The sequence below is a fragment of the Prionailurus bengalensis genome, chromosome D2 (assembly GCF_016509475.1).
Source record: "Prionailurus bengalensis isolate Pbe53 chromosome D2, Fcat_Pben_1.1_paternal_pri, whole genome shotgun sequence".
Classification (NCBI taxonomy): Eukaryota; Metazoa; Chordata; class Mammalia; order Carnivora; family Felidae; genus Prionailurus; species Prionailurus bengalensis.
The window spans coordinates 49,066,649-49,210,827 of record NC_057351.1 but is presented as its reverse complement, the minus strand read 5'-3'; the positions used below and the strand labels follow the sequence as shown (position 1 = coordinate 49,210,827).

Here is a 144,179-nt window from a genome sequence, read left to right as displayed (position 1 = left end):
GAAATGACAAAGCGATAGAGATGGAAATCAGATTAGTGGCAGCTGGGGGTTAGGAGTAAAGGAGAGGGAGAGAGGGGGGTGGAGGTCAGTAAAGGACAGCCTGAGGGAGTCTTGAGGGGACACAACTGTTCTGTATCTTTTTCTTTTTTTTCTTTTTTTGAGAGAGGGGGGGGGTGCAAGTGAGTGAGGGAGGAGCAGAGAAAGAGAATCTCACAAGGGGAGAGAGAGAGTGAGGGAGCAGGAGAGAGAGAGAAGTGGGGCTCATCTGAAGAGGGGCTTGTGCTTTACCCAAAAGAGGGCTCCATGCTCACCCAAAGAGGGGCTCGTGCTCAGCCCAAGCAGGACTCGAGCTCATGAACTGTGAGATCACGACCTGAGCTTAAGTCAGATGCTTAATGACCGAGCCACCCAGGCGCCCCTAATTGTTTTGTGTCTTAAGAGTAGCGCTAGTTACATGAATCTACACCTGTGATTAAATCGCACAGAACTATTCACATTCACACACACACACACACACACACTAGTGCATGTAAAACTAGTGAAATCTGAATGAGCACTTCCAATTTCCTGGTTTTACATTGTATTGTAGTTAGGGAAGATGTTACCATTGGGGACAACTGGGTGAAGAGTACATGACACCTCCCTGTGCATTTTTCTGCAACTTCTCATGGATCTATAATTATTGCACAAAAAAAAATTAATACATATTCTTTGTAAAAATGCTTCCCTACTCTGCTCCTCTCCCTTGCTGTACTTCTGTTGCTAAGGCCAAGAATAAAACTACAACTGCTCAATGTTTATATAACACTTAGAGAAAACCACTCCCCACCCCCACCCCCATCATCTCAGTGTAGTGGCATGGCCAAAAGTAACATTGACCCAATTCCAAAAGCTTTGAGCAGTTACAAAGCGCTGTGCCTAGGTTCTTCTGGAAAGGACAGTGAGGGGAGGTCCCTCACAGGGGATCCCCTCGCTCCACCCCTCCTCTCTCCCAGAGCTGCCTCTCTCCCCCTTAGTTCCCAGCTTTCTCCTCCTCTCCTCCCTCTCCCCTCCAGCAGGATTCTTTGATTCCCACACCCCCAAGTATTCCCAGGTCTGTTCTAAATAGATCATTCTAGCCCCATGCCCCTTCTTCCCATCTCTGCCCTTAAAGAGCAGCAAAAACACCAATACCTCCTCCGAAGACAGGGGACGGTTGTAAGCACTTACTTACACAATATTTTTTCCTGTCTTTAAAAGATGGGTAAAATATATATATACACACACACACACACACACATATATATATGAATAATCACTTCAGCAAAGAAGATAAACTGATAGCAAACACGCACATGAAAAGATGCCCAACATCATCAGTCATTAAGGAAGTGTTAATTAAAACCACAGAAAGGGGCGCCTGGGTGGCTCAGTCGGTTGAGCAACTGACTCTTGATTTCAGCTCAGGTCATGATCCCAGAGATGTGGGATCCAGCCCCCCGTAGGGCTCCATGCGGAGTATGATGCCTGCTTGAAATTCTCTCTCTGACCCTCTCCCCTGCTCACACACCCTCTCTGTAAAATAGATAGATAGATAGATAGATAGATAGAAAATTAAAACAAAACAAAACAAAACACAGAGCAATACTGCTACACGCCCACTAGAATGGCTATAATCAGAAAGACTGACCAGTGGCAAGGATGTGGACAAACTGGAACTTTCTACACTGCTGGTAGAACATAAATAGTTTAGCAGGTTGTTTGTGTGTGTTTTTTTTTTAATGTTTATTTGTTTTTGAGAAAGAGAGCACATGAGCGTGGGAGTGGGGCAGAGAGAGAGAATCCCAAGCAGGCTCCATGCTGTCAGCACAGAGCCGAACATCGGGCTTGAACTCCCAAACCATGAGATCATGACCTGAGCCAAGATCAAGAGTTGGCTGTTTAAGCCACCCAGGCGCCCCTAGCAAATTTTTAGAAATTTAAACATGCAAATTTCATTTGACTCTGTCATTCCACTTCTAGCTATTTACCCAAGTTTAATGAAAATATATGCCCACACATTAATGCATTAATGCTCATTGGAGCTTTACTTGTCATAGCCAAAATCGAGAAACAACCTAAATGTCCATCAATTTGCAAATGGATAAACAAATAATGGCACATCCCGTAAAATGAAACACTACTCACCAATAAAAAGAGTGGACTATTGACACATTAACATGAGTGAATCTCAAAGCAATTATGCTGATGGGAAAAAGACAGACAAATGAGTATATGTGTATGATTTTATCTATATGAAACTCTAGAAAATACCTGTGTTTAAACTTACATTAAAATTAAAAGGAAAATGTCGTTCTTTTTTTTTTTTTAACGTTTATTATTTATTTACCTTTTTTTGAGAGAGCGGGGGCGGGGGGGTGGAGGAGATTGCCCATGTGATCAGGGGAGGGGCAGAGAGACAGAGAGGCATAGAGAGAGAAGCCCAAGCAGGCTCTGCGCTGTCAGCCCCACTGCGGACTCAGTCTCACAAATCATGAGATCATGACCTGAGCAGAAATCAAGAGCCAGATGCTTAACCACCTGAGCCACTCAGACACCCCCTCAGGGGTGGTTCTTACCTCATTTCTCCAGGCAGGGTGAGCAGCACCTAAAGTACTAGCCTAACTTTGGGGGCTTGAAGTCAAGCCTCTGCCTCCTTCCGGATGTCAGACTTTCAGTCTTACCTTGGGACACCGCACCATAAGCCACACAAAGATCCTGTTGTTTTCTGAGAGGCTCCCAGGCTTCTGTTTGCTCAATGCACTCACTCTGTGTCTGCTATTCATTTTTAAATTTTTTAATGTTTTTTATTTATTTTTGAGAGACAGAGAGAGACAGAGCACGAGTGGGAGAGGAGTAGAGAGAGAGGGAGACACAGAATCTGAAGTAGGCTCCAGGCTCCAAGCGGTCAGCACGGAGACTGATGCGGGGCTCGAACTCACGAACTGCGAGATCATGACCTGAGCCGAAGTCGGACGCTTAACCTACTGAGTCACTCAGGCACCTCTATTCATTTTTTAAATTACATTTTTTCCCTTAAATACACAGAAAACAATGTGACAGCCCCAGATTTCATAAATGTTCCCAGGTGTCCACAGCAGGATATCTAGGTGAGTGCCCTGCTGTCGATTCCATCAACTCTCCTGGCAGCAAACCGCAGGCAGTTCGCGGTGCTTCCTTGTCTCTGCAGGTCTAACAGAAGCCCTGGCCAGTGGCAGCCACGCAGCCTGAGGCTCTGGCTCGCTGCAGGTCAAGTTTGTCCACCAAGCCCGTGGAGACGGCACCAGGTCAGGAACCGGAAACCGACCTCCGAATCTTTATTCCTGGGAACTTCTCCCTGGTAACTGGATTACCGTCTGTCCCAGATGGGTGTGGCCGTAGCGCAGTGACCGCCACTGGCGTTCTCTCTGCAGAGTTTCCCCCGGACCTGCTGACGGAGCGGCCCACACCAGGTGCCCACTGTACACAGGCCCCTTGTCTGCAGCTGCAGCAGCGATCAGGCATGGAGCAGACATTTGTGGACTCTGGCCACCCGCCCCAGGCTCTGGGCCGCTGTGGTGCATGTGAGGCATGGCCACCCGCCAAGGAGCTCACGGGTTGGGTGAGGCACACAGAGGAAGCCAACCACCTGTAGCGGAAGGTGGAGTGGCAAAGTCTGGAGAAGGGCGTGACAAAGTTCCGGGGGAGCAGGAGGAGGTAGCGGGATAAAGCTATAGAAGTTGGGAAGCTTTCCTGGGAAGGGGAAATTGAAGAAGAAATAGAATTTCTGGAAAGGGTCGGAGGAGGGAATGAGCACAGCCCAAATCTTTCCTCACGTCCATGTGCTCCCCCACAGCAGCGCGCCAAGGCAGGCCCAACTCTGAAGCCACACTCAGCCACTTGCTTCTCCTTGGTGCCTGACGGGGGTAGGAGGGTAGGGGAGTGGGAGGGTGGGGGGTGGGGCCTAGGGTTTCGCGGATTCACTCTTTATTGGCAAGTTCAAAACATAAGAGCGGGAATTTGGGTGGGAAGGGAAAAGTGGGGTCACTCAAGTGGTCGGTTATCACCCAGGGGTCTGGAAGAGGGGAGCCTCCTGGGTGGTGCAGGCTCGGCTCCTTACCCAGTTGTGTAGCTGGTAGCTGTGTCCGTCAGCTGGTGGTCTGTTTCCTGAGATGAATGCCTTGGCCCTGGAGGTCTGGGCTCTCCAAAGCTTGCTGTCAGGCACTCGCACTACAACCCTGCAGAGCACACAGCTTCCTTCAGCCGCTGGCCCCACTTGCCTGCCATGAGGCCATCTGGTGTCAGGGTACTTGGAACTTATATCCCTGTGGACACCCCCCCCCCTCCGGGGGGCTGCCCTTGGACTCCAAGATGATTTCTGGCCTTTCTAACTTGCCCTGAGACCCCCTTCCTCATGAAGGAAGGAATCTTGCCAAAGGAAAGGACAAGGCAGTGAAAAGTGAGAAGTACTAGTAAGCTTTGAAAGGTAGGTTGTTAGCAGATTACACGGGGAATGCTGAGAGCCACCGAGGGCTGCGCCCTCTGCGATTCTATCCCTGCTGGAGCAGAGGAGGAAGGACAGGGGCTTTTGGTAAAAACTATGGAACAAAATGGGGACACACATACTTAAGTGCTAAATAAAGACATGTGATATCTGATAACAAGTCCTTCCTACTGATGTTGGAGGGGGCGTGCCCGAGGGCAGAACCAAGCTGGAGGGCCTTTCTCTGAGGATCTCTGTGGAGACTGTAGCACCTGCTAAGAAATTCCGCTCACCTCACCGAGTTGCCCCGAGTTGCCTCGTCAGGATGGCAGCACGAGGAGCTCCACAGACCCACTTCCCAGGGAAACAAGCAAAGCTGGTAAACACTATTTTTTAAAAACGACACCATTTAAAGTTTCTGGAAATTGTCCTAAGGGCATTCAGTCAGTGAAGAAACATTTATTCAAGAAAAGCTACTAAAACTCAGTAAGGCCAGCGAGAGTCTGGGATTTGAACCGCATCCTATTCCCTCCCTCCTCCCCTCTCCCCAGCTCAGTTTGAGGGAAGCTCTACTCTGGGCGGATGTAGCCAAGAAGACAAGGCTCCCTCTCCCCTCAGTCCCCGACCAAGTGTGTAAACTAATAGGCAGTATCTATCTTTGCCCCCAGCTCCTGACAGAGAGTCCTAAAACCCTTGTGATTTCCTAAGTGATAAGAGCACTTTGAGCATTTTTTCCCCCAATATTTGATCTTTGATCCCGGTTCCTGACACAGAGCTCCTAAATCCCTTAGAGTTTCCCGGGTGATAGGAGTGTCTTTTATCCTAATGAGGCAACTCTTGGTGGGCTCTTGGATAGCTTTGGGATGGGAGCTGGTCACCAGAAAGACCAAGCCATGATTAGAAATTTGAAATTTTCAACCCCACTCCCCATCCTCCAGAGGGACTGAAGATTGAGTTAATGATAGATCATGCCTCCATGTATGGAATGAAGCCTCGATAAAATTCCCAAAGTATGGGATTCGAAGATCTGGGTTCGTGAACACACTTATATGCCAGGAGGGTGACACACCCCAACTCCACGAGGACAGAAGTTCCTGCTCTCGGGACTTTTCCAGACCTCATGTATCCCTTCATCTGACTGCTTATTCATATCCTTTATCATACCCTTTATAATAAACTGGCAAACATAAATCAGTATTCTCCTGAGTTCTGTGAGCCACTCCAGCAAGTTATCAACCCCTAGGAGGGGGTTATAGGAACCCCAATTTATAGCCATGCAGTCATAAGTACAGATGATAATCTGGAACTTGCCATTTGCATCTGAAGTGGGCTGTCTTTTGGGAGGACCTAGCTAGTTCAGTCAGAAGAGCATGCAACTCTTGATCTCAGGATTGTGAGTTAAAGCCCCATACTGGGTGTAGAGGTTACTTAAATCAAGAGATTAACTTGAAGTGGGGCAGTCTTGCAGGGGTAAACCCTTAGACTGTGGGATCTAACACTAACTCCAGGTAGTGTCAGAACTGAATTGAATTGTAGGACAACTGGCTGGTGTTGCAGAACGGCATGATGGGTGGGAAACACACACATCTAGTGTCAGGAGTGTGGTGAGTGTTACAGTGGTATGAGAATAAAAGAGAAACACAGGAGTGTTTTTCTTTGTTTTCAAGATTTTACTTTTAAGTGATCTCCACACCTAACGTGTGGCTCAAACTCACAATTCTGGGATCAAGAGTCTCATGCTCTACCAACTGAGCCATCAAGGTGCCCCAGGAGTGTTTTTCTTATACAAAGGGTTACTGTATTTCACCAGGAGAAGCAAGCTACCAGCACTTCTCATCTCCACTCCAAGTTGAAGGGGCTAAGTTACTGGTGAGTGTAGCCAAGAGGTCAAGTGTTCCTGTTCTCAACCTACAGAATAGAGGTTCTAACCCAGGGGAAGCAGGCCAAGAATTCTGAGGTCCTGATGACTCCTGCCCCATCATTTCTAGGGCAGAGAGAGGTTCCACACCAGAAAAGCAAGCTGAGAAGACCAGGGGCTACCAAACCTACTCAGCTCCCTAAATAGTGGATCACAGATATTGCCTGGGGGAAAGGCAGCCAGTTAGAAAAGAGAGCTCTGAAGCTCTCCCCAAAGGAATTGATTTTATTTGAAATTGAGAGTAGAGAAGTTCAAATTTAAGGACACTCTTAAAAACAATAGTTCCTCTTAATTAAGAGCAACACACTAAACCATAGGCCAGCTAATTCACTAGAGATAACCAGGAGAAAAGAGAGCTAAGAATAGCCCACCTACTCAAAAAGTGGCCTCTGAAACTACCCTTGCCTGAATTTAATTGGATCAGACCAATGAACAATTTATGCCCCAGGGGACGGTAGAAAATAATACAGCAATTAGCCAGTAATTAGTGGAACCTAACATATTGATGTAATACAAAATGAGGCAGACAGTTTAACAGAGAGATCGAGGAAAGACACACTCAAAAAGAGCCCTGCTGGGGCGCCTGGGTGGCTCAGTCGGTTGAGCTTGAGTGTCTGACTTCAGCTCAGGTCATGATCTCATGGTCAGTGAGTTCGGGCCCCGCGTCGGGCTCTGTGCTGATGGCTCAGAGCCTGGAGCCTGCTCCTGATTCTGTGTCTCCCTCTCTCTCTCTGCCCCTCCCCCGCTCATGCTCTGTCTCTCTCTGTCAAAAATAAATACACATTAAAAAAAAAAAAAAAAAAAAGAGCCCTGCTAACAGCATTATCACCCCAGGGTGAGTGGCACATGCTCAAGACTGCACACTCTGAAGAGTGTCATCTCAGGCTCCACATTGCAGGGGAAACAGACTTCACATTTAGCAGATGAGGGAAGCTGCAAAACAAATAAGCAAGCAAACAAGAACCAAAGCAAGCCAGAACAAGTGGTGGGGAATCTGTATTCACATTGCTTTTCTCCTAAGATCAGGAAAAAGACAAGGGTATCTGCTCTTGCCACTTCTATTCAAAATTGTACCGGAGGATGGGACCCCTGGGTGGCTCAATCGGGTATAGGCGTCTGACTTCGGCTCGGGTCATGACCTCACGGTTCATGATTTCGAGCCCCACATCGGCTCTGTGCTGACAGCTTAGAGCCTGGAGCCTGCTTCAGATTCTGTGTCTCCCTCTCTCTCTGCCCCTCCCCTGCTTGCACTCTGTCTTTCTCTCTCTCAAAAATAAATAAACATTCAAAATAAAATGTACTGGAGGTGATAGCCAGGGCAATTAAGCAAGAAAAAGAAATAAAAAGCATCGAGATTGTAAAGAAAAGAAGTAAAAACTGTCTCTATTCACAGATGACATGATCTTGTTTATAGGAAATCCTGAAGAATCCACTAAAAAAAAAAAAAAACCTATTAGAACTAATAAATGAGTTCTGCAAGGTTACGGGATAAAATATGAATATAGAAAAGCCCACTGTATTTCTACACACTTGCAATGAACCATCCAAAAATTAACTTACTAAAATGCTCACAATAGCATCAAAAAGAATGAAAGAATAGACAAATAACCCAGTTTATAACTGAGCAAAGGATCTCAAGATACATTTTTCCAACAAAAATACACAAATGGCCAATAAGCACATGAACAGAAACGTGACACATTAGTCATCAGAGAAATGCAAATCAGTACCACAAAGATACCACTTTACACCCACTGGGATGTCTAGAATCAAAAAAAATTAGCTAACAATAAGTATTGATGGAGACATAAAGAAGTTGAAACACTACATACTGTGAGAATGTAAAATGTCTGAGTTCTTCAAACGATTAAATAGAGTTACCATATGACACAAAAATTACACTTACAGGTATATGCCCAAAAGAAATGAAAACATATTTCTACACTAAAACTTGTATATAAATGTTTATAGCACCATTATTCCTAATTGCCAAAAGGTGGAAACAACTCAGATGTCCGTCAGTGGATGAATGGAAAACAAAATATGATATACTCACACAATGGAATATTGTTTGGCTATAAAAAAGAATGAAGTGGGGCGCCTGGGTGGCTCAGTCGGTTAAGCGTCTGACTTCAGCTCAGGTGACGATCTCACTGTTTGCGAATTTGAGCCCCACGTCGGGCTCTGTGCCGACATCTCGGAACCTGGATCCTGCTTCGCATGCTGTGTCTCCCTCTCTCTCTGCCCCTCCTAGCTTGTGCTCTGTGTGTGTCTCTCTCTCAAAAATAAATAAACGTTAAAAAAAAAAAAAAAAAGCAATGAAGTGCTAGGCGCCTGGGTGGCTCAGTCAGTTAAGCGTCCAACTCTTGATCTTGGCTCAGGTTATGATCCTAGGGTTGTGGGATGGAGACTCGCATAGGGCTCTGCGCTAAGCATGGGGCCTGCTTAAGATTCTCTCTCTTTCTCCCTCTGCACCTCTCTCCCACTCATACTCCCTCTCAAAATTAAAAAGAATTAAAAAAGTAAAAATGATTTAAAAAGTAATGAAGTGTTGACATATGCTACAACACAGAAGTACCTTGAAAACATGGTTACCTGTAAAAAGCCTGTCATAAAAGGCCACACAATATATGATTCCATTTATATGAAAGTCCAGAATAGGGAAATAGGAAGACACAGAAAATAGATTAGTGGTTGTTTAGAGCTAAGAGGACAAGGGGTTAGGAAGATGAGAGCTAAAGGCTGTGAGCTGGATTTTGCTTTGGGGTGGGGTGGGGGACGGGCGTGGGTAATGTTACCTCTTTTTTTTTTTCTTTTTTTAATTGAAGTATAGCTGACATAGTGTGGGGTTTCTTTTTGATGTAATGAAAATCTAAAATGCAGTTGTGGTAATGGTTGCACCTATCCGTGGATATACTGAAAACCTTCAGTTGTACACTTTAAATGGGTAAATTGTATAGTATGTGAATTATATTTCAATAAAGCTGTTTTAAAAGAGAAAAAAATACCTCTATATACACATAGAACTAAAATACATGACAGCAGGAGTGCCTGGGGGGCTCAGTTGCTTGAGCATCATACTCCTGATTTTGGCTCAGGTCATGATCTCAGGGTCATGGAATCAAGCCCTGCCTTGGGCTCTGTGCTGAGAATGGCACCTGCTTGAGATTCTCTCTCTCTCTCTCTCTCTCTCTCTCTCTCTGCCCCTCTCCCCTGATCATGCACTCACTCTCTCCCCCTCTCTAAACTAAAAATAATAGTAAAATAAAATCCATGAGAGCAATAATGCAGCAATAATGCAGCAATTGATGAGGAGTTAACGGAGTTCAAATGTTCTAAAGTTCTAGCAGTATTAGAATATTAAATAAAGTGATCATTTGTATTAGACTGTGCCTTGATTTCCAGTGCCCCAGAGGCTGATTCTGAAACAAGGATTTGGTACAAGCCATGTGGGAGTTGATCTCAAAAAGAGGATGGAGAAGCTGGGCAGGGGCAGGATGGACCAAAAATGGTGTGTTGTAAATTACCACTGCAGGGGCACCTGGGTGGCTCAGTCGGTTAAGCATCCAACTTCAGCTCAGGTCATGATCTCACAGTTCGTGGGTTCGAGTCCCATGTCGGGCTCTGTACTGACAGCCCAGAGCCTGGAACCTGCTTCAGATTCTGTGTCTCCTTCTTTCTCTGCCCCTTCCCTGTCTGCACACTCTCCCTCAAAAAATAAAGATTAAAAAAAAATTTTTTTAATAAATATTTTAAAAAATTTTAAGAGAAAAATATGTAGATATTTAGATATACATTTCAATAAACCATACTGGGCCAACTGGATTCCCACATGGAAAAGACTCCTATCTGACACCATAAAATCAGTTCCAAATGGAGTGCTGATCTACATGTGAGGGTAAAAAATATATACACAAAGCTTTAAAAGAAAAACAAAGGAGAATACCTTCATGACCTTAAAGTTGGCAAACATTTCTTAATGGCAAGTAAAAAGCACTGACCATAAAAAGAAATTTGATAAACTGGAAATTTTCAATTTAATAATTTCTGTTCATAAAAAAAAAATCATTAAAGAAAGTGAGAAGGCAACATACTGCATCAAGAAAGTAAAGAATTGCTACAAATTAAAGGGAAAGATCATCTAACAGAAGAAGACACAGAAGACCCATAGTTCCTAGGATGCCTGGATGGCTCATCTGACTCTTGATTTCAGCTCAGGTCATGATCTCACAGTCATGAGATCAAGCCCCACATCGGTCTCCACACTGGGTGTGGAGCCTACTTGAGATTCTCTCTCTCTCTCTCTCTCTCTCTGCCTCTCTCTATATATTTTTATTAAAAAAAAGAAGACCCATTGTTCCTGAGAGATGATGCAAATGACTAAGAAGCATATGAGAAGCAGCCCCATTTAATTAGTTATCAGGGAAACGCAGATCAAAAGCTCACCTACCAAAAAGGTTAACATAAAAACATTGGAAAATGCCAAGCCTCCAGGGGTGCAAGGGAACAGTGGTTGTTCCATTTCACACTGTGTCTCCCTCTCTCTCTGCTCCTCCCTCGCTTGTGCATGCATCCTCTCTCTCTCAAAAATAAACATTAAAAAAAACAAGAACCTTTAAAAAAAATAATAAATAGAGACACCTGGGTGGCTCAATCGGTTAAGTGTCCAGCTCTTGATTTCAGCTCAGGTCATGATCTCATGGTTTGTGGGATCAAGCCTCACATTGGGTTCCATACTGACAGTGCAGAACCTGCTTGGGATTCTCTCTCTCCCTCTCTCTGCCCCTCCTCTGATAATCCTCTCAAGATAAATAAATAAAACTCAAAAAATAATGAATAAATTGAATAATATACAATAACAAGGCACTACCATAAAATAATGAGAATAAAAAGGCCTTGACTATATGAGAAAAGCTCACAAATGCCTAAAATAAGACAGCCTGTTTGATTCCATTTATATGAAGTTCAAAGGCCAGAAAAGCAAATCTAGGGGTTAGAAATTCAAAGAGTTATTACTTGGGCCAAGTGGAAGGAGGCCTGTGGGGTCTCTGGGTCCTGGTAATGTTGGTTCTTGAGCTGCATGCTGGATACCCAGGTTTGCTCACTTTGCAAAGATTCCTCAAGTTAGACACTTAGGGGGGCACCTGGGTGGCTCAGTCCGTTAAGCGTCTGACTTCAACTCAGGTCACGATCTCGCGGTCTGTGAGTTCGAGCCCCACGTCGGGCTCTGGGCTGATGGCTCAGAGCCTGGAGCCTGCTTCGGATTCTGTGTCTCCCTCTCTCTCTGACCCTCCCCCGTTCATGTTCTGTCTCTCTCTGTCTCAAAAATAAATAAACATTAAAAAAAATTTTTTTTTAAGTTAGACACTTAGGCATATTTTTCCATGTGTATATTATACTTAAATAAAGTTTTGTAAAGTTATGTAAAAAATTTTTTAATGTTTATTTATTTTTGAGAGAGAGAGAGAGAGACAGAGCATGAGCAGGGGAGGGGCAGAGAGAGGGGGAGACACAGAATCCAAAGCAGGCTCCAGGCTCTGAGCTGTCAGCACAAAGCCTGACACGGGGCTCAAACCCACGACCCATGAGATCATGACCTGAGCCGAAGTCAGATGCTTAACCAACTGAGCCACCCAGGTGCCCCAAGTCATTTTTTTTTTAATGTTTATTTATTTTTGAGAGCAGGGAGGGGCAGAGAGAGAGAGACACAAAGGATTCAAAATGGGCTCTGCGCTGACAGCAGCGAACCCAATGCAAGGCTTGAACTCACAAACCTTGAGACCATGACCTGGGCTGAAATCGGGCACTCAACCAACTGAGCCACCCAGACACCCCCAAAATCATTATTTTTTAAGTCACAAGCTCATTACCAGGACTCTTACTCTAGGGTCTGCCAAAATGGACACTTAGTCTGTACAGGCTGCTATAACAAAAATACCACAGGCTGGGTGGCTTATAAACAACAGAAATTCCTTTCTCACAGGTTGGTAGGCTGAGAAGTCCAAGGTCAAGGTACTGGAAGAAGTCCAAGGTCAAGGTACTGGAAGGTCACTGGAGTCCAAGTGAGAGCTCGCTTCCTAGTTCACAGACAGCTGTCTTTTTACTATGTGTCCTCACACAGTGGAAAGGGCGAGGGAGCTCTCTGCAGTCTCTCTTTTCTGCCCATGCAGATGCCACCTCCACCATGGCTTCTGCCTTGTGCCACCACCAGGACCACTGGGCGTGGGTGAAAGGTCACACAGACAGTTGCCCAGCACGACCACTCACTGCAGTGCATCCCAGCAGCCACCACAGCAACATGGGGTCTCTTTTATAAAGGTACAAGTCCCAATCATGAGGGCCCTGTCCTCATGACCTGATCACCTCCCAAAGGCCCCATCTCCAAATACAGTAGGGAATTAGATTTAAGCAGATGAATTTTGAGGGGGATGTGAACATCTATCTATTAACCCCTGGGTGTAAAATAATGATCACAATCCTAACTCTTAAGCCCATTTTACTGATGAGAAAACCAAGGCTCACCGTTACTTCCCCCAGGCTGGGACTCTCTAACCACAAACTCTGGATCAGAGTGGCTACCAGGTCCTGCCAGAAGATGGCTGCTCAGAAAAGGTCCTCACCTGGGGCACCTAGGTGGCTCAGTTGGTTGAACGTCTGACTTCGGCTTAGGTCACGATCTCATGGTTCATGAGTTTCAGCCCCACGTCAGGCTCACTGCTGTCAGCATGGAGCCCACTCGGATCTTCAGTCCCCCTCTCCCTGCCCACCCTTCCCCATTCATGCTTAAATAAGTAAACATTAAAAAAAAAAAAAGACAGAAAGAAAAGAAAAAGTCCTCACGCAGAACACTGGCAAGGTACACACACATCAGTGATATGAAGCACGTAGTATACAAAACACTTTATAAAACAGAGAGGGAATCTGATGTGCCAACTATCCAAGAAATGTATTATACAACTACCTTCCTACAGAAGTCTGTAGACTGGTTTGGTAAAAATTATATGTAAATAGGTAGAATGGTTAGACAAATATAGTGGTTACATAAATATTGACAACGTGAAGAAAAAGTGTAGAATAGTGCTAAAATTGATTCCAAGTGGAGAAATAGCAAAATATGCAAAAATACATGTTTATCTTTGTAGACAGGTGTTTCCATCTATACAGTGGTTAGATAAATATAATGCTTAAATGGACCTTATACAGACTTTTTTGTACATTTCTTGATAGATAGGATGTATTCAGTGATTCAAAAAAATACATATTCAGATACTTAATGATTAGTGACGTATAGGTGTTAAGGCATCTGGACACAATGAATACAAGTTTTTCCCACCAAAACTCCAGCCAGGTCAAGCCAAGGACGGTCCTGCCCTAGGGTGCCCGTGGGAACACTGACCCAAGGGAATAGCACCAGCCAGTGGTGAAAAAGGATCCAAGCATGTGACGGTAAAGTTACTCAAAAGTCATTATACACTAAGTTTGTACCAGGTCTCATTTCACATTACTTCCACTGGGTAGATTATTCTATTATCCCCAGGTTAGAGGAAAGGAAACTGGGGCTCAACGAGGAACGTCTAGCACAGTAGTAACTCTACAAACCTTTTAAATGTCATGAAAATTGGGGGGGCTAGTCCTGATTTTTAAAGTAAACTTCAGGTTTGAACGAATTCGCTGACACCCCAAATCTACTCCCTCTAACCTGGAAGTGTCTCAACAGTGAGAGTGCAGTAGGGAAAAGAATGCTTCTGCAACACTCCTCTACTGCCACCTTGTGGCTACTGGGGGTGGGCTCTGCCCTGCTCCCACAAATGAAAATTGCCCTGGGATCCCACACCCTTGCTTGGCCTGACTCAAAGGCCACGCCCCAGAAAGGACCCTGGGTGATGAGCTAACCACTGGCTTCATGCCTAGTAGGGTTGTACCCCGAGGGGCTAATTGCTGGGCCTGGCCTGGAGGGTACTAAAACAGAACATCTGGAGTCACAGAAATTTCCCAGTCGAGCTGGCTCAGGGAAGCTGCAAGAGACACCTGGATATAGCAAAGATACAGAAATAAGGATGCAAACAACTCAGAGACCCAGAGGGATGAGGGATAGCTAGAGGGAGGGAAAGAGAGTCCCAGTCAGACCCAGAAAGTGACACCAAGGAACTCAGAGCCACAGATACACAGAATGGCCAGGCAAGAGGATCCTGTGCCAGGAAAAACCCTTACCCCTGCCCTCCAAGGGGACTTCCAGGCAGTCCTCCAGCAAATCTGAACACCCACTTTCTGAAGGTCGAGGGCACTGTAATTCCTACTTCTTTCGGGGATTCTCTAGCACAAATTAGCTTATCTCAGGGCGTTCCCCAGGACAGACGAGGGTGCTGCCTCTGCTGTGGGAGGTCCCACTCTCCAGCTTCCCAAACCTGGCTGCCATGGTGTCTTCAGCCAGCACTCCTCCTGGTGAGTGTTTGCCTGTCCTCCTTCATATACATAATGTCTATTTTCATACATAAAAACATCTATAGCATTTGCCTAGGAGAAAACAAAACTGACTGTGGGTTTTCTCCCAACTGGCTGTCCCACTGAGGCTGATAAACAGCTGTGAATTTGGAGGGCCCAACAATCTGTCTTGGGCTTCTTCAGTGAAGACCCCTGCCGGGCCGATGAATCGAATTCATCTGCCCCGTGCAGTCTGCTCAGTTCACGGCTTCATCAGTAGAACCAGCACTGCCTCCATGTAGGCACTCACAGGCTCTGGGAGAATTCGGGGTGAGTTAACAGGAGAGGGACATAGAAGATGGGAAATGAGAACTCCCACGTTCAATCCGTTATTCCCCTCGTACATTCCCTACCGCGTGCCACCCCCTGGCCACATTGTTTTCTTCCACAAGCACTTCCACTCCCGCCGCTGTCACTGGCCTGAGGCCTAGATTATGGGACCCGACCTGGATTCTAATTCTGGTCTCATCGATTACCATCTGGCTCTCTGTGCCTCCACTTCCCCGACTAGAGAACAGAACACTGATAGGGTCAACCTCATAGTGCTGTTGTGAGGAGTCAATGAGTTAATGCTGCAAAGTGTGGTATTGAACAGTGCTAAGACCAGGGACTTTGGGGTCAGACTGGCCTTGGCAAATTCACTGCATCAGTCCAGATTTTCATTTCTTGTCTGTAAAATGGGCACAGTAACTCTAAATTCACCCATTGCATCGAATTAAATGTCGTGAGAGACCCTATAGGACCCGAGATGTGAGACTTGGCTATAGTGGCTTTCAAATGTCCTGTCTCCTCAGCTGGGCCTCCTCATCCCTCCACACCACTTAGCCCTACCTCTTCTTCTGCATCCCTCTCCAGAAAGTCTGGCCTGCCCAGCCTACAGCTGCTAGCCTCAGAACATTCCCTCCATTCCTTGTCAAGTCCAAGCTGTCCAAACCACAGCTGCTGGTCTTCCGAATAATCCCTCTATTCCCATTTCAGACACCAGCTGTACCATTCCCATGAAAAACCTGGAAGGCCTTCCTCAAATTACCAGTCCCTTTGCTCCTTCATAGCCTTCTCCTGCCAGTCGTTAACTGTGCTTCATTCCGCTACCTGGGCTCTGCGTCATTCTCTTGTACAACAGAATAGCCAAACAGGCGGCACCGGGTCAACTTTAACAGACCCAATAGTTACCAAGGCAGGTGAAGTTTCCCATGCACACGAGGCCTCACTCCGTTGCTCACTTTTCAGAGGAAACTCCAGTCTGAACTGTGCACTCACTTCTTTTTTTAAGCTTATTTATTTATTTATTTATTTATTTATTTATTTATTTATTTGGGGGTGGGGGGCAGAGAGACACAGAGAAAGAATGGCAAGCAGACTCCAGGCTCAGCACAGAGCCCGACATGGGCTCCGTGAACTGAGCCGAAATCAACAGACCCATGCCTAACCTACTGAGTCACCCAGGTGTCCCTTACTTTTTAAATTATTATCTATTCTAGTATTTTCATTTATGGCTTTACTACATATATAGTCTTGAACTATATAAAAATGGCATTCCTCTACAACTTTTTTCATTCAATACACTGGTTTTTCCCTTAATCCATGACTAAATCACTCATTTCACTGCCGAATAAAGTTCTAACCCACAAAATGCTGTAATTATCTTTCTCTGGTCAATGGTTATTTACACTGTTTCTGGGTTTTCTTCTATCAAATCCAGTCCTGGGGCGCCTAGGTGGCTCAGTCCGTTAAGCAATAGACCCTTGATTTCTGCTCAGGTCACGATCTCAGTTTGTGGGACCAAGCCTCATGTTGGGCTCTGTGCTGACAGTGTGGAGCCTACTTAGGATTCTCTTTCTCTCCCTCTCTCTACCCCTCTCCCCTGCTTACATGCTCTCACTCTCTTTCTCTCTCAAAATAAATAAATAAACACTAAAAACAAAACAGTCCTAGTGGGAACATTTCTGAGCTACTAAAGCTACTGAAACTTAAGCTTAGGGGTCCCACACCCCAGCTTCCCCCATTTCCTGGGGCCTAGGCCTACAGGCAGAAAACCCTCCACCACCAGCCCCCTTGACCCCCACTCATGTCCACCCACGTCCTGACCCCCTCCCCCACACCTCCCATAGCCAGATTCCCACAAAGTTCCAGTATCCCCAATCCTAGCCACTCTGCAGGCTCTGGGATCCACCCTCCTGTCTACAGGTCCCACATCAGGGACTCTTCCTCAAAGTCAGGGCATGCCCACCCATAACTCCCCACTCCAGGGCCTGAGACCCTTACCACACCCAGCTCCACCCACACTTGGGCCTCCTCCCACACCCCAGCCCCCTCTCCAGTTTCTCAGTGTCCCTAACCCCCCACTCCAGGCCCCTCACCCACACAAGCCCAGGCAATCTTGGCCCAGGTCCCAAGCCCCCACTCCAAGTCTGATCCCCCCAAGCTCTGGCCACTACCCTGCTTCCAGCCCTCCTCTAGTGTGTGCCCCCACACCGTGGTCTCCTCCCCACAACGGGACTCCCCCCTCAACACACGCACACCCTGTCCCCCACCCCCCTTAGCCAGACCTCTCTCCCATACACCATCCAGGCTCCACATAGACCCCTTCCTCACTCTCCAAGACCCTCTTCACCCACCTGGTCCCTCCCTCCCCACATATACTCCCAGGGTCCCACACCTCCAGTGTGGTCACCCAGCATCACCAATTCAAAGAATGGTGAAGAGTGGGAAATACACAAGAAAAGGTAACTGGGGCGCCTGGATGGCTCAGTCAGTTAAGCTTCCGACTTCAGCTCAGGTCACGATCACACGGTCTGTGAGTTGGAGTCCAGCATTGGGCTATGAGCCAACAGCTCAGAGCCTGGAGCCTGCTTTGGAGTCTGTGTCTCCCTCTCTCTCTGCCCCTCCGATGCTCATGCTCTGCCTCTCTCTCAAAAATAAACATTAAAAAAAAAAAAGTGAAACACCCTGAAATATGGCTGCTCATGCATAAAAAAACACTCAGTAGAGGGGCGCCTGGGTGGCTCAGTCAGTTAAGCGGCCGACTTCGGCTCAGGTCATGATCTTGCGGTCCGTGAGTTCAAGCCCCAAGTCAGGCTCTGTGCTTACAGCTCAGAGCCTGGGGCCTGTTTCAGATTCTGTGTCTCCCTCTCTCTGACCCTCCCCCATTCATGCTCTGTCTCAAAAATAAATAAACGTTAAAAAAAATTTTTTTTTCATTAAAAAAGAAAAACTCAGTAGAGGTTTTCCCAAATTTGACAGCATCCAAAACTTTTACAAGACATTAGCAATGATACATTGTGAAGCTAGAAGCAAGTTTTCTAAATTTCAGTAAAAATGTTTTTAGAAGAGTGAATTAATCAGGCTAAGAAGGAAGACTTCATTACCTTCCATTCTTTCCCATAGAAATTATTCTAATTTTATATATTCTAATTTAAAATATTTGAAATCACTATCAGATGAAGTAGTGACAAGCTTATGCAGTTAATGTTACCAGTAAAATTCACATTTTGACAATTTTAAAATTTGTTGCATTAAAAATTTTGTGTCACCTTTTCTAAATTTGCAATTGCTCTGCTTTGTCATTCCAAATCAATATAAACTTTCAGGGATGCCTGGCTGGTTCTGTTGGTAGAGCATGCCAGGCTTGATCTCAGGGTCATAGGTTCGAGCCCCACCTTAGGTATACAGACCACTTAAAAATAAAATCTTAAGGGGCAGCTGGGTGGCTCAGTCGGTTGAGCATCCAACTTCAGCTCAGGTGGTGATCTCACGGTTTGTGAGTTTGAGCCCTGCATCGGCTCTGTGCTGACAGCTCAGAGCCTGGAGCCTGCTTTGGAGTCTGTGTCTCTCTCTCTGCCCCTCCCCAGCTCATGCTTTCTCTCTCCCTCTCTCAAAATAAACAAACATTAAAAAAAAATTTTTAATAAAAAGTAAAATCTTAAAGTATATATAAACAAACTTTTGCACAAACATTACGTTAATGGTTTTATGTTCTTTTCCTAGAAAGAACTTCTGGCATTGTGTGAGCTTCAGCTTCCACTTCTGGGATCTGCCTGCGGGGGTCTTCTGGGGCAGGTGTATCTGTTTTCCAAGGGACACACCCAGGGCATCGCTCCTGGGCATCAGGTTTGCACTTCAGTTTTCAGAAGCAGTGTTGTTCTTAAGACAGGTGTACCCCTTTAAAAATGGAACTGAGACCTGTGTACCCCACTGTACCTAGATCTAGAAGCCTAGAAGGTCTCAGTCACCCTGGATGAAAGGGTAGAACACAGCAAACTCCACCCACCTCTAGCAGCAAAACTGGTTCCCCAAGGGCTGTGTGGTGGAGGGGATGGCTTCAGCGCTCACTGTGGAAAATCCCAATGTTGATCATTACAAGTTAATATATTAATATTTTACTAGTTTACAAAGAATTTGAAGGTAATTAATAGCTCTCAAGACTTTACACATCAAACTAACAGGCATTTTACTTTTACATTATAAGCAAAAAGTTAAAACTGCTGCTCAGTTTTTAAAATATGATCTATTTCTCATTGTTTAGTGAACTTTAATTTCTCAATAGTTCTTTTTAGTTTGGTAAACATTGTTTGGAGGTACTTGTTATTCTCTTTTGTAGTCTGATTGGAGTAGAACAAAACACTAAGTGCCTTTGTGTACTGGTGAAACTGCAAAATGTTGCAGGGTTTTTAAATTAGCTAATGCAGTGGAGACAACAAAGACTTTGTCCAGCTTTGACTGCATTTGAATCCAGATTTCAAGCGGTCACAAATTCAATGCTTTCTTCAACTTAACAGACAAGCTTCTAGAAACTACTGACATTCATAGTCAACATTGCTAACAAACACAGAACTAAAACCAGCTTCAGCGCAGACCCTTTCCAATCATAGTGCCTTTGGTCTCTCAAACACACCGAACACGGTTTTTAGTCTTTCAACTTTAACAATGCCAGTAAAAACATTCTTTTATTCTAATACTGCCACATAACTACGTAATTTTCCTTATCAGACACTTATTATAACTTATATAAAGAGATAGATTGTTAAAAAAAAAAACAAAATTCAACCGAGTAAATTTTAACGATCTTATTTATTGGCTTTATTCAGTGATTCATGAGTCTGGCAACATCCCATCTAGCAGAAAGAAAGGAGGTCTGAGATGAAATAAGAGACTTTTATAGGCAAAAGGGAGAGGAAACAAAGAAGTTATACTAGCAAAAAGTGGATTGGCTGTGCCAAGGTCACTTTCCTCTAAGAGAAGGCAGGGGTTATCAGGCAGGTTACCCCTCTACTGCTGATCAGGTAGTTCCTGATTGACTGGTTTAAGATTCCATTTCAGAGTCAAACTGTAATTAAATTAAGTCTAAGTTTGGTGATGTGGCTTAGCAGAAATATCTCCATATGGGGGCCTGTTGTCTTGTTTTAACAAGATAAACAGATTTGATGGAGAGACATTTCTTGGAATGAAAGGCACTGGCTCTAGATAAGAAACCCTTTTTGTAAATTATGCTCTAATCTAAAATCTGGGTATGTTTGACTTCATTGGCTCAGTTTCGCCAGAAAAAAAGTGGCAAAGGAAAATTTATGACTGTGGCATAGAAATGTTTTAAACCTATGTTTCTATCACTGACCAATTCTGACGTACCAGTCTAAGAAAGCTGTCTCTCCTCCCCATCACTCTGTATCTCAGCCACTTTATGTGTCTTCACTACACCTGTCAATCAGTACTTGAAATACTGTACCATCTATTTCTTTTTCCAGCTCACTGCCCTCACTGTGATCCCAGCCACTCAAGGCCAGAGCTTTGCATTGCCTGGTTCAGAACCCCCAGTTCCTGGAAAAGTGCCAAAACTGTAGTGCGATTCAAAATACATGTGGAATTATTAAATAGATATCAAGTAATTATATTAGAGTGAAAATACTTTGAAAGTTGCAAAATCAAATTATTACTTATATTCTTTTCTTTCTTTCTTTTTTTTTTTTTTTTGGTAAACTCTACCCCCAAGGTGGGGCTTGAACTCAGGACCCCCAAGGTCAAGAGTCTCACTACCAACTGATCCAGCCAGGAACCCCTATAACTTATTTTAAAAAGCATGGCATACATAGTACTTGTATAGTGATACCAACTTTTTGACAATTGGCACCCTAGTGAAAATAAAAAGTACACTCACTGATTCAAAATATCTAGGGGTGCCAGGCTAGTTTGGCCTATAGAGTATGTGACTCTTGATCTTGGGGTTGTGAGTTTGAGCCCCACATTGTGTATAGAAATTACTTAAAAAATTTTTTTTAGAGGCAGCTGGGTGACTCAGTTGGCTAAGCGACCAACTCTTGATTTCGACTCAGGTCATCTCACAGTTTCGTGAGTTCGAACCCCACATCGGGCTCTGCACACTGACCATGTGCCTGGGATTCTCTCTCTCCCTGTCTCTGTGCCCCTCCCCTGCTCTCACTCTCTCTTTCTAAAAATAAATTAATTTTAAAAGATAAAAATAAATTAAAAAAACAAATTTAAAAAAATATTTAGACATTATCTGCATAAAAATCACATACATCAAAGAGAAATATATTTTTAAAATAATGTGTACAAGCTCTGTGAACATACCAAAAAAAAACATTGAATTGTACACTTTATTTTAATTTTTTTTTAATGTTTATTTATTTTGAGAGAGAAAGAGACAGAGCATGAGCAGGGGAGAGGCAGAGAGAGGAGACACAGAATCTGAAGCAGGCTCCAGGCTCTGCACTGACAGCAGAGAGCCCGATGAAGGGCTGGAACTCATGAACCATGAGATCATGACCTGAGCCAAAGTCATATGCTTAACCAACTGAGTCACTCAGGCACCCCTTTAATTTTTATTTTAGAGAGAGAGAGAAAACACAAGCAGGGGAGAAAGGCAGAGGGGGAAAGAGAGAGAATCTTAAGCAGACACCCCTAAACTATACACTTTAAATGGGGTAATTGTATGGTAGGTGAATCATTTCTCAACAGAACTGTTATAAAATCATATTAAAACACTAGTGGCACAGAGCCTGCTTGGCTTCTCTCTCTCCCTCTCTCCCTCTGCCCCTCCCCTGGCTCATGTACACACACTCTCTCTCTAAATAAATAAATAATTTTCTAATAAAATAAAATCATATTAGAAATAAATCATGTGCACAGTTTACCGTGGAGAGTGGTGGTTAAAAGCCAGCTCTGGGGCCAAGCAGCCACTTCCAGCTGTGTGGCCCAGAGCTTCACTTAACCATTCACTTCACCTCCTCATCCTGAAATCGGGTGATGAATCCTCTCTAGATAGGCTGTTGTGAGGATGACATGAGCTAACACGTGCAAAGTCCTGGAAAACAGCCTGCCAAGTAGCAAGCACTCGCTTAGGCTGCTCTTGTAGACGAAGCTGCTGTCGGCCAGGGTGAGAGGTGCCTGTGCCCTTTCCTTACGTGCTTAGCGGTAGCCTGTGCGACACGTGGATAAGGGGGTGACCTGAAATACGGAACTCTGAAATAGGTTGTGAGTGTGTGTGTGTGTGTGTGTGTGACAACAGGAAGGTTTATGTTATAAGTTGTTGACTATCGAGTACCCCTGGGAAATGAAGAGGACAGCTGCGAAGTCTGGTTGATTAGAGACACAAGCAGCAGTTGGACAAGGATGCTAAGGGGCCTGTGGACCTGTGGGTGGGAGGAAAGCATTACTGAGCTCTAACAGAAGCCCAATGAAAGGTCAACGAGAATGACGTCGCCTGGCCTCAGTTCGGTGAACCGTTTCCGCTTCTCTCCTTTTGCACAGGTCTTCAGGCTTGTAATTTGCCCTCAGTTTGAAGCGCTCCCCAAGTCCAAGGTCCCCTGGCAGCTTTCTGGCCTCACTTCACGCAGCCCCCCTCCTCCTGCCTGTTCAACAGGCAGCCCTGCTCTTATCTTACCTTACCTGCTCTGGGCTCACCAGCTGTCCTGTCCCTTCACCCCAGCTATCCTTCAGCCTCTAGGGTCCCAGTTACTGAAGACCACGACTGCCGGAAGCCTGTGACCATTATGGGAGCGCGAAAGTATGAATGGATGGACAAAGACACTGCGCGACTTGACCGGAGCGCCGACCTTTACTGGGCTACGAAGAGCACCTCAGTGACTGCGCATGCGTAATAGGAAGGCTCCTTGACAAGCACGCAGTTGAACCGGAGCAGCCAATCCTCGCGAAGAGGCACTGAACCGCTTCCGCTACAAGAAAGCCCCGCCCACACCGCCTGGGCCCTAGCCTCGCAGGCGGCTTCACCCGCGGCCGGGCCGCAACAGCCCTCCTTTAATGCTGATTGGCTGGAAGCCACCGCGGTCCTATTCTGATTGGCTATTTCTCAGTCCTTTGCGTGAAGTGGGAGGGTGGTAATGAATAGCCTCTAGGAAGGAGCTGCCTAGACGCGGAGGAGTCATTTCTGGAGGCCAGACTGGACCTAAGAGAGCCAAGCCTTCACTACACACTCTTCAGGGGAGTGGCTGCCACACACACCCACATATCCCCCTTCGTGAGATCCCCCCCCCCCGCACCGTTTCCTTATCCCCTCTCCCAGAAGGCACTTAGAATCCGCAGCAGAGGGCCCTTCCTGATGCCTCCCCAACTCACAAGTCAGCCAAGGCCTGACTCCTGAAAAGTGAGCCCTCAGACCGCCGCTACCCTTCAGATGGCCGCCCTTGCACTCTTAACACCCGCTAACCTTCTCTCACACAGGCTGTGTTTCTAGCTCCACCCCCTCAGCCCCCATCGTTAAAGGCCTCAGACCAGCACTCTGAACACACATAGGGGAACTTGCTGAAAATGCAGAGAGGGGGGAAGGAGGGTGGGGGGCTCCCGAGGGAGACAGAGCACAGGAAGTGGGTCCGGGTGGGAATTTAGTGTGTATTTCTCAAAGGGAGGAAACATCGGAGACAACTGGAGTAACCTCTCCCCTCATGAATGGGGTCTTTTCCCTACTCTACCAGACCCCCTCGAAATAGACAACCAGCCTGTTGATGTCTGTGACATTCATTCCATCTTGGGAGGCAGGAAAAAACACATTGTGCTCCCGCCATGTGCCGGGCAAGATACCAGCCACTTCCTTTTTATTTTACCTCTGGTCAATCTTAGATAATCCCTGTTTTATTACCTTTTCTCAGTGCAGTGAATGGTTTTGAGGATGCATCTCTGTTTTTCACAGAGCAAGAGTTAGTGCTTGCAGAAGGGGAAAAGCAGTTTGGGACTGTAAGGAGCTGTGGCAGTGATTGACATAAGCAGAGGCGGGACCCTGGGCGTCAGTGCTGATTCTCAGGCAGCCACTCTTGGCAACAGACTTCCCTCCTTTGTAATCCTTTGCAACGCTGACTTCAGAAGGGGAAGAAAGTGTTCAGAGCTGGATCACAGTTTTCTCTCTCTCTCAACTTTAATACCTCCAGGCTGTCATCTGCACCCACCCAACTAAGTGTGGCTCCCCATCACCCACTCCTCTCAGCCTTTCATCACCCAAGGTATGATTTTCCTGGAAGCCTCAGTTGCCTCTTACCCAGCTCTCCCATTTGGTAGATAAGAAATCAGACCCGGGGTGCCTGGGTGGCTCAGTCAGTTGAACGTCTGACTTGGGCTCAGGTCATGAACTCTCAGTTTGTGAGAGTTCAGGTCATGAACTCTCAGTTTGTGAGCTTGAGCCCCACGACAGCCTAGAGCCTGCTTTAGATTGTGTGTCTCCCTCTCTGTTCCTCCCCCACCCCCACCCCACTTGCACTCTCTCTCTCAAAAATAAATACAGGTTAAAAAAATTTTGTTTTGGGGCGCCTGGGTGGCGCAGTCGGTTAAGCGTCCGACCTCAGCCAGGTCACGATCTCGCGGTCCAGGAGTTCAAGCCCCGCGTCGGGCTCTGTGCTGACTGCTCAGAGCCCGGAGCCTGTTTCCGATTCTGTGTCTCCCTCTCTCTCTGCCCCTCCCCCGTTCATGCTCTGTCTCTCTCTGTCCCCAAAATAAATAAACGTTGGAAAAAAAAAAATTAAAAAAAAATTTTTTTGTTTTAATTTAAAAAAAGAAAGAGAAAGAAATCAGACCCAAATGGATGGCTCCAGAGATTCTGATGAGGAATGCATGTCCAAGAATCAGGGCAAGTGGCCAGCCCGCCTTGAAAGTAATTTCCTGAAAACAGCCTTCACTGCCAGTCCAGCCTCTCAGTTGAGAGGGCAACTGTTCATCCTAAACACTCCTAATGAATGAAAAGACAGTTTAGTAAACACTTCTTACCATGCAAAACTTCTGAAGGTTTCAACAGCCAGTTTCATGACCATCCATAAGTGCTGATTTTAAGTCTTAGAAGATAAATTCACTAACCTGGGAACTGACTTTGTACCACTTCCAGCATAGAAGGCATTGCTGCCTGCCACTGAGTGAATGGCCGGCCTTTGAGGTCCCTCAGAGGAGACAGATGTACTTACCACTCAGCCATGGTGCACCTTACACCTACAGTCAGTTTTGGCAAAAGGAAAAGATGAGGTGGTGACTTACCATTGTGCTTGCAGAAGTCACACGGGCAGCTGGGCTCCCTCTCCCTGGTTCTGCCCCAGGCTCAACCTACCCCTCCTTTACCTTGGACTAGTGTCAATACCACCTGGTTCAGGTGAAGTTTTCTTTCTACCTGTTAAAGATGATAAAATCGGGTGCCGGGTGGCTCAGTCGGTTGAGCGGCTGACTTTGGCTCAGGTCATGATCTCGCGGTCCGTGAGTTCGAGCCCCGCGTCAGGCTCTGTGCTGACAGCTCAGAGCCTGGAGCCTGTTTCAGATTCTGTGTCTCCCTCTCTCTGGCCCTCCCCCGTTCATGCTCTGTCTCTCTCTGTCTCAAAAATAAATAAACGTTAAAAAAAAAATAATAATAAAAAATTTTTTTTTTTTTAATTTAAAAAAAAAAAAGATAAAATCTCTGAGTCACCCGGGTGGCTCATTTGGTTAAGTGTCCAGCTCCTGGTTTCGGCTCAGGTCATGATCTCACGGTTTATGGGTTCCAGCACCACATTAGGCTCTACATTAACAGCGTGGAGCCTCCTTTGGATTCTCTCTCCCCCTCTCTCTGCCCCTCCTTGGCTCGCTCTCTCTCAAAATAAATAAATAAGCTTTAAAAAAAAAAAAAAGACGATAATATCTCATGGTGACAGATGGGAGTGCAGGATCCCTGAAGAGGGCAGAAGGTGCAGGGCAGGGCAAAAGTGCTAGGGCCTTTGAAGTGGATCTGAGGTCTTTTTCATACTTCCTGGAGACCTCCCAAAGCAAAAAGGGCACTCGGGACTTCCAAGTGTCCCCTTTTTACAAACGCCTGCTTCGTTTCTGCTTATTCCTCCCTGGAGCCTGACGGGGCAGAAGAACTCAACCGAAGGGTTTGATAGGTTGGGCTGAGAGCTCCACTCTGCTACCAAGGCACAGCGTGACCTTGAACAAGACCTTTCTCTTCTCTGGAATGTGGTTTCTTCACGGGGGTGTCTGTACTGATGACCCCCTTCCTCTTATGCTGCAGATGTCTCAGTGTGTATATCAGGGCCATTCACGGCTATAGTTACAGTGAACTGAGCAGCACAATCAGATGTCATCATCACCACAAACATTCAGAGTAGGCGCGGTCATGGTTCCTACTTTATGGATGAATAAATAGGCAGGAAGAGGGGAAATTAGCTGTTCCAGTGCACACAGCAACTAACTAACAGAGCCTGGATTTGACTCCAAAGTATGTGCAATTAGTGGTTCTTCTGAATCTTGAGGTTAACAAACTTTCCTCATGCCAGACCTAGGAGGCATTCACTCCACAAATACATATTGAGGGCAGGACCTACACCCCGAACCTTGAAGAGAAGTCCTGTCATTAACTCCACTTTAGAAGAAAGGAAACAGACTCAGGATGATGAAGGAGCTACCTCAGCTCACCCATTGAGCAAATGGCAGGCTGGGCAGCAACTCTAGCTCTTCCTGGCCCCAGAGCCCCTGGACTTGAACTCTGTAGAAACTGAAACTTGAAGACAGGGAGCACCATGGAAGGTTTTCATGAGGAGGTGTAATGTTCACACCAGGAATATCCTCCCTCTTCCTCCCCGCCCTGCCTTTCAAGGCTTTGTTTTCCCCCTTGACCTCCAGCACTGGGAGCCTCTGGTGGCTTCTTGTCCTCATTGATTCAATAATTCAATCAAAATCTATTTATTGGTGTCTATGACTGGCCATGGGGATTAAGGGAGGCAACAGTCCTGCCTTCAGCTGATCACCATCCAGTGGTAAAAGCAGCAAACACAGAGGAACTGGGGAGGAGGGAGAGCAGAATAGGGCCAAGGGCACAGGCCAAAAGCATGTGGTGGGGTGAGGGGCGAAAGAGGAGTTTGGCCAGCACCACATGAGGCAGATATGGGGGTGCACAGAGGGAAGCAGCCCATTCTTCAGCCTGAGCTGACAGTCTTCCTCCTGGTACCATCCCTCCTCCCATACTCCACGGAGTAGGCAGGAAACCACCCTAGGCCAGGAGGGTTTCTAATCCCAGCCATCAGTTTCCCTGGAATAAATGGGTGTCAGGGCCTGGTCAGAGGGTGGGCGATCCTGAAGGGTGCCACCAGCCCCAGCCCTCCCACTCAATAAACATCCAGTCCAGGGAAGAGCAATGGGACCATTGAGCAAATGGAGCCTCAGGCCAGTCCCTGACTCCTAGTTGATCTGATTACACCCCACACAGAAGTCCTGGAACCTCCACTGCTGACACAAGAACCCAGAAACATCCTGTGTCCCAGCCCCCTCTGGACCCCTCTTTTAGGATCTAGGTGAGCTAAAGAAGCTACAAGTCCACCTTCTGCTCAGGAGAAAGGTCTGAGACCCGGCCCATCCCTCTCCCACCACCACCTTAGCCTCTGATGGCCCTGGGGCCCCTAGGAGTTCAGCTCTGCATGGGGTGTGGCAGGACAAGGTGTCTCCAGAGCACGAGGAGGGGGGGGTGGGGGTGGTGGAGAAGGAGCTACAGCAATCTCAAGGAATCTGACTAGTTCCCTCCTGCCTGATGGCATTGTTGCCCTGGGCGGAGTTGCTGGGTTTAAAGAGCCGGAACCCACCTGGATCCAACACAGCCCCAGCAGCCTCTCCAAACCTGCCTTTTGCACCTGGCTCGCAGGTAAGCAAGTGTCTGCTAGGATTTCAGGGCTGCTAAGCAGAAGGGTGGGGGAAGAAGGGTGAGGGTGGAGGAGGTACCTGTCTGAGGAAGGGGTGGCAGGTGCCTGGGTATCATCAGTAATAGGATGCATGTTTGAGGGTTTTGAGGATTGGAGGCTACTTGCTCTACGACCACCATCATATGGACCGTGGGTTAGGGTTAGGGGCTGGAGGAAACAGAAGCCAGCCTTTGGCTAAGGAGTATGTAAAGTGGAGTTGCAACCCTCATTATTGAGGAATCCCAGGGTGGTGAGGGGGGGACGAGTCCAAAGGAGGGCTAGCTGCAGAGACTGTTAAAAGCCGACAAATTCCCATGTCCAGAAGCTGCACATTAATAGTCCTCCCGTCCAGGACAAAAGGACCTATGTATGTATGCATGTATTTATGTATCAAATTGGCTTTATTAAGCGATTCACGAATCAGGCAACATTCCACCTAGCAAGTAAAGGGCTATGTATTTGTTTATCGTAACACACATTTCATTCCTTACTATGTGCTAGGCATTATTCTTAGGCTTCACATATAGTAACTCATTTAATTCAATCATAACCTTTTGCAGTTACTATTAATTATCCTCGTTTTACAGGACACTGAAGCGCAGAGTGGTTAAGTAACCCACTGAGTCACACAGCTGATCAGTGGTTTTGAGGGGATTAGAGTTCCAGCCCTTTGGGCTCAGCAGATCACAACAAGGGCTTCAGTTTGCAACAGCTGACAATCCCTATGCTTGCCTGCAGCTAACAACATGCAGAAAGCTGGAAGGGGTCTTATCTCAAGGAAACAGCCACCCTCTGAACTAGTAAATAGGAACATGCATAGTTCTCACCCCAAGGAGAAAGAAAAAAGGAGTAATGATCCTTCCATCTGTCAGTTTCCTGTCAATAGCAGTCTGTACTCAGAGTGGAATTTGGGGCCGCCTTGGAACAAGATTCCTGGCTGGGGCTGAGGTGGGTGGCTCTCACCTGCCTCCACCACCACCTTTCGCCTGCTCAGCTGCTCCCTTCTCTGCTGCTCAGCCCAGGGTGGCCCTTTGCAGAGACTATCTTGGAATTCATCCTGATAGTGCCTGAGGCCCAGACCTTTGGGAAAAATAGCTCAGGGTGCCTTCGCCTTTTGAGTGGGGGTTAGGAAGGCAGGCACCAAAACCTGAGTTAGCACAGTAGCTCTGCTTCTCTGACCGAGAGTCAGGCATCTGATTAAAGACTTTAACGAAGACTTTAACAAACCACTTACTACGTGCAAGCACTGTTGTAAATACTTAACTAGTAGTAGCTCAATATATGTCACTCCACTAGTCATTACTACTAGAAATTGGTAACTTTCCCCAAACCACCTCATAAGCCAAGTGCACCCTTGGGATTTGTGCCCTGGTTCTTTGCCTCAGGGACTGTGAGCCTCTGGCAGGTCAGGGCTATCTGACCCCAGCCTGTCCCCCTCCCCTGCAGCCCTGCCCTGAAGCTGTATCATGAAGAGAGTGACCCGGGCCCTTCTCCTCACATTGGCAGGTGAGTCCCCCCTGCCCCCAGAAGTGAACCTGCTTCCACTCACCCTCCCACCAAGGCAGTGAAAGCGAGGGCAGCATCTCCCAAAGCGGGGGGGGGGGGGGCCTGATGTCGAACAAATGTGTTTTCGTTTAAACCATCAATTTAAAGAGCGGCACTAAGGAAATAATAATACAGTTAAGAAGTGGATATTGCAAAATTGTCCTACGTGACTGAACTTTGGAAAACGGTAACCATCTGTTGGCATAAAGAGAGAAGCATTTCCTGGGGCGCCTGGTAGCTCAGTCAGTTAAGTGTCCGACTTCGGCTCAGGTCATGATCTCACGGTTCATAGGTTTGAGCCCTGCATTGGGCTTTGCAATGACGATGGTGAGCCTGCTTGGGATTCTCCCTCTCCCTGTGTCCCTCCCCCACTCACACACTCTCTCTCAAAATAAACAAATAAACTTTAAAAAGAGAGAGAGAGAAGCTTTCCCTATTCCCTAACAGGGCATTGGCCAGAGTCTGTGTAGGAAGCTTCTCAGAAGAGGGTAAAAAGATACCAACACACCATCCCATTTCATATGCAAGAAAGGCTAGCAGGAAGCAAGAGAAATAGCAGGAAGGGTGAGCTGGGGAGGGGGGGCATGGCTATGGGGTGAGAGATAAAATCCCAGGGTTGTATGGGGCTGGGAAAGGTGTGAAGAAGGAAGGGAACTGGTGACTCCAGGGTCCCCCCTACCCATGAGGCTGGTTCTCATCTTTGCCCTTCTGGGCTGAGGTCCTGCCTGCTGATTCATTTTGAGACCAGTGTCACGAATTAATACAGATCCCTCTGCTTTTTCCCACCCAGGCCTGCCTGCCTTGGAAGCCAATGATCTGGTCGGTGAGTGAGGCCCCAATCTGCCCTGCTCCTGCTGCCCCACATTTTCCCTCTAAGACTCCACATGCTGCCTCCTGGTTCTGGTCCTTATTCTTTCTTCTTTTTTTTTTTTTTTTTTTTTTTCCTTTTCCCCCTTTCCCACAGATAAAGACAGTCCCTTCTATTATGGTAAGAGCTGATATCCCTCACCCCCACCCCGCACCCCTACCCTACCTTTGCCTATCCTGGCTGGACCTCTTTGCTAGAGCTTAGTGAGGGCTGATGAGGGAAGAGCAGCAAGATGGGGCTGGGACTGGGGATTGCAGAGTCAGCATGGTCTATGAAAAGAGTGAAAGGCCAACATGCAACATGATCTTTGGGAGAACTTCATTCCAGCAAGGAGGGAAGGTGCCCACAGGATATTTAGGAAGATTTGTGGGGGAGGGGCTGGAGGCTCTTGGGTCCCCAGGTATCTCACCTGATCCTCCCCTTACTCTCTCACTTGCCGCCTTCCCCAGCACCTGGCTCTTTGCCCTACAGCCCCCCTCTTCCTTGGCCTGGTTTCCTCTTCCTTGGCCTGGCACTGTCCTCTAGTATCCCTACACACTCATCTCCCCCCTAGCTTCAGCTCAAGTGCCACCTTTCAGAAAAGCCTTCCTTCTTTTTCTGTGCCCTTCTGCTTATGTTTTTCCCCTAGTGCTGTTGCCACCAGATATTATACGGTGTATCTATTTACTGACTTGTCTTTCTTGTTGCCTGGAATGCAAGTGCATTTGTACAAGCAGGTGATGATAAATATCTTTTGAATGAGTGAGTGGAGTGGAGCCAGGCTGGTGCCAGCTCACCCTCTGCTCCCCCAGACTGGGAAAGCCTGCAGCTGGGTGGGATGATTGTTGGAGGGCTCCTGTGCATCGCTGGAATCTTGATAGCCCTGAGTGAGTGGTGGGCTGGCAGGCAGGGCATGGGGCGGGAGGCGGGGGGGGGGGGCATGGCCCAGGCTCCCCAGGTTCTTTGCATTGACCATCTCGTCCTCTCCCAGGTGGAAAATGCAAATGCAAGTACAATAAGAAGCACAGGTGAGATAGGGCCCCTGTTGTATGCACCTGGAGCTAAGCACACCTATTTTGGGGTAAAGTTCTGCAATTCAGAGGAAGAGGAGAGCCTCTTGGCTGCCCCCTGGGCTTGCAGTGGGATTTGTTATTCACAGATAATCAGCCCCAAAGCTCCCCCAAATAGGGAGAGAGCTATAACCCTTGGTATTGTTTTGTTTTTTTTTAAAGTTTATTTTATTTATGTTGAGAGAGAGACAGAGACAGAGGGCACTTGCGCGCATGCTCAAGCGGGGGAGGGGCAAAGAGAGAGGATTGAAAACAGGTTTGGAGCTGTGAGCACAAAGCCCCACAAAGCCCTGGGGAGGGGGCACCAGGAGTCTTGATGCGGGATAAGGACAGAAGTTTGGGGCGGGGAGGGGGGGAGATACTAATTTCATGTGTCCCTTTCTCAGCCCCTTACCTGAGAGAGCCACTCCACTCATCACTCCAGGTGAGACGGGCTTCTCTGGCTTCTTCGAGAGGCTTCCAGGCACTCAGGGAGGGTGGCCATAGTATTTGAGTTGTTAAATGTTATGCCATGTGTAAGGCAGGACTGTCCTGAGCCAGCCCAGCCTTGGGGTCTCCGGAGGCTGAGGGGGTTGTCTTGTAGTGACCAGGTCTATGAGGACTTCACCCCATTCTCTCCTCAGGCTCTGCCAGTACCTGCTGAGCACAGGACCAGCTTTGTGGCACTTTCCGTACCAGCTCCCATGCTGTTCCCTCCCCCCTTGGGGCCCTTACATGATGGCCTTTCTCTCCAAAGCTGGGCCCTTCAGCTCCTGTCTGATCAGGACACTGTCTAAAGCTTATTTCTAAATTAAACTGTCTCACTCCTCCCTCCAGTGGTCTTGTGACTTTCTGTGGGTCTGGTTGGGAACAGGCAGGCTGGGCAGGGACTCTCACATCTTGCTCAGGAATGTTCAGGCCCTTCAAGTGGCTGGTGGGTAGGGGGTCCAGTGGATTGCTAAGGTTTCCTATGGCCGCATGTCTGTCCTAAGGTCGACTCCCCACATGCCCTCCACTTTGAAAACCTCCTGATAATTGATCCCTTGCCTCATCCATGCACTGTGCAAGATACCTCAGTGTTCTATCAAAAGATCTTACAATTCCCACACCTTGCCTAGAGACCCTAGAAGTCCCAGTGAGCCAGGTACCCATGACATCCTCTAACCTAGAATGACCCCCGGGGGCTCGCCCTCCACTAAGGTGCCACCTCACTCAGTGAATACTGTCTATCATTCACACCACTCAGGAAATGAAGCAATTCTTTTGTTGATTCACCCCAGTAAAACCCAATATAACCCTCAGACCAACCCACAGACCCTCTGCCCACCCTAGGTACTATCCTCTAGGACCCTACTATGAGCCACATCCCAAGGAGCCCTGCATAGTGCACAAATCTAGGTCCCCCAGTATGTCCAAGTCCACTCCTGGAACACCTCACTTGAAAGGTCCCTACATGTGCAGAGTGGGGCTGGGGAAATGTCTCTCCCACCTCAGTAGCCATCTGTCCTGCTGCCTCATCCTTCATGCCAACCTCCATAGCCCAGGATGGAAGGAGTCAGGTGCACTCAGTCCAGCCCTCCCTGCATAGGCCCTGGGGTGGAGGCAGGCCCAGCAGCAGAGATCTGCCCTGTCCCAGCCAAACAGTGGTGCACAGTCTGGATCTGGGGTGATGGGACAGCCATGTTGGTGCATCTTGGTGTTGCTTCAAGCCAGCTCTCTCTAATGGTGCACTGCTCCAAACCCTCCCTCCACTTCTTAAGGGTGGTGTGGGTCCTGTGGAAAGTATGTGTCCTAGAATTCAGGCCCCTGACTTGTAGACTTGGGTTAGGAGGCTATAGCAGGGGAGTCTGAAAGCTGAGGACCCTATCTTCTGGTTGGCGGCCCATCCCAGACCCTGAGGTCTAAAAATGAGATTCATAGATCTGCTTAGGGCCCTTGAAACAGGATATATAAGGAGGTAGAGGTAGGGGAGAGTTCCAAGGCTTGCCCAGAGCTGCAGCAAGAACTTCAAGAACCTGAGTGAGACCCAAGACACCTGGTTGAAAGTGCAGCCACTGTCTGAGTGACCAAGGGCAGCAGGGAGCCATGGAGGTTGGCGGCCGTGCCAAGCTCATCACCGCCAGGACCCATCCTATAAGGCCCTTAACGTCCCAGGATTCTGAGCCTATGCATGCTGTGAAGGAGTTACAAGTGTGTTTCAGCGGCTGGAATGCGTGGGCACCAATGGGTGAGGTGTTCGGGTTAAGAGGTGACATTTGAGCTGAATCCTCAAAGGTGAATGATTAGAGGCATGAGCCGCACAAACATCTCTCCTGGTGGAGAGATCAGCATGTGCAATCGACCTTTTGCAAAGACCAGAGGCAAGTCAGTATGACTGGAACCTGTGCGATGAGATCAAAGAGGAAGGAGGCAGTTGCGGCCACTACTGGCAGAAACACCGTCCCCTCCTGAGTGCGGGACGTGGGAACAGGAGGAAGGCTGAGAGCACAGGGCACGCAGCCCAACACAGGGCAGCAGCCGCAAGCACCACACAGTCAGAGCCTCAGAAGGTGGCTTCCAAACTCGCTCTGCAGCCCTGGGGAGTGGGGTGCAGGTCCCTGTCCTTGGACATGTAGGATGCTGGTGTGCGTGGATTGCATTTGAGAAGCTAAAAATGAGCTCCACCAGGAAAGCAAAGTCTGTGGCTGTTGGTGGGGCTAGAGTGGCAGACATGGAAGCCACGTGGTCAAAATGCCACCTTCTGAGTGAGGGAAAACTGCTTTCTTTTTGTTTTTAAGTTTATTTAAGTAATCTCTACACCAGGGTGCCTGGGTGGCTCAGTCTGTTAAGCCTGTGATTCTTTATTTCAGCTCAGGTCATGATCTCACAGTTCCTGGGTTGGAGCCCCACATAGGGCTCTGCACTGACAGTGAGCAGCTGGCTTGGGATTCTCTCTCTACCTCTCTCTCTTTGCCCCTCCCCCCCAAAAGTAAATAAATAAACTTAAAAAATAATCTCTACACCCAATGTGGGGCTCGAACTCATGACTGGAAATCAAGAGTTGCCTGCTTCTCTGGCTGAGCCAATCAGGTACCGCCCCCACCCCCCTTCCAACTGCTTTCTTCCTGAAACAGTTAGGTCTTTACCATCACGAGCCTAAGAAGCTCTGCTGTTGGAAATCCTACTAGTAAGAAGGAAACCCCACCCTTGCCTGGGGGACTTAAATCACTTTTTTTGGGGGGGGGGGGGAGTTTATTTACTATTTTTTTAGTATTCTCTACACCCGACGTGGAGCTTGAACTCACCACTGGGGGATCAAGAATAGCATGCTCTACTGACTGACCAGCCAGGTGCCATGGGACCTAAGTCACTTTGACTGGATATTCAGGGATTCCAACCTGGGCGCCCGCTCCGGTAAAGGGTTTCTGGACACGACGACATTCCACATCCATCATAACATTTTAGTTTCCTGGCTCCACTTGGCAGCGGACCCCAGTCCCAGTCCTGCTTTGCTCTCAACCTGCCAAACACGGCTTTATTGCAATTTCAGCTGAACAAGTTGCACACTTCCCTCAAGTCCTATAAGCAAGCACTCTGGGGTGAGGGACTCCACAACCCCTACACCTCCAATATGTGGGACTCCTTCAGTGCCCAGCATAGTGAGCCTGACTTTGTCCAATTACAGGTGGGTACCTGGTGGTTTAGGCTGCTTCTGCCTGACCAAGGCTGGGGCAAGGGGCAAGGGGGCAAGGCTCATGGAGGACGTCGGGGGGTCTGGCTTAATTATGGGTAGAAGTCAGGGAGTGTGATAGGGATGGTAATGGGGAATAAGTTAGCCTGTGTGTTAGACAGCTGGGCCCTGGAGTTGGGCTGTGGATTCCCATGAAACACAAGTCCAGTCCCCACCTCCTCACCTCACCCCCACCCCCAGTCGGAAGAGGGAAAGGTAGCCATGGAATGAGAGGGGTCTCTGCTCAGGGTTCCTGTGTGAAATCTCTCCCGGTGCCTCAGAGACCCCTTCCCTGGGCCCAGTGCTCCTTGGAGGGGTGTGACTTTAGTCCCAATTCCCTTCCTTTTGCCCTCTTCTCCCAGAGGAGGAGCTGCCCAGAGAACCAGAGATAGCAAAAGATAATTTCTATGTAATTGAATACTTAGTATGTGAAGGGCATTGTTAACAAACATTTCACACCTTAACTCAATTTGTATCATTCCATCTGTGCAGAGGAGGAAACCAAGGCTCTCAGAGGTTCTCACAGGCCATCTTGCTCCTGAGCTATTTCTGAAGGACTGGACTACCCTGCCTTTCTGGTATTTATCACTATCTGGGAGAAAAGCCAGTGACTGTGCCTGCTTCGGGACTATATATATCTCTCCCCATTGTATGTATATATGTATGTATATGTACTTTTAATGTTAAGTGCTATGTCCAATGTGGTGACTACTTGACTACTTGACAAGAGTTACATGTTCTGGTCTTCTAGCTGGCTAAGTCAGAAAAGCAGGAGGGTCTTGATCTTGGGGTCATGAATTTGAAGCTGGGTATAGAGATTACTTAATTAAAAAAAAGAAATTGCATGCTCTACTGAGTGAGCCAGCCAGGTACCCCCTCCCCATTTTTAAATTTAAATAATCTTATTCTTTTTCTAATTGCAAACATCTTTTATGCTTGTAACAGAAAACTTGAACATTACAGAGATAATGAGTAAATCAATTTTTAACCCAACACCCAGAAATAATCAAGGTAAACGTTTGATAATTCTATTAACTCTGTTATATATAAATACTGTTCTCTCTCTCTCTCTCCCTCTCACACACACACACACACACACACACACACACACACACACATCTCATTACTTTGTATTGCTGCGTAGTAGTCTGAGGGAGAGCTTTTCAAGTAAGGGCCTATTAATGAGAAAAAGTTGTTTTATTCTAAGACTAGTAACTTAAACACTGTAATATTTGTTTCCCAGAATGTACAACAGCATCTAACTCTCAACTTTTTAATTTTTAAGCAATCTCTACATCCAATGTGGGGCTCAAACTTACAACCCTGAGATCAAGAGTGCTCTACTGACTGAGAGCACTCACTCTACTGAGTAGTTCATACTCTGACTGAGCCGGCCAGGCACCACTTACCCTCAATTTTTGTGTAAAATGCTGTAAAACCCAGGAGAAGAAGTAAGGACCAACAGCTAACATGAGGGAGTGACTGACTAAGTTCTATGCCCGGCTCTGTAGAGGGATTTATCACTCAAGTCTCAACCCAGCCAGAGGAATATTCTAACGGGAAGATTAGAGCAATTCTGCTCAAAATGTACCAGGGATACCCTGTTTACTTTACAGAAAAATCCCCTTTTTTTTTGTTTAAAAGTTTTTAAATGTTTTTATTTTTGAGAGAGCGTGAGCGAGTGCACAAGCAGGGGAGGAGCAGAGAGAGAGGGAGGCAGAGGACCCAAAGTGGGCTCTGTGCTGACAGCAGTTAATCCAATGCAGGGCTCGAACTCAGGAACCGTGAGATCATGACCTGGACCAAAGTCAGATGCTTAACCAACTGAGCCACCCAGGCACCCCAGAAAAGCCCCCTTAACATGGCCCATAGGCCCTACTTTTGACCCCAGTCCCTACCAACATTCCATCCTCACCCACTGTCCTTTCCTACACTCGCCCTGCTTCCTAGGTACTGTATTGTCTGAACACCTGTTGTCTGCAACCTCAGCCTTAAGGCACTGCACTCCTCCCTCTGCTGGCCATTTTCCCAATTGCCCAGCATCCCTGCATCACCACCAATGAACTCCCCTCCTTTAGGCCCTTTTTGGAGGCCTCCTGGCCACCCTACAACTGCACCACCACCATTTGTCCTCATTACTGATTGCTGCTGCTTCTTTGTACTCAGCCCTAATTCATATACTATTTATGTTTTATTGATTTATTTGCTATGGTCTCCCACCCCTACCAGAGTGTAAATTCAAATTGGTGCCTACAGAATTTTCTGAGTTTGGGTCACAGATTTGGCTCTTCTCAAGTTATCATTTTATGGTTTCCACTGAGTACATATTGGCCATTTTGAGCTTTTTGTGTTCTCAGGGTAATTTTTAAAAGTCTGGCTGCATGCCTGCCACCAATCCCCTCTTAAATGATAATAGCACATGGGTCTTGTAATTATCCTATGCCTCCAATATATGTACACAATATCTAAACCCTATCAAAAATATCCAGGCATAAAAAAACAAAGGACGCCAGACAACATAAACACAGAAAAAGAAGATGCAGATATTAGACTGATCAGACCATGACTTTAAACTGTGACTGGTATGTTCAAAGAGAGATGGTATATGGAGAGTCTCAGAAGAAAACAGAATGGATGCATTGTGGGGTAAGCCGTGTGTACTTCAAAAAGGCACGCTCAGGTTTTAACCCCCAGGACCTGAGACTATGACCTTATTTGGAAATAGGGTTTCTGCAGATACAATCATTTTAAGATGCGGTCATACTTGATTAGGGTGGGCCCTAATTCAAGGACTTATAAAGAAGAAAATTTGGACACAGGTAGAAGGCTATGTGACAAGAGAAGCATAGATAGGAATGATGCAGCTGCAAACCAAGGAACGCCAAGTTTTCTGGCAACCATGGAAGCTAGAAAGAGGCATGGAAGGATTCTTCCTTGCAACTACAGAGGAAGCATGACCTTGCCAACACCTTGATTGTGACTTCTCATCTCCAGAGCTGTGAACAAATTAAATTTTTTGCATTATGTAAAAAAAATCAAATTTTAGAACTAAAAAGGTTTTTTTTTTTTTTTAAGTTTATTTACTTATGATCTCTACACCCAACACAGGGCTTGAACTCAACCCCAGGATCAAGAGTCGCACACTCCACCAACTAAGCCAGTCAGGTGCCTCAGAATTAAAAGTTCTTAACTGGAGTTAAGAACATAACTGATGCTTAACAAGTTAGGCTTAGCTGCAGAGAAAGAGTGAATTGGGAGATAGATAATAAGGAATATCAAGATAATGTAAGGAGAGAAATGCATTAAATAATTTAAAACTCAACATTTACTAATGATTAAAAAATGTACATATACTAAACCTGAAGCAAATGGAAATTCTCCTAATTTAAATTTTTGAATGTTTATTCATTTTTGAGAGACAGAGAGACAGAGCACAAGCCAGGGAGGGACAGAGGAGAGAGGGAGACAGAATCCGAAGCAGGCTCCAGGCTCTGAGCTGTTAGCACAGAGCCCAACACATGGCTCAAACCCATGAACCGTGAGATCATGACCTGAGCTGAAGTCGGACGCTTAACCGACTGAGCCACCCAGGAGCCCCAAATTCTCTTAATAAAGGGTATGAGACCAAAAAAACAATCTTTATCTTAAGGATTTTTTTTTAAGTAATCTCTACACCCAACGTGGGGCTTGAATTTATAACCCCAAGAGTCACATGCTCCACTGACTGAGCCAGCCAGGTGCCCTGACAATATTTTAAGGGAGAAATAACAAAAGCTTTCTCTCTGAAACTGGGAATAAAACAAGGATGTCCTCTCACTCCACTTTGTTCAGCATCACGTTTCTTCAACGTTTATTTATTTTTGGGACAGAGAGAGACAGAGCATGAACGGAGGAGGGGCAGAGAGAGAGGGAGACACAGAATCGGAAACAGGCTCCAGGCTCTGAGCCATCAGCCCAGAGCCCGACGCGGGGCTCGAACTCCCGGACCGCGAGATCGTGACCTGGCTGAAGTCGGACGCTTAACCGACTGCGCCACCCAGGCGCCCCTAGCATCACGTTTCTAATGATAAAAGACAAACTTTGATCTAAGAGCAGGCCACAGGCAAAAAAAGAATAAAGTACATAGGGATTAGGAAAAAAAACAAAACAGAACACAACTATCATTGTTTGCAAACACCATTTTTTTACATAGAAAATCTACATTTAAACCTGCATTGATAAGTAAATTTATTGAATTCAGCAAGGCCACACTCAATATAAAAATCCACAGTATTTCTTGGGGCACTTAGGGCACATGGATGACTCAATCGGTAGAGCATGCAACTTTTGATCTTGGGGTTGTGAGTTCAAACCCCACGTTGGGTGTAGAGTTTGCTTTAAAAAAAAAAAAAATCCATAGTATTTTTTTTTTTTTAGTCCTAAGAAGTCCCAGCAACAAGCTAAGCAAATCAGAGATACCATGTAAAATATAATACTGGAAGCAAATCTAATGGAGTATGTGCAAGAAGCTTTACACAAAAACTAAAAACAAAACTGAGATGCCTTAAAAGAACCTTATGATTTGATGCCTCTGCCAACACCACAGAGCATGGGTGGCGGTTAATGCAGAGTGAGCGTTTGGAACAGTAAATAGCTCTGATATAGGGGCACGGCCTTGATTCATAACACTCAGGGTCTGAGCTGGGATTGTTCATTGAGACTTGTCAAGAGACACCACACAAAACCATTTATGAACACAGATACCTCGATCCTGGGGCCTACTCTGTCCTCTGTGGCAGATGGCAGGGCAGCTTGCAGGACCCCTGCAGCCTTTTGGTCACCTAATAATTGGGTAGGAGCAGTATTTTCATGTAATGAAATAAATCCAAAATCCAAAATGTCTTCCCAAAAATTATGTCTTTTAGTGATGAAGTGTCTTGACCTTTACTTTGGAGGAAGAAATGTCCCAGATCCGCCCAAAGCCAAAAGTTAGCAAACACTTCCTGTAAAGTCTCAGATTGTACATACATGAGGCTTTGTGAGCCACATGGTCTCAAATCAAACTGCCCACCTCTCTGTCAATGTAGCACAAGAGCAGCCACAGACAAAACAAACGGACATAGCTGTGTACCAATAAAACATTTACAAAGAACTGGTAGCAGGCCAGATGTGGCCCCAGGACCCTAGTTTTGCCTATCCCTGCCCAAGACTATCTGACTTCAAAAAACTTCCATGATGTGGCAGAGCCCTGAATTCTTCCTCCCTTTAGCACACAGAATTCTGCTTCCTCCCCCAACAAACACAATGAAGATGTCATTAATACAGTGGAGCACGGCAAGGTGATCAATGTCTCTCCAGATTCTACTATGTAACAGAGAGCAGGAGAGTTACCACAGCCCTGGAGAAGTCAGGGAATGTGTTCTGTTATGAGGTTAAAATTTTTAATCTCCTCCTTGATGCTGATTAAAGGAAATATATTCATTAGGTCAGGAGTTCTCAAGTGCTGGAGACTTGATTTATACTGGCAAGGGCACCTCATTAAGCACTGAATTGTGCTGAGATAACTTGGTTAATTTCCTGGTCATCCACTATCCTCTACCAGAATGCATCTGCTGTTTGCTGAAACCACACAAATTAAAAAGGCATTTGCTTGCCTTTCTAAATTAAAAAAAATTTTTTTTGAACATTCACCTTTGAGAGAGCGGAAGCGGAAGAGGACAGAGAGGGAGACACAAAATCTGAAGCAGGCACCAGGCTCTGAGCTGTCAGCACGGAGCCGTATGCGGCGGTCGAACCCACGAACTGTGAGATCATGACCTAAGCTGAAGTTGGACGCTTAACTGAGCCACCCAGATGCCCGTTTGCCTTTCTAAATAGTCTGCAAGCATGGTTCAACCCTCAGATGTTGTGGCATTTCTCCTTATTCACAGTATTGAACGGGGAACACCAAGAGGTTCCCCTTTGGCCTTTCCTGCCATTATGGCTCTTAATTCACAAGCCAAGGATCCAGTGCAGGGGGGAGGGCAGCTGTCAACTGCCTAATGTACCCCTTTGTACTAATTCACTCAGGGAGGTACCTGCAGGGGTCTGCAAACTTGTTTGACCTACAGTGAGATGAAATTGGCCTGCAAACTTGGCCTTCTCACATTCCCACTCTAACAAAGAAAATCCTGATTTTCAATTAGCTTTCTGCTCATAGAGTCAAAGAGTAATATCTGGGGGCAGAAAGTTGACAGACCTTATAGCTATGCCTGTGTGTGGACCCTGTCCATACAGAGGTCCTAGTCTTAACCACAGATCTGGCCCGGTGCAGCCCCTTACTGCCTTTGGGTTCACTGTCCATTATGGCAATCATGCTTACCTCACATGTGATGGAATCCCGTTAACCCTTTCTTGTACTGCCAACCATGGCTGTGTTTCCATTAAGCTTAAAATGCTTGTGCGCTTCCCTAGCACATTCCTTTATCAACTTAAAAGTGTCCTTGGGCCCTCCCACAGAACATTTTTAAAAATTTATTTAAGTAATCACTATACCCACATGGGGCTTGAAGTCACCAGCCCAAGATCAAGCGTTGCCATGCTCTTTCAACTGGGCCTGCCAGGTGCCCCTCTACAGCACACTTTTAGCTGGTGTTTTTCCTGCCTTCATATAGTAAATCCTAACATGCCCACCTGAATCTGATGACCCCTTTCTCAACAGCCAGCATCCCTTCCTCCAGTAGGTTGCTGTCTCCAAGCTTCAAGAGTTGACTGCAGCAGATTGTTAGGATGGATTCCAAGCATTTTATTCAAAATTTAAATCCCTAGTCACAGGAGATGCTGGTTATCATTTACACTCAACCTTCTGGTCCAGCATCCTCCAGACCCTGCCCTGTCCACACATATCAATCAGGCCCTGGCTGGTAGCATCTGCATTTCCTCCTGCAGTGGGGCCTCTCCCTTCTGTGTCATGCTAAGTCCTGATACTAGTTTTCTGGAACAGAAAAATCAGCAGAATTTCCTTGAAGGTACTAGATAGCAAATTATATTAGGTTTTGCAGGCCAAGACATATTTAAATTTTTTAGTCTACTAATAAGAATGGGATTCATTTGGGGAGTTTTTAACTGGGGCTCCCTGACATTAAATTGATTCATCTGTAAAACCCATTCTCAGGTCATGCACCATGTAAAAACGGGCAGCAGGCTGGATTTGACAGGCAGTCTGCCAATCCATTCTAGAAACAATACCGGAAGTGGACTTTGATGAGGACGTCGTCTTATAAATCACCTACCACAGGTGAGGCCTCCAAATAGTTTTACTTCTAGTAGGAGGGAGCCACTACTGCTGGCCCAACAACTTCAGATAATATAGCACATTCCTCCGGATAACCCATCCCAGGTTCTTGGAGCCCACTCCTTCCTTATCTGGACCCTAAACCTAACAAGGGAGGTTTATACGGGGTGAATATACTCCTTAAAACTTCACTGCCCTTGGGTAGCCTGGGTGGCGCAGTCGGTTAAGCGTCTGACTTCAGCCAGGTCACAATCTCGCGGTCCAGTTCGAGCCCCGCGTCAGGACCTGGGCTGATGGCTCGGAGCCTGGAGCCTGTTTCCGATTCTGTGTATCTCTCTCTCTCTGCCCCTCCCCCATTCATGCTGTCTCTCTCTGTCCCAAAAATAAAAAAAAATTAAAAACGTTGAAAAAAAAACTTCACTGCCCTATCAAATCTTTGTCATTGCAGGTTTCTTAAGCTCTCAGGTGTTCCTCAGGTGTTCTACCTGGTTTCTGGGTCTTGACCACCCAGGGCCTTAGCATCCCTACGCACTATTGCTGGAGACTTGGGAGAATGGTAGACCCATGGGATGGGTAGAGACCCTGTGAACATGGCTAACATCAGGTGCATGAGCTCTGCCTCCCCAGAATCTCACGTTACCTACTCATCAGAGCGGACCTTCCTAGTTCAGCCTGCGTCCCGGAACCTCTGGCATTCCTGGGTATTGCTGCTGCCCTATCTAAAACTATCTGAACCTGCAGAACACCAGTGGGAAGAAAGGCAGGTAAGGTGGGGCTATGAGGCCATAGGAGGATGAGAGGGGCTGGGGTAAGATTCTAGTTTACATAAATGCTTATTTAGCAAAATCTTCAGGGCTTAATCAATAAAGTATTTTGTCTATAAATGAAGCTTGTCCCTTTGAAATGATACCAGATGAAGACCCCAGAACTGGTGAAGTTAGGATATCTGGGCTACAAGTAGGGGGACAAAGTTTGCAAAATCATTAAGTGGCATCAAAAAGTTGTTTTAAATAAACTCCATTCACATCTTAAAGTCTTGATGGTCTTAGTTTATGTCAAATTAAAAGTGATGGCAGGCAGTAAGCTGTGTGCAGAGCTGCCTTGAATTTGGACATGGTTCTCTACTTGCTAGGTGGAAGGCGATTTTCTAACTTGGAAACAAATCTGTCCCAAGCTTATGTGAAGTCTGCAATAACCTGTAACTGCTAACCTGGGAGTGTTTGAGCTAGTATGAAAAAAAAAGCACATTTTGTATTAAAAAAAAACAAAAAACTGGGGTTAATAACTGCCAGTGTATGGCACCCAAAATGAAGGGCCGCTATGAGAAATGAACAGGACTCCAGCATAAAACAAGGGAAGAGCAGGACACAACAAATAACTGATCAAGAACAGCACTCTAGTCTCACGGGAGGCTGGGACTGTGTGCTTCTATTTTAATACTCTGGGATGCGTTTCCAGTCACCATTTCCACCACTCATATGTAACATTTTAAAAACCAAACTTTTAATTTAACCGTGGTATAGGAATAGAGGGAAATCTTAGATTTCATGTGCTAAATTATTTTGAAATTCACACTGAAATACAGCAGTATTAAAGCAAGTTCTTCTCTTCAACCACCCATTTTGCTACTTTTTGGTGAGTATATAGTCGGTGCCAGTCATTGTGGAAAAATCTTTATTTTAAGAAAAAAATTTAGTTAACAAAAAATTTAACAAGTTTCACTTAGCAAAATACACCCAAAAGGAAATCACAGTACAAAGAAAGTTTTAAGTCAAGGCCTCACCAATTCCTACAGTATTAGTAATGTGTCTCAATTTTCAAAACTAACTTATTTTTAAAAGCTTAAACTTAACCTAAAAGATTTTAAATGAAAATAAACTAGAATGAACAAACATGAGAAATGTTCCTCTTTGAATTAGGGATCTAGCACCTTGAGTTTTCCAAAAAAGTACGTCTCCCCAATGTGTTCACGGTGATGTGGTGTAAAAGATCCATTTAATGTACTCAAAACTACTTTAACTCAGATAACATCACTCTGAAGTACACTACCAAAATGTTAATTGAGAAAAGCTGAAAATAGTTTTAGTTTACTCAATATCACATGCTAGAAGAAAGTTTGCATGAGAAAACACTGAAGAGGTAATTTTTTAATCCAGATTTCACAAACTCATGGTGCAAAATGGGTCCCACAGCTTCCTCTAGAGTAATAATTGCTTTTCACTGCTTGTTGGCTGCCTGTGAAAATTTGATTGCAATAACTCAAATGCTCCTACAAAACTAGTCATATCCACCCATGCTGTTCTGGCCTCCATAGCCAGCCCCATAACAGCCACTCACAGACTGGCTCTCGAGGCCACTGTAAGTGGACTGGGCCGACACCCCCATGCCTTGCATCATCTGGCTGCTGTACGCCCCATTGCTGGCCCCAGTTGTGGAATTCAGGAAAAGTTCTATGTATCTGTGTTGCATGTTGGCCCGGTCTTTGGACATTGCTGCCACAGCTTCTTCGTGAGTGGCAAACTCAACATCGGCTTCGCCCGTCACTCTTCCATCAGGGCCAATCTCAATATGGACTCTCACAGGGTTGAGTGGAGAGAAGAAGTTGTAAATGTCGTTCTCTGTGGCTTTGTATGGTAGCCCTCTCATGTGGACACAGTGTCCAGTGGTACTCTGGACAGTGAACTCGCCGTCTCCGTATCTGTGGTCATACATGCCTGAGAGACAGTAACTGAGGTCTCTCCCAAACAGATCAGTGGTGAAGCCGTAGCCATCGCTGAGGCCGCTGTACTCCTCATAGCCCCCATAGCCTGCACTATAAGCACCAGACCTCATCCTCTCCAGGCCTGCTTGCTTGACAATGCCAATATACCTCCTGGCCGTGCCAGGGCGGTCATAGGGCCCTGGCCGCTGTACAGACATAAACTTCAGAGGGGGATCCGAGTATGACCTAACTTCTTCCTGACTGCTCTTGAACACTTCAATATACCTGTGCCCTATTCTCTCCTTGTGCTTCCCTAGGGCCTTCTCAGCTAACTCCTGTGAGGCAAACTGCACAAAGGCTTCCCCTGTAATCTTGCCCTCGGGGTCCACAGGCAATGTGATCCCGTTTGGCACAATTTCCAACCCTGAGAAGAACTGAACAATTTCTTCCTTGGTGCATCCAAATGGGAGTCCTCGAAGCCGCACGAAGCCATCATTGGCGGTGTCGGCACTGTTTGGACCACTGTGCTTCAACACCCAATCCATCTCGGTTCTGTGGGACTTGAACACCTCAATGTACCGGTGTCCCATGCTTTCCCTGTCTTTTTTAAGGGCCATTTTTACATCATCTTCTGATTCAAGTTCAACAAAAGCCTCACCACTCTGCCTGCCTTCTCTAGTGTAGATGAAATGAACGCCTGCAGCCCCATCATGTATTGTGCAGTCAGAAAGGAAATTCTGCACATCCTCAACAGAGCAGGACCAGGGCAGGCCACGGAGCTTGACCACAAAGCCTTCACCTCCCTCGGGGCCCAGCATCATGGACACTTGAGAGGACTGACGTCAAACAAGCTTGGGTGCAGCTTTTTGTGGCTGAAAAGAAAGCAAAAACTACTTTACATAATTTTTCATTTATTATGTACAAGAATATGCAGTAAATGTTGTTTTTCTGATTTTGCAGATGAAAAAAGAGAAGCAAAAATAAATGTTAAGAAAATATACAAAATACATTTGAGCTGAGATTCAATCCAAGGTCTCCCCCCCAAATGTACATATTATTCAGACAGAAAAAGAATTAGGAGACTTAGAAAAATAAAACAGCAATATGAAAGCTTTGAAGCCAAAACCTATCACTTCTAACGGTCATCAATTATTTTAAGTTCTAGAAGAGAAGACAAAAGAATGAAATAAGCCAATATCTAGAAAAAGAGAACTTTTCAGAACTGGAGGAAAACATGAGATTACATTGCTAAAATAAAAGGCAAGAGGGTAAGTGCCATGATCATAGAGGAATTAGTACCGGTCAGGTTAGAGCAAGGGCATTTTCTGGTTATTAGAGAAAAGGCAGAGCAAATTTGTAACATATGAAAGGTTCAACTGCACTAGTATAAAGGAAAAACAATTACTGACAAATTACCATTTTGAATCGTTATGATTTATAGTAATTTAAATATTTGACAAAATCACTCTATGCAGCACTTATTTTTAAAACTGCTAACGTAAGAAAGGATAATTTTGTAATGATTTCAGTCCTTCCCCCTACAACAAATGGAATTCATATGCTCTTTCTCCTTTATCGTTTGTGCCCAGTAAAACAGCCCAGGAAGATGAACTATCTGTTTCATGGTTGTACTGAGTGGCTAGTGGCACACATTTTGGACCACACAATTCCTTGTTGTGGGGAACAGGCCTGTGCACCATAGGGTGTCAGGCAGCATCCCTGGCCTCTACCCAACAGCTGCCAAAGGCACCCCTCTCCAGTTGTGACAACCCCCAAATGTCTCCAGACATTCCCAGATGTTCCCTGGGGGTAAAACGGCTCCCAGTTGGGAATGACTACCATAGAATCAGGGTCACCAACCTTAAAATGGGCCCTCAATACTGCCTAAGTTCTACCACCAACCCCAATCTCCCAAAGCCCTGAGTAACCTGTGGCAACCTCACCTAATCTTCCCTCATCTTTGGGTGATCATCTAGTTCAAAGAATGGGGACGATGTGAAGAAACTGCCACAAAGTCTAAAAATTTATAAACAAGAAGTTGCTTCTCCTATTAGCTGACATCATTAGCAGGATCACAGTCCTGCTCTGGTCCCAACTCCATTCACCCCGGAGAAATTCTTGATCTTCACAGTCTCTTCACTGAACACAGCATGCGCATTTATACCAATTATATGCCAATTTATACCAACGCCATAATATACCTTCCCTGACACCAACTTTGCCTCCAGCTACTTGCTGATTTACTGATCCTCTCAGTAAAATCTCAGACGGCAGGCCTCTACTGTCACCTCTACTCCTTACCATTAAAAGGGCACAACCTCTCACTCCACTGGGAAGAAAAGAGTTTTTTTTGTCTTCATTTTACTTGTTCCCGCAGCAGGATTTAAGCAACTCCCTTGGGAAATCCTTTCTCCCTCTGGCTCTTATGATGTAACCATCTCCTGGTTTTCCTATTAATTCCCTAAATAGGTTCTCCCAGCTTCTTCCAAGGAGTCCTTCCTCAACATTCAACTGCAGGGATATCAGTGGACTTGGGTGAGTCCTTTTCTAGGCAGCCTCACAAGATCAAGGTCAACTAGCTCTGGGCCAAAGACACTCAAGTCCCCAGCCTTATGCTTCCTGAGGCCCAGACTGGTATACAAAACTAATCCACAGCCCCTATACACCACAAATGAAAGCAGCCTTTTTCTCTGACACTCTTCTATAGCACTCTGGCTGCAGGTATAAATAGCTTTACCTGCCATCCCGAGGTTCTACAAAGAAAGTGAAATAACCCTTGGACAACTTCACCCAATGAATTCAAATCCAATGAATTCATTCTCTCTGGAATGATCCCATTCACCACCCTAACCCACATTCCCAAATCCTATTCAGGAACTCGAGTTCAACAAATAAGTTTCTCACAATTCTATACGCAGTCCCTAGCCATTTCTCAACACAGTAAGGACTCAATAATTCCTTCCTTTGTGATTTCAACTGTCAAACTTTCTTTCTGCATTGCCCTCATATTCATTTCTACTTCCTCATTTCTAAATTCCAGTACCAACAGCCCATGCCGGGATACTCTTACCTGGTTCTTAAACTTCTCCAAGTGTATTGGCTAGCCCTTACTGCAACCCAATCTGCAGCTCAAGTGTTCTCCTAAAACTGGCTTTATGTCATTCTCCTGTTCCAAGTTCTCAGTGGCTTCCCACCGGCAGTGGAACACAAACCACAGTGCTAACGGGTCGCTTAGACCTTGCAACTTTGGCCTGCAACAAACACAATTATCTAGCTTACATCACTCCTATTTACAAAAAAAAAACACAAAGAAACAAAAAAACAAAAACCCTCCTTTATCCATTTTCGTATGCCTGGAATGTGCCAGGCTTTCTGCTCCCTTGCATTTGACACACGTGATAATTAATTCTCTCTCCAAATACACTCCACCCAACCTTCTGTCTAGTCAAATCCTACTAATCCTTAAGGTCTCAGCTCAAACATATTACCTTTCCACAAGATCTTCCCCTTTGAATTAAGTCTCATGGTTCTACACTCCCATAACATTCTTGCTCTGATTTGTTCAAAATGTGTCTTCAAAACTGCTTGGAAAGCCTACCGGGGACAGGCTGTGTCGGTTCCATTGGTCACTGTGGCCCCACCCCCAACAGAGCAGGCCCAAGATTAGCAAGAGATTAACTGATGGCCATGTGAGGTCAACACCTCCCTCTACAATATGGCAGTCTAGGCTGAAAAGACATGCAGGAAGCATAAGCAAACACAAGCATTTCATAGGAGAATTACTTAAAATACCTAACAATACATTACAGATTAGAAGTGTTTTACTTCAGAAAAGAAAGTTTCAAAAACAAAGTGACTTCTCTGAAGGAAAGGAGAAGAGCATTCTTTTCTCAAACACATATTTACAAAAGTTTATTTATACTCCGGAATTATTTTTCTGTTCCACTTCTTGCAAGAAATCCTATGACACGTAATTCCGTATTCTTTCAATGAAACTCAAACCTAATTTTAGATGCAAACAATTCAATATCCTCACTTTGCCCTCAGAATCTTCTACATTTGGATTCCTTGTGGAGTTTTACAGTGCTCAAGACATTAACTAAAACTCAGTAAAAGAGTGCTATAGATTTCTGCGCTTAGATTTAAAGCTAATGATAAAGCTTTTACTTCATGCTTTAAAAATCTCCTACTTAAATATACCAAACGTAAACCAAAATTACTTTTCTTAAAAGAGCTCACCTTAAAGAACAACCCGGGGGGGAGGGGATGCCCACAGTCGGAGACACTCCTGGTAGGTAACGAATTGTCCTAAAAAAGAGCGATATGGCCGTCTGCCTCAGTGGCCCAGCACTCACCAGAGCAAACAGGGATGGTGGTGCCGGGGCTAGGATGGGCTCCAGCTCCTTTTCTCCAGGGAAGAGCAGGTTGGGGCAGCAATTCTTTTAAAGCCATGAAGCTTCCATAATTAAAGCACACACCCAGGACAGCCCCCATCGCATTTAAAAGATTTACCTTTTCATATGGTAATACAAAGGATAACAACAAGAAAACACTCACTAGCCTAGATGAGACTTAGAAAACTCTAAGCTCAGTGAGGATATCTAAATACTAAGGGTGGGAGGGGCTTCTTCAGGGAGGGGGTGGAACAAGGCCAGAAAAGTTCGGGTAGGGACCTCGGGGGCAGGAGGTGAAAGACTCCAGAAGCTGCCAGACCTTTACTGGGAGGAGCGCCACAGTCTGCTTGCCAGAAACTATTCAACAGAATTTACAATTTGTAAGACTCCCTGAGGTTCAGGGTGGAGATACCCAAGTCTTTCCTTCCCAGTTTTATTTGATAAACTTCATTTCTTGTGACCTGTATTTGCTCTGATGTTGATATTTTAATTAACTGACAAGAATGTAAGTATATGTTAAAATATGCTTTTCAGTAGGAAAAACATTACTACCATCACCCACAGCCAAGTGATGAAGGTGTCCCAAAGGATCAGGATATATGAAGTTCAGGAGTACATTGGAGAACTAAACTGCATTCTTAGTTTGGGAAAGGTAAAACCCGGAACGTCAAGTTAATTTCACTTAAGTGCCTCATGTTAAAGATAAACTTGTCTTTATAGCCTCCTGTGATTATTACATAAGATACTATCCCGGAAGTGTTGGGGGAACCTGTATAAAAGTAAGGTATTTAATTTCAAATTCTCTGGAAGATGGTTTTCAAAAAGCTTCAACCGTCCCTCCTGCTAGCTCCCAGTGGAATCTGAGAGGTAGAACTCAGGCATCTTAAATGACCTGAATCCCTTCTTTTATATGGTTTACCCCAGCTCCTGGTTCCTTCCAGTGTGGTCTGCAGACCAACATCGTGGGGACCCTCCTTGTACATGCACGCGTAGGAGCGGCCAGACACGCTGAGGCCAATTTTCACAAGACTGAAAGGGGGCGCGCAGGCCCGTGAACACACACGTTGAAGCACTGATAGCACGGGTCTCACACGAGCACACGTTGTAATCGCTGGAGTGTGAAAATATACTGCTCTTAGGTCCCGCAACGGGAGATTCAAATTATCTGTACCGTACAGGATGTTGTTAAAATGTGAGATTCTGAAACAACGTACTCCAAGGAGGCTCTCCAGAATGTGCTCTCTCCTTCACAGTACTGGTTAGACGGGATTTAGTTCGGATTCAGGTAGATCCAATCAAGATAAACAGGGCGGGCCTCCAGTGCCATGACTGATTAGGTTTATCTACGGAGTACACAGGCCGGCTTAAACCCCCATCCTCTGTTCGGGAAGGGGTGGGTATTCAGAGGGACCGTGGCTTCACCCTTTTATTTACGTCTGTGTTGCAGTAGGACCTAAGGAGCAATTTCACCCTTATTTGTAAATAAATATTAACCTACAGCTGGTGGCACACTAGAGCAAGGTTGTCCTGAGTATCTTAATTACTCAAACAGTTCTACTCTTAAAACCACAGTGAGCAAGAGACGCTGCCTCAGGACTACGCAGTTGACATTTTTGCTCTAAGACTTACCGCTGAGAGGAGCAGGACTGATTTCTATTTTCAAACAAGCGCGGTTTACAGCCAAAGGACCCCTAATTCCACCCGACGCTTAAAAACGCAGAAGGCTCCGGGAAAGTCCAGGTGCGTCTCCTTTTGTTATTAACCTGAAATTGAAACTGCGCTCTTAAGCTTGCAGCCGCGGGCCGCCAGGGGCGCGTCTGAGCGATTTCGGCGGGAAGCACAGCTGCGGTCTCAGGCGCTGAGCTCCTGGGGCGGGGGTACGCAGACGAAGTGCAGAGCGGGGGCTCACTCGTCGTTTCTACCTGGCGGATCCGACAACCTACGCTCGGCTCAGCCCCACAGGAAGGCGAGACCCCGGAGCGCCCTGTCGCGGGGCCTGGGCGGGACCAGCGGGAGCTTCCGGGGCGGGGGCGGGACGAGCCGAGGGAGGAGGGAAGCGGGGGGGCGGGGGAGGCTTCACGGGCCGCGCGGGAGGGGGGAGGGGGAAAGAGGTCAAGAGGCGAAGGCTTCCCGGGCCTGGTGGTGGGAGGAGAGAAAGGCGGGGGGGTGGGGGGGAAGCTTACGGAGGCGGGAGTGGGAACTTCTAGGCCGCCGAGGAAGGAGTGAGGTGGGGCCAGCGTTCTCCGTCCCGGCTTCCCGGAGCCGCGGGGGAGGGGGCGGAGCTCCCGAGTCGGGGCCTGGGAGGGGGGCGCTTTCTGGGGCGGCCAGGAAAGAGTTTCCCTGGACCCGTGGGGGGCGGAGCTCCTGAGTCGGGTCGGGGGGACTTCCTGGGGCAGAAGGGACGCGGGGGGAGAAGAGTTCCTGGGGCAACGAGGGGGAAGAAAGAGTTCCTGGAGCAGGCAGGGTGGGGGTGGGGAGTTGCGGAGGAGGGGAAAATGAGTTCCCGAGACTCGCGGGGGGCGGTGGGGGTGTACTGGGGGCTAGGTGAGGGTGGATGAGCGGGTGGGTGGGGGTCGTCCGCTCGCGGCGGCTCACCACGACGGGTCCGGAGTCCGGAAGGCCGGCGCGCGGGGCTGCGTCCCGGAGGCAGAGGCCGCGTGACTGAGGGCGGCGGGCCGGACGTGGGTCACGGGGTGTAAAGGAGGAAGTGCCACCGACGGGCCCGCCAAGATGTCACCAATGGAAACGCGTCCTGCAGGTGCGGCCCGCGGCCCGCGCGGTCGGCCCAGGCAGGAAGTGGGAGGAAGGAGGGAAGAAAAGCAACGAGGAAGACCGTTCTGAGTGAGTTTTCAGGAAAGATGCCAAGATGGGGAAAAGTCCAGAGTAACAGCGCAGGAAAGGAGTAGATCGGCACGGTTTAGGTGGAAGGAGAAACCGTAAACTCAAAAAAAAAAAAAAAAAAAAAAAATTGAGGGAAAATACACCAAACCTCTTTGAAAGAAATTAGAATGGAAACTAATGGACAAAAGGTAGAACTTCTTTACCTCTTTATATATAGTCTTGTTTTATATATTTGGCCATGAACGCCTATAAATATTTTGCATCAATTTAAAAGATTAATTTTAAGACTCGCAATTCTTAATACACCAAAAAGAACTACATTTCATGGAACCCTGAATCCGAATTCATACGATCTTGAAAATAATTACTAAAGCAACTGCAGTGTGAACAGTGACTGAATTATTTCAAAGAATTTAAAAATTTTAGTCGTTAATTATGGTGCTGCAATTTTATTTTTGGAGTCATTACTTAAGAGATATATTTGATACCTAGAATGTTTCTAAATCTGAGTGGGATTACAGATGAAACCAACAGGGGCCATGATTTAATTATTGAAACTGGGTGATGGGTACATGGAGCTTCATTATATTTTTGTCTCTACTTTCCTATGTTAAACACCTTCAGTAATGAAATTATTTAAGAAAAGAAAAAACTATGAATCTACTTACTAGAAATAACTGTGAGATAAATAGGATTTATAGGTAAGAGGAACCTACTAGGTGAAGAGTATGCAAAGCCAGACTGGGGGAAATTCTACAAGGACAGATGAGTTCAGTCCATTAGAAAACAGCTCCAAAGGAAAAGACCAAGTACGCGGGGGAAAGACCAAGTACCAAATGCACAGTACACGGGGGCATATTTGGATTTTGAGTCAAACAAATTGATAAACATTTAAGACATTTCTGGGCACTGACTAAAAACTTTAAGGTATTAAAGTATTACATTTACCTCTTTTAGATACAGAATTATAGTTATGTTTAAAAAATACATTTCTAGAGATTCACTTGGAACTATTGGAAGAATAGTATGTTTGCTGGAATTTGCTTAAAAATTATTAGGTGGGGGATGTAAAGAAAAACTGTCCTTGACTGGTAACTGTTGAAGCTGGGTGGATGATATGATTAAAAATCCAGCCTCCCATGGAAAGACACAGGCACTAAAAACTGAACTCAAGAGAAGCAAAACAGTATTTTGAAGAATGAACCACAAAATTGGCTTGTTTTTGGAAAAGTATCTCTACAGAACTGAGGTACCCTGACTGCTTTGTAAGCATTTATTTCACTTTTTTAAGTTTATTTTGAGAGAAAGAGTATGAGCAAAGAAGGGGCAGAGAAAGGGAGCCAGAGAGAGAATCCCAAGCAGGCTCTTTATTGTCAGTGCTGAGCCTCAGAGCCTGACACTGGCTTGAACTCCTAAACCGTGAGATCATGACCCGAGTCAAGAGTTGGATGCTTAACCCAGGCACCCCTTAATTTCACATCTTAAAAACCTCCTCAAAATATATTCTTGGTAATCTATACGACTGGTGTGCATTTTCTCACTTATTTGAATATATTTCTTGCGGTTAAGTAGTTTTACATATGCCTTCTTGGCTTAACTGGTTGGTGATATGGGGGAGGTGGCTGTTAATAATTTATGAGCCATGATATGGTTCCTGCCTGGTGAAGGAACAACAAGTACCGAAGACACGGGAGCATGTTGTGCTGAGACCAATGAAAGAGGAAAGCAGAGAAGATCTGAGACCAATGAAAAGAGGAAGATCCTCCACACAACTCTGAAAGCCTGGTTTGGTATTTTGTACTTTAGTCTAAGGCCAATGAGAAGTCACTTAATAGTTTCAAAATGGAATGTGTTGTAAATTTGAGTTTTTGCTTTTCAACAGAACAGTCTAGCTGTTATCTGGAAAACTAATGGTGGGAACAGATGCATAGAGATGGGAAGCAATGACACAAGTTTAGGAAAAACTAGTGGTACCCTGCAATAAAAACATTGTGATAGAAATGAAGCAATTGTGAAAGGATTTGAGTGATGCGCAGTAGATACAATTTACCAAATTGGGAGTCATTAACCCAGAAATATTGTGCACTTAAAAATGCAGGCACTGTGCTAGGTCCACAGAACAGTGGACTAGGAAATCAATAAAGAAATAAATGTATGATGACAAAATCTGAATGGCCCAAAACTAGAAAATGGGGATTAATTTACACTGGGTATCTGAGGAAGTGACACTTAAACCAGAAGCTTGGGGGGGGGGGGGGGATGTGAAACTTTTCCCCCTGGTAAATATATAGGGTTCAAAAGCAGAATTTAGAAAATCGTATTTTTTGCTCCTTTGAACATTACCCTTATTCCCCCCTGAATGCTTGTTCAAATCTTTATATGGATAGTATTCCTGTTCCACTGGAAATTACATTACAAACCAAATCTCTTCTAACCTAGCAATTTTATAAAGTCAGTGGCTCTTAAACACTTCCTACTGTCACTCTCTTGAGAATATGACCTAGGTCTGAACGAGCTGCTTCAAGAAAGCACACCCCCACACAGTTGTACCAAAATTTTCAAGAGGCTCATGCTTCTGAAGTGTGAGAATTCTGACCCTAATTTGTACAACAAGCCAAGTTCAATACACAAAGCTATCTCAGAGCTATTAAAGAGCTGTAGATGGATCACTAAATAATTTAACGTTCTAAGTGTTTATTGCGATTACTATATTTTTATCCACAAAAAGGGGATATAGATGAGCCGTAAGAAACAGGAAAGCTGTTTTCCATTATCTTTTAACTATTAAGCCCTTTAGTTTATGTACTGTAGCTAAGTCTGGGGTGATAATTCACTGTTTCTCTCAGTGTTCATTTTGCAAAATCTGTGTTAACTAAAAAGCAAAAACAGTATAATACAATGTTAGGTAAATTCTATTACTTGTATTAAAATTAACATAAGGGACAAATTTTTATCCAACATAGAACTAGCAACTCTTGCTCTAGGATATTATTGACTGCATTCCACAGATGGAATCCAAAGATGAAATCCAAATTATGAGAGGAAAAAAATATATCAGGTGAAGTTTTCCTAAAAAAACAAAAAAAAACCACTGCTATTTGACTTCCACTGCTAAAGGTAAAATCTGTTCTCAAGTGAGGCATTCATCATCTCTATTAATTGGTAGTGCTCCCCCCATCCACAGTAGGAAATATGATTCTAGCCTAGCTAAGAAATATAAAGGGGGGGGGGGGACCTGTTAAAATACAACTGCTAAGACCATCTCCGAACCACCTCCCCTACCAACCCACCTGTAGCTCTCTCCCCCGGAGTAAGCAGCCCCTCCCTGGGTGGGTGACCATTTAGATCCCACATTCAGGAAGGCTTGTGGGGGTTACACTCATGGTCTCCCGGAGCCATGGCTGCAGTACATGCCAACTGTCCCTTAAGGGGCCTAGAGCTTCCTCCTGGGGCTCTGTGGAGAGCTGACACCTTGTCAGGTCCCAAGCAGCTGCCAGAGGAGCGGAGACTGCTGTAGCAGCTCGTGCTCAATGTTTGCTGCTCAGGGGACCAGAGCACACTGCCCTGGGAGAGTGGAAAACAGAACCAAGAGGAAAGGAATGGACAATGCACATGAGAGTGACTCAAGCACCCGGAGAGGATACCATGCATTTAGACAACAGCTTAAAACAGTTATCAGGGAATGAGAAGTGCTGAACAAAACCATACATTTTTTAACAGAAAAAAAAGAGCACTTTCAGATACTCAGTTACAGAATACAACACTTTTTAGTACTAACAATCAAATTTTGAGTTTATAAAGTTAGTAATAAACTGAAAGCATGGATAGTGGCCTGAAAAATAAGTGCAAGAAATATCTCAAAGAGAAAAAAACAGAAACAAAGGGAAAAAGATATGAAATTTGGAGGACACAAGATGTAACACGAGACAAAAGAAATAACATGTCAACAATAGGGATTCCAGAAGGAGAAAGACACAAATAGAACAGATAAATAATGGAAGGAGATTTTCCTGGCTTAAGATAAACATGGTTGTGTGGTTCCCAACAGATATTTTTAAAAGACATAACCTAGGCATATGTTGCTAGAACTTCTAAATTTAAGTTTCAAGTATAGAAAAAACTGCTTGGAAAAAGAACAAATTGGGTACAAAGGATAAAAATATGATAGCCGTTAACCACATGTGCCTACTGAACACTTGAAATGTGACAAGTACAAATTGAGATGTGCTGTTAAGTATAAAACGCACACCGAATTGCAAAGATTAAAACAAGAATGTAACATAGCTCAATTTTAAAACATTGACTACATGTTGGAATATTTTAGATAACAGTTGATCAAAATACATATACTAAATTAAAATATTAAAACACATCCCAACTCATTCTACAAGGCCAATATTACCCTGCTTTATGGGTTGAAAATTTCATCATTAGAGTGGGCCATAATCCATTATGGCTGGTGTCCTTCCAATGGGAAATTTGGACACAGACAAGCTGACACAAGAAAGAGAAGACAGCTATCTAACAAAGCAAGGAGAGAGGTCCGGAATGTATCATTTCCTCATGGCCCTCAGAGGGAGCCAACCCTGCTGATGCCTTCATCTAGGACTTCTGGACTCTGCAAGACTACAAATTTCTGTTAAGACACCCAGTCTAGAGTACTTTGTTATGGCACCCCTTTAACAAACTGAACACTCTGATACCAAAACCAAACAAAACAGATTTCACAGGAAGAGGTTAACTACATACTAATATCTGTTATGAATAAAGGTGCAAAATTCCTCAACAAAACTACTACAAACTGAATCCAGCAACATGTAAGAAAGGTTATACACCATGCCCAAGCAGGATGTACCCCAAGAATGCTTAAGGGTGTTTCAATGTAAAATATTCTTGAATTAGGTAATGGTGGTTTTTACAATGCTGTGAATTTACTAAAAACCTCTCATTTGTACTAGGTGAACTGTATGGTATGTGAATTATATCTCAAAAATGAAATTACATTTGTCATTCATATTCTATTGGACAGCGTAATTCTAAATATTGTGTAAAGCAGAACAAAGACCTGTGGAGACGTCAATAATGGAACATCTTTGCAATGCAGATGGACTTAGCAGGAGAGAGTGCAACAGAAATTTTAAATATTCACACTAGGTGAGGATTTCTGTAAAAGAGGCATAACTGTCTGAGAAACTTAATGGGAATTCAGAACTTTCCATTTTAGTCTTCTTTTTTAACCCATTCATCATTATCACTTTTTGTACCGTTTTAAGAGATCTTTTTCTTAGCCCAAGTCCATATGGATGTTTTTTTAAACTTATAAAGCTTTGTTTCCATCTGCATTTTTGTTTTGATCAACAATCAACCTGATTTGATTTTCCATTCCCAAGAGTGTTAGAATTAGTTTACCAAGATTCACAGGCTAATTTTCCTCATGAACTCAGATAAAAAGCTCCTGAAGAAATTATCAGCAACCAAATCCAGCAATACACAAAGAAATAATCATGACCAAGTTGGGTTTATTCTTGGAATGCAATTGTAGCTCATCATTTCAAAGTCAATCCCTACAGTCTGTCACACTGACATATTAATGAAGGGGAATGAGTTAACTAAGAATTGTTCACGTTTTATGAGAAATGCTAAGCAATATCCTACACACGGAAAAAAGAAAAGAAAGAAAATAGATGAATTCCATAAACTGGAAGTAGGGAAAACTTTCCTAACCATGACTCCAAACCCAGAATATGGGAAAACACTGAAAAATTTAATTACACAAATACAAACAAAACCCAAAACAAAAACCTCCAAACCTCTTATGAATAGCTAAAAAATACTAAGCTAAACAAAAATACCAATGCTAAAGTGGGAACGATATTTGCAATTTTTTCCCAAAGCATTAATATCCCTAACATATAAAGAGCATCTAAAAAGAGACAAAATCCAACTACCCAAAAAGGAAAATGGACTAGAGGTATAGTAGACAGAAAAAGAAATTACCTTAAACATGAAAAGATGCTCAACTTTACCCATTTAAGATAAAATCTGGTATGAAATAACATTGAAAATACCTACCATATTGGCAAAAAATACAGAATTTTGAAAATGCATTATCTTGGCAAGGCTACAGATAAGCAGGCACTTTTAAATACCGTTTGTGGAAATATTAAATGGCCAAAAAAAGCAAAGACACCTGCAAAGCCTATTCATCTCGGTTCTACTTCTAATAGGAAAAGGCTAGAAACAACCCAACTGCCTATCATTCTAAGTCCAGTTGAATAAATGGACCTACTTAATAAGGAAGTGGACCCATTTAATAAAGAAGGTATCAAAGACCACTGAGGTCTTTCCTGTCAAAGTCAGGAACCAATTTGAAAGGCTCCCACTGGCCAGAGATTGGATAATTTGTGCACCAAAGAGACTAAAAGCACATCATAAAGACACCAGAAAAAGGGTCTTTGGCACCTGCTAGAGATTCAATAAATTGTTAGATATTGATAAACATAAGGAATGAATCAAAAACTTAACCTGCCATTAATAACATACAACTTACAGTAATCAAATGATTAACAAAGAAAATCACCTCCCTATAGAAGTATTCTTGCAAATAAATGAGAAGCAATATTTAAAGTTATCACTATTTTGGAAACATCAACAAAACAAAAGATCTAGGGAAAAGACCATCAATGGCTGCTAACTTCACAAAGGGGGAGTGCCAAGAAGTGCCTCAGGCAGGAGTACACAGCACCTCCAGTGAAGTCGTCTTTCCAAAAAGAAAATCTCAACAGAACCCTAACTACCACTTCACAGGAAATGCAGAGGTCAGAGATTCAAACGCCATTGAATGTAATCAGAAAAAGCCAAAGCCTGAGGAAGGAACTCTGACACCATACCCAATTCGTTTAACAAAGAATAAAAAAATACCTCTAGATTGCACTAATAAGGAAGCTACTTGCCACACTTAAAATGTGGCTGGTACAAACTGAGAGGTGCCGTATGCACTGGATTTTGAAAAAAGTGAAAATGTAATTTAAAATTACACGAGCAAATATTTTGTATATATATTACATTAAATTATTACAATGAACTACACCAGTTTGTTTTTACTATTAAAAAATGTGAAATTACATGTGGCTCGCATTGTATTTCCGTTGGGCAGCACTGCTCTGAATTAAGAGTGAGATAGATCTCCCAGATACAAGGTGTGACCTTGTCTAGATTCCAATTCAAGCCAGCTGTAAAAAAATATTTATTGTACAGTCAGGTACACTTGAACACGGGGTACTTAATGATCTCAAAGAATTAGCATTTCTTTAGGTGTGATAATAGTATTGCAGTTATATTTTTTAAAGATCCGTAGAAATGTAAGCTGAAATATTTATGAGTAAGACCCTTATTATGCCTGGAATTGGTTGTAAAGTAAGCCAGACTGGTCTCAGGTGAGGCCTGATTCTCCCTCTGACCAGCCTCTTGTTTTCCCCAAGAACGGCAATTCAGGGCAATAAACGGGGGGGGGGGGGGGGCAGGGTCCTTGACCGAGTAGGGCTGTTCCCGTCTGACAGACGTGAGTCCTAATTCCCAGCTGTATCCCTCCCCCGGGGGAAGTGACTTCATTTTCCCCTTGGCCTCCATTTTCTCATCTGTAACAGGGAGAACAGCAATACGCCCCCCTTACGAGACTACTCACGAGCATGTGACTGAAAAACATGGTGAAACTCCTAGCTCTGTGCCTAGACCTAGTAAGGGCCAATTAATGTGCTCCGACAAGAGTCTGAAAACCAGAGCTCCGACTGAGGAGCCCTCCTCCCGTTTTTGTAACCCCTCCATGAACTTACTACCCTCGATGGGCACCATAGGTCTCCACAATCTCCTTCACAATTTTGGCCACATCTGAGGACTAACCTATTTATTTAATTAATCTTTTCACTCAAATCAATTCACATTTTTACTTCAATATTTTATGTTTAAAGGGAGTTTTTTAACAATACTCAAGTGAATGCCAGTCACTTGTCAATTTAAAAAAAGCAATACCACAAAAAGAATGTTAAAAGAGAAAAAATAAAGACACCATAATACACAATGAGCCGAATCAATTTACAGAAATGCATACGGGCACCAGAGATAACTAAAGATGGACTCGCTTAAATGTTAATTAGTAACATCAGCACTCTCCCAATATTTATTAAAAGTAGAAAATTACTCACATATTTTAAAATGACGAATCTTCTCTAGCCATTAACACAGAAAACATCACATCACTTTTCACTGACATATCCTAATATATTTTTATCTAACCGGAGAACCCGAGGTATTTTCATTCTCACTAGAAATTCAGAAATAAACAGTTAACCTTTAAAAACGTGTAACAGTGAGAATTACATTAAGATAGGTGATTTCGACGTTGTTTTGAATTGAAAGGAGTATTATTTGCAGTCAAACCTCTCCCAGCTCCACTAGGCTCCGGACCCCTCGGCGCTCCCCACCCCCCACCCCCATCCGGCGGTTCCCCCCTTAGCGCGCTGCCGCTCGCGGGCTCCTCTCCCGCCACGCACGCGGCCCGCAGTGGCAGGCAAGAGCCCGGACGCCCCACAAATAGTTGCGAAAACTAGAGAAGGAAGCACGTTCTTTCGTCCTAGGGCCTCCGGGGAAGGAAGCTACTGAGAAAGGAGTCCCGCGGGCAGGCGGGCCGGGACCGAAGACACGCCGGGCGGGGGTCCTGCTGGAGCTGGAGGGCGGCGTGGGGCGCTGGGGGGGGGGGGGGGGGGGGGGGGGGGGGGGGAAGGGGGCCTCCCAGGCCTGGGGATTTGTCTGGCAGGCAGCTGGGGGGGGGGGGGTCCTGAGAGCCCCTTAGAGGTACAGATCAACGGGGAGGGGCCCGTGGCCTCCCAACCGTTTCCATGAAAGACCAGGGTCCGTCGAGTCCCCGCGCGACTCGCTCGGCGTCACCAGGCCGCCCAGAGCCACTTTCAGTGAACCACGCGGGTACACTGAAGGTAGAGGGCGCAGCGCGGGCGCCGGGAGAGTCCAGAAGTTTCTCAGGCGCAGTCAAGAATCAGCAAAAAATATATTCAAGGATACAAAGAAATAAAGCACAAGGAGAAAGAAATGGCCGATTAATCTCGCTCGGCTGAAATGTGGCCACCAGGCAAAGATAACGAGAACCAAAGAGTTTCACCCAAAATGCAAACACTATACCTCCAAGGACAGGAGACAAACGCACACCAGCGATCAGGGCACACACGCCGCCCGGAGAGGAAGAAAAGGCCGCAAAGATCGAAAGTGGAGGCTCAGCGAGCGGGAACGTGGGAGGGGGGAGGAGTCAACTCCCAACCAGTCCGGTGCAACTCAACCACGTGAAAGTACTGCTTTCATTTTTAAATGAAGCCCCTCTCCCACGGTCGCCGGATGCCCTCACGGTATTCCTGGCAGGGGCGCTCAAGCTCTGCTTCCCCTGCAGTCCTCCGTACATGGCCTTTTCTCCCTTCTTCACCGCGGGCCCTGCCTCCCCTGGTCCTAAATCTCAGTCCAGCGGTCCAGTCTTCGAGTGTAAAGTCCTTGATCTCAGCCCCGTGGTCCACTCCCCCAGTGTAAAGCCCTTGACCTCTGACCCCACTCCCCCCGACCCCAATTCTCAGCTCCGCCGTTCCCAGCCCGTGTGTCCAGTCTCCATTCGGTCCCTGCATGTGAGCCCTTGACTTCAGACCTAACCTCCCCCAACCCCAAATCTCAGCCCCACTGTCCCCACCCCCAGAGGGCCCAGTTCCCTGTTGGTCCCAGCTGTGAGGCCCTTCAGCCTCGGACCCACCGCCCGTCCCGCCCCTCACCTCGGGCTCCGAGTCTCCACGCTCCCGCTCTTCTTCACATCCGGCACCACGGTCGTCCCTCCGAGCACCTAGAGGGTGGAACGCGGGGAACTTGGCAGTTGTAGCGGAGGCAGTTGAGGCTTGTTTACCATCACCATGGAAACCCCTGGCAGCGCGCCCTGGGCGGGGCCTCCGAGAGGCGGGGTCTGGCGCGCGGTAGGCCCGAGTGCACAACTCCCGCCCGTGGGCGCACGCGGCGCATCCAGCAGCCCCGCCGTTCTGGGCTTGCCCGGTCCCCGCTCGACCCTGTACCCCAGCACCCGGGAGCAGCAGCCCCGGGAGCCCGCGCCCCCGCCCCACTTCCGGCTGCCGGCGTGACCGCCAGTCGGTTTCCCCACGGAACCCCACCTTCTTCTCCAGGAAGACACGGCGCAGTGCTACTTCCAACACGGAGCCGGAAAGACGCAATGAGCGCTGCGAGGCGGGGCCTCCGCGGCTGGCGTCCGGGGGCGGGGCCACGAGGGCGCCATTGTGACGCGAATGGAGTGGAGCCAGGGATTGGTTGGCCGGGCGCAGGGCAGGGACGGGCCCGCGGAGGGGGGCAATGCGGGGAGGGGAGCTGCAGGATCCCCGTGAGCCCTTCTTAGTGAGAGGCGGCGGGGGGGGGCTGTTGAGCCATATTAAGCTGCTGAGGGGACTAGGATACTGACTCAGAGTACCCCCACCAAACAGTGAGCCCAAAGAACTTCTGGATTGAAGACAAGCATGAGAAAAGAAAAAGAGAGTTACTTCCTGTCGAGAGAAAAAATAGGGAACTGAGAACACCGAGAGGGATAAAGGCGGCCCGATTGGAGGATTTAGGGAAGGATTAACAGGTTTACCGAGGTTGCTCACGTAATTATCACTTGGGCTGAAAAACCTCTATTCTCTGAAGGTGACCCGGAAGACCCACGGAGAATGCAAGGGTTTCAGTCAGAACACCTGAGACTACAGGCTGGGTGGATATGGCGACCCAGCTTGAGTCAGTGGAGATTTTCTTGGTGTGTTCTGGGGTTAATTATTACTACCATTTTATTTTTGGAGACTCTCTTCATACAAGAGGAAGAGATCAAGACATGCATTCATCGTAGGTTAAGCAGGGCAGATTATTTTAAAATCACTGGCTAGGGGCTCTTGGGTGGGTCAGTCGGTTAAGGTTCCAACTCGATATCAGCTCAGGTCAGGATCTCAAGGTTCGTGAGTTCAAGTCCCACAGCTGGTTCTGGTTATTGCAGATCCTGCGTGGGATTCTCTGTCTCCCTCTTTCTCGGCCGTTTCTTCTCTCAAAAGTAAATAAATAAACAAACAAAAAACAGTACATTAAAAAAATAACTGGTTAAATTAAGAGAATGCTTTGAATAGTGGCAGATGATGAGTGGATGACAATATTAGAGGCAGGAGCTGTTTGTCAAAAAACAAAAGTTGATTCCAGGGGGAAAAAAATGAAAGCAGTAAAAGAGCTGTCAGAAGAGATGAAAATGTACAAGGAGAAAATTAAGGCAAAAATTGAGGAGAAAGAGTCCTACAAAAATCAGGTGGGCCTTCTTGGGAAACCCCGCAATGACTGTCACGGCTCTCGCTGTAGAGTAGTCTGTTTCTGGAGAGAAAATGTAAGCAGCCACTCTGGGGCAAATATTAAAATTTTACCAAAAAACAGTTCTTGAGAATGAAGGGACTGTGAAACCAGATCCAAGGTGTTTATGTACACAGTTCATTGACTCTGTGCCAGATGGGCTGCTTGACCCTTCATCAATAGTCTTTGAGGGCTTCTCTGAATGAAAAGACTAGGGCCTTGGACTGATTTTGAGTCTCCCCCTGGCCCCTAGGAGTCATCCCAGGTGTCCACTATATTTTTTTCAGAGATGAGAGCCAGCACACTCACATGTAGACCCCCTTTCACTGTGAGTGCTGGAATTGCTCATACGAGTGCCACTGATCCAGGCCTTTTCCACAAATGTCCAGTTCATCTCTCCAATTGGAAAACACTTGCCCACACCTGGTCTACTTGGATCATCTCAGCTGTGGAGTCTTAGGGGCCTCCATTCTTTTCACTTCCGTGTCCACAAAAGTGTCTCAACTAAGCTCTGAAATCTACAAAGAGACATGTTTTTTGATTGTTGAGAGTACATGCACAGAGATGCACCTTTAAGGTTTGTGATTTAAAAACGATTGAGGGGCGCCTGGGTAGCTAGGTTGGTTAAGTGTCCGACTCTGGCGCAGGTCACCATCTCTTGGTTCATGAGTTTGAGGCCCGCATCCGGCTCTCCACTGTTAGTGCAGAGCCGGCTTCGGATACTCTGTCTCCCTCTCTCTCTGCCCCTTCCCTGCTCATGCTGTCAAAAATAAACAAACATTTAAAAAATAATAAAAAATAAAAACAATTGAATTCACCACAAATGAAGATCATCCCAAGATGTATCCTCTCACAGACTGACCTTTTTATTTCTGTTGTTTACGTAAATAGATGATCACAAATTTAATACCTTTCAACAAATATTTTAAGGTTTTGGGGTTTTTTGTTTGTTTGTTTTTTTGAGAGAGAGCAAGTATTCACAAGCAGGGAGGGGCAGAGAGAGGGGAACAAAGGATCCAAAGTGGGCTCCATGCTGACAATAGCTCAAACCCTCCAACCGTGAGATCATGGCCTGAACCGAAGTTGAACACTCAACGGACTGAGCCACCCAGGTGCCTCTCAGTTTTCAAAATAAGCGCCCCAAGTTTTAAAAATAAGTTTCTTGGGACACCTGGGTGGCTCAGTCTGTTGAGTGTCCAACTCTTGATTTTGGCTCAGGTCATGATCCCAGGGTTGTGGGAGCAAGCCCTGCAGTAGGCTCCACAGAGCCTGCATGGAGCCTGCTTAAGATTCTGTCTTTCTCAGGGGCGCCTGGGTGGCGCAGTCATTTAAGCGTCCGACTTCAGCCAGGTCACGATCTCGAGGTCCAGGAGTTCGAGCCCCGCGTCAGGCTCTGGGCTGATGGCTCAGAGCCTGGAGCCTGTTTCCGATTCTGTGTCTCCCTCTCTCTCTCTGCCCCTCCCCCGTTCATGCTCTGTCTCTCTCTGTCCCAAAAATAAATAAACGTTGAAAAAAAAAAAAGATTCTGTCTTTCTTGGGGCGCCTGGGTGGCTCAGTCAGTTAAGGATCCAACTTCAGCTTAGGTCATGATCTCGCAGTTTGTGAGGTTGACACCCGTGTCAGCTCTGTGCTGACAGCTTGAAGCCTGGAGCCTGTTGTGGATTCTGTGTCTCCCTCTCGTTGCCCCTCCCCCCACTAGCACTCTGTCTCTCTCAAAAATAACATTAAAACATTTCTCTTTCTCTGTTCCTCTCCCCCGCTCACACTCCCTCTAGAAAATAAAAAATAAGCTCCTTTGTGGAAGCCACTGGTCCATAACAAATGGTGCAAAAGTTTGTATTGCCTGGAGTCCGTTAAAATTTTCTAGTTACTGCTATCTCTTCAAAGAACACTTTACCCATGAAGCTTTGCCCCCCCCCCCCTTCCCCACGAGAGTGCCAATGGGTAGGCAGGATCCCAAGGTTTAGAGAAGACTTTTACTCCAAGCCATAGTATCTGTCAAAAAGCAATGATAATAACAATAGCTTACATGTATTGTACCTTCACTGGGACAATCTGAATACTCAATCTCATTTAACCATCATAGCAACCCAGCGGTAGATGTTATTAACATCATCACCATGTAGTGGAAGGAGACTGAGGTACAGGGTCCCTAAGGTAACTTCCCTAAGGTCACTCAGCTTGTGGATGGCAGGTCTAAACGCTGGCACTCTGAGGTGCTCTGAATCTATGGTATGCACTCTTAACTGCTGCACTCTTGAACCCAACGGAGAGAGATCGTCCAGGCTGGCTCACAAGCCCTGTTTCTGTCTCTATTTCCTATTGAGAGAAGAGAATGAAGTAAAAAGTAAATTGAATTGTCCAGCAGCAGCATAGATCCTGTCCAAATGTAATGTTTCTCTTTACGGCCGGGTGTTCTAGTAGGTAGAGATGAGGGATGACATAACCCAGGTGGGATGCAGGCTGGCTCAGCGGTCATAGCCCCATCTGGATAATTTTCTTGACCAATACAGAAAAATGCATCTTTGTGGAGGAGGTCAGTGGTATGGTATCCAATGGTAACTAGACTTACTGTGGTGATCACTTTGTAGTACATGCAAATGTTGAATTATGTGGTACACCTGAAACGAATATAATGTTATATACCAACTTTACATCAATAAAAAAGAAAAAGAGGGGCGCCTGGGTGGCTCAGTTGGTTGAGCGTCTGACATCGGCTCAGGTCATGATCTCACGGTCTGTGGGTTCGAGCCCCGCGTCGGGCTCTGTGCTGACAGCTCAGAGCCTGGAGCCTGTTTCCGATTCTGTGTCTCCCTCTCTCTCTGCCCCTCCCCCGTTCATGCTCTGTCTCTCTCTGTCTCAAAAATAAATAAACGTTAAAAAAAAAAAAAAAAAAGAAACATGCACCTTTGAGGCAGCACTAATGCTAACCTAATGGCGAAGTCAGTCACCACTACAGCAGGCTGGATCCCTGGGTTATTTGCAGTTCAGGGATTACTTTGCAGTTACTTCAAATAGCACTCTGTATTAAGTAGTAAAAGAGGGATTATAGTACCCCTCTTAGCTTGATAGTTACTTGCTTGAATTGTTTTTTGTTTTTTTGTTTTTTGGGGTTTTTTTGCCTAGCAAAGGATTGCAGGTGGACTGGGTGATACTGGGCAATATCGTGTGGCTGCCCTTTGACCATTTCTTCAACAGGGCTAGCCAGGAAAAAGCCCTGGTTTGGACGTTAGTGACCTAAGGTGTATCTGTCTTCATTCTGAGTCATAAGCTTTTAGCTTGATTATGAGTTTTCCCATCCAAAAGTATGTACAGTTAGATGTCTTCATGTCTATGGGGCCTCAGGAGAGTCAGGAAACTTCATTTGGATCAAGATGTATGTTAAGATTGACATCAAGATGTCAATTATATCTCAAAAAGTGGAAAGAAAAAAGATGTGCTAGATGCAAGACAGCTTGCAGCTCCTCTCTGCCTCCTTTTCTCTCAGCAACTTTCATTTTTTAAATATTTTTTTAATGCTTATTTTTGAGAGAGTGCAAACTGGGGAGGGGCAGAGAAGGATCAGAAGCAGGCTCTGTGCTCACAGCAGAGAGCCCAATGCAGGGCTCAAACTCCCGAACTGTGAGATCATGACCTGAGCTGAAGTCAGATGCTTAACTGACTGAGTCACCCAGGTGCCCTAGAAACTTTCATTTAAAAAAAAATTTTTTTTAATATTTATTTATTTTTGAGAGAGAGAGGGAGATACAGCACGAGTGGGGAAAGGTCAGAGAAAGAGGGAGACACAGAATCCCAAAGCAGGCTCCAGGCTCTGGGCTGTCAGCAGAAAGCCCGACACAGGGCTCGAACTCACAAACCGTGAGATCATGACCTGAGCGGAAGTTGGACACTTAACCGACTGAGGTGCCCCAGTAACTGTCATTTAAAAAAAAAATGGAATATTTAAAACATGCAGAAAATTAGATATTGTACAGATGTAAGAGATGTTGACACTTTGACATATTGACTATTTCATTGTTTGGGGACAAAAAAATTACAGCTAAACCAGTGCTCTAAGGTGTTTTCAACTCTTTAAAAAACAATTTCTATAATACAATTTTTTAATGATGGAATATTTCAAAATTTGAAAAAAAAATTGAAGATAATATAGTCAGCAGGGAGTATTAAAGTTTTGGTATCAGAGAAGTAACAAAACGTGTTCATTTACGTAACTTTTTTTTTTTCAACGTTTATTTTTTTTGGGACAGAGAGAGACAGAGCATGAACGGGGGAGGGGCAGAGAGAGAGGGAGACACAGAATCGGAAACAGGCTCCAGGCTCTGAGCCATCAGCCCAGGGCCTGACGCGAGCTCGAACCCACGGACCGCGAGATCGTGACCTGGCTGAAGTCGGACGCTCAACCGACTGCACCACCCAGGCGCCCCTTACGTAACTTTTTAAAAAGAATATTACTTGCTGTGATAGAAGCTTGTGTGGGTCCTTGTGTGCTCTCTTGATCCAGTTTTGGGGCCCTGGCTAGAGGCTGGTCAGTTCCCCTTCCTAAACAACCCATTAGGTCTGCAACACTAAACATCTTGCTTATCTGACTTATATACTCTGGACCACAAAACGCCCACCCTAATTACCCCAGTGCCAAGTACCAGGCATCCTGGGACAGCCCCTGTGCCCCAGAGCCCACTGAAATTATTCAAATTAGCCAATCTTAAACCTGTTTGCCCTGTCTAACCCTTTCCTTCCAGCAAAAGCCACAATAAAGGTGCTTGCCCTTGAGGAGTTTCCCCGTGCTTTGCCTCATGACCAACCTGGTGCTTCCCCTGAGTGTCCTTGGGTGGCATGTGTTCTCCCTTGAGAGCTGAGTACAGAAAACTATAAAGCTGTTTTCTCTCTGTGTTTCAATGTTTATTTATTTTTGAGAGTGCACAAGCGGGGGAGGGGCAGAGAGAGGGGGAACAGAAGATCCCAAGCGGGTTCTGGGCTGACAGGCTGACAGGCTGGCAGGCTGACAGGATGACAGGAAGACAGCAGCAAGCCTGATGCAGGTCTTGAACTCACGAACAGTGAGATCGTGACCTGAGCCAAAGTCGGATGCTCAACTTGACTCAGCCACCCAGGCTCCCCATTTTTCTCTCTTATGATCAGCATCTGACCTCACCCAAGGTAATATGGTGAAAACAATTCCTTCTCAGTGCGGCTTCTATTTCAAAACCATCATGGTTGGATGGGTGGGAGGGAGCCTGAATTGAGGTCACTGCATCAGCCCCACAATCCCCACCCCTCTGGGGGACTAGTGCCTTATTAGGGAGCAGCCTCTCCTACCTCCAGTTCTTCACGGCAGACTTTGTGCTCCCCAAGGGCAAGTGAGAAAGGGGCCAGAGTTGGCCAATGACTCCTGAGCCTCATTGCATGTGGGGCAGAGGTGATAGGACAGAAGCGTGGGCACAGGCCATGGGAGCTCCACTCCCTGTGAGGGCTGAATATATGCTAAGCATTTTCATGATCTATGCTTTTGTGAGAAGTTCTCTCTCTCTCTCTCTCTCTCTTTTTTAATCACTTGAGGGTTATTAAGCAGCAATGGCATCCTGTTAACACGTACATTTTGACTACTTTATGAAAAAAATAAACCCCAAATTTTATCATACAAAATTGGAACAAATTTCAGATCTTTATCTTCACAATGGAAGTTGTTAATAATGTTGACTTTGAGGGGCACCTGGGTGGCTCAGTTGGTTAAGTGTCCGACTTCAGCTCCAGTCATGATCTCATGGCTCATGAGTTTGAGCCCCTCATTGGGCTCTGACAGAGCCTGGACCCTGCTTCGGATTCTGTGTTTCCCTCTCTCTCTGCCCCTCACCCACTCATGTTCTGTATCTCTCTCCTTCAAAAATAATAAACATAAAAAAAAATTTTTTTTAAATAACGTTGACTTTGAAAGTTTTTGATCTACAACAGATAAAAGGGGGGGGACAGTTGTAAGTTAAAGATCAGTTGAGTAAAGTGGTTTGGTATGTGAGTGGCAATGAGAGAGACAGAAAAAAACATAGAAAGGATAGGGCTTACTCTTCTGTACAAGGAAGAAAAAAACAAAAATTCATTGTACTGGGGCACCTGGGTGGCTCAGTCAGTTGAGCGTCCCATGGAGTCTGCTTAATAAGATTCTCTTTCACCCTCTCCTTCCCCGCTTGCGCTCTCTTCCTATCAAAAAAACAAACAAAAAAACTAAAAAACAAAAAAAACCTGTATCACAGTTAGCCTCAAATGAAGAATCACTAACATGTCCTAAACTCTTGCTCGTGTCAGGGCATACCAGGGGCAGGCCACGTGGGGCACAATAAAGAAATCAGGGTCAATGGCTTCACGTGTAGCCGCCTGGTTAAGCTGAAGGATATTGCCCAGAATTCCCTTCCCTGTGTATTTCCATCTGGGGTAGGGACTTCAAGAGAGATCCTTGTGTGAGCTTTCAGGCAGTAGGACCTGCGGTTCCTTATCATCCTAGGTGGGTGGCAGCACCTAGCCTTATAGCTGCTGTCCTTCCCCTGCGGCCTCTGTTTACTTCCCCACTCCTGGGCCAGGTGTGTGTTTAGCTCAGGAAGGAAGGTTCTTCTACTGGATACCCACACTACCAAGGTCAGAGGCAAGAACAAGGAGAGCTAAGGTGAATTTTAGCTTCATCTCTGACTTGTGAGTTCCAGCCATTCTGGCTGTCCCCGACTTCATATCCACCTTCCCTTGCAGACAGAGACTGCTTAACCAGCTCCCACAGTAGTATAACTTTCAAATCTCTGTAAAAAATTATATATATACACATTCTCTGGTGGTACTCTTCTTGTCTTTGAACCTTGATAGATATGGAAAGCCGCCCAAAATTTTTAGTTGCACTTATACAATAGATGGGTATTTAATGACATAGCTGAGTTCTTAGTGCCCTCCTGCTTAATATACTGGAAGAGATAAATCACCTGATCTGATAAGCAGTTGATTCTGCTGCTTTCCAGACATGTGGCAGCAGACATTTTTTTTAAGTTTATTTATTTTGAGAGAGAGAGCACGAGCAGGGGAGGGGCAGAGAGAGAATCCCCAGGCAGGCTCCATGCTGTCAGTATGGAGCCCAATGCAGGGCTCGTGAGATCATGACCTGAGAGGAAATGAAGAGTTGGCTGCTTAACTGACTGAGCCACCCAGGTGCCACAGTAGAAATCTTTTTTTAAAAAAAGTAGTCCTGTGAACATTTTCCTAAAATGATATATTTTGCTATTGTCATGAAATGTACAATATATATCTACATACATTAAAAAGCTCTACAAGGATGTACCTAAAAGTGTTAAACAAGGTTTCCTTCATGCTCACACTCTTCTGAATATTGGGATAACCACCAACTGCAATTATTCCCGCCCTTTGTCCTTTCTTCCTGGTTTCTCATGTTAAGAAAACCAAAATATAACAGTAAATTTGAAGATGGATTGGCTTTATCAAGTGACTCATGAATTGGGCAGCAAGCAGAGAGAGAACTTCAAGGAGTTCTACAAAATGGAAGGCTATTATAGAAAGGAGGGTTGGGCAAGAAAGTCATCGGCAAAGGAAAAATGAAAGTTCTAGTAGGAAAGAGTTCAGGGTGACAAGGCTTCTCATTGGCTGAGCTACGGCATTTTCTGTTGGCTGGGCTTGTTGCTGGGCAGGAGAACATCTTCTTTTCTCTTGCTAGGGTAGTAAAGTAGTGACATCTTCCAGTTGGAGATGCAAGGTATCTCTCCTCTTCTTTGGGGTAACTGACTAGGGATGGGGGTAAGAGTTTCCTCTAGAAGTCTTCCCAACTCCAATTTTAGTTCAGGTTTCCTTTATTAATTTTCACATTCTTTTTTTTGGTCAAGATTGGTCTCTGAAAGCATCACTGATCAAGACTTAGGTTTTCCAAATTCAGTAGCCTTTTTTCCCTAATTTCGAGGAAGGACCATACCTGATTATTGTTTCCCATGTCAGAGGGAGAGTGCATGGACCCAAAACACTTGAGGCCACATCTCAGTAACAAAAAAAAAAAAAAAAAAAAAAAAAAAAAAAAAAAAAAAAAAGGTGGTAGGGAGAACTCTCAGGCATTTCTTATCCAAAGTCTATATTTTGTCAAGGTTGTAAGCACTGGAGATCATCTCAAAGTGCTGAGCAAACATCACACTCCAAACTTAGGGGCTTCATTGTAGCAACCTCACTTGTAGGTCATCTGGGGGCCCTCGTGCAATAAGTTGTCTCTCTTTGCTCTTACAGGTCTTAACTGCCTATTATCAATGTTAATTTCATTGGCTATCACCAGAACCTGAGGAGCAAGCCCCTCATCAGAGAAAAAGTTCTTACACTTTCTCAATGACCATCTTATATGTACTGGGAATAAAGTGTTAATAAAGACTGAGTCATCTACCTTGTTATCATTAATGCCTATGACACACACACACACACACACACACACTCACACACACACACACACACACACACACACTGAGAAAGAACAGTGGTAAACTAAAATTATAGATGTGAAAAAAGATAATGTTACTATGTTACTTGTTACTGGAATGTTTTTTGTTTGTTTGTTTGTTTGTTTTTTAAGTAATCTCTACACCCCAACATGGGGCTGGAACTTACTACTCAAGATTGAGAGTCGCATGATTTACCGACTGAGCCCGCCAGGGGCCCCTGCAATGTATTTATTCTTGCACTTGTTAATAGACTGGCTCATGTTCTGGACATTATTGCAAACCAAATAATAAAGATACCATGTAGATATGACTCAGAGAAACACAGATCAGTGCACAAAATCCCATCCCTTTCTTCATCTAACACCCTAGTTCCATCTCCTCCCTCCCCAGAATAAGGCAGTCCTCTTAAGACAGCTACAGCATACCTTCCTTTAGCTATTCTTCCTTCCCTACCTCCTCAAAACTAGACAGACACCTTAAGTAGTCTTAAGAGGTTTTGGACTGCAAGAAAGGGAGTGATATGCTTCCATAAAGTATTTTATCTTCCTGTTTAATTACAATAAGAATGTAAAAGTAATTTTGGAATTGTCTATGGAAAATTAAGATTCCATTTCTGCTGCTAAGCCTGGCAGGCATCTGCCCAATGCCAAGTGAAATCAAATCTTGATATGATCACTACTTCTCACAGTAACCCTGAGAGATGGGATAGTTTTGTCTAATTTTACAGGTGAAGGACTTGCCTAAGGCTGTGAAAAGGTGTTAAGGAAAACTAACTCAAAATTAGTCAAGAAGCCATGAAGGGAGGGCTGTCACACAAGCCACTCCTCACAGTTTGCATAATCCAGCAGGAAGGAAGATTTCCTCTCGTCTCAGCCACCAATGAAAGGCTGCCTTTCATTTTTACCTGCAGCCAATGACTTCTCATTTTCCTCCAATGGACTTTGTTCAAAACACCCCTTCCCAACTTCCTCCTTTCCTCTATAAAAGGATGCTCTCCTCCATTGTTCTCTGTACTTCCTTATGGTTTGCCATAGCGTGCTTGTTCTGAATTGCAATTCCTCTGCCATTCCCAATAAACTCAATTTTGCTGGCTGAATTGCTTGCCTTTTTCTTTTAAAAGGTTGACGACGACGGTTATCCCGGATTTAAACCAGTCTGTCAAAGCTTCAAGTCTATATTCCTCTTAAACTCTCTACTAATTGCATCTGGACACAGCCAGCCCTCACTTTGTAGGGTTCCCTTATGCACAAATTACACTTACCATGGTTTAGTTACATATTAGTCCCTCAACAAGATCGTTCAAATTTTAGTTACCACAGTGTATTAACTGTAATTGCATAAAATACAAACTTTGGCTGCTAGCTCTTCAGGCCATAAATCACTACATACATAACGGATGTGTATTATGATAAGTGACAAGGCATGTAAGTTCTCTGTCAGTGATCATCACTGTGAGTCTGTTGTACAGCTCACAAATGGACAGAAAAGCATGTGACTGGGTCACCTCTTGTCTCCCAAAATAAAACTATGTGACATTTCAAAAAAAAAAAAAATGGATGATCAAAAGAGAGAATTGACCAACAAAGACAAAAGTGCAGCAAATAAGTGAAAAATGATAATGCTGGGAGTGAAATTGGAACTGAGTGTAAATGGAGTTATAGCCAAAAGAGCTGACAGGGGGAATGTTGACATTGCTGGTGTTCAAGAGACTCCAGATCTGCAGCCAGGGGAACTTGTTGAAAGAGAAGTTAACATAAAAAAAAGTATTTGTGATGAAAAGGTTAAAGGTGTCCTAGAGGAAGTGATGCTGGCAAAATAACTTTGTGCTAGAGGATTCTTGGAGATATTTCTTGACATTAAAAGTGCAAATGATAAGATGTTGGAAGGTGATCCAAATTTATAAAGGAGTATGACAGTTGGCCAAGGAATTAAAAAGATGCTCTTTCTGTCATAAGCTATACAATGAACATAAGAGGCGAGCATTGTTCAGACTACTCGTGGTAAGTTTTTACATATAAAACACTTTAATTCTCAACATTTCTAATAGGTTCCAGAGTACAAAATAAATATTAGTTTTAGTGTTGTTTTCATTTCCCAGTACACTTATTACTGTCAGAGAGTTTTTAATGTTTTGGCAAAAATTTTTATCACAGAAATAAGAATATTTATAATAATTTATAATAATAATTTTTCCCCATTGAGCACTAAGATCGCTTTGCATCATTTCAGCTTGCATGGTCACCTTGACAGTCCCACACTACCATACAAAGTGAGGAACACACAAGCACACTTACACATAGAGCAAAGAATCAGTCTGGCTTAAGAGGAACATCGCTAGAATGGGTCGCAAGCCTTCCGGGTTCTGTGCAATAATTTACTATTTGGGTGACTTTGCAAAAGTCATTTAACTTCCCTGGGCTGAATCTGAACAGTGAAATAAGGCGTCTTACCAGTGACTCTCTTCTGTCCTGGCCAGTCTGACTTCTGTTAATTGACAACCAACAAGTTACTATTGGTAAAGGCCTTCGTATTATCTTCTAAGTGAGAGGGCAACCTGACTCAATTTACAATGCAGTCATGAATATTGAATCTATAAATAAATCTACTGAATTCTGGAAGTACAATGAAAAACGTTTTGGCATTTCCTGAGAATGTGAACTATAAACTCTTCATTTCCTATTGGGACGTTGGCTGAGTCACAAAGTTGGTTTTCATTCATCTTCACCACAGCTGACAGAGAGGCCCCTATTTCCGTGGCTGAGCTCCCGTGAGCATGGCTCTTCTGGGTGCTGAATGTACTCAGACAATTGTGCCCCTTAAATGTGACTTTATGTTTATAAAATCCGAGAGGATGTCAAAAACCTCACTTTTGCTGTATTTTTTAACACTTAAAATATTTATAGGAGAGTTCTTCCTAAGGATTAATACATGCGATTATCTGCTCATTTTATTTATTTTTATTTGCTTAAAGATTTTGTTTTTAAGTAACCTCTACACACAACATGGAGCTTGAACTTACAACCCCGAGGTCAAGAGTTGCATGCTCTACCCACTGAGTCAACCAGGTGCCCCATAAGGTACATCTTTCTTTCTTTTAAGATTTTATTTTTAAGTAATCTCTCCACCCAACGAGGGACTTAAATTTACAACCCTGAGATCAATAGTCCCATGCTCTACAGACTGAGTCAGGCAGGCACCACCTTGACTCATTTTAGAGCAGTTCACTTTAAAAAGCAGTTCGTTTCATTTATTTATCTATTCAATACTACTTGGGCCCTTCCTTCAAGCTGGAGACCATTCCAACTGCCCTGGATACTCAGTAACTAAGCTAAACTTGGCGCCTGCCTTTGATTACTGGTGAGCAACAAAGACATTTAAACCTTGTTAAATAAAACTAGGTATTTTCATTTAAAACACACATGAACACCTGCAGAAAAAGTATGTCTAGCCATTAGCAAATACTTACTGAGAACTTGAGCCCTGTGCTTAATGGTATGGAAGACAAAAAGAATTAAATTGTTCTGTCCTTGCATTTAGAGAGCTTATCACCAAGCCAAGGGATTTTCATTCTTTTCTGAAAAGGCACAATGTGTGTCTTATCAGGCTTATCACATATTATGCCCTTTCAGAAAAGAATAAAAATTCTCAGGAGCTACAAGTTAACTAAAAAGACCTTGAAATTGTAAAATGTGATTAGATCACATAGTAATAAAATACAAAAATTACTATAAAAACAACTCTAATCAATCCTTGTCTAAAATATATATTAAGCACCTGATAGGAAACTTAAAGTATATTAACAACTGTAAATAAAAGTCAACCACATTTAAGCCCTAGAGAGAAAGTCGAGAGCAAACCTCATATCTCCTTCACCCTTCTTTCTGTCCCCGAGGGGTCAAATCTCTGTGCTATTCACAAATGAGACTTAATACAAGTTGCTCTCAAATCTTATTCGTTGGATCACAGTGATTTCAGTGTTAAATAATCCACTTTGGGGTACAATTTCACAGGGTGACAACTGGAGTTAGCAGAAGTCTCTTGCACCTCTCTTTGAGAAATATTACACCCGCAGAGTCAAAGTGGATAGCCAATAATTAGAAGGCTGCCCTGCCCTCTGTATTCAAGTGAGACTCCCTAAAGGAAACCGAAGCTTATTCTGCAGTAATTAGTGTGAGTATTTAACACAGGCAAGACTTAAGTAACAGGTTCTAGCCCTCCAGGCACAGGGGAGAAAGGCGGTGGCTTAGAGCAGAGCCAGCCTTGGAGAAACCCTTTCAAAGTGGCAGCTGAAGATAGTAGCATTTCAGTTCCTCCTTTCTTAGCCTAAAGCTGCACTGTGTGATAAGGGGGGCATTCAGCCACACAAGGCTATTGAGCATGTGAAATGTGGCTACTGTGACTGACGACATGACTTTTTATTTTGATATTTTAATATTTTTATTTTTTATTTTTAAAAGTAATCTCTACACTCAACATAGGGCTCCAACTCATGACCCCAAGATCAAGAGTCACATGCTCTACTGACTAAGCCAGCCAGATGCCCCTGACTTTTTATTTTAATGTTTATTTTATTTTAAGAGAGAAAGAACAGGGGAGGGGCAGAGAGAGAGGGAGACAGAGAATCCCAGGCAGGCTCCATGCTGTCAGCACAGAGCGCCCTTCTAACTTTTTAGCTGAGGTAAAATACACAACATAAAATTGGCCATCTTATGGAGTTCCTGGGTGGCTTAGTTGGCTAAGCGTTTGACTTTGGCTTAGGTCATGATCTCATGGTTCGTGAGCTGAACCGTGCATTGGGATCTTTGCTCACAGAGCAGAGCCTGCCTAGGATTCTCTCTCTCTCCCTCTCTGCCCCTCCTGTGTATGTGTGCTCTCTCTCTCTAAATAAATACAATAAAAATTTGGCCATCTTAACCATTTTCTAAGATCTGTGTTGTTAAATACATTTAACATCGTGCATGGGCGGCTGGGTGGCTCAGTTGGTTGAGCGTCCAGTTTGGCTCAGGTCATGATCTTGCTGTTTGTGAGATCGAACCCCCTGTTGGGCTCTGCACTGGCAGCTCGGAGCCTGCTTGGGATCCTCTCTCTCCCTCTCTCTTTGCCCCTTCTCTGCTCATGCTCTTTCTCTCAAAAATAAAATAAAACTTAAAAAAAATAGTAATAAAGTTGAGCAACCAATCTCCATAACTCTTTTCATCTTGAAAGTCTGGAACTCTACACATATTAAACAATTCCCCCATTTTCTGCCTCCCCACGGCTCCTTGCAACATCACCGCTCTTCTTTCTGGTGCTATAAATCTGAGTACTTTTGATATCTGATGTAAGTGGAATCATGCAGTACTCAACTTGTGATGGCTTATTTCATGTAGCATGATGTCCTAAAGTTTCATCCACATAGTAGCATGTCTCAGAATCTTCTTCTCTTTTGAAGTGGGATAATATTCTATTGTATGGATATACCAAACTTTGTTTATTCATTCATCTGTCAATAAATTGGGTTGCTACCACCTTTGACTATTGTTTTTTTTTTTTTTTAATTTTTTTTTTCAACATTTATTTATTTTTGGGACAGAGAGAGACAGAGCATGAACGGGGGAGGGGCAGAGAGAGAGGGAGACACAGAATCAGAAACAAGCTCCAGGCTCTGAGCCATCAGCCCAGAGCCTGACGCGGAGCTCGAACTCACGGACCGCGAGATCGTGACCTGGCTGAAGTCGGACGCTTAACCGACTGCGCCACCCAGGCACCCCTACCTTTTAACTATTGTAAGTGATGCTGCTATGAACACTGGGGTACAGATATCACTTTCAGACCTTGCTTTCAATTATTTTGAGTGTATATCCAGAAATGTAATTGCTGGATCATATGGTTGAGGATTTTCCATACTGCTTTCCATAGTGGCTATACCATTTTGCATTCCTGTTGGCAACACACAAGAGTTCCAATTTTTTCACATCCTTGCCTTATTTCAAATTCAAATACTGATTTAAAAAATAAATTTAAATACTGATACTCAATTCAGTTAGTGGAAAACTTTTAACTATGTTTGAAACAACATGGATATGCGAATCTACTTTTTTAAATGTAAATTTTTTTAAATTTTTTATGTTTATTTATTTCTGAGACAGAGAGAGACAGGGCATGAGTGGGGGATGGTCAGAGAGAGGAAGACACAGAATCTGAAACAGGCTCCAGGCTCTGAGCTGTCAGCACAGAGCCCAACGTGGGGCTGAAACTCACAGACCGCGAGATCATGACCTGAGACAAAGTCGGTCGCTCAACCCACTGAGCCACCCAGGCGCCCCATAAATGTAAATTTTACCAATAAAAACTTAACATCCGTATTGACATGTGCTGTAAGTGGAAAAAACACATCAGGTTTCAAAGGTCTAATCCAGTAAAAAATAATATAAAATGTCTCATTGATAGTTTTATATATTGACTGCATATATAATGATATTTTAGATATACTGAAACAAATAAAAACATTAATATTAATTTTACCTGAGGGGCACCTGGGTGGCTCAGTTGGCTAAGTATCCGACTCTTGATTTTGGCTCAGTTCATATCTCACAGTTTGTGAGTTCGAGTCCCACATCAGCCTCTGCGATGACAGTGTGGAGCCTGCCTGGGATTCTCTCTCTTAAAATAAATGAACATTAAAAAATTAATTTTGCTTGTTTCTTCTTACTTTTGTAAATGCGCCTCCTAGAAAAATTTTAAATTACATATGTGGCTCACATTATATTTCTATTGGACAGTACTGCTATACTGGGAGCCTCCACGCGTACAGCATAATGAAAATCGCCAGATTCCAGAAGATAAACTTATCTCTGAGTCCCAGTTGTTTTAACATTTACATCTTCTGCTCTTAATATTTATATCTATCTTTCTTTTACTATGGGAGGATTCCCTGAATGAAAACTTCTAGTCACCTTTACAGCGAAAAACTGGGCTGTTCTACCTAGTTCCCCAGTGACTATCTGGTTTCCATGTTTTGTTGGTGTATTACAGGCTTATGCCTTCCATTACAGTGTCAATTAACTCCTGTGCCTGGGGTGAAGGCTGGGGGCCACATGATAAACACTTCACTGAGGAAAGCTCAGGAGATACGCTAATGTGTTTTCAGAGTAAAAGAGGCAGTTTCCTTCTTCTTTAATTTGAACATGCCTTGACACAACTTCTCCCATACCTTTGTGGTTCTTACCACTTACAGCTTCCATTCAGGAAGCAGTCAGGAATGCTGGAATGACTTATTTCCATGTAACAACAAAGTAGTGGGGCAGTACCTGGACCAGGTAGGGTCACTTGCAGTGACTGATGGCTACACACCAGAGGGGTGTATGGGGACCCAGGAAAGAACTCTGAAATGTTGGGTAGGGAAGAACCAAAAGCTGGAATTGAGGCAAAAGAGTTGTTGACTGTATTTTTGTCCTTCATACCTAGATCACTCAAGTTATAATAACTATCACCAACGCTCTGAGTGCAAAAATAAAACTCTTTTCCTGGAGGATAATTGTTCATACTTTTTTTAAAATAAAATTTTTATTATGGGATTACTTTATTTTTCAAAGATAGAGTTTGGTTATGTAAAGCTTATTTATTTATTTTGAGAGAGGGAGACAGAGTGAGAATGAATAAACATGCAAGCGGGGGAGGGGCAGAGAGAGCAAGAGGGAGAATCCCAAGCAGGCTCAGCACTGTCAGCGCAGAGCCCAACGTCAGGCTCGAACTCACAATCTGTGAAGATCATGACCTGAGCTGAAATCCAGAGTAGGACACTTAGCCAACTGAGCCACCCAGGCACCCCTGGGATAATTTTAAATCTACAGAAAAGGTGCAAAGATAGTATAGGGAATTCCTGCATACCCTTTACTATTTCTCTTATATTTAATGTCTGATATAACCATGGCACCTTTGTCAAAACTAAGAAATTCACATTGGTAGAATACTCTTAATCTATAGACTTTAATTTGGTTTTACCATTGATGTCTTTCTATGATTCTAGAACCCAACACACAAGCCACATTGCATTTCACATGCAAGCTTTTTATATACAAAGACCTTGCCCCATTTTACCATTCACCTTAATGTTTTGATTTCTCATTATAGCCTGTAAGGTTTTATTTTTTGTGTATGCTTACATATAATTCTTTTTTTTTTATTTTTTTCATTTTTGAAACGTTTATTCATTTTGGAGAGACAGAGTGCAAGCAGGGGAGGGGCAGAGAGAAAGGGAGACACAGAATCTGAGGCAGGTTCCAGGCTCTGGACTCTCAGCACAGAGCCTGACGCAGGGCTCAAACCCACGAATTGTGAGATCATGACCTAAGTCGAAGTCGGACGCTCAACCAACTGAGCCACTCAGGCGCCCCTGCTTACGTGTAATTCTGAAATAGGAGTTTATTTATATTGGTGATGCCCACCAAAGACTACGCATAGTTATGATCAAACAATGAAGGATTAAAACAAAACAAAACAAAACAAAACAAAACAAAACAAAACAAGGGCACCTGGGTGGCTCAGTCGGTTAAGCCTGAACTTTGGCTCAGGTCATGTTCTCATGGTTCCTGAGTTCGAGCCCCAAGTCCGGCTCTGTGCTAACAGCTCAAAGCCTGGAGTCTGCTTCAGATTCCGTGTCTCCTTCTCTCTCTCTGCCCCTCCCCCACTCACACTCTGTCTCTCAAAAATAAACATTGAAAAAAAAATCTTTTTTAAAGATGGAAAGCAAAAGAAGACTGCTTAGCAGCTTTTGCTACAGAAATATGACAACTTTTGGCCCCCCATACTGCTAATTACGACTGTGTACAAATTCAGTCTGTTTTGAGAGCAAAAACACTGGTGGCCCGGATGTAGGAGGAACTCAAATGACATCGAACTGGCGCTTTTCTCCAGCAATGAAGATCTTAGCGATGACATCCTCTACCCCAGCACTTTGTCTCTGAGAACCGGGCCAGAAGCCAAAGCCCTGTTCTCCAGAGGAACCTAGAGCCAGGTGAAGCTACCTGACAGTGCGGAGTAGGAACCCAAGAGCTGGGAGCACAACCTGCGCCCACTCTTCATGCTCTGCCCTCTGAGCAGCCATTATGTCTCTGGTGTTCCTGGTTCCCTCTTTCTCCCTCGGCAGGAAACGACTCCATATCTCCTCTCACGGTGGTCTTCTATCTAGACGTCTTGGGGCCCGCCCTTTGAAGTGCTTCTCAGTGGGCAGCCTCAGCGACTCAGGAATGTTCTGCGGCGCCACTCCCCTACCTCACTGTCCGCACCCACAGGCCCTGGCTCCGCCCACGCTTGGCAGACCAATCCCTGCTCCGTTTCAGGCGCGTCACAATGGCGCCCTCGCGGCCCCGCCCCCGGAGCCAGCCACTGAGGGCCTGCCCCGCCGCGCTAAGTCCTTCCCGCTCCATCTTTCTGGGGAAGAAGGTGGGGTTTGGCGAGAATATGGAAGCGGAGCGGGGGCGAGGGCTCCCGGGGCTGGTGCTCCCGGGTGCTGGGGGTGCAGGGTCGAGCGGAGACCCGGCAAGCCCAGAACAGCGGGGGTGCCGGAAGCGCTGCGTGTGCCCGAAGGGCGGGGCGGGGGGGGGGGGGCTACCGCGCGCGAGACCCCACCCTTCGGAGGCCCCGCCAGGGGAGCAATGCCAGGGGTTTCCATGGTGATAATAAACAAGGGCCAACTGCCTTAGCTACAAATGCCTAGTCCCCAGTGTTCCATCCTCCCCTGGGTGCTCAGAGGGACGACCAAGGTGCGGAATGTGAAGAAGAGCGAGAGCGTGGAGACTCGGAGTCCGATGTGAGGGGCGGGACGGGCGGCGGGTCCGAGGCTGAGGGTCGTACAACTGGGACCTGCAGAGAATTGGGCCCTCTGGGGGTGGGGACAATGGGACTGGGATTTGGAGTGTGTGTGTGGGGGGGGGGGGGGGTCGTTGTAGAGCGAGCCAAGGTTCTTGGCTCCAGTGGGGGAATCGCTATTCTGTCTGGGGAGATGGAGACAGGAGGATCCAGAGGGACAAGTGTGAGGAATCCCTTCCTTAGGGCAGGGGTGTCAGGGAGGGGCAGAGAAAGGGGGAGACACAGAATCTGAAGCAGGTTCCAGATTTTGAGCTGTCAGCACAGAGCCTTGTGAGGGGCTCAAACTCAAGAACCTCGGGATCATGACCTGAGCTGGAGTTGGAAGCTTAACCGACTGAGCCACCCAGGTGCCCTATGATATTCCGTTTAATAAGCAGGCAACAACTTATTTCTTCACTATTCTGTTAAAGTTATTTCCATTTTGGGATATGATAAACAATGGTACTTTGAACCAGCATATGTCTTCTGGAGCACATGTGCCAGATTTACTTTAGATTATACCTGCAGTGGAATTCCTGGGTTATAGGGTTTGCCCACATTCAACTTCATCACATAAAGATACTATCATTTTATTTTATTTATTTTTTTGTTTGTTTATTTTTGAAAGTGTGTGTGTGTACACAGGGAGGAGCAGAGAGGGAGGGAGAGAGAGAATCCCAAGCAGGCTCCATGCTATAAACACAGATCTGGACTCGGGGCTCAATCTCACTACCCTGAGATCATGACCTGAGCTGAAATCAAGAGCCGGTCGGTCGCTTAATGACTGAGCCAGTCAGGCACCCCCATAAAGATGCTTTCTAAAATAGTCGTACCAATTTACCTCCCTAGCCCCAGTGGGATTGCTAGATTAGAAAGTATTTAACTTTATAAGCAATTACTAAACTTTTCCAGTGTGTGTACCATTTTGCATTCCCATTAGCAATGCATGAGAGTTCCAGTTGCTTTACATCTTCACTAGTACTTGATATTGTCATTTAAAATTTTTTTTTAACGTTTTATTTATTTTTGAGACAGAGAGAGACAGAGCACGAATGGGGGAGGGGCAGAGAGAGAGAGGGAGACACAGAACCGGAAGCAGGCTGCAGGCTCTGAGCCATCAGCCCAGAGCCCGACGCGGGGCTCGAACTCACGGACCGCGAGATCATGACCTGAGCTTAAGTCGGCCGCTTAACCGACTGAGCCACCCAGGCGCCTCGATATTGTCATTTTAGTAACTTAAAATATTTGTTCTAGCCATTCTAATGGGCTATATGGCCATATTTTATCATGGCTTTAATTTGCATTTCACTAATGGCTAATGATTATCTTTTCATGAACTTACTTGTCATCCCCATAGCCCTTTGTAAGTATCTGAATAAGTGTTTTTCTTTAAAAATTGGGTTGTTTCCTTCCTGTTGAGATCTGACAGTTCCTTATACTTTCTAAATACAGGTCCAGATGAGCGATTTACAAAATTTTCTTCCAGAGGCCCCTGGGTGGATCAGTTGGTTAAGCAACTGACTCTTGATTTCAGCTCAGGTCTTGAGTTCAGGGTTGTGAGTTCAAGCCCCATGTTGGGCTCTGTGCTGGGCATGAAGCCTAATTAAAAAAAAAAAAAAAAATTCTTCCAGTTTATAGTTCATCTTCTCTTAATATTGTATGGGGTGCCTGAGTGGCTGTTGGTTAAGTGTCCAACTCTTGATTTCAGCTCAGGTTATGAACTCATGATTTGTGGGTTTGAGTCCCACATTGGGCTCTGCGCTGACAGTGTGGAGCTTGATGGGGATTTTCTGTCACCCTCTCTCTCTGCTCGTCCCCCACAGTATTGCAGAGCAGAGAAGTTTTTTTCTTTAATGTTTATTTATTTTTGAAAGAGAGAGAGACATAGTGCGACTGGGGAAGGGGCAGAGAGAGGGAGACACAGAATCCAAAGCAGGCTCCACATGGGGCTCGAACCCACAAACTGCGAGGTCATGACCTCAGCAGAAGTAGTTGTTTAACCGACTGAGCCACCCAGGCGTCCCCAGAGCAAAAAAATTTTTAATTTTGATGAAGTCAAGTCTGTCAACTTTTTCTTTTATGGATCTTGCTTTTGGTATTATATCTATTTGCATAACACTAGGTCTTGATTTTTTCACCTATATTTTCTTTTAAAAAGTTTTATACCTTTACATTTTACATTTAAGTTTCATTCTGAGTTTTTTGTTTTTGTTTTTAATGAGGTGTGAGATTTAGTTCAAGGTTCTCTCTTTTTTTTTTTTTAATTAAAAACCACTTTTTTAAATTTTAAGTAAACTGTACCCTACACGTGGGGCTCAAACTCAGGACCCCAAGATCAAAAGTCGCTTGCTCTACTGACTGAGTCAGCTGGGCACCCCATCTTTTTTTTTTCTTTATAGATATGGGTATGCAGAAAAATGGCTATACAATCGTTCTAGCACCATTGTTGAAAAGACTACTTTCTCTACTGAATTGCCTTTGCTCCATTGTAAGAAATCAAATGGCCCTGTCTGTGTGGGTCTAGATCTGGACTCTTTTCTCTGTTCTGCTGATTTATAGGAGCCACCCCCCCCTTTTTGATTGTTTATTTGTTTGTTTATGTATTTAGAGACTGCACATGAGCAGGGGGAGGGACAGAAAGAGAGGAGAGAGAGAATCCTGAACAGGACCCATGCTATCAGGCTATCAGTGGGGAGCCCAACTCAGACTGATCCCAAGGTTTGCAAGATCATGACCTGAGCCGAAATCAAGAGTCAGATGCTTGGCTGACTGAGCCACCCAGGCTCTCCTCATATACATTTTAGAACAGTTTATATTTTATAAAAAATATTGCTGGGATTTTGATAGGACATATGTTAAACCTATATATCATTTTGGGAGAGAATTGACATCTGTCTTTGCTATGTTGAGTCTTCCAATCTCTGAGCATAGTACGTCTGTTCATTTACTTAGATCTTAGATTTCTTTCATAAGTTTTTTGTAGTTTTTAGCATACCAGTCCTCCATATGTTTTGTTATGTTTGTTAAATACCTAAGTAATTTTGATTTTGCTGAGCTATCATAAATGGTATTGTTATTTAAAACGATTTTTGTTAATTTGAGAGAGAGAGTGTGTGAGCAGGGGAGAGGGGTAGAGGGACAGAGAGAGAGAGAATCCTAAGCAGAGCATGGAGCCCTATGGGGGGTTCGGTCTCACCATGGCTGGAGCTGAAATTGAGAGTCTGCTGCTCAACTGACTGAGCCACCCAGATGTCCCAATAGTATTATATTTTTTAATTAGATTTCCACATATTTTATTGCTAGTATAAAAAATACAATTCATTTTTTTAAATGCACTGCATTCTTTAAAAAAAAATTAGTGTTTATTCGTTTTTGAGAGACAGAGTGCAAGCAGGGGAGGGGCAGAGAGAGGGAGACACAAAATCTAAAGCAGGCTCCAGGCTCTGGGGTGTCAGCACAGGGTCCAACACTGGGCTCGAACCTGCGCACTGTGAAATCATGACCTGAGCGGAAGTCAGACACTCAACTGAATGAGCCACCCAGCTGCCCCTGAGATAGCTAGTTTTATAGGAAAACTCCAATGAGCAGCTGTTATTACAGAAGTGGAAGCTGTGTAACAGATTTGCACCATGAACTTGTGAAATCAGTATTTTTTAAAAATTGCCTTTTTAATATTTTGTAATGCCTCAAAATGTCTCTTGCATTTTGAGCTTATTTCAATTTATATTGTAGTAGTGTAACTCAGCAATTATATATGCATATTAAAATGATTATGTGAAATAAAACTTTTATGCCATGATGCTCTAAACACAGTCAAGAGACATGCTTTTGAAAAATTCAATTATAGCTATTAGAATCATAATTTTTTAAGATTTTGATTTTTTTCATTCTAATATATATATTTTAAGTTTTATTTTTATTTAAGTAATCTCTATACCCAACGAGGGGTATAGAGATATCTATACCCAAGATCAAGAGTCGCATGCCCTTCCAGCTGAGACAGCCAGGTGCCCCCTAATCTTTTCTTCTAAGGTAAGTTAAGGTTTTATAACATTAAATTTGAAAATTGAAACATAATATTCATACTGTAGGGTTTTGGTCTTTGTGATTATAGGAAATTGTGAAGCCTCAATTTAAAACTTTCTTTTTACTGTTAGTTTATTTTAGGTGTGTTTTGCTGAGTGAAACACTTAACTTAAAATTTCTATTACCAAATTAAAATAAATGATTTTTCACAGAAAGGTTCATAGGACTCAGGATATAGTCGTACCTGTGGCTAAGATATATTTACATTATGAGGATGCAAAACAGAATCAGCAAAAGTTCATGGGGTGATGTCTGGAAGAAACCAGGCCTGAGCTTCCCAGAGTCCTCTTAGTGGAGTCACACAGGATGCTCTGAATTCTCCCAGCAACAAGTTGTGTGAAGTGTTGTTATGAGGGAAGCTCACCAGAGCTAGGAATTCGGGATCTTTCTCAGAAGTCAATCACGGAGGCACAAAGTACCAGTGTCACTCGGGGCAGTCACTGAAATCCCAGACGTCCAGAAGGAAAGCAGGTGTTCAGCATACACGTTTGTTTAGGTGCAGTGAGTTACTCTTACCATTTAGGGAAAGTTTTTTATAAGTGTAGGCAGTCATTTACCAGGCATGTTCTCAGATACCAGCCAAGGGCTGGCCTTGCAAGCAGGCCTTGATAAAGTTAGCAGGCTCGGGCCTGCTGTGTTAACTCTTTGGCATGAAATATAAATGGCATAAACAAACCAATTAAACAACAGCAATTGTTGGAATGGCTTTAAAAAAGACTCGGTATCTACAAGAAAATCTGTATAGGTAGTTTTAGATAAAGGGATAGGAAAAGATATAACATGGAACAGTAAACAAAAATCTGAAGTGACTGTATTAATATCAGACAAAGTAGACTTCTGAACAATGAAAATTACCAGGGATAAAGAGAAACAGTATATAATGAAAAAAGAACTGAATAGCCAAAACTCTTTTAAGTGAGCTCTATGCCCAGCGTGGGGCTCAAACTGATGACCCGGAGATCAAGGGTCACACACCCCACCAACTGAGCCAGCCAGGGGCCTCGCCAAAACTTTTGTTTTTAATGTTTATTTATTTGTTTTGAGAGAGAGAGAGAGAGAGAGAGAGGATGAGCAGGGGAAAGGCAGGGAGAATCCCAAGCAGGCTCTGTGCTGTCAGTGCAGAGCCAGACCTGGAGCTCGATCTCAGGAATTATGAGATACGACCTCAACTGAAATTAAGTCAGATGCTTAACCGACTGAGCAACCCAGGCACCCCCTTGCCAAAACTGTTTTGAAAAAGAAGAATAAAGTTGGAGGAGTCATACTACCTAATTTTAAGGCTTCCTATAAAGCTATAAGAATTAAGATAGCACGGTATTAGTGAAGGGATAGATTAGTGGAACAAAGTAGCGCCCAGAAATTGACACAAATATGGCCAACTGATTTTTGACAAAGTTTCAGAAATTCAGTGGAAAATGGATAGTCTTTAATAATTCAGTGAATTAATTCAGTGGATTAATTAATAATTAATTAATAATTCAGTGCCGAACGATTGGATATCCATATATGGATAAAATAAACCCTAATTGAAACTTCACGCCTTATATTTTAACTCAGATCATAGATCCAAATATAAAACTATAAAATGATTTATAGTTTAACCTCCTTAGGGACCCTGTTGAAGTAACAGCAATTAAAATATATTCTATGAGTACCTCCCTTATGGTCTGTGTAATAGTAATATCACCGCTATTGTTTTATAAATGAGGAAACAGAAGCAAATGGAATATCAGTAACTTAAGGGTACCCAACTTGTAGATGTGTTTTGTAGTAATGTTTTATGAGGGATTTGTGTGACAAGTGAAGATGGTGGAGAAACAGGTAGGAAGCAATGGCTTAGAAGGCTCTCAAGAAGAGAGTCTCTGGACATTGGAAGCTTGTTGCTTTTCCTGCCGATTCTGTTAATAAATCGTACAACTGCGCATCTGTATGGTGTTACCTATTCTGTTCCTTGGCCTTACTGCCTCAAAGGAAACACCATGATCCATGGGCTGGAAAGGTGAAGCGGTTCACCCTCTGCTGGCCTGTGTCAGCTGTCCTGGGATTGGACCCAGCTAGACTGTCCAGTGCTCAGATGCACCCCCACCCTGACCCATGTCCTTGCCTTACCCCGTTTAACAAGTTCTATTTTGTATCTCTCCACACCGTTTTGAGTTTGTCCTTATAAATGTCATGCTCTTCTCAGCAAATACCTTGATGCTTCTATATTTATTACAATACGACTAGTATTTAGTCACATTTTATCAGATTACTGGGGAATAGGAAAGTTTTCGGGTAATTAAAGAATTCAAATATCTTGCTAGTATTTCAGTAGTTTTTTTTTTTTCTTAGTTTGGTTTTCAATTTGTTTTTAAATATTTTATTTTCTTTTAAGTAATCTTTACACCCAACATGGGGCTCAGACTCACCACCCCAAGATTAAGAGTCGGACGCCCTACTGACTGAGCCAGCCAGGCACCCCTCATTTGTTCTTAAAACTTAATTCTTTTTTAATAGATAATCTACTTTTGTTTCTTGAATTATTGCATTGATAAAAAATTTGTGGACAATATCAGCAATAGTGATAGTAAGTAGCCTTGATTGGTTACCAGATTTAATTGGAGTTCTTTTGGTGTTCCATCATTAGCTAAAATGTTGCAGGGGGCTATCAAAAACCTTTAGTTCTGTTACAAGATTGTATTCTCTCCATGCTCCTTTTCTAAAATCACCTTCAGAGTCTCATGGCATCTTATCTATATTCCAGTCACAAGATCCCTCTTTTGGTTATTACTTTTTTTAACGTTTGTTTATTTTGAGAGAGAGAGCGCGCACGAGCAGGGAAGGGGCAGAGAGAGAGGGAGAATCTGAAGCAGGCTCCAGGCTCTGAGCTGTCAGCGCAGAGCCCCATGTGGGGCTCGAACCCACGAACTGCGAGATCATGACCTGAGCTGAAGTCAGAGGCTTAACCGCCTAAGCCACCCAGGCACCACCCCAGTCCTCTTTTGGTTATTAATAAAATCCAGGATGGGGCATTTGGGTGGCTCCGTCAGTGAAGTGTCCAACTCTTGATCTTGGCTCAGGTCATGATTTCGGTTCATGAGCCTGTTTGGGATTCTGTCTCTCCCTCTCTCTGCCCCTTCCCTGCTTGTACTCTCTCTCTCTCTCTCAAAATAAATATATAAACTGAAAAAAAAAAAAAAGTAAAATCCAGGGAGGTGATTTACCATCTCAGTCACTCCTCTGAGACTTTCTGCCTCCTGACATGATCATGATCTGTGGCAAGGAGACAGGCTACTTGTCTTTCCAAGGCTGCTGTACAAATTGCCATAACCCTGGTGGCTTAAGACAAAAATTCTCTCACAGGTCTAGAGGCCAGAAGTCTGACATCAAGCTGTTGGCAGAACTGGCTCCTTCCGGAAGTTCTGAAAAGGGGCCCATCCCAGTCCTCTGTCCTTCTGGTGGCTGCTGGCAATCCTTGGTATTCCTCAGCTCGTGACTGCCCTACAGTCTCTGCCACCATCTTCACATGGCCTTTTCTCCCTGTCTCTCTGTGTGTATGTCTTCTGTGTGTCTCTGGATGTCTGTAAACTCTTCTGTATGTCATAAGCTCTCTGTGTGTCTTCTCTTTTCCTGTGTCTTATAAGGACACCTGTCGTTGGATTTAGGGCCCATCTTAAGCCAGGATGATCTCATCTTGAGATCCTTTAATTATGCCTACAAAAACCCTTATTCCAAATGAGGTCACCTTCACAGGTTCCAGGGATTAGTTAGGACTTGGGCATATCTTCTTGGGAGGCCGCTATTTAACTCACTATACTACCAATGTGTTTACTAAATATAATAACTTGCCCAAGCCCCGGTTTTGGCCAGGAATGGTGCCAGGCCTTTCTAGCTTTCTGGAGCTAGAAAGATGACTAAGGAATACCTTTTTAAATATCACAGAGTATAATTCCGAGAAAATATATAAAAACCCTCAGGCCCTTATAATGAGATGTAAGTATAATGAAGAGATAAATACAAACCCTGTGGAAACACAAATTAGGAAACTCTCAAAGGTACTCCTTAAAAAGATCGCGTCTGCCTAAAACTGCCCTATCTGTTATGAAGCCACATGTAGCTGTTGAGCACTTGAAATGTGACTACTGTGACGAAAGAATGGAACTTTTCCTTTTCCTTTCTTTCTTCTTTTTTTATCTTTTTAAGTAATGTCCATCCTGGGTGTGTCACTCCCCAGTGCAAGGCTTGAACTCACAAGCCTGAGACCAAAACCTGAGCTGAGGTCAAAAGTCAGACGCTTAACTGACTGAGCCGCCCTGGTGCCCCTCCTTTCAATTTTAACGTAAGTTTAAACACAGATATTTGAATCAGTTACTGGAAAGCTTTTAAGTGGGCCTGGAATAACTTGGTATATAAATATTTTTTCAATAGTAAATTTTAGGAAATCTAAATATAGATCAAGCATTTCTTTTTTTTTTTTTAAGTTTATTTATTTTGAGAGAGAGAGCAGGGGAGAGGCACAGAGAGAGGGAGAGAGAGAGAGAATCCTAAGCAGGCCTCACACCAGCAGCACTGAGCTCGAAGTGGGGCTTGAACCCACGAATTGTGAGATCATGACCTGAGCCAAAACCAAGAGTGGAACCCTTAATCAATGTGCCACCCAGGTGCCCCTCAAGTATTTCTCGTATGTATGTATGTATGTATTTTGCCCCTGAAGTCTTTCTGATGAAAATTTAGCATCTGAATTCAGATGCTCTTAAGTATCATATACACAGCAGATATTGAAGACCCAGGACCAAAAAAAAAGCTTCATTGTATTGTGTCCATTTCCTCATCTATGATACCTGATTGACAACACCTTCCCTGTGATGATCCTACCAGCAATCTATCTGGAGGAGAATTGTCAAATTTTCAATTTTACATCCTTTTATTATCAGAGCGTTTACGATGCCTACTAACGGATGGTAGGATGGAAGGGGATAAGAGTACTAGAGAAGAATTCCTGGGTCACGGAGTAAAAACTGGACGAGTTCTCTGAGGAGCAGGACAGCAGTGTGCTAAGAACAAGGGACTACGGGGGCGCTACGGGATCTACTTCTCAACCCCACCGTCTGATCTCTTCTTCCTACTTCACCTTCCTCCAGCCCCTCTGGCTTCCTTGCTGTCTCCAGATCACACCAGTCATGCTTACAATGATCTGATCGCAGATGCCACACGCTTCACTCCCCTGCCTCCTTCAGAGTTCTACTCAAAGGTGACTTCATTACATGGGCTTTCCTCTGAGTCCTACGTAAAAGGCTCCGCCACTCACCACACATCAATCTTCATCCCTCTGCTTTATTTTGCGTCACTACCACACGGCATATTTATTGTTGATTTTCTGTCCATTAAAATGGAAGCTCTATGAGAGCAGAAACTTTGTCTTGTTTATTGCTTCATCCCCAGAAGCTACAGTGTTTGGATGTAAATGAGTGAATAGATTGGGCCAGGAGCAGAGTAACTGGGTTCCAATCCTTTCTCACCGTGATAACATGGACACGTCTGTCAATCATTCTTGCATTTCAGTTTTCTCATTCGCGAGTAAGGGATGATTACTTTTCTCTTGGCCTAGATGAGAGGATTAATGGAAGAAGGGGCGACTATTGTTTATAAGCATCTTCTACTGGGCATGCATTGCCGCAATTGATTTGCATATATTGTTTTTAAACCCCAGGTCAGCCTGATAAAATGGATATTAGTGTTCCCATTTTACAGATTAAGAAACTGAGACTCAAAGAGTTAGTGGCTTGTGAAATCCAAAATGAAGAAAGTATGTGAAATAAATATTAGAAGTATGACACTGCAATAAAAAATGTGAAGTATCTTGGTAATTTTTATATTGGTTATATATTGGAATAATATTTTGAATATTTAAAAAATAAAATCTGTTATTAAAGTTAATTTCACCTGTTTGTTTTTTTAAAATGGGTTTTATTTATTTAAGTAACCTCTACTCCCCACATGGGGCTCGAGCTCATGACCCCGAGATCAAGAGTCTCACGTTCCTCCGACTGAGCCAGCTAGGTGCCCCAAATTTCAACTGTTTATTGTTACCTTTTTAACATGGCCCCTACAAAATTTAAAATTACATATATGGTTCACATTATATTTCTATTGGATAGCACTGCCAGGTCATTTTAGACCATTTCACCATTTTAGGTGAAAGGGAATCAGATCAGGGAAGAAAAAAATATTTCACAGAAGAGAAAGAGGTATTCTTGATTATGATAATTAGTTTACTGAATAAATGTATAGATTTAGTTTTACCCCGATGTCCTATTCTTTTTTTTTTTTTTTAATTTTTTTTTTTTTAATGTTTATCTTTGAGAGAGAGGGAGAGACAGAGCATGAGCCGGGGAGGGGTAGAGAGAGAGGGAGACACAGAATCCAAAGCAGGCTCCAGGCTCTGAGCTGTCAGCATGGAGCCCGACGCGGGGCTCAAACTCACGAACCACAAGATCGTGACCTGAACTGAAGTCGGTTGCTCAATCAATTGAGCCACCCAGGTGCCCCGCCAATGCCCTATTCTTGTTAGACCCCACTCCCTCACCTTTAAAAAATAACCAAGAGTGTGAAAGGGTAAGAAGGAAGAGTATTTACATACAGTCTCATTGGTAATCTCCACCTTCGGGCATGGAGAACAATCAGAACCTGATCATGTCTGAGACTTTGTCATTTCTAGATGTCCCTCACCCAGTGGTGTCCCCCTTCCCTACTTGTCCAGCTTAATGTTGATTCTCAATCATTATTAGTCCCTCCTTTCTTGCTTTACCATTTGGTCAAACCCCGTACCTGGCTAACTTTGCCTATCATGTACCTCCACTCATGTAGCTGGACCTGGGTGATCATTCTGTCATTCAGATCACTTCAGATTCAGAAACAACTAATCTTCCTGATTTCTTCATGTGTTCAGCAACCGTACCATGTGACTATAGTCTAGTTTATCTTCCATCCTTCCAGGGGGCGCCTGGGGGCTCAGTCAGCTAAATGTCTGACTCTTGATTTTGGCTCAAGTCATGATCTCACAGTTTGTGGGATCGAGCCCCATTTGGGACTCTGCACTGACAGCACAGAGCCTGCTTGGGATTCTCTCTCTCCCTCTCTCTGTGCTCCTCCCTGCTCACACTGCCCCACTCTCTCTAAAGAAATAAATAAATATTTAAAAAGATCTTCCATTCTTCCAGATGCTTTAATTTATACTTATCTCATATATCAGTTATTTCAACATCCAGTACGTTCTCCTGTCCTGTCAGTAAGGAAACCATCCTCCCTGGCCTGAAAGGGACAGTCTCAGTCTGCTCCTATCATCTAGGCCTAGTGACTAATAGCAGTCATATTCATTCTTTTTTTTTAATTTTTTTTTTCAACGTTTATTTATTTTTGAGACAGAGAGAGACAGAGCATGAACGGGGGAGGGGCAGAGAGAGAAGGAGACACAGAATCGGAAACAGGCTCCAGGCTCTGAGCCATCAGCCCAGAGCCTGACGCGGGGCTCGAACTCACGGACCGCGAGATCGTGACCTGGCTGAAGTCGGACGCTTAACCGACTGCGCCACCCAGGCGCCCCAAGCAGTCATATTCATTCTTAAAAGCGTTCATATTTAGATGATAATTTCAAAATCATCCTACTCTCAGCAGGTAACCAAACCTTTAGAGTTTCCCCATAATGATGACAATTCCATCTGCCCAATGACTCAGGCCCAAAAAGGTCAAAGTCATTTTTGACTCCTCTCTTTCTCTCACATCATACACCGTCAGAAAATCCTATCAGCTGTACCCTAAAATACATATTTCACTCCACTTCTCTCTGTACTGATTCCAGCAACCATCATCATTTTGTACATGAATTATCGTAATGGCCTCCCAATTGGCCTTCCTGCTCCTGAACTTCATCTTTTTCAGTCATATTCAGGACGAGGCATTTGGAGAGTGCCTGAAATGTACAGATTCTCAATAGATGCAAGTTACAGACGACTAGGGACCATAGCCTCCCATTTTAAACATTTGCTTCAATATATACTAGAGGACCTTATCTCAAATAATAGAAAACATGGGCTTCTGTGCTGTGTCAGGCAGTAATATCCATGTTTACCAGTCAGCTGTCCAGCCAAAACATATGGTCCCTTAGAAGACCTCTAAAAGCAGAGGGCAGGGAACATGTGGTCTCTTATCCTGTGACTGGGAAAAGTAATTCCTTCCTCTCTCCTCCCGCATCCCTTTTGCCTGCAGTGACATGTCAGTATTTCTCTCCATCAAGTTCAAAAGCAGAATTTACTGGGCGCCTGGGTGGTCCAGTTGGTTAAGTGTCCAACTTTGACTCAGGTCATGATCTTGAAGTTTGTGAGGTCCAGCCCTGCATTGGGCTCTCTGCTGTCAGCCGGAGCCTGCTTCTGATCCTCTGTCTCCCTCTCTCTCTGCTCCTACCCCAATTGCTCCCTCTCTCAAAAATAAACATTAAAAAAAAAAAAAAAGCAGCATTCCCTGATTCCATTTCTCACAAAATGCAACCCTCACACTGAAGAGGGAAAAAAATTAGGAAAACTCACCAAGCCTGGAACTTGAACTTGTATAAAATATACATTCAACCATAAAAATGTATCTGGGCCGTTTTTTAAACTATAAAGAATAAAACCAAAATTCAAGGGAAGAGTTGAAAAATGAAAGAGAAATGCAGCAAAACATCTAGAAGAGAAACATGGATGGGTGTAAAGGATTTCACACACACACACACACACACACACACACACACACACACAGAGCCCTGATCGCATTCTACAGAGGACACCCTCCCACTGTCATCTTCCTTCTGGGTGATTTGTCACCTTCACTGATCCTGCCCCCATATTCACATCTTTGTATAGTCCCCCCCCACATCGAGTGAGGGTTGCCTATGTGATCAACAGGATGCAGACGAAGTGGCATGTCACTTCTGAGGCAAGGTTCTAAAGGACACTGTGGCTTCCGCCTCTCTCTCTTGGATTGGTTGCCCTGAGGGAAGCCAGTCGCCACGTTGAGAGGCTCACCCGGCAAGGAATTGAGGCGCCTGCCAATAGCCATGTGAGTGTGTCTGCCTGGGAGCAGATGCTTCAGGCCTGGCCAAGCCTTCAGGTGCCTGAGGCCTGGCTGAGAGTTACTGTGCCACCTCAAGAGAGAACCTGAGCCAGAAGTGCACACATGAGCTGCTCCTGACGCTCAGAAATGGTGCGAGATAGTAAACATTTGTTGTTCGAAGCCACCAAATTGTGGGTTATTTGCTAGGCAACACTAAATAATAAACTGCCTGCAAACGTGTGACTCTGTAGCAATTTTCGAAGAACTGAATTGGGAAGGGACACCGGTCCCACTATTTTCATTTATGCACAAGCAGTTTGCTGGATACCCTCTGAAATTCTGGACATCCACATATTGAGCAGACAGAAGTCTAACACAGTTACTTAGAAAAAAACAAACCCAGAAAAACAGCATCACTTCCTTGGGACATTTTCATCCCGTTTATCACTTCCCCCATTTATGTGGATGCGTTCCCCTTCCGCAAGTTCCTCTGGCTGTAAATCTAGGGCCTCTTAAATGGTGACAGTGTCGAAATTTCCCTGGCAGCTTTCTTTTCTTTTTTTAAATGTTTATTTATTTATTTTGAGAGAGAGAGAGAGTGAGAGTGTGAGCGGGAGAAGGGCAGAGAGGCAGGGAGATGGGGAGACAGAGGATCCGAAGCAGGCTCTGCATTGACAGCAGAGAGCCCAATGCAGGGCTCGGACCCACAAATCACAAGATTGTGACCTGAGTCGAAGTCAGACACTTAACTCCCTGAGCCACCCAGGTGCCCCCCTGGCCAGCTCTTTCTTCTGTAACTCTATGTTCAACTTGAATTTCATTCCAGCATTATAACTTTTGCTGTCTTTGCTGCAATTTCATCCTTGTTGTCCCATTCCCTCTTAATTATTATTATTATTTTTTAATGCCACGGGTTTGTGTAATAGTCCGACCCATTTTTGACCTTTGGCTGATGACTGTAAGGGTAGGGCTAACCGGTAGCCTTAAGAGATAACATCTTTGTTTTAACACCATAGGTTAAGAGATAACAGCCTTATCCTATCAATCAAGGGATGGATTAGCGCTTGATTGGATTGGGACAAGGGCCTGTTTGAACTGTTTCCACCTGGGAACTATTCCTTTGTTCTGTTCCCAGGTGATAATAAGACGAAGTGGTCGGCTATAAAAATTCTGTACTCCGGCTGTTCGAGACCGCACTCTGGTCAAGAGTGTCGGCCCCGATTGATCGGTTTGCCTTGCCTCTCATTGCAATAAACTTTGCTGTGACTGTCACCGGTGCCGGTAGCATTCTGTTTCAGGAGTCGTGTGGATGCAACAATGACAGCTTTTAAGCTCCACCAGTCTTCCTTCTCCTCCTGCCCTACGTCTGGGCAAGCTGATGTGAAAGCCCAGGTAATCCCCCTCTTTGACTCTGGAGGGAATTTCAAGTCACACAAGCCCATGAGCCCACATGTCAGTCCCACCCCTTAAGCCCAATAAAACCCTTAAGCCAGTCTTTTCAGGGCTCTCTTAAGCCGTTTTGGGACTTGCATGGAAACTATCCCTGTTCGCTCCAGAAAGCCTCATTAGATGAGTGATAAACCCTGTTTGTGCATGTGGGGTGCCATCGCTTTTGACACCCAAACCCAATTTTGAATGGGAAGTCCATCTCCTTTCTTCTGGGTAATGTCAAAGATAAACCCAGCTGGGGTGCCTGGGTGGCTCAGTCGGTTAAGTGTCTGACTTCTGCTCAGGTCACGATCTCACGGTTCATGAGTTTGAGCCCTGCAACGGGCTCTGTGATGACGCCTCGGAGCCAGGAGACTGCTTCAGATTCTGTGTCTCCCTCTCTCTCTCTCTCTCTCTGCCTCTAACCCACTCGTGCTCTGTCTCTCTCAAAAATAAAATTAAAAAAAACATTAGAAAAAAAAAGATAAATATAGCCAGACATTAGTTAAGGTGTTGAAAATAGACTTTATCCAGTAGTTACTGACAGTAGAGGAAAGGGTTGAGCTCTATTCTAATTTGTGCAGAAGTGATAGGATTTTTTTAAAGTTTATTTATTTTGAGAGACAGAGGGAGAGAGTTGGGAGTGGCAGAGAGGGAGGAAAGAGAACATCCCAAGCAGACTCTGAGCAGCGCCCTACGTGGGGCTCAATCTCATGAACCGTGAGATCATGACCTAAGCCAAAATCAAGAGTTGAATGCTTAACCGACAGAGCCACCTACGTGCCAGGAGGTAATAGAATATTTTAAAAGGAGAATGTGGTGGGGGAAAGCAGAGGCTCAAGTAGAGTCAGAGAAGTGAAACATTAAAAAGTATAAATGCGATTAGGTCAGCTGCATCTGTAATTATTTAATTTAGAATTCTATCCTCGCACAGAGACTGGGAGAAAGTATCCTTCCTGATGAATACACTTCAAGGAAATGGCTTTCAGGTTCTTGAAGAGACACTTCTGAGTTGGTGGTACATGTACATCTCAAAGGGACAGAGGAAGAATTCCTAATTAGTAAATGCTCTAAGAAAAGGAAGTTAGGGGCCTATCGCTATTGGCTGGCACAAACAGCAAATTCTGGCAGAGTTGAGTTTTTTGGCCCAACATTTTAATGGTGTGTGTGTGTGTGTGTGTGTGTGTGTGTGTGTGTGTGTATGACTGGCAGGCAGGGTAGGGAGGTGGGCATGGGAGTGGCTGGGGTCATCCCAGGGACACAGCCTGATGCTGGTAGATGCCATACTAGAGTTTGTCTCCCAGCAGAGGTCCAGATGGAATTATTATGTGCTGAGAGTTCTGCAATTCTCAGTAACCAAAACAGTTTACCAATGGGAGACAAAGAGCCCACACAACTCCAACTGTTGCTCTCTCAGTGTGAACTGAGTAACAGATTTACGGTGACGGATCACGGGCAGACTTCGAAAGAAGGGATGTGACTTGTCACTGATCATGATGTGCAGCCATTATTAGTGATTTGTAGACTGAAGACCTAGCAGCTGAGATTCTACTTCATGCGATTCCTCAGTTAATATAAAGTGGTGGCTGAAATTGGAATCATATCGTTGCGGGGCCAGTGTTATTTAACTAAACCATAGTGACTGAAATTCACACATACCTGAACTGTGCAAAAGACTGCCTGTTAAGGATATTGCTGTCCCATACAGGAATTTAAGTTCTGCAAATTTAAAATAATGTGAATAAATATTTCAAAGTTATATGCTATATACAAAGTTTAAAATAATGAAATTCTCTTAATATTTTAAAAAAATTGTTGGGAGTCATAGATTTTTAAAACTCTTGAGCAGCAAATTGAGGTCGATATTTGTTATACTACTATACAAAATCCCTTTACCTTAAACACAAAATTTAACTCTATCACATGTCAAGTCTCCTGTAAATGTTGCGTATGTGTTTTGAAACATTCATTTTGTGATCTGCAGACTTGTGTCACTACTTTAATATTCAGTGTTGTTAAAATTAAAAATCTTTCTTTTTTTAACCAACTAATATTTACTTAGGAGTAGTATTCAAGCTTGTGCTGTAAAACATGCCTGAAAATTGATAGCTTTGGAATAAAATTTTGATTAAAAAATTTTTGTTTAAATCTTTATTTTTGAGAGAGAGAGAGAGAGTTCGAGCAGGGGAGGAACAAAGAGAGAAGGAGACACAGAATCTAAAGCAGGCTCCGGGCTCTGAGCTGTCAGCACAGAGCCTCACACGGGGCTTGAACTCACGAATTGCGAGTTCATGACCAGAGACCAAGTCAGAGCTTAACCCACTGAGCCACCCAGCTGCTCCAAATTTTGATTTTTAATACAATTCAAGTTTGATGGATTATGCAGTTGAATTGGTAGCTGAATTCTGTTAAATGCTCAGAAAATATGAAGTAGAATTAAAACAAAATATCTGTATCCTATTGGTAGATTTATGCTTTCAGAATGCACTCACTACACTTATTCCAATGGGAAAATTAGTACTCAATTATCTAGAGAGTAAATCTTGTCTTATTTTCACTTACACAGTCTAATACACCACCACTATGTACTATAATATGTGGGTTCCATTGTTTTGGGTTTTGTTGAATCCTGGTTAAAAAAAATAGTTTCAAAAAAACTTAACAAAACTAGACATTGTGGAACAGTTGGGGAAATTTAAATATGGACTTGATATTAAATGGTTTTTATGGAATTAGTGTTAAATAGTATAGGTGTGATAATGTTATTGTGATCCCGGAGGAATATGCCCTTAATCTTAGATGATACATGATGACATATTCAGGGCTGGTGTCATCATAAATGACTACACATCTAGATAAAGCAAACACGGCAAAATATTAACAGCTGTTGACTCTATGAGAGTTGTATTGTGTCCGCTCATTAAATTCTATCGAATGTCCTATTTATTTGAAAGTATCAATAAGAAAGAGCCGGGACATAAATTGACCAAGAAAATGTTTACCTTCTTTACTGAAAACATGCTAGAATAGTCACGTCCTTAAAATGCCATTTTTGTAAAATGTCAAGATGGTGCACAGCCACCTAACGGAGATCAGGCTGTGTGTGATAGTCGTTTTCTTTCGGTTTGTATTTTTATTCATCTACAATCTTTGCGTATTGCAAGTAATTTTGAGAAGCTGGCACCATCGTATTTTATCATTACTGCTACAACCAACACGCCCAGCTCCAAGCTGCCGCGCCTTCCTGGGGGAAACTCTGCAGCCAAGGGCTTGTTTTCCTCCGCAACGCTCGCTCGGCTCGAAACCTCTCGAGACTTGCGCCCACGAGTCTGCGCTGGCCGAAGGTCGGCCTCACGCCCCCTCGCGGTTATAGCCTACGCGGCTCGGCACCCCCCCTCCCCCTCTAGGGCGGGGCGGAGGGGGGGGGGGGGGGTCCTGCCGCGGGGCCTGATGGGAAGCGCTTTCCGGGTCTGCGGTTTGCGCCGCGCGGGAGCCGGGGGGAAGGGGTGGGGAGGGCGGGAGTTCTGGCGCATGCGTCGCCCGCGCGCGGCCTGCCCCTGGGCGAGGCGGGGGCTGGAGCGCAGTTGGGGAGCGGCGGCTGCGGAAGGGCGGGGCGTGGGCCTCGGATCCGTGCCCGCGGGAGTGGCCGGGCAGGCGGATCCGGACCAGATTTTTGTACGCTTACCGGAGCCTGATGGTTTTCAAAAAGGCCGCGATGGCGTTGGCCCTCCTGTTCTGAGGCCGCAGCGCGCTCGGCGATGCAGGGAATCCTCACCCTTCTGCTGTAACAGATTAGGAAATGGAGTCTCAGGCCCGCGAGTGCCTCGGATCGTGCAGCCTCGCGGGAGGTGGCGCTAGGAGGCGCGTCCACAGCTGCCTCCTCCCTAAGAAATGATTCTGCCTAAATCCGGCTTTGTGTCCCACCCAGCACTGAGCCAGAGGGTATCGCTGTCAAGTATAACGTAGACTCCGCTTTATTGTGGGGCACTGGTATTTTGGGGATTCTTGGTGTCTTGTGAGGTTTCCTGGGTCACTCTTCATAATGGTTAGTTCTGGGCCTGGTCTGAACGAACTGTCCAGCCTGTGGTCCTAGTTTGGGGTTTTTGAAGGACCAGCCCAAGATTCTGGGGCCCAGGGAGCCCCAAGATTTGAGACCCTAATGGTAGGTTACAACTAAAATGATTTTGTCCCTGACATTCGTGCCCTGATTCCTAGGAACCAAGCTCTTGTAAAGAGGAATCCCACCTGTAAGATCGCCAGTCTGAATGGCGATCCCGGACCAGGGCTGCAGAGCAGAGGAGGGCGAGGCAGAGAAAGAGCAGACTGTAGATTTGCAGGGCTAGTAGCAGTATGTGATCCTTGTGTTGTGCAAGCCACCCTTCAACCTTGACAGCCTGAGTTCTGAGCCAGGTTTTAGGAGAGGTGAGTGAGGGCTAAGGCCAAAGGGCAAGCCTGCCAAGGAAAGCTTACTTCATTTGCAGGTTTGAGAGAGGATGGTCTGGGAGAAAGAAATAACCACCTACCACCAAGAAAATTCTTTTTTTTGGGGGGGGTGTTGGTGACCGCATTTTTCTTTTATTGAAGTATAGTTGACATACATTATATTGGTTTCAGGCGTACAACATAGTAATTTGACAATTATGTACAGTACAAAATTCTCACCACGGCAGGTGTAGTTACCCTCTGTGGGTGACACTGGTTTTCAACCCACCAAGAAAATTCTGAGACCTCCCTAACAGACTTTTATGTCTTTCAAATGCTCCACCCTTTTCAGATCCTGAGGGGCCCTTATGCCACATGCGGCATTGACAGATGTGTTGCATCCTTTCCTCTGACTTCGCAGACTCAGAAGGTAGTGCAGGAAAGAACTTCTGGGTTACCTGTTTCTGCCTACAATGAAAGATGAAAAACACTGAGCCAGAGAGGGTAAATGTCAGGGTCCTCCTGTTCATTTGCGGTCTAACCAATAGTCGGATTTTCAGATACAGTTAAGTCAAAACGGGCTTCCATCAAAAGACAGAAACTACTGTCGAGGTAGTTAAGGACCAAAGGATGTTCTCCTACAGGAGGACATTTTATCCAGCTAGTGAGTGGAGTTTTATAGGTGAGAGAATCCAGGGAGGTGCAAAGTAGGTCAGATCTCTTGTGATTATTTTTTCTTTCTTCTCCCCTAGCTCCACCTTTGTAGTTCCCTGCATGTTTTCTAGTTCCATAGAAAATGAATGGATCTCAGCTGAGTTGTTTATTTTCCCTATTTTGTTTACTGTGACATAGTATGAGGCTTTTAAGGGTCAGTAGGTTAGAATGGAAATATAGAAATAGATGAAAATCAGCTTCAGGGAAAATAGCCAGGAGCTCATCAATATGACAACAAAGTGGTGTGCAGAAATATGCAGATTTTATATTACAGCCAAATTTGTCCGATTTTTCTGATAGTCGTAGCAAAAATGCAAACATTTTCTGTTGCATGGTTTGAATTGGCCCCTGAAGAAACTGTCATGCTAATTCCTCAGAAGACATAAGAGTTCTTAAAAATGTTCCTGTCTTGTTCTTCCTGTGTAACATAGTAAATAATCTTTCAGTTACTATGAGAAGTAATGCAGCCTGCTGCCTATAATTGCTCCTCAAGGGAAGCAGGACACTTGTGCTAAAGGAGAACTCAGTCAGTCCAGGTTTCTAAAGGCCAAAACACCATGGTGCCATAGACCTCTTTCTTTTTTTAAAAAATGTTTGTTTATTTATTTTGATAGAGCATGCGCAAGTAGGGGAGGGAAAGAGAGGATCCAAAGTAGGCTGGAAAGCGCGGGACTTGATCCCATGAACTGTGAGATTGTGACCTGAGCTGAAATCAAGAGTTTGATGCCTGACCCACTGAGCCACCCAGGTATGCCCCCACCCCCATCGACCTTTTTCTGCCTAATCCAGGCATAGAACCAGGGATGTCTCCAAAAAGAATGGATTATACCACCCTCAGATAATCTTTAATGATATGTATAGAGTGTGCAACAGATGGGTTAAAGGTATTTTCTGGCAAATGTTTCCCCATTTCCTTTCCATATTTCAAACCAAATCACTGTTGGATCTGTCTGGTAAGGGACATTAGTGATCTTATTATGGCAAATGTCATGGATACTTTAGTACTGAAGTTACTTTAATTAAGGTAATGCTCAGTGAATTGAGCATTCTGTCCAGTTTTTACGTTCATGTCCAGTCTCTCCTAGAAAGTCTTGTTGGTTGTTTTCTGGTCTATTCCTCCTTCTGGAATTCTTTTCTGTCCTCTCAGTAGAGTCTTCTTCCTCTTTTTGCCTCTTATTGTTTCTCCCACAGTGTCTGTTATTGATCTCTTCACTCTCCAGTGATTGTCCTCACTCTCCTGGTCTTGCTGACTAATCTGTTCTCTCTGGAGATGTACCATTTGCTGGGATGCTTGAATCTGGCTCTCTGGTCCAGCCCTCTCCCCTACCTTAGACCTTAATGGCCAACTGTGAATGGCTCGTCTAAAGGCCCTTCAAACTCTATAGATCCCCCCGCTGCCCTGCCACCCTTCTTTATTTCCTACTAAATGTTATTACCAGCCAGCTCATCATCCAGGTAACAAACCTAGCTTTTGTTCTAAGTGCTGGCCTTTGCCTGCAACCTACACATCCAGTTGGTAAATAAATCTTGTTACTTTCAAGTTGTTAATGTTTCTTTCTTTCTTCTTTTTTTTTTTTGAAATTGAAATTAAGTGCACAAATCCGAAGGGTACAACCTGAATTTTTCGTACACTATGCATCTGGGCGGCTATCACCCAGGTCAGAATAAGGGTCATTTTCTGCAATGCAGAAGGCTCCCTTTGTGTTCTTTCCAAGACAGTACTTGCCCACTCTCACTCGAGGGGAACCATTATTTTGATTTCTATTAACATTTATTAGTTTTGTCTTATTTTAAACTTCATATGAATAGAATCATGCAATATATGTTCTTTTGTGTCTCATCTGACTTCTTTTACTGAGTGTTACGTCTGTAACATCATCTGCGGGTAGCACTAGTTTGTTTTTTTCCCACTGTATGACTCTACCACAGTTCATCCATTCTGCTCTAGGTGGATATTTGGGCTGTTTTTAATTCTGGCTTTTGTATATGTCTTTTGGTGTACATATGCACTTGATTCTGAGGAATATAAACCTAGAAGTGGAATTGATGGGTCATAGAACATATGTATGTTTGGCTTTGACAGATTTTGCCAGTGGTTTGACAAAATAGTTGTACTACTCTACCTTGCCACCAGCCGTCCACCAGTCCTGTTGCACTGTATCCTTGACCCTTGACAGCATTTGATATTGTTTGTGAGGTTTCTTTTGTTTTCATTTTCTTTCTTTTCTTTTCAGTATTTGGTGAGTGAATGTAGTGGTATCTCATTGCGATTTTAATTTGCACTTCTCTGAAGGCTGATGATGTTGAGCATCTGTCCATATTAACTGACCATTTTGGTATCTTTTTTGTTGAAGTGTGTTTCAGTCTTGTCCATTAAAAATTTTGGTAGCTTGTCTTTGCTGTGTTAACTTGTAGGAATTCCTTGTATGTTCTTTATAGGAGTCCTTTGTCGGATACATGTACTGCAAATATCTTCTTTGAGACTTTTTCTGAATTTAATCAAGTCCAGTTTATCAATCTTTTCTTTAATTGTTAGTGCTCTTTGTGTCCTGCTTAAAAAATCTTTGCCTGTCCAAAAGTCATAAGGGAATCCACCTGTGCTTTCTTCTTCTAAAAGCTCGGATTGTTTTACTTTCACATTTAAGTGTATGATCCATTTTGAATTATTATATATAAATGCACACATGTGTATCTTTCCCTGTCTCTTTTTTTGTCATGAGCTATGGCTATCCCGTTCCTGTAGTACCTTTTATGAAAAAGACTTCCTTTCCCACGAGAATTTTGTTGAAAATCAGGTGACCATGTATGTGTGTGTCTCTTTTTGGATTCTTATTTCTCTTTAGTTGTCTGTTTATCTAGCCTCATGCCAATACTACCCTGCCCTTATTATTGTAGCTTTATAAAAAGTATTCATATCTGTGGGAATATGTTTTTTACTTTCATTCTTCAAGATTTGTCTTGGCTACTTTTTAAAAAAAAAATTTTTTTTTTTCAACATTTATTTATTTTTGGGACAGAGAGAGACAGAGCATGAACGGGGGAGGGGCAGAGAGAGAGGGAGACACAGAATCAGAAACAGGCTCCAGGCTCTGAGCCATCAGCCCAGAGCCTGACGCGGGGCTCGAACTCACGGACCACGAGATCGTGACCTGGCTGAAGTCGGACGCTTAACCGACTGCGCCACCAAGGCGCCCCTGAAAAAAGGTTTATTTTTAAGAGAGAGAGACAGAGTGCGAGCGGGAGAAGGGCAGAGAGAGAGAAAGGGAGTCAGAGAATCCGAAGCAGGCTCCACTCTCAGAGCTGTCAGCACAGAGTTTGATGGGGCTGGAACTCATGAACCGTGAGATCATGACCTGAGCTGAAGTCAGACACTTAACTGACTGAGCCACCCAGGCTCCCTTCTTTCTGGAAAATTTTAAAGTATAGATTTAACTTCTTTATATTAAGGAAATCTTCCTTTAGAACACGATAAAGGTTGTGGTTGTTTCTTCCCAGTTTGTCACTTGTCATCCCCAAGTGGGAGTAGGTGCTTTTTGTTCCAGCGAAAAGCATGGCTCACACACACCAGTTCGGTTAACCAGAGTCCCACAAAGAGTTACTCACAGTTTGCTTTGCTTTCCAGCTCTTTCTCCCTGGACTGATCTTCTGGGAGGGAGCCAACAATGGTGTTAATTTAGCATCCTGCTATGAACTAAAAGCCTTAAAACCCTATCTTCTCCCTTCGTTTTTTTAAGTCAAACTCAGCAATGCCCTCCATTGCTGAATCCAATGGTAAAAGGCTTCTTCTTGCGTGCTCTTTTAGTCACTTTTGACACCACTGGCTACTTTTTCCCTCTGATTCACTTGATTCACTTGGCTTTCACACTCTGTTAATATTCCTTCTCTCTCATTTGCTCGTTCCTCCTTTTCTTCCTACCTCTGAATGTTGGTGTGCCCTAGAGCTCAGTCCTTGGTCCTGGTCCTTCCTCTGCCTGAGCACCCCCTCTCCTTGACGATCTCGTCTGGTCTCATCTGCTGATAATCTCTGGCCTGCAGATCTCTTCCTGCACTTGAGATGCATATATCTAACTGCTCTCTGTCTCCACTTGAATGTTTTATAGACTCAAGGTCAGTGTAACTAAAGTTGACTTCCTGGGCTTCCCCTCCCAAACCAGCCCCCTCTGGTGCCTTCTCCTTGTTTAATAGCAGACTCTTTGGAATCATCCTTGACCTTTAAAAATTTTTTTTAAATTTTTCTTGTGCTCCATATCTTCTTTGTCAGCACAACCACTGGGCCCTGTATCTAACATGTATCAAAAGTGTGACCTCTTCTGATCTTCTCTGCTGCAGCTACCCTCACCGGGCCAGAATAATTGATCTGCTGTTGTCTAGATTATAGAAATAGTTACAGAGCAGGTCTTGCTGCTTCTCATTCCTGGCCCCTCCGCACAGCATCCACAGTGCTCTTTGTAGAATATGAGTCAGGTTCTTTTAGGTCGCTCCTCTGTTCAACATCTACATTTTTCTGAGTAAAAGCCCAAGTTCTTATAGTGGCTTGTGTGGCTCATTTTTGATCCAATCTCACCTCCTTAGCCCCTTGATCACTGTGCTCTAGCCCTGCTTCCTCTCTTCCTGTTCTGGAAACATACCATGCGCAATGCCACCTTCATCCTTGTACCAGATGTACCTTCCAAATGTGCTTTACCCAGGGAGCCTGGTGGTGCACTCCCATTCCTCCTCAGGGTGTGGCTCCAAGGTCAGTGCTCAGTGAGGTCTAGGCAAACTCCCAGCTTAAAATTGCTACGCTAACCCCCAGTGTTCGCATCGCCTAATTTTGGTCTACTTTGTTTTTTTTTGTTTTTTTTTTTTTTAATTAAAAAACCACTTTTTTTTTTTTTAACATTTATTTATTATTGGGAGACAGAGAGACACAGACTGTGAGCAGGGGAGGGGTATAGAGAGGGGAAGACACAGAATCTGAGGTAGGCTCCAGGCTCTGAGCTGTCAGCATAGAGCTCTACGTGGGTCTCGAACTCACAAACTGTGAGATCATGACCTGAGGGGAAGTCAGTCGTTTAACCAACTGAGCCACGTAGGTGCCCTGGTCTACTTTGTATTTTTGACATAGCACTTTTCATCTAACCTACTCTACGGTTTCTTTATTATTATATAGTTTACCCTCTGTTTTCCCCTTTCTGAATCAATGTAAACCTCCCCCCCACCAACCCCCGAAGGCTAGAGGAGGTGAATTTTGTTTTTCACTGTTGTATCCCAAGTACCTAGGACAGTGGCACATAGTGTTGAAAATCATTAAATGGGGTGAGCCACCTGTGTGGCTCAGTTGGTTAAGTGTCCAATTTTTGTTTTCAGCTCAGGTCATGATCTCACAGTTTGTGAGTTCAAGCCCCATGCAGAGCTTTGCACTGACAGCATGGAGCCTGCTTGGGATTCTCTGTCTCCACCCCTCCCCGCCCCACACCCTTCCTTGCTTGTGCTCCTGTGCTCTCTCTCAAAATAAATACATAAACATTAAACAAAACAAGAAGTGCCCACTTTGTTCTTTTCTAGGAAATTAGTAATTTGGATGTTGGTTACTTTTCTTTGACCTAGTTTTTAATTTGGAGACCATCTCATGAGTTAATGACTTTTTGGTAGAGATTATATTTTTCATTTGGTTTTATATGTCATAATCAGACAAAGTAGGTTATAAAACCTCTTTTATAGAATTTATATAATTTAATAATATTTTCTCTGAAATCACAGTATAACAGAACAATTATAAGTGGATCTTTATCGTCAGATGACCCGATTCCAGTTAAGGATGACCTTAGAAAGTCGATAACTTTTTTCTGTCTTAATGTTCCTATCTGTTAATTGGGGGGAAATAATACCTATGTTATAGGTTTGCCCTGAATATGAAATAATATATATTTAAAATATTCTGTGAAAGGTACTCTTCCAAGTAAGTGCCTGTTGAATTTTAGTTGTCATTTATTACCTGACACAAGGGTTAAATAAACTCCATTTGATACTTGTCCTTTTTTTTAAAAAAAATTTTTTTTTAATGTTTATTTAATTTTGAGACAGAGAGAGACACAGCATGAGCAGGGAAGGGGCAGAGAGAGAGGGAGACACAGAATGTGAAGCAGGCTCCAGGCTCTGAGCTGTCAGCACAGAGCCTGACGCAGGGCTCGAACTCACGAACTGTGAGATCGTGACCTGAGCTGAAGTCGGATGCTTAACCAACTGAGCCACCCAGGTGCCCCGATACTTGTCCTTTCTTATTGATAGAGATATATTGTCTCTCACTGTAATTGTGGTTTGTTTGTTTTCTTTAACCAAATTATTCTGTAATTATGGCAGTTTTTAAAAACCTGTTTGGATGCATGTAGATTTAACTTAAATGTTGATTAATTTTTGTCATTTATCATCATTATATGATGTCTGTCTTTGCCCTACTGAAAGTAAAGGCTATAAATTGTAGTTAACCTGATATAAATAAAGCCATGCTTGCCTCCCTTTTATTTGCATTTTTTTGTAACATTTTCTTCATTCCTTCATTTTTCACCATTCCTTATCACTTTCAGATTTATTGATTTTTTTTTAAATTTATTTATTTTTTATATATTTTTTATTTTTGGGACAGAGAGAGACAGAGCATGAACGGGGGAGGGGCAGAGAGAGAGGGACACACAGAATGGGAAACAGGCTCCAGGCTCTGAGCCATCAGCCCAGAGCCCGACGCGGGGCTCGAACTCCCGGACCGGGAGATCGTGACCTGGCTGAAGTCGGACGCTTAACCGACTGCGCCACCCAGGCGCCCCGATTTATTTTTTTTATAAACAACAAATGTCAGCATTTTGGTTTTTTTGATCACCATGTCAATCCGTCTTGGATAAGAAATATATCCATTCACATTTTCTGCAATAATCCATATATTTGGTTTTATATATCCATCTTAGTTTGCTAAATATTATATTTTAGCATAACACAAATATATACCACAATTTTATGCTACTAATTGTACATTTTCAGAAACTTTACTTTTTCTGGCTTGTTCAAACTTCTTAGTGTTTAATCTTTCTTCTTTGTTAATCTGGTAGACTTCTGATTCTTAATTCTCACAGTTACCAACTTACTGCTGAATATTATAACTGAGCGCATATCTACTGACACATCAGGATTAAGCTTCATGGCTCTTCTGCTGCTCCGTGGTGTAGCAACTGCTACCCTTCCTCCTCCAGCCCCTCGTAGACGATCTTAGAAAGCTTTGGTCTCCTGCACCCCATACCCAGACTCCTTCATTTTGCTAACTTATCAGTGTATTATTGGTCCTTCCTTACGGAGAGTCTCTTCTGTTTCAACAAGTCTTTAACATTACGTGGTACATTTCAAATCACGTTAATATTATCCATCTAGTTGTAGCTGTGTATCACCAACAAGATCTGTTGTTTCCCACTCCTTCCCCTCCTCTTCACCTTCCCCTTGCTTGAGACTTGTTTGGCGTCTTATTTGTATCTCCTCAGCATTTTCTCTGCAGAGATCCCATAGGTGATTTATTCTTTGAGGCCCTGCCCGTTTGAACATATCCGATTTGGGGCCTGCCATATGAAAAGCAATTTATTTGTGTATAGCATTTCTGCATTGAAATTCTTTCTCATAATCTAATTGTGCTTTTGCTTTCACCACTGCAGAGGAGAAATCTAAAGTTAGGATATATCTCTTTACTTTGTGAGTCAGTGTTCTTTCATCTGGAAGCTTATAAGAGTTTATCTTTGTCATTCAGTGTTATATAAATGTATGCCTCGGTGCATCTTTTTTATTCTAGGTTGGTGGCCCTTCCTTCCTTCCTTCCTTCCTTCCTTCCTTCCTTCCTTCCTTCCTTCCTTCCTTTCTTCCTTCCTGAGGATGTGTGTGCCCCGTGGGAACATGAGCAGGGGGAGGGGCAGAGGGAAAGAGAGAGAATCTTAAGCAGGCTCCACAGACGGCTCAATCTCAGGACCCTGGGATCAGGACCTGAGCCAAAATCAAGAGTCAGATGCTTAACCATTTAACCAACTGAGCCACCCAGGCGTGCCTGGCTGTATCTTCTTTCAAAGCTTTAGATATTTCACTCCATTCTTCTTGCTTGCATGGATTCTGAGAAGTCTATTGTAATTCTTATCATTGTTCCTTTGTAGGTAAGGTGCATCCCCCTCCCCCCGGCCTTCCCCCACCTCCCACTTCTTTGCTTCTTTCGGGATTTCCCCCTTTGTCTTTGATTTTCTGCGGTTTAAATATGATGTGACTAGATGTGGTTTTCTTGGTATTTTTCCCACTTGGTATTGTCTGAACTTCCTGAATCTGTCATTAATTTTGGAATTTTTTGGTCATTGTTACTTCAGATACTGCCTCTGTTCTGCTTCTGGCACTCTACTTATGCATATATTATACCTTTTGATGTTGACCCACAGTTCTTGGATGTGCTATTTTTTTCATCCTCTTTCTGTTCACATTTCAGTTTGTGTAGTTTTTATTGACCTATTTTTAAGTTCACTGGTTTTTTCCTTGTGATGTGCCCATCAAAGGCATTCCTCAATTCTATTACTGTGGCTTTGAATTCTAGCATTTCCTTTTTTTTCTTGGAATTTCTATTTCTCTGCATATATTACTCGTTTGTTCTTGAATATTGTCTAATTTTTTCATTCAACTCTCTAACATATTAATCATAGTTATTTTAAACTCCCTGTGTTGTAGTTCCAACATCTGTGTTGTATCTGAGTCTGGTTCTCATGACTACTTTGTCTCTTCTGTGTGCTTTTTTTCTTGCTTTTTGATATGCTTTGCAATTTTTTTGAAAGCTGGACATGTATCCTGTAACAGAACTGAGATAAATGGGTTTATAATGTGAGGATTTATGTTAATTTGGCTAGGAGATGGGCAATGTTTAATGTTTTTTAAACAGCTGTAGGTACCAGAGTCTTCAAATGTCTTTATTGTCCTTTTTTTTTTTTTGTTTAATTTTTATTTATTTATTTTGAGAAAGAGCTTGCCCTGGAGCACACGTGCATACGAACATACATGGGCAGGGAAGGCCAGAGACAGAGGGAGAGTATCCCAAGCTGACAGCGAGGAGCCAACATGGGGCTTGATCTCATAAGATCATAGCCTGAGTCAAAATCAAGAGTCCGATGCTTAACCAACTAAGCCACCCAGGCACCCCTAAGTGCCCTTGTTTTTGATTCCCCTCTTGACTTTGGCCTTCTCGGTTTGGTCTTGAAACTGTATAGCTTTTTCATCTGTTATCTGTTGTTACTGCCCTGGAGCCTGTTGATGTGGTGGGAAGTTGTAGAGAGGGAAGCATTTTGTAATCTTACGATTAACTTTCAGTCTTGTATTGGGCCAGGGTCCTGGTATTCTCATAAGCTGGAACACTGTTACTATTTCATTGTATTTATTTTATGTTTAAATGTGTTCTGTTTTTTTGAGGTATAATTGACAAATACAATTGTAAGATATTTAAAGTGGAGGGGCACCTGGTTGGAAGAGCCTGAAACTCTTGATCTCAAGGATTGTGAGTTCAAGCCCCATGTTGGGTGTAGAGATTACCGAAAAATAGAAACTTTAACAACAACAAAAAATGTGATTTGATGTACATGTACATTGTGAAAGTATTCCCCCATCTAGTTAATTGTTTGTTACATCTGTTCCCTCACATACTTATTTGGTTTTACTTTCTGGTGAAAACATTTAAGTTCTCCTCTCTTAGCAAATTTCAATTACATGGGATAGCGTTAACAGCTATAGTTACCATGTTGTACATTAGATCCTCACTTCATCTTACAGCTGAAAATTTGTAACCTTTTACCAAACTCTCCCTATTTCCACTACCCGCCAGCCCCTGGCAGTCACTTTTCTACCTTTGGTTCTGGAGTTTGACTTTTTAAGATTCCACGTATACATGATGCTGGGCTATGTTTATTTGTCTTTCTCTGTCTGACTTACTTCATCCAGCATGATAATGATTTCAGAATCTATCCATGTTGTCCCAAATAGGAAGATTTCCTTCTTTCTCATGGCTGAATCATAGTCCTTAGTGTATGTATGTATACTCCACATCTTTGTCCGTTCATCTGTTGATGGACAACTTAGGTTGTTTCTGTATCTTGGCCATTGTGGGTAATGCTGCAGTGTATATGGGAGTATAGGTATCTCTACAATATCCTGTGTTCTTTCCCTTTGGATATGTACCCAGAAGTGGGATTGCTGGATCATATTTTTAATTTTTAAAAAAGTTTTTTTAATGTTTATTTTATTTTTTTTTTAATTTTTTTTTTCAACATTTATTTTTATTTTTGGGACAGAGAGAGACAGAGCATGAACGGGGGAGGGGCAGAGAGAGAGGGAGACACAGAATCGGAAACAGGCTCCAGGCTCTGAGCCATCAGCCCAGAGCCCGACGCGGGGCTCGAACTCACGGACCGCCAGATCGTGACCTGGCTGAAGTCGGACGCTTAACCGACTGCGCCACCCAGGCGCCCCTTAATGTTTATTTTTGAGAGAGAGACAGAGCACGAGCGATGGAGGGGCAGAGGAAGGGGGACAAAGAATCTGAGGCAGGCTCCAGGCTCCAAGCTGTCTGCACAAAACCTGACGCGGGACTCAAACTCACAAGCCGTGAGATCATGACCTGAGCCGAAGTTGGAGGCTTAACTGACCAAGTCACCCAGGCGCTCCCATATTTTTAATTTTTTGAGCATCTTCCATGCTGTTTTCCATAGTGGCTGCACCAATTAATATTTCTACCAATAGTACACAAGGATTCCCTTTTCTCCGCAGCCTCACCAGCACTCAGGTATCTTAGACCTTTGTGTTGTCTAAGCTGCCTTTGTTTTCAGTGGCTCCTGGTAGTTAAGGGCGTGCCAAGAACTGTCAGTGTACCAAAGGCAAGGATCTCAGTTGGCACCTAGATGCAGGCTTATTGGAAGCTGACCCATCAGGCAGCAGCTGGGAAAGTATGTAGTTAGGCCCTTTCCAGGGAGAAATTGGAGATGGGCTTTTTTTAATGCTCCCTCTGTGCCAGGCTTGGGTATATACTCATGGGGATGGGATTGTCCTACACCTGTTTAGAGCTGTTTGTTTGCTATAGTCCTGTGAGTCTCATGAATGTAAGTCCCGGTGACTGTCAGAGCCAGGTGATCTGGGGGCTTGTCACTTGGGCAGTAACCATGAAAGCTGGGGTGCCAGATAATATCCAGGGTCCTGCCAGGCAGATACTGGCTCTTTGCGGTGGGTTTTAGGGAGAAGGTGGAGGTGGTGTCATGGTTTCTCTGGCTTTCTGGGAGGATCCAGTTAACTGCCTGCTAAAGTGGACGCCTGGCCTTCAAGTAGCAAAAGTATGCAAATGGGCCTCTTTTGGAAAAAGACTGGGAGATCTTGTTCTTTCTGCATGGAGACGTGGGATGATAGCTTTAGCATCTCAGGAGGCTGTTAAGAACTGTTCTTTGTTTGCTTTATAGTCTTGTGGTTCTTTTTTAAAATCTTTTTTTTAAACGTTTTTATTTATTTTTGAGAGAGAAAGAGAGCATGAGCGGAGGAGGGACACAGAGAGAGGGACAGAGGATCCGAAGCAGGCCTTGCACTGCCAGCAGCAAGCCCATGTGGGGCTCGAACACACGAACCGTGAGATCATGACATGAGTCAAAGTTGGACGCTCAACTGACTGAGCCACTCAGGCATCCCTATAGTTTTGTAGCTCTTATGGAAGCAAGCACTGTTGGCTTTCAGAGCTTGGTGTTTTGGGGGCCTGTCCAGGTAGGAATCTTAAGAGTTGAGGCACTAGATGTGGGGTCTAAACCTTTGCTCCTCATGGAAAAGCTTGGAGTTGGGAGTTCACTCTTGATTATATTAGCACCATACCATGAGTGGGGTTTATGGTGAGCTACGTATCAGTGTTTCCTATCCAATTCGATGTGGGTATTTTCTTGTTCACTGCTTATGAAGGAGTCACTCAGCTAGGTTCTGAATTTCTTTCAGAGGAATTGTACGTTGTTGTAGATTCAGTATGTTGATTGGAGCAGGTGACTTCAGGAGCCTTCTATGTCGCCATTTGGACCAGAGTCTGTTACTATTTTAAATGCCCAGGAAAGAAGGCTCAGTCTTCTTGGGACCTCCCATGTGTACTTGGCAGTCACTTTCCTTTGTCATATGCTCTAGGAGATTTGTACGATTGGTCAGTTATGTTCACTCTGTTTCAAGCCTTCAGTTGAGAGTTTTAGTTTTCCTAATTTACCTGTCAATTTTTAACTTTTGAGAACTCGTTCTTTGATGATTCCATGTAATTGATATCAATTCTTACTTTAAACAGGGTTTCTTGTATCTATCTATATCTATATTGAGTGCCATTGGAATTAAAAGCAGATTTTCTTCCATTTTTCATGATTTTTTAAATGTTTATTTATTTTTGAGAGAGAGAGAGAGAATGAGCAGGGCAGGGGCAGAGAGAGAGGGAGACAGAATCCAAAGCAAGCTCCAGGCTCTGAGCTGTCAGCACAGAGCCCAATGGGGGGCTTGAACCCATAGACTGTGAGATCATGACCTGAGCTGAAGTTGGACGCTTAACTGACTGAGCCACCCAGGCACCCCTTTTGTTGTGATTTTGGTTTTTTCATGTTTAGTTGTTTAGATTATCTTAATTCTTACTGTTGTGCCTTTGATTTCCATAAAATATCTCTGCTTTTTCATTTTGTGTTTATTTTCCACAAGTGAAGAACTGTGTGTTCAATGTGGGTTGCCAGTTTTATTTTTACCTTCCAGATAATTCTTTTTCATTTTTCATGACCTGTTCTTCCAGGCTTCTGAGTGAAGTTTTCTCAGATCTTGTATTTGCCCTTTGACCTCCTTAGTGTCTTTCCTTTAAGCCATCTGATTCATTGCTGGTTTCAGTTACCACCAAAATGCCAGTGACTCTGCTATCCCCACCTTCTTTTTATTGAAATATGAACATGATGTACTGGTACATTAGAGTTATCCAGAGAAACAGAACCAATAGGATATAGGTAGGTATATATAAGAGGAGATCTATTATAGGAGTTGACTCATATAATTATAGAGGCAAGAAGTCCTATGATCTGCTATCTATAAGCTGGAGAATCAGGAAAGCCAGTGGTGTATTTCTGTCCAAGTCTGACGACCTAAGAGCTGGGAGTGCTGATGTCTGAGGGTGGGAAGAGGATGGATATCCCAGCTCAGTCAAAAAGAGCACCCTTCCTCCACCTTTTTGTTCTGTTCAGGCCTATTGGGTGATACCCACCTGCATTGGTGAGGGTGATCTTTTACTCAGTCTGCCTATTCAAATGACAATCTCTTCTGGAACACTTTTTGTTTTGTTTTGTTTTGTTTTTAGTTAAAATTTTTTTTAAACGTTTTATTTATTTTTGAGAGAGACAAAGACAGAGTGCGAACGGGGGAGGGGCAGAGAGAGAGGGAGTCACAGAATCCGAAGCAGGCTCCAGGCTCCAAGCTGTCAGCACAGAGCCCGATGCGGGGCTCAAACTCACGAACCATGAGATCATGACCTGAGCCGATGTCAGAAGTCCAACCGACGGAGCCACCCAGGTGCCCCTCTTCTGGAACACTCTTACAGACACACCCAAAATAATGTTTTGCCGGATGTGTGGGCATCCTTTAGCTGAGTCAAGTTTTCACAAAATCATCACAACTGAGGAGCTGAGGGAAATAGGCCTTTAGTGTATGGTCTTAACATTTATCTGTCTAGGGGTTAGGTTGCATTTACTCTTTGCTGTAGCTGTGTTGCTGGGTGAACTGGGATCGAGATCCTGGGTCCTGAGACCCCAACCCAGCCCATCCCAAAGATGTCACCAAATCCTCTTGGTCTCCTCATGAGAAAGAATTCAAGGACAGACACAACACAGCAGACAAGGGGGCACAAATGGAAAAGTTTATTAAAGAGAAAGTACACTCTTGAGATGTGAGAGCACCTAAGTTCAAGACAGACAGAGCTGTGCGCCCTGGGGTTTGGGTTTCTATCTTTTATTGACAGTTGTCAACAAGGGATGGAATATTCATTACCTGAGGTAGGGATATTTTGGAAACAAGGTTTTGCACTTTTCTTCCTTATTTGATCAGGGGTTCCTGTTGTGAGAAGCCCAGTGTGACCCTACCAAAGGAGAGAAACGGAGATTCAGAGCACAGTGAAGCAAGGCTTTAATCAATGTTCTTGCAAGAGCGGGCATCTGATGGACAGGCATATTGCAGGGCGCGGGGGGTGGGTGGGGGGGTGGGGTGGGGGGGTGGGGCTGTGCAGTTACAGCAGGCAATTTATCTCCTAGCATGCACATCCCTTCCCTGATTCCTCATTGGCTGAGTACTATAGAGGTTACAGCCTTACTCGGAATTTGCCTATGACCATGTAAGGCAAAAAATACATTCTTTGAGGTGATGCAGAGACTTCAGTTCTTTGGCACATGCTCATTGCAAAGCCTATGAAAATAAGCCCCAGAAATGGGTAGGGAAGAAGAACCAGGAAGTGAAGTGTCTAAGGGTTTGGGACTCCATTTTGGGGGGCGATGATTGGTATATATTTCTAATAGGTTGTAAACCTGTTGTAAAGTAGACAGCACAGCTTTTATTTGGTATTTCTGAAAATGAATCATCTCATTTACTTCTCATACTGTCATGGCACCTGCCATCTTAGGCCTGCCTGGTTTGATCCAGCTTCTTGTGGCCTTATGGCCCTGCAGGGACAGGCCTCTGACTTTCTTGATAGCTGACCATGACTTCCTCTTCATTGGCCTCCAGGCATCCTGTTAGAACCCAACTAACTGCTTCTAACAGCTGTAGGTGTCAATTTTTGTAGTAGTTGCTCCTGATATCAATATATACATAACTGAATGTTTATCACCATTGACTGATGTCAGCATTTTACCATTTAGTGTTAAATATGGAAACCTTACTTCCATTTAGTTGTTTTTTACCTTCCCTATTAAATATTATTATCTTGAGGATCACTTTGATGCAGGCAGGCTGAGTCCAAGGACCCAGAGGAGGATCTCACATGGACCAGCCAAGACGGTCCTTGGCTTTGCACAGGATAGAAATCAAACATGAGCTGAGAAGAGATGAGAACAGAGTTTATTGAAGACATAGAAAGAGAGCAGATAGAGTGTCTGGGAGACATTGAAAGGAGAGTGAATCTCTTCTTTGCTTGGGGTCTGGGATTTTTGCTGAGGACTGTAGTACTTGTCTTCCTCAGGCTTCCAGGAACTGGTTAAAACAGTGTGTAGATGTTCTCCATAGGTCACTTATGCCCTGGGGCCAGGGGTCTCCGTGAGTCAGTGGTCTGGAAAACTACATGAGGACCCTTCCTGGTCACTCCTTAGATGTTATCTATAGTGCTGGAAGACTCCAAAGAAACCATTAACTCCTTGACCTTATAAGGACATACATTGTACAATAAGGCATGTGTAGGGCAAAGGTGCAGGTCCTAGCAAGAATAGAAGCAGGAAAAGCAGCAAAATGTAGTCCTTCATGTGATCTTTTTAATTTCCCTGCATCAACATGGTATTAAAACTTGTTTCAACCATGAAATATGAATTATAAAGCTTATGAGTAAAGGATAGTTTATTCTTTAGCCATTCTTAAAAAAAATTTTTTTTTAATGTTTATTTTTGAGAGGGAGAGACAGAGTGTGAAAATGGGAGGGGAAGAGAGTGGGGAGACATGGAGTCTGGAGCACTGGGTTGTCAGCACGGAGCCCAGTGTGGGGCTTGAACTCACAAACCGTGAGATCATGACCTGAGCCGAAGTCGGACACTTAACCGACTGAGCCATCCAGGTGCCCCTTCTTTAGTCATTCTTTAATGGTAGGTCTCCTTACAACAAATTCTATCAGTTTTCTTTCATGTGAGAATTTCTTTATTTCTTTTTTGTTCCTGAAGGAGGGTTTCAAAGCAGATAAAGAATTTGCGATGTATTTTCCTATGAACTTTTGAATAATGTGACAATTCCTTCTGGCCTCCATGATCTCAGATAAGAAATCCACCATCATTCAAATTGGTGTTCTGTGGGTGAAGTACTGTTTCTGGCTGCTTTCAGGGTTCTTTCTTTAGCTTTCAGAAGTTTAATTGTGATGTGTCCAAGCATAGATTTTGGGGGGGGGGGTTGATTAGCATCTTCCATTTAGATTTGTCTTTGTCAGTTTGGGGAAGTTTTTAGCCATTATTTTTTTAAACACACAGCTGAGGGCCCTAAGGCTTTGTTCTTCTTTTTTCCCCCTTTCAGCGTATTTTCTCTCTGGTTCAGATGGGCAAATTCTGTTGCTCTGTCCTCAAGTGACTGATTCTTGTCATTTACAATTGTTATGGGTTGAATAAAGTTACCCTAAGAGATATGATAAAGTCCTAACCTCTGGTGCCGATTTGTGGTCTTGTTTAATTATTCAATTTTGCCCTTAACAAATTTTAAGTCTTCTCATAGAGTTTCAAACTTGGTACTTATCTTGAGACATTTTATATATTTAAAGACATGCTTTTAACTCCAGCCCTTCATGAATGCTAAATCTCTGTCCTCAACAACTGCTTTCTGCAGGGGCTCAAGCCTTATTTTCAACCTTTATCTGTGCCAGAATTGGTAAGTGGTCCTGGATTAAAAGTGGGTTTAGATCCCAAAGAACAATTCACTACCTTCTCTAGGGTTTTCATATCTTGCCTGTTTTGTTTTTAGGTAACCTCACCCAGAAAGTCTTTATTTTCTAAGCACTGCAAGACTGAGAAAAACTTCATTCTGCCTTTTGGCCTCATCTCATTAGCCTCTTAGTAGAGGCTCTTGAATTTGTGATTCCAGCGATAGTATACCACTGCTAAAAGTATTGTTGCTTTGTACCTCCTCCTGATTCTTTCTGTTCTGAAATTTTGTTTTCCCTTATCCTTGTTGCTTCCACAACTGTTGGATACCTTTAAATATATTTTTGTTGTTTATATGGGCTTTACTAGACATTTTTAGGAGTATTGGCCTATAGCTATGTAATACATCCTACCATGAAGAGGTGTGTGTGTGTGTGTGTGTGTGTGTGTGTGTGTTTAGTTTAAATAAATATATAGCTGGTCAGGCTTATATTGTTTTGGTCAGGCTTGTTTTTTGTTTAGTTTTTTGTGGTGTTTTTTTGAACTTCCCTAGAAAATGCTGGCTTGGAATCCAGGTCAATGCAGACTCCCCCAAGGTTGCAGAGTTATCTTGCTGACCCCACTCCAAGCAGCCTGTTTCTTGCTGAAAAAGGTGACTTTCCCATATGATTTTCTTTTTATGGAGAAAGTGAGTGGATAGCCCAAAGGGCAGATAATCCAGAGGGACCTCCTGCCTCATATCCATGAGATTTGAGGGAGTCCTGAATTTTCTGATCTCTGAGCCTGTTACCCAAAATTCTCTTTCCTCCAAAAGCTGCTCCTAAATCTAGGCATACAACCTTTCACACTAAGGTAAAACAATCTGTTGCTGCTGCAAACTAATACTGTATATAAAATATTATTAGTTTTTTTTTATTTTTTTTTAACATTTTATTTATTTTTGAGACAGAGAGAAACAGAGCATGAGCGGGGGAGGATCAGAGAGAGGGAGACACAGAATCTGAAACAGGCTCCAGGCTCTGAGCTGTCAGCACAGAGCCCGACGCGGGGCTCGAACTCACGGACTACAAGATCATGACCTGAGCCGAAGTCAGCCGCTTAACCGACTGAACCACCCAGGCGCCCCAAAATATTATTAGTTTTTAATTTTACAGAGAATTAACAACATAATCTTTGTTAAGAAAATAACTTTTTAAAATTAATTATTTTTTTTAAGCCAGAAGATTTCACATACATTCTGGCTTCTCTTTATTTATTTTTTATTTTTTTAATTTTATTACTTTTATTTTTTATTTATTTATTTTTTTTAGCTAGAAGATATATATTTTTTTAACTTGTTTTATTTTATTTATTTATTTTTTTAATTTACATCCAAATTAGTTAGCATATAGTGCAACAATGATTTCAGGAGTAGATTCCTTTAGTGCCCCTTACTCATTTAGCCCATCCCTCCTCCCACAATCCCTCCAGTAACCCTCCGTTTGTTTTCCATATTTAAGAGTCTCTTCTGTTTTGTCCCCCTCCCTGTTTTTATATATATTTTTTTGTTTCCCTTCCTTATGTTCATCTGTTTTGTCTCTTAAAGTCCTCATATGAATGAAGTCATATGATATTTGTCTTTCTCTCACTGACTAATTTCACTTAGCATAGTACCCTCCAGCTCCATCCACATAGTTGCAAATGGCAAGATTTCATTCTTTTTGATTGCCAAGTGATAACTCCACTGTATATATATACTACATCTTCTTTATCCATTCATCCATCGATGGACATTTGGGCTCTTTCCATACTTTGGCTATTGTTGATAGTGCTGCTATAAACATGGGGGTGCATGTGTCCCTTCGAAACAGCACACCTGTATCCTGTGGATAAATGCCTAGTAGTGCAATTGCTGGGCTGAAGGGTAGTTCTATTTTTAGTTTTTTGAGGAACCTCCATACTGTTTTCCAGAGTGGCTGCACCAGCTTGCATTCCCAATTATTATTTTTATTTTTTAAAGTTTATTTTTTTATTTTGAGAGAGATGGGGAGGGGCAGAGAGAAAGGGAGAGCAAGAGAATCCCAAGTAGGCTCCACACTGTCAGTGCAGACAATGTAGGGCTTGAACTCATGAACAATGAGATCATGACCTGAGCCGAAGTCAACTGCTTAACTGACTAAACTACCCAGGCAGCTCTCTCTCTATTAAAATTTATTTTACTTTATTATTTTTTTTAGAGAGAGCGCACAAGCGGGGAGAGAGGGGAAGAGGGAGAGAATCTTCAGCAGGCTTCACTTGGAGCCCGATGTGGGGCTGGATCCCATGACCCTGGCATCATGAGCAGAGGTGAAATCTAAGAGTCAGACGTTCAACCGACTGAGCCACCAGGTGCCTCAAGAAAATAATGGTTTAGATCAAGGGTCAGCAGCCTTTTTCTCTGAAAACCCATACAGTAAATATTTTAGGTTTCTGGGCCACATAATATTTCTAGAACATATTTTTTAATGACCCTTTAGAAAGATAAAAACATTCTTAGCTCACAGGCCAGGTAAAAACAGGCTGGATTTGGCCCACAAGCCCTTGTGTGAGAACCCCTGATTTATAGGTCAGAGCAATATTTGCTTTCAGCACCACTACTGATATTAGTCACTGACATAGCGGTAATTTTTGTTATTATTTTAGTGTTTATCCTTTCTGACTTTTTTAAAAATAATTTTTTAATGTTTGATTTATTTTTGAGAGAGAGGGTGAGAGTAGGGGAGGGGCAGAGAGAGGGGCAGAGGATCCAAAGCAGGCTCTGTGCCGACAGCAATGAGCTTGATGTGGGGCTGGAGCTCAAGAACTGTGAAATCATGACCTGAGCCGAAGTCAGATGCTCGACAGACTGAGCCACCCAGGTGCCCCTCCTTTCTGACTTTTTTACTGTGCATATCTGTCTGTCTCTGTGTGTGTGAGTCTTGCATAAGAGAGTACTATAGCATTTGGGGGAAAATTTCAATTGTGCAAATATGAACAAATATTTTTACATATTATAAGTAGTACTGTATAATACTAATAAATTTTTACATAATGCACTAAATTCAAAACAATGCAATTCCTTCTCATATTTTCAAAGTTGTCAGGAATTGTACACATTCAGAAACTGCTGGGCCCAGTGAACTGGGAGCTGTGTTTATGGTAGTGTTCTTCCGTGTTGCCCTCACAACCAACACTTGGTGTTGTCCCTATCTTCTTTCTCTGCTTTAATTATTATTGTTATTATAATTAATTTTTTTTTTAATTTTTTTTAACGTTTTTTTTTTTTTTTTAATTTTTTCAACGTTTTTATTTATTTTTGGGACAGAGAGAGACAGAGCATGAACGGGGGAGGGGCAGAGAGAGAGGGTGACACAGACTCGGAAACAGGCTCCAGGCTCTGAGCCATCAGCCCAGAGCCTGACGCGGGGCTTGAACTCACGGACCGTGAGATCGTGACCTGGCTGAAGTCGGACGCTTAACCGACTGCGCCACCCAGGCGCCCCTAACGTTTATTTTTGAGACAGAGAGAGAGACAGAGCATGAACGGGGGAGGGGCAGAGAGAGGGGGAGACACAGAATCGGAAGCAGGTTCCAGGCTCTGAGCCATCAGCCCAGAGCCCGACGCAGGGCTCGAACTCACGGACTGCGAGATTGTGACCTGAGCCAAAGTCGGACGCTTAACCGACTGAGCCACCCAGGCGCCCCAAAAAGAATGTTTGTTTATTTGAGAGAGAGAGAGAGCAAGCACCAGTGCAAGCAGGGGAGAGGCAGAGAGAGAGAGGGAGCGAGAGAATCCCAACCAGGCTCTGCACTGTCAGCATAGAGCCCAATGTGGGGCTCCATCCCACAAACTGCGAGATCATGACCTGAGCTGAAATCAAGAGTTGGATGCTTAACTGACTGGGCCACCCAGGCGCCCCATTATTATTATTATTTTAAGTAAACTCTACACCTAATGTGAGGCTCGAACTTACAACCCCAAGATCAAGACTCACGTATTCTACTGACTGAGCCAGCCAGGTACCCCTGGTTTAATATTTTTTTTAACTTACTGGTTATACTTCATTCCTCTTGGAAACTTTATGTGCTCATTTCTTAGAACAAATTTATTGAGATATAATTAGTATAAAATGCACCACTTTGAAGTGTGCAAATTAGTGATTTTTAGTATATTCACAGAGTTATGCAATCATTACCACTATAGGCATACCTCAGAGATATTGCAGGTTCAGTTCCAGAACACCATAATAAAGTAAATATCATAATAAAGCAATAAATGCCTGTATATACCTAATTTGTGTTAACCTTGAGTTGGGCACGTAGTGTTATATATTTCCTTTAGCTGGTATCTCACAATTTTTGATATGTTTTATTTTCACTTTAATTTGGTTTGATGTATTTCTAAAAATTTCCACTGAGACTCCCCTTGACCCATAGATTTTTCTACAAGTGTATTGTTGAGTTTACAAGGGTTAGGAAAATTTCTTGTTCTCTTTCTCTTATTGATTTATAGTTTGGTTATTGTGGTTGGAGAACGAACTATGTATGATTTCAGTTCTTTTGTATTTGTTGAAGTTTGTATTATGGTACACATTCCCTGGGTACTTGAAAAGAATGTGTATTTGCTGTTGTTGGGTGAAGTGTTCTATAAATGTCGGTTAGATTTTGTTGATGTTGCTATTGAGTTCTTTTATATTCTTCCTAATTTTCTGTCTAGCTATTGTATCAATTATTGAGAGAGGTATGTTGATGTCACTAGCTATAAGTGTGGATTTGTGTATCCTTTCAGTTGGTTTTTTGCTTCACGTATTATATGGCTGTTTTGTCTGGTACATATGCATTTAGGACTGCTGTGCCTTCTTGGAGTAACCCTTTTCTCATTATATAATGTCCTTCTGTTTGTTGGTGATTTTCAATGTTCTGAAGTCTACCTTATTTGATAGTTATATAGCCACTCTTGCTTTTTTTTTTACATTAAGTTTTTAAAAATTAATGTTGGCTTGATATATATTTTTCTATTCTGTTACTTTCATCCTACCTATAGGATTGTATTTGAATTAAATTTCTTCTAGACAGTACATAGTTGGGTTATATTTTAAAAATCCACCTTGCTGGGGCGCTGGGGTGGCCCAGCTGGTTAAGCCTCTGACTCATGGTTTCAGCTCAGGTCATGATCTTACGGATTTGTGAGTTTGACTCCCACATTGGGCTCTGCGCTGACAGCATGGAGACTGCTTGTGATTTTCTCTCTCCCTCTCTCTCTGACCTTCCTCCACTTGCTGTCTCTGTCTCTCCCAAAATAAATAAATAAATAAATCATAAAAAAAAATTTTTTTGCCAACCTCTGGGTTTTCATTGGCATTTTTAGACCACTTAGATTTAGTGTAATTATTGATATATTAGGATTTAAGTTTGCCATTTTGGTTTGTGTTTTATATTTGTTGATTTTGTTTTTTGTTTCTTTGTATTGTCTCTCTGTGGATTACTTGCACATTTCTTAGAATTCCATTTTGATGTATTTATAGTTTTTTTTTTTTTAAGTTTATTTATTGGGGAGCCTGGTTGGCTCAGTCGGTTAGGTGTCTGACTTTGGCTCAGGTCATGATCTCGTGGTCCGTGAGTTCCAGCCCCACATCAGGCTCTGTGCCTACAGCTCAGAGCCTGGAGCCTGCTTCGGATTCTGTGTCCCCTGCCTCCCCCGCCCTCCCCCCCCCCACACCCCATTAGTGCTCTGTCACTCTGTCTCTCAAAAATAAATGTCAAAATAAATTAAAAACATAAAAGTTTCTTTATTTTGAGAGCGGGGAGGGGCAGAGAGAGAGGGAGAAAGAGAATCCCAAGCAGGGTCTGCACTATCAGTACAGGGCCTGATGCGGGGTTCCAGCTCACAAACCATGAGATCATGACCTGAACCAAGATTAATAATCGGATGCTTAACCGACTGAGGCACCTAGGCACCCCAATGTATCTAGGATTTTGAGTATATTTTTTGTGTAGCTATTTTAGTGGTTTCTCTGATATATATGTAACCCATTAACTGTGTTCTCATTTTATTTGAGTGAAGAATAGAAATCTTACCTCCCTTTACATCCCTTTTCCTTCTACTGCTTTAAAAAAAAAATTTTTTTTTAATGTTTATTTATTTTTGAGAGAGAGAGAGAGACCAAGCATGAGCAGGAGAGGGGCAGAGAGAGAGGAAACACAGAATCTGAAGCAGGCTCCAGGCTCTGAGCTGACAGCACAGAGTCTGACACGGGGCTCGAACTCACGGACTGTGAGATCATGACCTGAACTGAAGTCTGACGCTTAACCGACTGAGCCACCCAGGCGCCCCCATCCTTCTACTGCTTATAAAGATTTTTTTATTTTTTTATTTATTTTTTATTTATTTATTTTTTTTAATTTTTAATTTTTTTTTTCAACGTTTATTTATTTTTGGGACAGAGAGAGACAGAGCATGAACGGGCGAGGGGCAGAGAGAGAGGGAGACACAGAATCGGAAACAGGCTCCAGGCTCTGAGCCATCAGCCCAGAGCCTGACGCGGGGCTCGGACTCACGGACCGCGAGATCGTGACCTGGCTGAAGTCGGACGCTTAACCGACTGCGCCACCCAGGTGCCCCAAGATTTTTTTATTTATTTATTTTTTTTTTTAATTTTTTTTTCAACGTTTATTTATTTTTGGGACAGAGAGAGACAGAGCATGAACGGGGGAGGGGCAGAGAGAGAGGGAGACACAGAATTGGAAACAGGCTCCAGGCTCTGAGCCATCAGCCCAGAGCCCGACGCGGGGCTCGAACTCACGGACCGCGAGATCGTGACCTGGCTGAAGTCGGACGCTTAACCGACTGCGCCACCCAGGCGCCCCAAGATTTTTTTATTTTTAAGTAATCTCTATACCTACTGTGGGGCTTGAATTTACAACCCTGAGATCAAGAGTTGCATGCTGTAAGGACTGAGGTAGCCAGGTGCCTACATTTACATATTTAGATTTTACATACATTCATAGTTTACACTCATACATTCATAATTTACATGCATTCAGATTCTTATCAGACAACATTATAATTTGTGCTTCAACGGTAAAATACAACTTAGAAAATTTAAGAGGAGGAAAGTCTAATATTTTGACTCCTATTTTTGTTTACTATGTTCCACGGTTTCTTCCTCAGACATTTCCATTCTGTTTAAAGAACTTTACCTAGTCATTTATTAGGGTAGGTTTAAGGGTGACAAATTCTGTTATCTGAGAATTCACCTCAGACTGACTGTATTTCCCCTTCATTACTGTAGGATATTTTGGCTAGGTGTAGCACTTGGGGTTGACATTTCTTTTCTTTCAGCACAGGAAAAATCTTGTGCCACTTATTTCTGGCCTCTCTAGTTTCTAAAGAGAAATGCACTGTCATTCAGAAGATTTTGCTCCTAGAAGTAAGATGTCATTGCTGACTTGCTGCTTTCAAGATTTAAAAAATCTTTAGTTTTCCTAAGTTTGATCAGGTGTGTCCTGATACGGAATTTCCTTGGCTTTATCTGGTTTGGGTTTACTCATTTTATTGGATGTTTATGTCTTTTACCAAATTTGGAGAGTTTTTAGCTATTATTTGTTGAAGTACGTGTCCAGTGTTACTCTCTTTTTCCTCTCCTGTGACTCTGAGAAGGTGAATGTTAATTTTTTCACAGTTAGTCTGTCAGGTCCCTGGGGCTTTTTTTCTTTAGTCTCTTCTCTCTGTTCTTCACATTGAGCAGTGTCTATGGTTTTCTCTTTCAGTTCACTATTCTTTCCTTTGTCCCCTTCATTATTTTTTATTTTGAGCCCATCCACTTTGTTTTTAATTTCACTTAGTGTATTTTTCATTACTAAAATTTCCATTTAAGGTTTTTTGTATCTTTTATTTCTTTGCTGCTATTCTTCAGTTTTGAAATGGGGTTCGCGTGCTTTTGTAATTGCTTGTTGAAGCATTTTCATCATGGCAGCTTTAAAGTCTTTGTCAGATAATTCTAACATCCTGTCCTCTTGGCATCTATTGTTTTTTTAATTCAGTTTGAGATCTTCCTGCTTTGTGTTATGCGTGAATTTTGCTTAGAACCTGGATATTTTCATATTATCTTAGAAGATGCTAGATCTTACTTACATCTGTTTTAGCCGGCTTTCTCTAACACTGCTCCAGCAGGAGAATTGGGGGCAGTGTCCCTTTACTGATGGAGGTAGAATTCGAGGTTTTCCACTCATCCTTGTTTGAAACCTGACTTGGGGGCTCTTTGTTACTCTCGAGGGAGATTGGGAGTTCTGGCACCCCAGCTGGTCTCCACTGACACTAAGGTAGGAATAGCCTCATTACTAATGGATGGAGCCAAATGTCCCAGTTCCCTTCTTGGCCTTTCTGAGAATATTCCCTCTCCCCTTTAAAAAAATTATGCTTTTAGGGCACCTGGTTGGCTTAGTCGGCTAAGTGTTCAACTTCAGCTCAGATCATGATTTCTGGGCTCATGGGTTTGAATCCCACATCAGGCTCTGTGTTGACAGCTCAGGGCCTGGAGCCTGCTTCGCATTCTGTGTCTTCTTCTCTCTCTGCCCCTCCCCCCACTCATGTTCTGTCTCTCTCAAAAATAAACATTAAAAAATTTTTAAAAATTATGCTTTTAGGTGCTTTAATTGACCCCATGATTTTGCTATGAGTACCTCCTCAAACTTGCTTCTGTTTTTTACCCCCATTGATCTGCAAGTTCTTCTTTGTTCTTTAGCACAGTCAGCTTTCTTAGTTTTACCTTGTACTTTTCTTGGCCAGACTTGCAATCACTTTTCCAAAGGTCATTATGTACTTTTCACAGATAATTTCTGAGTACTAACTGTGTTCATTGCTACTGGGAGATCATTGTATCTAGGCTCTTTGAGAGGTCAGAGGTGGGAGGCACATTGTTAAAAAAAATTATGAAAAGAATATAATGATTTACATATAAAATTAAAAAAATTATCTTAATGTCTATTTATTTTTGAGAGACAGAGAGAGAGCACGAGTCTTGAACTGGTGTACAAGTTCATTCAGTTTGAAGGATCTATTTGTCCAAAATGAATTGAATACTCAGTTCTTTCCTCATGTAACCATGTAATGAATTCTTTTTTAAAAATTTTTTAAAAATAATTTTTAAAATGTTTATTCATTTTTTGAGAGAGACAGAGACAGAGCATGAGTGGGGGAGGGGCAGAGAGAGAGGGAGACCTAGAATCTGAAACAGGCCCCAGGCTCTGAGCTGCCAGCACAAAGCATGACCCAGGGCTCAAACCCAGGTAGGGACCTGAGCTGAAGTCGGATTCATAATTCACTGAGTCACCCAGGTGCCTCTGAATTCTTAAATATTCTTTTTCTTTTTGTGCCAATTCCAAATTAAAAAAAAGTTATAATAGAATACTTTTAATATATGTTAAGCAGTACTGGGGTTTTCTTCTTTTTTTTCTTCTTATTTTTCTCTTAGAGTAGGGTTACAATGCCCAGTCAAGTAAGATAATACAAAATAAAAAGCAAAAAGAAAAACAGAAAATTGTTGAGATTCTGTTTGGAATACTGTTGAAGATTGAACCTTTCTAGGAAAATCATAGGAATATCTACTCATCCAGGTCTTTTAAATGTGATATACCACAAAATATCTTTTTAAAAAATAGGTTATTAACTCAATTATTTTGCACAATTTTTGATGCTGTTGTGAGTGGAACTTATTATTATTGGAAAAAAAAGAATTGGTGTTATATATTACAAGAAATTGTTTTCTGCAAGGATAGTGGTAAAAATGCGTGTTACGATCACATTTCTGCAAACTGTAAGAAGGCTGCGTCTAACGGTTAAGCAGGTAAATTTCAGGGAGCGGGAGGTGAAGCTATGTCCACTGTTCCTTTCTTTCATTTGTCTGTGCGTATTTTCTGATTTTCCTAAAATTTTCATGTGTTACCGTGTAGTCTTTGGAGGCTAGCGTTGTAAAAAGCACGATAATGAAACATTCATCATTATTTTCCTGTATTGGGAGAACCCTGCCGTTCGGGTGTATTTCACAACAAGGGCGAGTCTCTGGCCTCCGCTTCCGTTGTTGCCCCGGCCCCGCCCGTCTCCGGGACAGCTCAGCGTTTCCCGGAACTTCTCCGGCGCATACTTACCCTGCGCGCCCCGCCCGGCCCGCCGCAGAGGCGCACACGTTCCCCGCCGGGGCTGATGGGAAGTTACACACCCGCGCGGCTCCGGTACGCATGTGCGTTCGGCGGCGGCCGCCTCACCACTCTGATACGTGGGGTAGATGGTCTCCGTCCGCATGGTCTTGCGGAGCCGCGCACCCACACGGCTGTGAGGCCCGCGGCTGTGTGTGGTGGGCGGAGACCGTGCGTGTTGGATCGGCTCCCGATCCCAACGCGGGGAGAGCGGGGCCCGGCGTCCAGACGCTGGAGCCCTGTGGCCGGCCGCCTGGCCACGTCCTCTGAGGGTTGCAGCCTTGTGCACCTAGCCTGCGAAAGCGGCCCAGGTCGGCTCTCAGCAGCGCCCCCTGGGGGAGGCCCGGCTCTTCAGCGGGCTTCTCTGCGCTGAGAGCGAAGGCATATGTGAAGCTTTGAGCCTAGTGTGTGGTGGTGAATGATAAAGCAGCTGTTTTCGTTTGTTATTTCTTTGAATTTTCACAAACGTTTGTTTTAGCAAATGAGAACCAGTCTTGGAGAGGTGAATTATTTACCCAAGTTTACTCAGCCGGCAGGTGAGGGGGTTGGGTTAAAGGTCGGATCCGTTGTCCGAACCTCCTGTTATTAGTAGGCCACTCTACCTGGAAACCGCCATTGGGTTCTTTCACGGTCCCTAAGTGGCACAGGTGCCCTCCTGGCTCTCAGGAAGGACTCTGAGGTCAGAGTCCATAATCCAGGATATGGGCCCCTCCCATCTTTCTCAGCTTTGTGCGCCCAGCAGTCCTGATTTGAGCCTGTAGAAGGTCTAGTCTGGGGAGCAACCATCTAGAGAGTCAGATTGGGGGTCTTGTACAAAAATTCGAATTGAATGATTTTGTTCTCTGGGCCCCAGTTCCATTTCCCTCCCAACAAAGCAATTCTAGGAAGATAAAAGGGAAGGAACTGCACAAAAACATCCAAAGAAAACACCCTGAGACCCTCCTCAGGGACCTCTCACCAGAGCTTCAGAACAGTAGTGAAAGAGACCCCCCCAAAGGAACAGACTCTAGATATCCAAGGCCAGAAGCAAGTTTTGATCTCCGTGCTCTAAATAAACATAACTTCAGGTGTCACAACTGAAACCATCACAGCTCTGTGATTTCAGAGACCAGGTTTCACTGGAGAGGTGTGCTGTCTTAAGTGATGAGTGGGGCAAGCTGCTTGGAAACATCACCTCCTTATGGATGATTAGCATGGGAGAAGGGTCACCAGCAAGGAAGTTTTATTTAACTCCTTACACAGCCCACATTTCTTTTGTTCTCCTTTTCCCAAACCCTAAGCCTGTATATGATGTATATCCATGTATTTTTAGTATCTAGGTATTTTTATTTTTTTATTCTGAACTTAGAATCACATAATAGTAGTGCAAGAAGGGCATTCGAGATTATCTATTTCTGCCCCATGTGAAAGAAAACATAGAGCCTGAGAAAGTAAGTGAATTGTTTCAGATCACTCCTTTGTTACTGATCAAGACATGAGAGTTTCTTGGTTTCTTGATTCCCAAGATGCCTCCTTTGCACAGCTAAAAGAAGTTTCTTATCAAAAGGTTATGAAATTGCAACTAATTTGGACAATTAAAAAAAAACTTATTAGAATACTGATTCTCTTTTTCAGAAATTGTTCAACAATACTTCCAGGATCATGTTGGTAGGAAAATAGATAATGCAATCTTAGTTTTCTAACCACAGGAGTTTAAAGAACACACTCCTATATTAGTATTCTGAATGTATGAATTGGTTGTATTTTAAGTTTTTTTTGTGTGCTTAAATCATAGGTAAATTATCAATATAATCAATGGGATGTGTATGTTTACTTTCACCTACTCAAAAACTACATGTCAAAGCTGAATATGATCTAGTCACTGATATGTTTCCATGTTGTTTAGATTGCCTCTTTTGTGGTGCATTTTAGAAAGGTGAATCCAGGGCCACCTGGGTGGCTCATTTGGTTAAGGGGCGGACTTAGGCTCTGGTCATGATCTCATGGCTTGTGAGTTCGAGCCCCAAATAGGGTTCTGTGCTAACAGCTCAGAGCCTGGAGCCTGCTTCGGATTCTGTGTCTCCCTCTCTCTCAGCCCCTCCCCCACTCATGCGCGCGCGCTCGCGCTCTCTCAAAAATAAGTAAACATTAAAAAGAAATAAATAGAAAGGTGAATCCAGGAACTGCAAGGCAGGCCATATTTTCCTGACTTTATTCTTGCTTCCTTCTTCCCAGCTCTACCTTTACACTTCTCTACACTTTTCCAAACCAGAAAATGAACAGATCCCAGGTGAGTTGTTTGTTATTCCCAGTTTATTTCTAATGCCTTGTGTGAGACTTTTAAGAGTTAGTAGATTAGAATGGAAATATAGAAATTACAAATCAACAATAGGGAAAATATACAGTAGCAGATCAAGAACAGAAGGATGTAATATGTAGATATGGACAGATCTTATGATCTTAGAGTTATCAAAGATAAGCTGCAAATTTGTTCCTAATCTTTCTGATAGTCATGCAGAATCTGTTACATGATTTACATTTTCCATAAACAGAAACCATATTGATTATTTATGGGGCATGAAGACTTGCTAGCATTAAAGTCTAAAAGAAGTTCCTTTCTTGCACTCTGTATGGATGATGAAGTGTACAACCTTCTAACAACTTCCCTAGAAGAAATGCAGCCTCTTTCACTGAGCAGTTCTTCAATGGGAACAGAGGACTCTAGAGCTAAGGGAGAACTCAGTGGATATAGATTTTCAGAGAATCAGAATATCGTGTCTGGTACTGGATGCTGTACAGTATAGTAACCACTAGCCCCATGTAGATAGTTCATTTAAAGCAATTAAAATGTAGTTCCTATGAACAAATCAACATCTTTTTTGGTCTTTTTTTTTTAATATCCCAATGATAACTCTAATTTGGACTTAGCAAAATTACTAATTAGCTAGTTCTTGTTGTTTTCTAATTAGCTATTTTTTTTTCATTTAAATCCAAGTTAGTTAACATATAGTGTAATAATGATTTCAGGAATAGAATTTAGTGATTCATCACTTACATGTAACACCTAGTGCTCATCCCAACAAGTGCCCTCCTAATGCCCCTTGCCCATTTAGCCACCCCCCTCACACTCTCCAGCAACCCTCAGTTTGTTCTCTGTATTTAAGGATCTCTTATGGTTTATCTCCCTCTCTGTTTTTATATTATTTTTGCTTCTCTTCCCTTACGTTCATCTGTTTTGAATCTTAAATTCCACATATGAGTGCAGTTATATGATGTTTGTCTTTCTCTAACTTATTTTGCTTAGTATAATACATTCTAGTTCCATCCACGTTGTTGCAAATGGCAAAATTTCATTCTTTTTGACCACCAAGTAATATTCCTGTGTGTGTGTGTGTGTGTGTGTGTGTGTGTGTGTACCACATCTTCTTTATCCACTCATTGGTTGATGGACAGGTGGGCTTTTTCCATACTTTGGCTATTGTTGATAATGCTGCTATAAACATTGGGGTGAATGTGCCCATTCAAAACAGCACTCCTGTATTCTTTGCATAAATACCTAGTAGTGCAATTGTTGGGTCATAGGGTAGTTCTATTTTTTAATTTTTTGAGGAAACTCTATACTGTTATCCAGAGTGGCTGCACCAGTTTGCATTCCTACCAGTAGTGCAAAAGAGTTCCTTTTTTTCTGCATCCATGCCAACATCTATTGTTGCCTGAGTTGTTAATTTTAGCCATTCTGACAGATGTGAGGTCGTATCCATTGTGGTTTTGATCTGTATTTCCCTGATGATAGTGATGTTGAGCATCTTTTCATGTGTCTGTTAGCCATCTGGATGTCTTCTTTGGAAAAGTGTCTATTCATGTCTTTTGCCCATTTCTTCACTGTTTTTTGGGGGTGTTGAATTTGAAAAGTTCTTTATAGATTTTGAATATTAACCTTTTATCTGATATGCCATTTGCAAATATCTTTTCCAATTCCATTGGTTGCCTTTTAGTTTTACTGATTGTTTCCTTCACTGTACAGAAGTTTTGTTTTGTTTTGTTTTGTTTTATCTTGATGAGGTCCCAATAGTTCATTTTTGCTTTTGTTTCCCTTGCCTCCAGAGACATGTCAGGTAAGAAGTTGCTGCTATTGAGGTCAAAGAGGTTGTTGCCTGTTTTCTCCTCTAGGATTTTGGTTGCTTCCTGTCTTATATTTAGGTCTTTAATACATTTTGTGTTTATTTTTATGTATGGCATAAGAAAGTGGTCCAGGTTCATTCTTCTGCATGTCGCTGTCCAGTTTTCCCAGCACCACTTGCTGAAGAGACTGTCTTTATTCCATTGGCTATTCTTTCCTGCTTTGTCAAAGATTAGTTGGCCATATGTTTGTGGGTCCATTTCTGGGTTTTCTATTCTGTTCCATTGGTCTGTGTGTCTGTTTCTGTGCCAGTATCATACTGTCTTGATGATTACAGCTTTGTAATACAGCTTGAAGTCTGAGATTGTGATGCCTCCAGCTTTGGGTTTCTTTTTCAGGCTTGCTTTGGCTATTCGGGGTCTTTTCTGGCTCCATACAAATTTTAGGATTCTTTGGTTTAGCTCTGTGAAGAATGCTGGTGTTATTTTGATAGGGATTGCATTGAATATGTAGATTGCTTTGGGTAGTATCGACTCACATATCAACACTTTTAAGTGCTTAGTTGCCACATGTTGCTTGTGGCTACCAAACTGGACAGCAGTGCTCTAGACCATTTTCTGATGTTCCTGTATGATCCAAGGATAAAATGTAGAGTATTTGGAAGAAGGAATCAAGTGTATGTTCTTTACTGATTATTCCAGTAAATGATTTTTCCCCCCGTTAGGCCGTATTTAGTGGTGGCACAGATAGTTCAGGGTTATACTCTCTGGCTCTTATGTCCATAATTCTATTTTACGTTTCAGACCATTCTTGCTTCTTCCTTTCCAGTTGTCTTAACGTCTTTTCGTAAAGGTCACAGTGATCTAATTACAATAAAATGATGGCTATTACCAGTACCTGCTGTCTCATGGACACTGTTGACTGTTCTCTCCTGAGAGTTTCTTGTTGGTTTCTCTGACACCATCCCACTGGATGTGCCTTTGTCTGTATTTTGTATTTTGTGGTGCTTTCTTCCGTCCTTTTGCCCTTAAACATTATCATCCTCAGGAGCATGTCCCATCTCTCTGCTTCTTCTTATTCTCGTTGCCCTCACAGATTCATCTTCTCTGTGTTCATAGCTGATGGGCACCTGTGGGAGTCTGTCTTTCCAGTGCACCTCTCTGCTAGTCCCCTGTGTGTAACTTGTTCAAGAGCATCCAAAAATAACAGATCCATAAAGTACTTGTGTTTCTTTATTCTCTGTCACATATTAACACTGCTTAGCCAGTCATCCATGTGATAGAAGTCCTAAACCACTTTCTGTCTCAGTTCTCCTGTCCTTCTAGTTATCCCATTCTTGTTTCTTTTAAATTGTTAATATTTCTTAAATTTGTCTTTTCTGTCTTATCCTTGTAGCCTACCACAGTTTCATTTTCTCTTCTTTGTTCCAGCCTTTATGCTTCTTTTCTAGATCTCAAGTTTGTTTTCAGTAATTTGTCTAAAATGTTAATCAGTTAGTGTTTCTTCCACTTTCTTGGCTGCTAGCCATCAATAGGGTAGAGTCCAGGATCCTGTGACACAGGAGGCCCCTGCTGATACAGTGACTTCCTATTTCCTATTGTTGAATACCTGCCATGGCTGGTCTACTATTTACCAGTGAATTATTGATTAACTGTGATGTTTCATATATGATATGATAATGATTGCCTTGTTTTGTATTTGCCCATTTTCCTCTATTTTTTATGACCTTGTAAAAATCCTTTATGTAATTTGGACAGTAATCCTTTTTCTCTTATTTATTTCTTAAAAAAATTGTTTTTGAACATTTATTTATTTTTGAGAGAGAGAGAGAGAGAGAGAGAGAGAGGCAGAGAGAGAGGGAGACACAGAATTTGAAGCAGGTTTTTCTCTTATTTATTTCCTGCAAATACTTTTTTTCACTTCTTTCTTTGAAAGAAATTTTTTTTTTTATTAAAAAAATTTTTTTTTTCAACGTTTATTTATTTTGGGGACAGCGAGAGACAGAGCATGAACGGGGGAGGGGCAGAGAGAGAGGGAGACACAGAATCAGAAACAGGCTCCAGGCTCTGAGCCATCAGCCCAGAGCCTGACGCGGGGCTCGAACTCCCGGACCGCGAGATCGTGACCTGGCTGAAGTCGGACACTTAACTGACTGCGCCACCCAGGCGCCCCAGAAATTTTTAATAAAATTTAATAATTTTACTCCTAAAAATTTATTAATAAAATTCTCAATTGTGATATACTGAGTGGATTTTTTAAAATGTCTTTCAAACCATTTGCTTGGGGGTGCCTAGCTGGCTCAGTCGGAAGAGCATGCTACTCTTGATCTCAGGGCTGTGAGTTCGAGCCCCATGTTGGGTTAGAGATTACTAAAAAAACAAAACAAAATGAAAAACATAAAAAATAAAACCATTTGCCTTTGACAAAACTCTGAAGGGGAGTCCTTACATATTAATTATAGTTATTTTAAACTGTCTGTGTGATAATACCAACATCTGTTTCATAGCCGAGTGTGGTTCTTATTCCTTTTTTTTTTAGGTGTATTTTCTCTTTTATTGGCTTACGTCATAGTTTTGTTGTTGTTGTTGTTCAAAGTTGAACAGGTATCTGGTAATAGAAACTGAAGTAAGTAGACCTTTAGTGTGAGGACTTGTGTTATTCTGGCTAGCAGATGAGCTTTGTTTAATGTTTGTTGTAGGTTTCGGGGCTTCACTTCCTCTGGTGTCCTTATTTTTGTCTCCCTTCTTTGAAGACTTTGAGATTCCTTAAGAACTCTGCCTCAGTGGAGAGTCTGTGTCTTGTAGCTTTTTTAGCTATAATCTATTGATGTTATGCTGGAATCCTGTTGGTGTGGCGATAAAGCGTGGAGGGAAAGCATTCTAAAATCTCATGATTAAATCTCAGTCTTTTAGTGGGTCTGTGTCCCTGGGCTGCGATTTTCACAAGTGTTTCTTCAGTGGTATAACTACCCCTCCTCCCGCCTTCTATTTCTTTTCTTGGCCGAGTTTCTCCTCTATTCCTTGAAACAATAACTTTTTAAAAATTTTGTGTTTATTTATTTATTTTTTGTTCGTTTTTTTGTTTTTTCCATAATCATGTGTTTATTTGGCACATTATAAGCACAGTGTCAAGAAGTTTCTGTTTTACATCATTCCTATTAACCTTGTTCTTACTCCTCGGATCTCCCACCATTCCTCTCCCACTGTGACATGGTGCTTTATTTATTTATTTATTTACTTATTTTATTGATTGATTGATTGATTGATTTTGAAATTTCCATCCAAGTTAGCATATAGTGCAACAATGATTTCAGGAGTAGATTCCTTAGTGCCCCTTACTCATTTAGCCCATCCCCCCTCCCACAATCTCTCCAGTAACCCTCTGTTTCTGTTTGTTCTCCATATTTATGAGTCTCTTCTGTTTTGTCCCCCTCCATGTTTTTATATATTTTTTTGTTTCCCTTCCCTTATGTTAATCTGTTTTGTCTCTTAAAGTCCTCATATGAGTGAAGTCATATGATTTTTGTCTTTCTCTGACTGACTAATTTCACTTAGCATAATACCCTCCAGTTCCATCCACGTAGTTGCAAATGGCAAGATTTCATTCTTAAAAAAATTTTGTTTTTAAATGTTCATTCATTTATTTTGAGAGAGAGAGAGAGATCTCACGGATCTCATGAACCATGAGATCATAACCTGAGCTGGAATCAAGAGTTGGACACTTAACTGACCGAGCCACCCAGGCGCCCCTGAAACAATAACCTTCAAAAACTGGTCCCTGCCCTCCAGCCTTAAATGGGACAGGAAGGCTAGAGATGGATAGCGTGGAGAAGAATTCCCTTCCTTCCGTTGGGATTAGATTTCAGAGAGTAAGCCTTTGTTATGAAGAAGATACTGAACATATTTCCACAATAGTTACTGTTGCCCTACTCTTGCCAGGTCTAAGTGGATCTTTCCTGGATGTTCTTCACGAGAACCTGGTGAAGTTGTGGGACAGAAAGCCCATGACAGTGTGGCAGCCCCACTGCTGAACCCTCTGGTTTACTCTGATGCTTCTCTAAACATAGCCCCCAGCAGTTAGCAAATTTACCAGCTTATGGCTCTGCCAGCTTCTGCTCACTTGGAGCAGCTGTGAGCAGCTGTGACTCTGCATGTGTCTACCTGTCTAAATTTCAGGGTGACATTTTGCCTTGGGACTTCAGTTCTCTGATGGCTTCAAGGAAAGTCATTGATTTTTAGGGGATTTTAGGATGGGAGTGACAACCTGCAAGCTCTTTAAATATCAGAGTTGAAACCAAAGGTTTGTGTGTCTTTTTTTATTTCTTAACTCTCTTAGTGTATCTCTTTCAATGTGAAGACTCAAAGGCTTTCAACTGTGGGAGATAAAAGAAGTAAAAACTAGTCAGGATGAAATAAAAAATGCTATAACTGAGCTGCAATCATGGATGGATGCTGCAGCTGCAAGGATGGATGAGGCAGAGCAGAGAATCAGCAATAATAGAGGACGAACTTATGGAGAATAATGAAGCAGAAAAAAAGAGGGAGATTAAGGCAAAAGAGTACACTTTAAGAATTAGAGAAATCAGTGACTCATTAAAAAGAAACATCAGAATCATAGGGTTCCCAGAAGAGGAAGAGAGAGAGAAATAGGGGTAGAAGGGTTATGTGAGCAAATCATAGCAGAAAACTTTCCTAACCTGGGGAAAGAGACAGGCATCAAAATCCAGGAAGCACAGAGGACCCCCATTAGATTCAACAAAAACCAACCATCAACAAGGCGTATCATAGTCAAATTTACAAAATACTCAGGCAAGGAGAGAATCATGAAAGCAGCAAGGGTAAAAAAGTCCTTAACCTACAAGCGAGGACAGACCAGGTTTGCAGCAGACCTATCCACAGAAACTTGGCAGGCCAGAAAGGAGTGGCAGGATATATTCAATGTGCTGATTCAGAAAAATATGCAGCCAAGAATTCTTTATCCAGCAAGGCTGTCATTCAAAATAGAAGGAGAGATAAAAAGTTTCCCAGACAAAAATTAAAGGAGTTTGTGACCACTAAACCAGCCCTGCAAGAAATTTTAAGGGGGACTCTCTGAGGGGAGAAAAGATGAAGAAGGAAAGAAAGAAAGAAAGAAAGAAAGAAAGAAAGAAAGAAAGAAAAGAAAGAAAAAGAACTACCAAAAGCAACAAAGATTAGAAAGAACCAGAGAACACCACAAGAAATTCCAACTCTACAAGCATCATAATGGCAATAAATTCGTATCTTTCAGTACTCACTCTAAATGTCAATGGACTCAATGCTCCAATCAAAAGACATAGGGTAACAGAATGGATAAGAAAACAAGATTCATCTATATGCTGTTTACAAGAGACCAACTTTAGACCTAAAGACACCTTCAGATTGAAAGTAAGGTGATAGATGGGGTGCCTGGGTGCCTCAGTCAGTTAAGTGTCCGACTTCAGCTCAGGTGATGATCTCATAGTTTGTGAGTTTGAGCCCTGCATTGGGCTCTGTGCTGATGGCTTGGAGCCTGGAGCCTGCTTCAGATTCTGTGTCTCCCTCTCTCTCTGCCCCTCCCTTGCTCGTGCTCTCTTTCTCTCAAAAATAAATAAACATTAAAAAAAATTAAAAAATTTTTTTTGAGTATAGCCGATATGCAGTGTTACTTTAGTTTCAGGTGTACAACACAGTGATTCGACAAGTTTATACATAATGCTATGCTCACCACAAGTGCAGCTGCCATCTATCTGTCACCATACAGTGCTATCATTGACAGTGTTATTGACTACATTCCTTACACTGTACTTTTTATTCTTGTAACTAATTCATTACATAACTGGAAGCCAGAATTTCCCACCCTGCTTCACCTATTTTGTCCATCCCCCCACCTTCCTCCCCTCTGACAGCCATCAGTTCTCTGTATTTATAGGTCTGATTTTGCTTTGTCAAACTTTTTACTGACATTCTGAATAAACAATAATAACTGAGTAGTAACATCTTTTGGCTCATCCAGAGCAAAGAAAACCACTTGATTATTTGCCTTGTATTTTAGTTGGCTATTGATGTTGCTTCCAGTATCCTCAACTCTGTGAGCAACTCTTCTCACCAAGAGGCTAATAGTCATACACAAATTTATTTTCTCTGGATATATTTCTTTAGCTATTTTAATAAGGTATTTTTTATTTAAAAAAATTATTATTATTATTTGGTTCTTCCTTTAACTGTTTGACTCCCGGAAAGTCACTTTTCTTCTCTGAGAATCACTTTTTTTTTTAAGTTTATTTATTTATTTTGAGAGGGAGAGAGAGAGACGGAGAGAGAGAGAGAGAGTATGAGAATGAGGAAGGGAGGGGCAGAGAGAGAGGGAGGAAGAGAATCCCAAGCAGGCTCTGCACTGTCAACACAGAACCCGACATGGGGCTCAAACTCACAAATTGTGACCTGAGCAGAAATCCAGAGTTGGAGACTTAAACAACTGAGCCACCCAGGCACCCCTGGGAATACTTTAAAAAAAAAAATCTGTAAAATGGGTGATAAATAAGACTGATAAGCATGTGATTGAGTGAAATGAGTGAATCTGTGGCTTACTACATTGATGTTTCAAAACAAGAAACCTGAATACAGAACAACTCTAAGCTCCTTATCTTCCCTGGGCCTCAGTTTCCTCATTTATAAAAGGGATATATATATTGGGGCGCCTGGGTGGCGCAGTCGGTTAAGCGTCCGACTTCAGCCAGGTCACGATCTCGCGGTCCGTGAGTTCGAGCCCCGCGTCAGGCTCTGGGCTGATGGCTCGGAGCCTGTTCCGATTCTGTGTCTCCCTCTCTCTCTGCCCCTCCCCCGTTCATGCTCTGTCTCTCTCTGTCCCAAAAATAAATAAACGTCGAAAAAAAAATTTTTTTTATAAAAGGGATACAAGTGAAACCTTACTGGATTGTTATGGTGGTTAAGTAATATTAGTCATGTAAAACCCTAGCATAATGCTTTTCACATGCTACATATTACAAGTTAATAGCTATGATTATTACCATGTGCTGGATGTTTATTTAAATGTTTATTTTTATTTTTATTTAATGTTCATTTATTGTTGAGAGAGAGAGACAAAGCGTGAGTGGAGGATGGCAGAGAGAGAGGGAGACACAGAATCCACAGTAGGCTCCAGGCTCTGAGCTGTCCACATAGAGCCTGACATGGGGCTTGAAGTCATGAACCATGAGATCATGACCTGAGCCAAAGTCATACACTTAAGTGACTAAGCCACCCAGGTGCCCCAATGTGCTAGATGTTTTGAATACTTTATCCCAGTGGTTCACAAACTTTAGCATGATGCATCAAAGTCATTTGGGGGGGGGGGTGCTAGATAATTTGCATTTCTGACAAGTTCCAACTGATGCTGATAATGCTGGTCCAGAGACCACACTTTGAGAACTGCTGTGTCATTTCATTTAATCTTCACCCAAACCCCCTGTTGTAAATAATATTACTTCAACAGACAGGTTAAGTAACTCATCCCAGGCTCAACAGCTGGTAAGTGAGTACTTTCACTTATGATTGAAAATTCTTTAAACATAACTTTGAAAAACAATTTTTTTTTAATGTTTAATTTTGAGAGAGAGAGAGAGGGAGACAGATTGTGAGCAGGGGAGAGGCAGAGAGAGAGAGGGAGACACAGAATCTGAAGCAGGCTCCAGGCTCTGAGTTGTTAGCACAGAGCCTGATGCGGGGGCTTAAACTCATGAACTGCGAGATCATGACCAGAGCTGAAGTTGGATGCTTAACTGACTGAGCCACCCAGGTGCCCCTTTAAACGTAACTTTTTTAAATGGCTGAATGAGGGGCACCTGGCTGATTCAGTCGATGGAGCATTTAGCTCTTGATTTGGGGGTTGTGAGTTCGAGCCCCACACTGGGTATAGATTATTTAAAAATAAAATCTTAAAAAAAATGCCTGGGGCACCTGAGTGGCTCAGTTGGTTAAATGTTTGACTCTTGATTTCGGTTCAGGTTATAATCTCACAGCTTGTGAGCTTGAGCCACATACTCCCTGACAGCAGGGATTCCCTCTCTCCTTCTCGTTCTGCCCCTCCCCACTCACACAATCTCCTTTTTACTCTCAAAAATAAATAAAACTTAAAAAAATAGGGATCATCAATAAAAAGATAGAAATTATCTAAAAAAGCCAAATGGAAGGTATAGACTTGTAAAGTACAATGAAGTAAAATGAAAAAAAAATTAGCAGAAGGATTTAAAAACACTTTTTAAATGTTTTATTTATTTTTGACAGAGAGAGTGAGAGCAGGGAAAGGGCAGGGGAAGAGGGGGACAAAGAGGATCCTAAGTGGGCTCTGCCCAGCAGCGAGCCCAATGTGGGGCTCTAACTCATGAACCATGAGATTATGGCCTGAGCTGAAGTTGGATGCTCAACCAATTGGGCCACCCAGGCACCCCAGTAGAAGGATTTTTAAAATCAGATTTCAGCCGGCAGTGGAAAGAATCAGTGAATTTGAAGATAAAGCAATAGGGATTTTACAGCCTAGATACCAGAGAACACAAGAGGAATGAGGAAAATTGAACAGAGTCTCAGAGACTTGTGGAACACCAGCAGGCATATCAACAAAATAATAATGGGAGTCCCAGGAGGAGAGGAGAGAAAGGCATAGAAAACATAGTAAGAAGTAATGTCCAAAAACTTCCCAAATATGATGAAAATGTTAATTTACACATTCATGAACCCCAATAAAAGCCAAGTAGTATAAATACAAACAGACCCATAGCTAGACACATTACAGTCAAGGCAGAAACAGAACATTTTTTTTTTAATTTTTTTTTTTCAACGTTTATTTATTTTTGGGACAGAGAGAGACAGAGCATGAACGGGGGAGGGGCAGAGAGAGAGGGAGACACAGAATCGAAAACAGGCTCCAGGCTCTGAGCCATCAGCCCAGAGCCTGACGCGGGGCTCGAACTCACAGACCGCAAGATCGTGACCTGGCTGAAGTCGGACGCTTAACCGACTGCGCCACCCAGGCGCCCCAGAAACAGAACATTTTGAAAGCAGCAATAAAGAAGAATTTACCATATACAATAATATTAACAGCTGATTTCTCACCAGAAACAATGGAGGCCAAAAGCAATAGAATGAAATTACAAGTGCTGAATGGAGAGTTGAAAGGAGAGTCGGCATGATGGTGTGACAGACATTCTTCCTTCTTGTTCTCTACTTTTACATTTAATTAGGCATCCATTCATGAACAAAAGTGTCATGAACAAAAGTGTAGGATTTGTGGGATTCGGTACCATATGCTAAGGAATGCGAAAGGAGTCTTGCCCACATGTAATTATTCAGCAACAGGCAGACAGACCTTGGTAGGAGCTGCAGAACCAGGAGAGCCAATGAACCTGCCCCAGTCCCTCTTGGCTGTGTTTGGGGAAAATGTGGAGTGCTGACCTGGGCAGATACCCACAGACGAGAGAGACTCTGAAGTCCAGTTTTCCTAAGGGGGAGATTCCAGCATGCCATTGGAGGGGGAAAAAATGAGATTGAATGCAGTGGAGAAGGTAAGAGGAGCTTTGCCAGCACTGCCTATCCTCTAAGGCGAGAGTGAAGCTGAACTGTCTTCCAGCAACCTCTTTTGCAGGGGAAAAGCAAAGCAGTGAGTGAGTGCCTCGTTACCCCAGTTGTGAGACATTGCTAGAGAGTAACCAGTTTCTCTGAGGTGTGAAGGAAAGAGAAGATCAGGAAAGAGGCATTTAAGATGATCAAAGGCATTAAAGGGAAACCGTTTCTGATGACTACCCTCAGGACTTCTGTAGGGAGTCTGCCCATGAGCTTGTGTGAGAGCCTCACCCAAGGATCTCTCCCTGGAGACCCTGAACACCCATAGTACCCTGAACACCCTTAGCACTAAACCCACATCTCCCACTCTGTGGCTGGCTCCTTGTGCACACTCCTGAGCATGGCCACCAGGTGAGTCTAGTAAACAGTCAATGGAGTGCTATTAGAAAATCAGACCACGGCTGTGGACGTGGGATGATCCTCAAACTTGAACTATAGCACCACCTTCTGGAAATCAAAGGAGAGGTTTGAGCAATCAAGCTTCGTGAATTATAAAAATCAGGGAAGACACAAAAGCTTAAGAATTTTGCCACAAGAGGGAATGAGAAGTGTGTAGCACGAGTTTCCATACAAAGGTGGAGCAACTCCAGATATAACAGGACCAATGAGTAATATACCCCATCTGAAGGCAACTAGTAATGACTTGAGGTGTCTGCGACTTCAAATATGAAAGCAGCAGTGCAAAACCACAAGGAAGATGAAGAATAAAGAAAGCATGTCATCACCAAAAGGGAACAGTTCTCTAATAACTGAGCTAATAGGCATGGACTTTAGTGATCTAGCTGGCCAAGAATTCAAAATAGCTCTTTTGAAGAAAGTCAATTAGCTACAAGGAAACTCAGTCCAATGAAACGAAGAAGAAAAGCACACATGAACAAAATGAGGTACTTATAAAAGAGATCGAAATCATAAAAAAGAGTCAAACAATCTCTAGAGCTCAAGAATTCAATGCGTGAAATGAAAAAAAAAAGTGGAGGGCATTTGCAAATGGAAGGCAGAATAGAGGACAGGAATTTTGAAACAACCCAGTCAGAGCAGAACAAACAGAGAAGAATAAAAGAGTCAAGAAAGCCTGCCTTGTGGCGGGAATCATATTGTAATATGTTGTACACTTTAAACTTATGCAATGTTATGTATCAGTTATATCTCAAGAAGAAAAAGGAAAAATGAAGTGCTGAAAGGAAAGATAAAAACTACCCTGTAAAACCAAGAATTCTATATGTAGCAAAGTTACTATATGAAAAAATGAAGGTTATAAAATAATGGCATTCCCCTGCACACCTATTAGAATGGCACACAACCAAAACACTGACAACACTAAATGCTGGCGAGAATATGGAGCAACGGGAACTCTCATTCGCTGCCGGTGGGACTACCGTTGGAACACATTTTGGCAGTTTTGAACACATTTTGGCAGTTTTTTTATAAAACTAAACATACTAATAAAAAATGAAATTCTTCCATTTGAGACAACACAGATGGAAATTGAGGGCATATGCTAAGTGAAATAGGTCAGAGAAAAGACAAATACTGTACATATATGTGAAATCTAAAAATCAACAACAACAAACTAAATTCCTAAATTCCTAGAAAAAGTGATCAGATTTGTGGTTAACGGAGGAAGGGGTGGGAGGAAAGGGAATTGGAAGAAGGTGGTCAAAAGGTACAAACTTTGGAGCACCTGGGTGGCTCAGTCAGTTAAGCATCTGACTCTTGATCTCAACTCAGGTCTTGATCTCATGGTTTTGAGTTCAAGCCCTGTGTTGGGCTCCACGCTGGGCATGAAGCTTACTTTAAAACAAAAAAAAAAATACTGACCTCTCAATATCAAAAAGCTCGATTTAATACTCCTGCCTAAATCAAAGATGCTGTAAGAAAAAAAGAAATGATTAAATAT

The 144,179-nt window shown here is 43.6% G+C and overlaps 2 protein-coding genes across 26 annotated transcripts; one reads left to right on the top strand and one right to left on the bottom strand.

The window, feature by feature from the left end:
* Positions 1 to 27,631: 27,631 nt before the first annotated feature.
* On the top strand, positions 27,632 to 32,296 carry FXYD4 (FXYD domain containing ion transport regulator 4). Its single transcript, XM_043596927.1, has 8 exons — positions 27,632 to 27,987; positions 29,471 to 29,530; positions 30,360 to 30,392; positions 30,534 to 30,557; positions 31,229 to 31,303; positions 31,408 to 31,444; positions 31,873 to 31,910; positions 32,110 to 32,296. The coding sequence occupies exons 2-8, from the start codon at positions 29,491 to 29,493 to the stop codon at positions 32,127 to 32,129; spliced, it is 267 nt and encodes an 88-aa protein (XP_043452862.1). The 5' UTR covers positions 27,632 to 27,987; positions 29,471 to 29,490; the 3' UTR covers positions 32,130 to 32,296.
* Positions 32,297 to 44,083: 11,787 nt separating this feature from the next.
* Positions 44,084 to 100,469, bottom strand: HNRNPF (heterogeneous nuclear ribonucleoprotein F). Of its 25 annotated transcripts, XM_043596899.1 has the most exons (7): positions 62,571 to 62,644; positions 62,184 to 62,251; positions 52,117 to 52,273; positions 51,705 to 51,942; positions 51,151 to 51,284; positions 49,367 to 49,435; positions 44,084 to 45,999 (listed from the first exon to the last, which is right to left on the bottom strand). In XM_043596899.1, exon 7 carries the CDS (start codon positions 45,946 to 45,948, stop codon positions 44,704 to 44,706), a length of 1,245 nt encoding a protein of 414 aa, XP_043452834.1. In that variant the 5' UTR covers positions 45,949 to 45,999; positions 49,367 to 49,435; positions 51,151 to 51,284; positions 51,705 to 51,942; positions 52,117 to 52,273; positions 62,184 to 62,251; positions 62,571 to 62,644; the 3' UTR covers positions 44,084 to 44,703. The 25 variants fall into 25 exon arrangements, with proteins under 25 accessions (XP_043452834.1, XP_043452847.1, XP_043452853.1 ...); XM_043596912.1 differs by lacking the exon at positions 49,367 to 49,435; XM_043596918.1 differs by lacking the exon at positions 49,367 to 49,435 and having other exon boundaries at positions 51,705 to 51,908.
* Between the last annotated feature and the right edge of the window lie 43,710 nt (positions 100,470 to 144,179).

What these genes read in the sequence shown, in the direction of transcription:
- FXYD4 (XM_043596927.1), top strand. Translation starts at nt 29,491, where the DNA reads ATGAAGAGAGTGACCCGGGCCCTTCTCCTCACATTGGCAG. An exon ending in AAGTACAATAAGAAGCACAG is followed by an intron (nt 31,445 to 31,872) that starts GTGAGATAGGGC and finishes TCCCTTTCTCAG; the next exon opens with CCCCTTACCTGAGAGAGCCA. An exon ending in CACTCCACTCATCACTCCAG is followed by an intron (nt 31,911 to 32,109) that starts GTGAGACGGGCT and finishes TTCTCTCCTCAG; the next exon opens with GCTCTGCCAGTACCTGCTGA.
- HNRNPF (XM_043596920.1), bottom strand. Translation starts at nt 45,948, where the DNA reads ATGATGCTGGGCCCCGAGGGAGGTGAAGGCTTTGTGGTCAAGCTCCGT.